The following is a 144,179-nucleotide window of genomic DNA, read 5'->3' as shown; positions in this document are numbered from 1 at the left end:
CTATAGGTGGTTTTTTTTTTTTTTTTTTTTTTTTTTTTAATAAATAACAGCACAGTACTATAAATGTATTTTCTCTTCCTTATGCTTTTCTTAATAATATTTTCTTTTCTCTAGCTTGTAATATTGTGAGAATACAGTTTATAGTACATATAAGACAAAATATGTATGTTAATCGACTGTTTATGTTATCAATAAGGCTTCTGGTCAACAGTAGACTATTAGTAGTTAAGTTGTTGGGGAGTCAAAAATCTTACAGGAATTTTTTTACTCTGGGGTTTCAGCACCTCTAATCCCCATGTTGCTCAAGGGTCAACTGTTCTCAGTTGTCCGATACCCAGTTTTAGCTAATATTGTGAGCCACGTTGTTTTATCACATCTTTTGAACAAAGTTACTGATAAATCAAAGTATTGACTCTTTGGAGTCTTCCCTTTTATCATTCCCCAGGCCCAAGTTTTGGTACCAGCCAATGGACAATGAAGTAACAAAAAGTTGATTAGGAAAAGAGGGATTGGGGGTAGGGTATCATCCAGCAGCAATGGATGATATTTTTACTATTTAATTAAAGTAAATGCTATTTGTAAATATTGGGTTTAGAAGGTGGAAGACTCAGATAGTATATCTTTAAGGAGAAATAGGACTAAGTAGCTTGCAACTTGCTTTCAGGTAGTTTGGGGTGGGCGTCGTTGATGACATCTAGTTGGTTCCATCAACTAGAGTGAAAGCAGAACACAAAGGTACAATGGTCACCTGTAAAGGGTATTTTCATTCTTTAAACACATTCTTGTGGCTAAGACTAAAATGGATCCATTTGAGGTTTTCTTAAAATAGAAATTCTTAGTGATGTCTGAGCAGATGCTGTAGTAGATGTCAATATATATCATAATTTCATACTATCTTTTATGGATCACTTTAAAGTAAGCCCCCCCCCTCGTTTTTAAATGAAAGAGAAAAGATATTGAATAGTCAATAGTGATTTTTGTATACTTAGCACCTACATTTACATTATTCATTCTTTGTGTAGGAGAATTCTAAGTTAAATATCAATCTGTTGTCTTATGCTTGAAATTAGTAGAAGTCAGGAAAGACTTTGTACGAGATGTTTTCAGCTCGACTCCTGGATTCTCCTTCGACGTGTTAGCATTTTCAAGATTCTTTTTTCTCGTACGCCGTTACAGCCTAGACACAACATTCCACTTGACCCAAATTCAAGACCCAGTCCTTTCAAAAGACTCAGGGAAGGTTGTCTTTTATCTACACAGGGATGTAAAAACTGCCTCACTTAGAGGGTAATTGCTACTGTTATGGCACCAAGTGTGAGTAATTCTAGTTACCTGGTCTTGGCTGGAGAACAAAGACACACAAAGACACAATCTGGGTGAGGTTACCTGGTTCAAGGACATTTCTTTATCGGGCCCAAAGGGGTATTGTTGTTTGGTTACTTGGGTAATTTATTTTTCCTCTAGACATTGTAAAGACCAGAAGAGGATGAGGGAGAAAAAGAGAAGGATGGTAGGAACGGCATTAAATTCATATGTTGTGTTAGGCATCATGTGAAATTCTTTACACACATTATTTTGATTTATATATAAAAAAATTATGAGTTAGATGTTACTTTTGGTCCCTAGGCCCCAATTGTAAAAATGAAGGAAATGAGGCTCAGAAAGTTTCAGTCATTTGTCTAAGGTCCCAGAGTGAATACATTTTAGAGCTGGGATCGAGCTTATTTTCCTACTGTTGCATATAACCCTTCACTGCAGGAAGACTTTGCCTCACACAGTGGAACATCCTGGGCATAGTCCACTAAGGGCTGACTTGAGGAAACCTAAGTAGACACATGGAGTGTGCATGGGGCTGGCTTGTAGCAGTTCACAAGAGCTGGGTGTTGGTAAAGTACAGCTGTTACACATGGGCAATAATAAAAATTAAATTCCAAAAAATAAATAAATAAAAATTAAATTCCATAAACTTAAAATCTAATAAATCATATCAAAAACACAGGTCATGACAACTCAACACTTACCACTTTTTAGTTATTTTTCTATAGTTTACCAGGATCACTGCTCTTGCAATTATTTGTGTCTGTTGTGTGTAGAAGGCGGAGGTACTATACGATGTGTACTACTGCACAGGTCTCAACTTCGCTGTCACTGGCCTCACGTTGGTAGCTTGAAACTTCCCCTGGTAGGAGTGTTCACCCCGTGGAAACAAGCCAACACCGTAAATCGGCACCCCTGTCCCCCACCCCAGGAAGGTCGTTTGTCAATATTGACCAGCATCGCACGGTGCACAGCACTTAGTGTTAACAGGAGCGCTTCAATTATTTCATGCTTTCTATTTGTTTAAATTCATGAACGTTCACTAAGCATTAATTTGGCACCCACTGTGTGCTAGGTATTACGACACACGCCCTGCCATCCTTATCTCATTTACATCTCTGAAAGTAGCTATAAGGTAGACATCATTATTCCCATTATGTAGACAAGAAAACCTAAGGTTTCGAGTGCCGAGTGCTGTGCTCTCCTAAGGTCTCGCAGCTGCTGAGCAGTGGAGGAGCACAAGCTTGGTGCCACGTTTTGTGGATCGACATCTCCCGACACTACAGCTGCAGTGGTGTATTGTGGGGAAGGCCCGGGACAGGGGTGATAGGAAAAAGACAAAACAAAGCAAAAACCATTTTATTTATTTAAGCTGTGCCTCTTTCTGCTTTCCTACCACTGTATACATTGCAATGACCTATCGGCAGGTCTGTGTAAGTGCAACACGAGAGTCTGTAGCGTTGAATAGAAAAGTCTGAGCAAGAAGAGAGGATCGGGGAAGCTGAGGGGACAAAGGACAAAACTAGGGGCAATCCAGGCTTCGGCGCCAAACGGGGAACATATTTGTGATGTCTTTAGGCTGCAACGTGGGCAACACAGTCACTGTTCTGAGCACCCAGTGTTTCCAACGATGGGTTTACTAAGGACAAAAAGAACTGACGGCACCTATTTTTGAGTTGATTGGGCGACGAGAGGCCCACCTCATACTCTGTCATACAGAGTTAAGACTTCTTCTTCTCTCTTTTTTTTTAAAGACTTTTTTAAAAAAGGACATTTTTGGGGGGTGCTTATGGGGACCCTTAGTTCTCAAAATCTCAACGAAGAATCGCATAGTTCAGTGACACAAACTACAGCATCTCAGAGGTTTCATACGACACCCCCGAATGAGCACAGTTTATTTCTGCTCACACTCAAACCTGGTGCAAGTCAGGTGTGAGCAACTCAGCGGCTCTCCTTGGGTGGCCCAGGGATCTGGATGCTTCCACCTGCATGGGCTCCCTTCCTCAGTTCTTTACTCGCAGCCAAGGAGCCAGCGGAGAAGTCCCCTCTGTCTCACGTGTCTGCAACTGGGCTTTTTCAGCCGTGGTCTCACCCCGGGGGCCCTCAGGCACAGGGCTGCAACTTAACCCCAAGGGGCACTGCCAAATGCACGTGGGTGCTTGGTGCTGGCGACGGTTCCCCCCACCCCAGGTTCCCTCCGGCCTACACCGGCCTCTGTTCTTGCACCCGCTCTTTGCTCTCTGGTCAAGGCAGATTTGCCTGCCAAACCCACCAGAAGACACGAAGCCTGACCTACTATGAGTGTGTCTGTTCTTCTTCCTCGTGGCATAGACTCAGGCACCACAATCTGAAGTCAGGCTGCGGAGCTGCTCTGCGTGCAGGGCCTTCCCTCACAGAAAGGCCGTCAGATTTCTCACTGTGTCTGCTCCTCGGCATTTAAATTCAGGAGTTCCAGAAGAACGCTGGAGAGAGGACCCTGGCACTTGGGTCTGGTGGCCACCACCGCTCAGCTGCTAAAGCTTGGTGTCCTTCCTTGGGGGCTTGATGTAAACTTTGTTGCTTTCCTTGGCCACGTTCATATTTTATTGACATAGCTCATTGTCGCTCGTTTTGCTGGGCGCTTGTACATTGTTTGGAACCCCCAAGGCTCAGTGTAAAATTTGCCCTTGTAGATTCACGGGCCTTGTCAACAGCTGCCCCTGCAGAGCTGCTACATCGTCGGTAAGTGTCGACGTGGAGTTTGTGTGACCCCCTCCTAATCTCTGCTTCAAATCTCACACCGAGCACAGCTACAAGAGAGAGAATGATTTGCTGTGAACTAAGAGGACTCCTGGGACACGGGGCCCTCGAAACTGAGACTGGGGAGGTTCCAGGCTAGCCACGTGAGTCGCCCTCTGAGTCTGGATCTTTCCCACTGACTTTGTGTTTCTATGTGAGTCCCCGCCCCTGGTCCTGCAGCGGAAAGGGGATACTGACGTCTGTCCTGGGCATCCGCAGGGAAAGAAAACACAGACACTTCATCCACACGGATTCATGGTTCATGTGTTTGGGGCCATGGGGTTTTCACAATTGGGAGCGAAGATTCACCGTAAATAGTCTCGGCGGAGGGAGTATCCCGTTTTCACAATCAAGTCGTTTCTTCCTTGATTTTAAATTAAGATAATGTAAGAAATCATTCTCCATCACTTACTCCCATTTTTCCTCCAAACTAGTGATTTTTTTTTTCCCACAACAAAGAAGATAAACAAATAACACACAGAGAGAACTTTTGACCTGGTAATCGAAGCTATGTCCCCCAAACTTCTCCCGTTTCCTTTGGAGGGTGGCTGGTGTGCCTCAGTTACCTTCCTCAGTGGCCCCAGGGAGTGAGGCGAGAGGTGAAAAGGCTGCTATGACCTTTAGAAGTCGTGACTTCAAGTTTTCCTTGGACAGGCTTTGATTCTAACCTGGCCTCCTCTCCCCACCTCCTTGTTATGGCACAAAAAATGTGCATCACCCTCAAATCTTCTGTCCCTGATACAGAACGTAAGGTTTGGTTGTTTTTACGGCCCTCCCTGGCACTGTTGTGTAGAAATTCACTGACATATTATGTCCCCTCCGTAAGCACGTGGCCCCGAGGAATCAAGATAAGGTAAAATGTCAAATGAAGTGATGAGAAAGTCTAGTTCACCTCTAAGCAGGGAATAGAGGGAAGAAAAGTGAGGTTTTTCTGGAGTGGTTTGCAGTCCCTCAGGTATAATTAAGTCAGAGTGAGAATTCAGTCAACCCAGGAGAAGGCAAACTTGACACAGATGGAAATAGAGGACGTGAGATAGTGAACAACACGTTGGGGAGCGAGGGAGCAGACCAGGACCCGGGCGTTTGTGACCCTCCATCTAGCTGAGTCTGACCTACCCCTTGAACCATTTTCCCCTTTTGTTTCTCCTGTCAATTTGCTTTCAAACAAAGGGTTTCTGACTGACAAGCTCTCTGAGGAAAGGTTGCATTTTAATTGTCTACATTTGTCTGGCTCCTGGACTGGGGGACCTTGAGTGACAGCTTCTCCATTTTGTCCCTTTGCAATGCAAATTTCTATGTATTGGTTTACTCAGACAACAAATACACATGTTTATTGAGTGCTGAGAAGAGGCCAAGGTAAGGGGTGGTGGGGATGAAGGGCACAGGCTCCGGAGGGCCAACTGCCTCCATCCATACAGCGCGTCCACCTCTTCGACTTCCCCACCGACCCACCCCTCAGGCACCTGACTCATAGGAAGACTGTTTTAAGCATTAAATGGAGTTACACTGGTATAAAATATTGAGACTAGCAGGTATTTTGCAACTTACAGCTATCACTAAAATTGGTCTCCGTGCTAGTGATCTTGTTATTTCTGATCTGTCAACAAGACTCTGCTCGGTGTTCCACGGTAAGAGTAGGAGTTCGGTGACTGTACAACAAGGAGCTGCCGGTGTGGGTTGTAAAATAAACACACATATACTTAGTGAGCCAATGAGCATTTTTTAAAAAAATTTAAATTGTAAACAATTCTGCAGTGAACACAGCGGTGCTTGTCTCTTTCTGGTTGGTGTTTTTGTTCCCTTTGGGTAAATAGTAGGGGAGCTACTGAGTGGTGTGGTATTTCTGTTTTCGATTTTCTGAGGAGCCCCCCCTACTGTCTTCCACAGTGGCTGCCCCATTTTACAGGACCACAGACAGCGCTCCAGGGCTCCCTTTTCTCCACATCTTTTCCAACACTTGCTATTTCTTGTCTTTCCGGCACTAGCCATTCTGAGGTGAGGCGATACACTTCATTCTGGTTTTAATTTGCACTTTCTTGATGATGAGTCACGTGTGGAGTGGTCGCCTTTCCCATGGCCACTCTACGCCCTATACACCAGCCTCTAGCCCTATTAGTTTCTGTGAGCAACTTTAGATCGACAGGTGTATTCTTTAATTTCATATCTCCAGGAATTATTATAGATCTATATTGTAAATATCAGGCATACCAATAATGTTTCCTGAATGAAAAAAAAAAAAAGTTAAATGTTCCGTTTGCCCAGTGAATTTTCTGAATCTGGTGAATAAATGAGGCATCTGCCATTTTCAAGTCTTTTTTTTTTCTTTTAAGATTTTATTTATTTATTCGTGAGATACAGAGAGAGAGAGAGAGAGAGAGAGAGGCAGAGACACAGGCAGAGGGAGAAGCAGGCTCCATGCAGGGAGCCCGACGTGGGACTCGATCCCAGGTCTCCAGGATCAGGCCCTGGGCTGAAGGTGGCACTAGATCGCTGAGCCACCCAGGCTGCCAGCCATTTTCATGTACTGTCTGTGTTCTCCTCCTTTCTTCTTTAGGCGTATTTGCTTTTTTGGAGATTTTTATTTATTTGTTTTTATCAGTCTCCATCGTAAGAAAGTCCCTGATTTATTTGCCCTTTAGAAGCTAGCCCTTTTCTCTGGATTTGTGTCATACAGCCACCTGTGTTATTACTTATTCAGTTTTTAAGTCTTTGATTACATTATGTATTTTGTTTTCTTTTTTTTTGATAGCAATTCCGAGTTATTCAGGTTGTTTTCTATAAGCATTTCCACCCACTTACAGGATCTCATACTGAATTGACTTCCTGACACCTGGGAATACATATTTACCATTTATCTTTTAATGTGCATCTAAGACTGGTTTCTCTACCATACTCAGGTGACAGTTAAGTAAAACTATTCCCTGTGAATCCTCCTAAATATTTGAAAGGGACACAAATAGACCGCCTCTCATTCTGCAGTTATATAATCATTGAAAACATGTCAAGTGGGCATTATGTGTGTAATTCTAAGCCAGGAGCTGTAAGGGATACAAAGAAGAAAACACAAGGCCCTGCCCTTTGGGAACTATGATTGTGGAGGGGAAGAAAGTAAATATGATACAAGGCAAAGAGGGAAAAAAAATGTTACAATCTATAAGAACCCATTGAAGTAGTGAGGGAGGAGCAGTACATTGGACCCTGGACTTGGGAATGATTCACCCCCCTGCCAGGAATAATGGGTAATAATTCTAAAGGTGGAAACATGATACCCAATGGAGGGGACAATGAGAATAGGAGTCTGGAAGTCTCTGTTCTTGATTCAGTGCTCTGATTTTGATACAATGAATGGGCAGTGTAGCCATTAGAATAAAACACATAGAGGGACATGGTGGGAAGTAGGACCGGGAGAAGGTATTAGTTTCCTTCGGCTGCTGTAACAATCACCAACTTAATGTCTTCACACAGAGTTGTTGTTCTGCAGGTCAGAAGTCTCACGTGGCTCTTATCGGATCAAGTTGAGGAGCCAGTTGGGCTGTTCTTTCTAGGGGAGAGGTTGTCTCCTTGCCTCTCCTAGCTCTTCGAGGCCCCCTGCCTCCACCCACAGATCCCATGGCCACTCTTCCAGCCTTGCATTTTCCTCTGGTCAAAGCTGGGAGAAGTCTCTGCTTTTAAAGACCCCTGTGATTGGATTGGGCCCACCTGGATAATACAATATTGTCTTCCCATCCTTAGGTCCTTAAGGTCATCACTCTGTAATGTCTTTTTTTTTTTTTTTTTCTTTTTTTTGCCAAGTAAGGTCACATTCACTGGCTTCAGGGATTAGGATGAGGACGTTTTAGGGGACCGTTACTCTGCCTACAACAGTTGGCTTAAATCAGATCATGAAGGGAATTAGCCAAACATGATCTAGCAACATATTTCAGGCTTGGTAATATGAAGTCTTGTCCTAATGACAGCAGATGCAGTGAAAATGGGGGAGAGGGGGATGTTGGAAATAACCAAAGCCAAATATCACTGTGACCTTATAGACAATCAAATCGTGTCCAAAAGATGTGCTCAGCCTTTACATTCACTTGTATACCTACTACTACTGTTTGCAGACAAATCAAGGAGTAAGATTAATAATGTATATATTAATTGAGTCTTTTTCTCCTCTCTCTCTAGTGTCATTGATACAAATGCTACTCTGAGTATCTTTGAACTGTGAAAAAGTTGTGTTTGTTTTTTTTTTCTCTCTCTCTTTTTAACATTTAGGTACTAAAACTTTAATAGACATTGTAACATTACTAAAATTCGGACTTAGCAAATAACTTTTTACAAATACATAGAAATTTTGGGGGGCACCTGGGTGGCTCACTCAGTTAAGCATCTACCCTCAGCTCAGGTCATGAACTCAGGATCCTGGAATTGAGCCCTTCATCAGGCTCCCTGCTCGATGAGGAGCCTGCCTCTCCATCTGTCCTTCCCTCTGTTTGTGCTCTCTCTCAAATAAATAAACAAATCTAAAAACAAACAAACAAACAAAAAACAAAACCCAAAGATACACGGAAATTTTTGTCGAATTTAATTTGATGCAGCAGAGTCACTTTTAAGGAAATATAAGTACTCATACTATACAGGGAACTTAATGTCTCTGTTCTTTAATTAATTAATTAAACGTATATTTGTTAAAGATCTACTGTGTGCCAAGCACTGTTGGGCACTGGAAAGAAAGTAGGAAACACAACAGAAGCAGTCCCTGCCATGCGGCCCTTCGGTTCTAACAGAGGCGATGGACTGTGTTCAAGATCACCGAGTGGACTAAGTAGTATGTTATTACCTATTATTTACTTATTGTTTAAAAATATTTGTTTATTTCAGAAATAGGGAGCCCGTAAGTCCACAGGTGTGCAGGGGGGAGGGGCAGAGGGAGATGGAGAGAGACCCTCAAACAGTCTCCCCACCTAGCCGGGAGCTCAAACCCTGAGATCATGACCTGAGCCAACACCAAGAGTCCAGAGCTTGACCCACTGAGCCACCCAGGTGCCCCCTCGGTAGTATTGTAGGTAGTGACACAGAATAAAATAAGGCAAAAAGGGCAACATGAAATGTTAGGGGTTTGAGATTTTTTTAATTTTATTTTTATTATTTTATTTTTATTATTTTATTATTTATATTATTCTTGAGACACCCAGAGAGAGAGGGAGAGAGAGAGAGGCAGAGACCCAGGCAGAGGGAGAAGCAGGCTCCCTGCGGCGAGTCCAGCACGGACTCGATCCTGGGTCTCCAGGATCACACCCTGGGCTGACCACAGAGCTAAACTGCTGAGCCACCCAGGGGTCCCCAACTTAATAGTTCTTAAAGGTCACTCTTACATGACAAAAGGGCATTGCAAAGCTGTGTGAAGTGATAGGTTATGCTCAAACTTACAATTCTGATTGTTTTATTGGTAAAAGCACAACTGCTCCCCGTACCGGCCACCGAGGGAGAATTTACGAGGCATTCACTCCCCAGAGATGGGGTTCTGGGCGCTGATTTACTCCAGGCTCCTAGACAACCATGAGGAAGGAGACCTTATCCTCATTATTTTTCTTTTTGTAGCCTAAGGCCGTCGCTGACTCTCCTTGGGCCTGCGTTGTTTCCAGCGAGACACCTGCCTCCTGCCTCAGGTTTTCCCTCCTTTGAACCCGATGGGTCTTTTTCTCTGGCTGCTCTGAAGATTTTCTCTTTATTAAGGTTATAAGCCGCTTAACGATGTTAGGCCGAGGTGTGATTTTTCTTCAGATTTATTGTGCTTGGGTTCCTCGAGCTTTCTGGATCTATGGTTTCATCAGATTTGGAACATTTTTCTCATTATTTCTTCAAATGCATTTCTGCCTCCCACTCCCTACTCAGGGACTCCAATCACACATATATGCTTAGAATTGGCTTGCGGATGCCCCTTTTTCCCCGGTTTTCTATTTCTTCTTTCTTCTTTGATAGTCTATATTGCTGGGTCTTTCTGTAAGTTCACTAAAAAGTTCTTTTTTCTACAGTGTGTATGGGTTTTTGTTTTTTGTTTTTTTAAGAGTTTATTTATTTACTTGAGAGAGAGAGAGATAGAGAGCAAGCAGGGGGGGGGGGAGAGAGGGAGAAACAGGCTCCCCGCTGAGCAGGGACTGGACCTGGCCTCACTCCCAGGCCCCTGGGAGCATGACCTGAGCCCAAGGCAGGTGCTGAACCGACTGGGCCACCGGGCGTCCCTACAAGGGTCAATCCATTGCTAATCCCATCCATCAGACGCTGTGCTTTTCATTGCAGGAAGTTCTTTCTTTACTCACCTCCCATGTCTCCAGGACATGTGTGTGTTTGCTTCTGTTCTTTTTTGAATTTATGGATATAGTTATAATAACTGCTTTTATGTCCTTGTCTACTAAATTTATCATCATAATTTCTGAGTCTGTTTCCATTAATACATATTTCTCCTCCGTATAGTCTTGCTTCTTTACATGCCTGAGAATTTTATATTAGAGGCAGATGAGTTTACCCTTTTGAGTAAGGACCACTTCTTGGCTATTCTGAGATGCAGCTAAGTTACTCGGAAGCACCTTGATCCATTCAAGGCTAGATTCCTGTTTTGTTACATAGAACAATAATGCCATTTGAGCTCAGGCTAATTTTTCTCTACGGCAGAGGCGATACCCCTCTGAGCTTAATGCCCTATGCATTACGGAAATCCTCCACTCTGGTTGATGGGAACATGAACTGTCCCTGGTGTTGTGTGACCTTCAGAAATTGTTCCAACTGCTTTGGGTGGTTCTTTCCCGAGTCTGGAGTAGTTTCCTCACAGGCATGTGCTGGTCAGTTCCTAGTTGGAGATTTGAAGAGAACCTTGGGTAGGTCTCCCGAGCTGTCTCTCCATTCCGGTACCATACGCGGGGAATTATAGCTACCCTGGCGCATCTGTATCCTCAGCTCTATCCTCTCAGTTTTGAACCCGCTTCTGAATTACCTGGGGTGCCTGTTGAAATGGAGATTCTGAAGCCACCCAGGCCAACTGGATTGTAATATTTGGAGTTGAGGCCCAGAATTCTTCAGGCTCATAAAATGTCAAGGTGTTTATTTAATAATGACTTCTGAGAACCACAGTCCTGGTGAAACCTTTCTCAAGATTTATCTGGAAGGTCAAATCCAACGGTCTTCTCTGAGTCTCCAGTCTCCTTGACTTTGCCCGAGAGACAGCCATGCTCATGCTCATGCTCTTCTCTTGGATATCCTCAACATTAGAATGTATTAAAACAGGCATTTCCGGGATCCCTGGGTGGCGCAGTGGTTTAGCGCCTGCCTTTGGCCCAGGGCACGGTCCTGGAGACCCAGGATCAAATCCCACATCGGGCTCCCGGTGCATGGAGCCTGCTTCTCCCTCTGCCTATGTCTCTGCCTCTCTCTCTCTCTCTGTGACTATCATAAATAATAAATAAAAAATAAAAAAAATAAAACAGGCATTTCCTGGGCACCTGGGTGGCTCACAATTGAGTGTCTGCCTTTGGCCCTGGGTGTGATCCTGGGGTCCTGGGATCAAGTCCCGCATCAGGCTCCCCGCATGGAGACTGCTTCTCCCTCTGCCTATGTCTCTGCCTCTCTCTCTGTGTCTCTCATGAATAAATAAATAAATAAAATCTTAAGAATAAGAAAAAAATAAATGAAAAAGCCAACCAGGCATTTCCCAGTTATTCCGGCTCAACAATCACCCACATATTGAGTCAAAGAGATGGAGAACTTGGTCTGTGATTGAGAGACCCGAGGCCTAGACTGGACAGTGCCACTGACTTGCTCCATTACACCCTGTCTAGATTTCTGTTTCCTTTCTGCAAAATGAAAAATCATAATTGAATCTACCATATCAGGTGACTGTAATGATCAAATTAAGATGGACATGATGCATATGCATAGTCTAAAGATCTTTCAACTTTTCTTACATGTGTTTCATCTCTTTGTCCTTTCCTTCCACATTCCAAGGCGATCCCTCAGGGACACATTCCAGCGGATGTATTTTTTCTTCTGCTGTGTCCGGCATCTACACACACATTTATTAACTTTTTATTTTTCTGTGATCTCAAATTATTATTATTTTTCATAGACTCCTGTTATTGCCGTATGGCTATGTTATCACCTAAAACACTCTGAGGATGTCAATCATGCCTCTACATTGTACAAAAACTGTCTTCTGATGTTTTAACTTGGTTGCCTCTGGTGATCTTTTATTTGATGAATATGGTGCTTCTTTTTTTATGGTGTTGGTTTTCCTCAAATCGCCAGTAAATCTTGATTGTTCCTATTTGCATGTGATAATACATGCTTCATTGTTTGTGAATGTATGTTCTGATTAAAGTAGCCTTCTCTAGACGTGTACGGGAAGATGGTTATATGGTTCTTTCAGAGGGTAGGGGCTCCCTATTCATTTTATAATCTTTAATTTGTTGGGGAACTGTTCTACTTATTTCGGCCTGATATGCTGGGGATCTTTTATACCAAAAATATATACTTTAGAAAGTCCTGTATTTCAGAAAGTCCTTGAGCATGGGAAACTGAAGTCTATTGCTCCCCTTGTTTATTTCTTTTCTGGTTTCCTTGTTGAGGACAATGTTTCTTACGACTTTACTCTGTTTTTCTTTATACTCCCATCACAGTGCTGACAATCCTATCCTGGGACATCACTTTTTTAGGACCCAGATTTTCTCTGGAGGTGATTAAAGAGAAGATATTTGGAGGAATCATTGCTACCGCCTGTTACTTAGTGTAAGTGGGCAGGAGAGGGGTCACACTGGGCTAGCTATTCAGAAAATGGGACTTTGATTATTCTGATTATTTCCTAAGTTTCTCCTGTTTGTTGACTCAGAGTTTTGTTTATATGTGCAATTGCTTTTAACAGTAATTTCTCATCTGTGTGTTTTTGGACTATTGTTTTCTCTGATTTTGTTTCCCTTACATTCTAACTCCATCTGCTTCCTATCTTTCAGGAATTCCTCAAAATTTCCCAGGAGCTGGTAGCAGTCTTTCTGTTTATCACTGTTGCTGTGGATGTGTTCTTTTACAAGCATTTAAAGATATATGTGCTCAGCACTCATCTTGAAAGAATCTTTACTGTATTCCCTCTACTTTTAATAATCTAAGAAAAACAAGTGATTGTGTATATTTACATATTTAATATATGGTTTTGAATATATTCTTGGAACGATTTAAATATATTCTCAGAGAAAGGTTTTTCTAGATGTGTCCCCAAATTTTGAATGTGCAGTTTATTTAAAACTTGTAACCATGTTTACACAGTTGCTTTATAGAAGACCCCTTATCTGAACTCATAATTGCTTGACAAATTGAAAAGTTTGTTGAAACAGAGAATTTTAAAAATGATACACAAATATATTTCATTTCAATGTAAATTCTTGCATCCATTGTTTTTTATTAAGGGCTATTTTCATTTTGAGTATAGATACTATGTTTATAATTCCAGTTCACCTGTCTTGCATAGGTCATGTCCAAAAGGTATCATCTATGTTTTTTTTTAAAGATTTATTTATTTATTCATGAGAGACATAGAGAGAGAGGCAGAGACACAGGCAGAGGGAGAAGTCCGATGGAGGACTCGATCCCTGGACCCTGGGATCACTCCCTGAGCTGAAGCAGCCACCCAACCACTGGACCACTCACGCGTCCCCATCATCTATGTTTTTTTTAGTTTTGGTTTCTCTACAATGGACAAGAACTTAAAGCCATTTGAGTGGAGGATTCCTCTGTGTCTTTAAAATTCCTATCCCCCCCCCAAAAAAAATTCCTATCCCATTTCCTTTTCCCAGTCATTCATAGTTGCCTAACCCACACCTATTTTGGAGTAATTACTTTACTTTAACCCTATCACAATCCTTTAAAGTTGTTTTTATGGAAATAATCCTCTTTATACTCCCATCTCATCTGTTTATGTAACATTTAAATTACATAGTTGCAGTAATAAGTACAGTAGGCAATAAGCAGCTTTGGATCTGAGTAGCTTATCATTATTCATTCCACAAAAAAATTCTAGGCATTCTGCTAGGATCCAAGGATGTAGAGATCAATATGATGAATAAGAACAGATTGAAATAAACAAAAAGAAACATACTAAAATGTCTCAGAAAGAGGCTAGTAGCTGACACATATGATAAAGGGGGCACCATAAATAATGAAGAAAGGACTAGTTGATTAGGAGATGATGTCGGGATAATTACCATATGGAGAAAAATAAAACTATATCCTTATCTATTGCCATATGCGGTGGCATACTCCGGATGGATTAAATACCTAAATGTGAAAGAGGAAATTAGAAAGTTAATAAAAGAAAATATAGGAGATATCTTTGTGATTAAGAGATGGGCTGGAGTAGACTTTCTTAAATAAAATGAATTACAATCTACAGGGCAAAACATTGATTATTTTTACAACAAAATTAAGCCCTTCTGTTCAGTGAGGTATTTAATGGACAATGTAATTAATGGACAGATAGCACAATGAGAAAATATATTCCAAATTATCAACCTAGGAATGGATTAATATGTGGAGTAGATAAAAACACCTGAAAATAACTACCAACAAAAAGACAGCAATTCCAATAGAAATAGGGACAGTCACGTTGAAAAGAGGAACCTCCAAAGGACTAAATAATATAGAGTGATTCTCAAACACTTTACTGATTGGAAAAATGCAAATTAAAAACAAATATGATTTTACATTGCTAGTGAGGCAAAATTTGGAAGGTAAGGAACACTAAGTGCTGGAGAGGCTGTGAGTGTATTGATATTCTCGTGTGCTGCTAGTAAGAAGTTGACAGATTAAGCCATTTTGGGAAGAGTATTTTTGTACTACTTAGTCAAGTAAACAGGTGAGGTTTCTGTGACCTAGCAATTCAGTCCTTGGGATATATTTATATTTGTGCACATGTACATATATGCATATATTTAATCTATACCTATACTTATGCATTAAACACACATAAGTGTATATGCATATAGTAGAAATATATACGTTTACTTTATATACACACACATTATATGGACCACACAATATTCACACACACACACACACACACACACACACATGCTAAAGAAATTCTCCCAATATCTAAAGGGAACTCATAAAAAATAAATACATAAAAAATAAAGGGGACTCGTAAATGCATGCTTGCTGCTGTATTATCATGGTAATGAAGATTTGGAAACAACCAGTAAATGTCTTGGGAGAACAAATAGGTAAACTATGGCAGCTGGGTACCAGAGAACATTATGCACCAGTTAGAAGAAATGGTTTAAATGTACATATGGCACCATGAACAGATTTTAAAATATATTGTTAGGTAAACAAACCAAAATACAGAATAAGTTTAACTGCCAAATTAAAATGTTCAATATAATCCAGTACACTTATAAAGATTTTAAAAACATAGGTACATAAAACCGGAAATAATTTACAAGAATTTACAGGAGTGTGCACTATCATGTTACACAGGTTGCCTATGTGATGGCAGAGAAGAATTGGAGTGTTATATAGAGATCAAATAATTAAATGAATTAGTAAATAAATGGTTAACATGAGGTAGTGGATTGTCTTGTAAAGACCAAGTGAGACAAGGTGCAATGAACTCAGAAGCAGGATTAACCCAGCCCTCCTCACTTGAGGTCTAAATCATTGAGAAATAAAGAAACTTCATAAAAAAACATAAATCCAGTTCTCTGAGGGCTCCTGGAATGACTAGGTACTCACAGTAGAATAACGCAAGGACCATTACCGAGAGAATAAAGTGTGATAAAGGATAATTTGGGAGACCCTCTAGAAGAGTCAACACTTAACTGAATTCTGATAGATGAATCTGAATTAGCCAGGTGAAGCGGATAAAAAATAAAGACAAGGGGAACAATGATTTCAATAAGAAAGAATATTGATACATTGTAGTACAGTAATATTTATGGCTTATCATCACGTACATTGATTTAGAAAATATTTTATGTCTTGATCTTAGTTCCCAATTAAGGACATGTTTGCAGTTTATCATGTGATAATAGTGTGTTTGAAATTCTAAAATATTTGTGGGAAATCCATATTCAAATGTGGTTATAGTTACTATATCCATTAGAAATTGCATTTAGTGATAAGAAACCTGAAAAACAATGGGGTTAAATACAGTAGAGATTTATTCTCTTTTTTACATAAAAGAAGTCTGGAGGCTTGCTGTCTGGGGAAGATATGTGATAACCAAATGTCACTGTGATGATTAATTTTATGTGTCAACTTTGGCCATGGAGTGCCCAGATACCCGATCAAATATTTTTCCGAGCACGTCTGTGAGGGTGTCTGGGTGAGATTAACATATGAATCCGTAGGCTGAGTAAAGCAGATTGTCCTCCCTAACGTGGGGAGGCCACATCCAATCAACTGAAGTTTGAATAGGACCAAAAGGCTGTGTAACAGGGAACTCCTCCTGTCTTCAAAGTGGGATATTTTGGGGTTTTTTTGTTGTTGTTGTTTTGGTTTTTTTGTTTTGTTTTGTTTCGTTTCTCCAGCCTTCAGACTCAAATTGAAACATGAGTTTCCTTGATTTTCAGTTGGCAGACTGCAGGCCTTGGGACTTTATAATCACGTGAACCAATTCCTTCTAATAAACTTTATATATAATATCTCTCTGGATAGGTATATCTACACAGCTTATGGCTTCTGTTTTCCTGGAGAACTCTAACTCGTATCATCACCACTCTTCCAGGGGCCTTCTCCTGTTCACCTCGGGCCTTTTGAATGGTGGCATTTATTCTGGAGTGCCAGCCCTCACATTTGTGTTCTAGGAAACAAGCCAATGAAATGTAGAAGGGCTAACACCCCGCCAGGTCAGCCCCACCTAAACCTTCTGCTACTTTCTATTGGCCGGTCAAGTGGCCGTCCATGCCCACACCCAACGGAGAGCAGGGTTCTGCTATTCAGGAAGAGGAGAAGGAGTAGTAGATTGGCGATTACCAGCCTCCGTCCAGCAACCAATCCCCTTTGTGCATGGTAAACATCCATAAATATTACTTGAATAAAAAGGTATTATTTTCATAAAATTATTCTATCACAGAATTGCGGAGAAACCAAATATTTGATCTTTGAGTCTTACTATTCTCCTCCATTTTTGACTAATCCTTGCATGATTTTGTGTAAAATATAACTTCTAAAAAAGTACAGTTGAATAACTTTTCTGTACCATGGATTTTTCCGTTAAGTTAATGAATTATTATAGAAGAATATTTAGCAAGCAACAGATAACACGTTACCAGGCAGATAAAAATGATATATACATAGAAATCATTTTGGTATAAATGCTTCTGAGTTGTTGTAGCATGTTTAAAAAAATATGCACTTTTAAGAACTTTAGACATCACCTCATTGGTCTTAGATATTATTTAGACATCACTTCACTGGTCTTAGATATTATTAATTCGCTAAGGAAAATTTCCTTATTGAAAGTAAAAGCCAAATTGCAGTCTAGACTGTGAGTAGTTGTACAATATAAACAGATGAATGCTATCTCATGGAAATTTTACATAACAGATGTATTTACTCCCAACCCTAAAACATAAAATACACATATTTCATGCATTTTAAATATGCGTTTTCAGTATTTATTGGTGATTCATTATGTTGAAATATTTTATGCTTTTTTTTTCTTTTTTTCATTATTTTTATTTTTTCCTTTATATAATATGTACATATATATGTATATATATATATTTTTTATTGAAGTTTGATTTGCCAACATACAGTATAACACCAAGTGCTCATCCCATCATGTGTGCCCCTCAGAGCCCATCACCCAGTTACCCTTTTATTTAGGTTTTTCAGTGCGGAACAGAGTGGCAGGATTATTGACTGAATCACATAAATCTTAACATTTTATGCTCAGAGAAGAGGTAAATCGATATCGTAATTCATTTGTCATATTGATGCATTCCAAGTCATACTTAAAACACAGACACACACACACACACACACACACACACACACACACACACACAGCATTTCATGGCATTGGGTTAAAAGCACAAATGACCAAACTAAATAGCTTACTCATGGAAAAGAGAAAACTCACTTAACCACCGCAGAAATGATACTTTCTGTTTTTGCAGAGAGGTCACGGGTGGGCTACCTCAGGTCTTATCCTGGGAGAGTTCCCAGTGCAAGTGACACTGTTGCTGGTGCTGCACCCTCTGGTAGAAGGATCTCCAGGGCAATGGAATCCCATGGCAACGGGCAGATAAAAATGACTCAGCCTTCTGCTGCCAAAGCCTTTTGCCAGGCTGTGAAGAGTAAGGATGCATGAACTATGATTAATCCCTGGTATTAATAGCTGGGAAATGTGCTCCTCATATGTAAATGCAATCTGTTTAACCTGAATATTCACTGGGCTGCGTTCTTTGCCCCTGTCAGCCAACCACCACCTCACTTTACCAATCATCCCGCAGGGAGTATGTGAATCTGTGATGTAAGATCTAGTCACCGTGATTAGATTATTGCTAAAATCAAATAATACGGCATGTCATGTTCAGAAAGAAGTGATGCCATTATCTGAAAACTTCCTACTTTCTCAGATTTGGGCGGGACAACTTTCTGATTTAAATATCGAACCACAGAAAATAGTTATTCAATTTTGGCGACACTGGGAAAGTTGTTTTTCTACTTTGGGATGTATTTCACAATGGGAATAATTTTTGACTCTAGTGTTTTTAACCTCAATTGTTTTTATTCAGTTCTTAGAGTTTGTTTATAAAACAACGTGGGATTAATAATGCTCCCTTTGTCTCTATCCTCCTTTCTGAGAATAATCGACATTGTAAAAGCTACACGTAAGTGACAATAATGGAAGAAAACTCAGTTCCTATTCTATAATTCAGATCACTATGATTACACTATTTTTGAGATTAGTTCTATACAAAATTTATGACAGAAACTATGATTTGAATGAAAAAAATATGTCTGTTAACTTCTATCAGGTATTTCTTTTCACCGTTTGGTCTATAATTCTGGAAGTAAATGAACTAATATCCAACTTCATGAGTGAATTTGGATAAAGTTTGGAGCAAAGATTAAAACCAAGGATTTTTCTATTATTTTTCCTGAGAAAGTGATACATTCTAAAACACAACCCTCACGGCATTACCCTAGCGAAAGGTCGTGTATAACGTTACCTTTCAGAGTCAAGTCCCACAGGAAGGTACCCACATGGATACTGAAGAGACCACATAGATGAGTCGAAACTTGTCTCTGCAGAATAATATCCCTGGCCTCTGGGCTTCTAAGCTGTGAGGTTTTTAATGCCTCTTTTGGGGTCTTCAGAAACCCGTATGTGACTTGGCCATCTGAGCATTCCAATCACTACTTCACCTGACTTGAAAAGTGGGTTATTCTATGTGTCATCCCATTGAGTCAGGTTTAATTAGCGTAGTAGCTCTGTCCAAGCTGGGGTGCCCAGGTCTCTAGCCCTGCCCTCTGGTGGCAAGCGTTGCTCACGCGGTCTCACAGGTGTGGTTGGTTGCTCCTTTACCAAGATCCCTGGAGCTCAACTGTGAAGGCGTCTTCTCCAAATTGGTTTCCTCATTCAACAGCTCTTCCTCTTGGGCAGTGCCTCTTAAAGTGTGGTCGCCAGACCAGCAGCACCAGCATCACTTGGAACTTGTGAAAAATGCTCATTTGGGGGGAGGTTCCTATCCTTGGAATCAAAGATTCTAGAGCTAGGGAGCAAACCGTGATCTGGATTCTATTTTAAGAAGCACTTCAGGTCCCTGGGATGCCCACTGAGGTTTGAGAATCACTGTTGTCCTGTTCTGGTTAGTGGTTAGAACTCTCTAGAAACACCCACACCTATAACGGTGCTTGGTGGGAGCCTCGACTTCCTTCTCTTAGTCACAGCCTCACTTATCCTCCACAAACACCAGAATCCTATGTGTGTTAGTAGCAGCATTGAGCAGCTGCAAGCAGTGCTTTATTGAACATTTGTGGTTTATACATCTCTGTTTATGTGTGTATTTCCATGGTATAAATTCCTAGATCGTAAATTGCTGAGACAAAAAGTATATATATATATATGTGTGTGTGTGTGTGTCTATTAATATATTTTCTTATTTCCTGTATTTGTGATGCTCTGGCATCTGGCGCCTTGCTGATCTTGGAGAGACTGTCATTATCCTTGATAAACTTGCCTATTCAGCCTCTAGAAGCTGAAACAATTTAGTTTTCATTAAGAACATTTGTGAAAGTCTGTTTACCTACATTCCTAACAGCACTGCATAGTTGGATAATATTAAGTTATTGAAATTAAATTCTATTGAAATTGAATAATTTTAACTACACCTCATCTAATATATTTTTTATTTTTATTATTATTTTTAAAGATTGATTTTATTTATTTATTTATTTATTTATTTATTTATTTATTTATTCATGAGAGACACAGAGAGAGGCAGAGACATCGGCAGAGGGAGAAGCAGGGTCCATGCAGGGAGCCCGACGTGGGACTCAATCCCGGGACTCCAGGATCACACTCTGGGCTGAAAGCAGACAGTCAACCGCTGAGCCACCCAGGTGTTCCTCTAATAGATATTTAAAAAAATGATCCCTATTAGCATCGCTCTACTACTGGAAAGATTGAACATTTTAGGATGTAGAGAACCTTTTATTTGCTTTTGCTGTGAATTAACTAATTGTTTTCTTCATATTATTTGTTTATTTGACTAATGAACATTATTAGTCCAATATTTAAAATTTAAAATGTTTTTGTGATTGTGTCTTAACATCTTTGTGTCATCATCCATCATAGAAATTTGAAATTTCATATGGGCAACTGGTCCTACTTTTCCTTCATTGGTTCCTGGGCTTTTTTTATTTAAAAGATCTCTTGTGTTTTCTTCTAGTATTTTTATAGCAATAATCCTTCATTTACAAGTCAATTCTTCTAAGCTGGGTTTTGAGCTTCTTAAGAGAGACGGTATCTTGCATCAGGGCAAGCCAATGTCAACACAGTTACAAAAATTCCCCGAAATTTTCCTGGTTTGCTTTTTTCCTGTCCCACTCCACCTGCTTTTAGCTCTCCCCCAAATGTGAAATATGGGACAGAAATTCTTACCGCAGCAATGTCTCAATAGAAATTTCCTAATGTGAGGACATATGAATCATAACCATCAACACAGTAAGTTTGTTTGAAATTTAAATTCTCTATGGTGACAAAGTCCACATCTGTGTGTGTCCAGGCCTTCCCCCAACCGACTAACTGGTACAGTGTTTCTCAGGTTCTTCTGAAGGGTCCTAACCACGCTAATCTCCCCAGACCATAAGCAACCCTGTCCCCAATGAGCCCTGGTTCCGTCTCATCCCTCCTTTTTTCTGTCACTAATGATAACACTGTCGTCTTACTGAAAAGCCATTTCTAGACTCACCGGGGACTCATTCTGATCGTTATCCAAATTCCCTGCTCTATTGCATATTTGTACTCATTTATTCATTAATTTAGAAAAGTATATTACTAATTAATTATAAAGGGCCTATCTGTGGCAGGCACTTGGGCTCCATCAATGATACAAATCCCAATGTCAGGGACTCCCGTCCTCATGAAGTTTTTATCTCAGAACTTTTTATAGTGTCTGGAACACAGTGTGTATGGAAGAGTGGGATGTGCATGTAGATAATGGGTTGCAAGTGTTCATTGATTTGGACACAGCTATTTTCTCTCAGAGATACACATACGTATATATAACATATAATGCATGTACATGTAATATAAAGATATATTTTTTCAATTAAATTATTAGGCTTAATATTTTTAGGACAGCTTTAGGTTTACAGATTAATTGAGTAGATAGTAGAGAGTTTCCATATACATCTTCAGCTCTTCTCCCCTTGCCCCCCCCCCAATTTCCCTTATTGTTAACATCTTGTATTAGTGTGCTACCTTTGTTACACCCGGTGAACCAACACTGATATATTATCATTAAAATAGTTTTAGAGTTCACCCTGTATGTTGTACATTCTGGGAGTTCTGACAAACGCATGCTGTGACGTATCTAAGATTGCAACATCATACAGAGCAGTTTCACTGCTCAAAGAATCCCTTGTGCTTCATCAGTTCCTCCCCACCCTTGAACCCAGAGCCCCTGTGGACCGCTGATCTTGTTACCGTTTCGGTAGTTTTGCCTTTTCCAGAATATTATGTAGTTGGAATTGGGCAGTTTTCAGGTCTTTCAGATTGAATTCTTTCATTTAACTATACATTTAGGTTTCTTCCTTGTCTCTTTGTGGCTCGATAGCTCATCTCTTTGTATCATTTTTTTTTAATTTTTATTTACCTATGATAGTCACAGAGAGAGAGAGAGAGAGGGGCAGAGACACAGGCAGAGGGAGAAGCAGGCTCCATGCACCGGGAGCCCGACGTGGGATTCGATCCCGGGTCTCCAGGATCTCGCCCTGGGCCAAAGGCAGGCCCCAAACCGCTGCGCCACCCAGGGATCCCATCTCTTTGTATCATTGAATTATATTCCATTTTATGGATGTGCCATGATTTGTTTATCCATTAACTTACTGAGGAACATCTTGACTGCTTCCAGTTCTGGCAATTACAGTTGACATTTGAACAATGCAGGGGTGAGCAGTGTCAGCCTCTTTCCCCCACACAGTCAAAAATCCACATATAACCTTTAATTTTCCCAAAAGTTAACTACTAATAGCTTACTGCTGACTGGAGGCCTTACTGATAACATAAATTGTTGACTAACATCCATTTTGTGTGTTACATGTACTGTTTGCTGTATTTTTACAATAGAGTAATCTAGAGAAAAGAAAATGTTATGAAGAAAAATCATCTGGAAGAAAAAAAATACACTTATGGTACTGCACTGTAAAAAATCCATGTCTAGGGGATCCCTGGCTGGATCCTGGAGTCCTGGGATCAAGTCCCACATTGGGCTCCTGGCATGGAGCCTGCTTCTCCCTCTTCCTGTGTCTCTGCCTCTCTCTCTCTCTCTATGTCTATCATAAATAAATAAATCTTAAAAAAAAAATCCATGTCTAAATGGACCCATGCAGTTCAAACTCATATTGTTCAAGGATCAACTGGATAAGTAAAGCTGCTATAAACATTCATAGGCAGTTTTTTGTGTATATATTGGTTTTTATCTCACTTGAAGAAAGGAGTGCAATTGCTGTGCCATAAGCTATATTTAACTTTATGAGAAACTGCCAGATTCTCTTCCAAAGTGGTTCCATTTTCTATTTCCACCAGCAATGAATGAGAGTTCCTGTAGCTTCACAGCCTCACCAGCATTTGGTATTGTCAGTTTTATAGATTTTAGCCATTCTAATAATTGTGCAGTGATATCTCTTTTCTCTTAAGTTTTCCAGTCCCCTGATGATAGAATATATTCTCTTAAAATGGGAAAAAAAATAAGAAGTATTAAGTTGGCATCAGTCATTAACATGGCATTATTAATGAAGGAAGCAAATATGCCATTTCCTCTTTTCTCCACTCAAATATCTTCAGTGGAGCCCATTACTTAAAAGATGATATTTATTATTTTGTGTGAATTAAAAGACCCTGAGTTGTCTAATTCTAATTCTTTAGCCCATGCTCCTACCCTTTCCTTTCTGTTTTTGCTAATAGACATACATTAAATCTTTTGAGTTTTTAACATATGGGCTATATCCTATCAAAACTCTGTCCCTTTGCACAGATGACACTTTCTGCTAGAAATGCCCTGCTTGTCCCCAGTTCCCTTAGCTTGGCAAAGTGTCAACCTGTTCTTCTACAGCCGTCCTCCCTTTCTTTGATCCCTCCTCGACTCATACAAATGGGCTAACATTCTGCAGAATTCTGGACGGCCTTCTAGATCAGTACCTACTCAACGGGTAATAAATATCCTCCCAACAAGAAAAGACATGAAAGGAAAAATTATTTCTTACCAAAAATTCCTGAAAATGGTTCTTTGCTGACTGAATGAGGTGATGGGAGTAAGAAAGCAAAACAGAGAAGGTAGTACTAAATTCTTTGTTTTAGAAAAGGCTTTAGGAAAGCAAAGATTAAATGGGTGGGTGGATGAGGCTGGAGCCAAAGGGGCCAAATTACTAGGGTATGTGTATATTTGAGGTTGAAAAGTGGCAGGAAAGTTGGGTGCCAAGAGGTAAATACCCAGCCCCTGGCAACTAAATAGAAACTTGGCAGAAAGAACAACCTGTTTAAAGGTGATTTTAGCACATGGGTAATTTATTAAGGTTTTAATTTGTGTATTTAGTTCCACTCAGGTAGACAGAACCTCTGATTGTTTTTAAAGGGCCAATTGGTAGTGGAGGAATCAGTGGCAAACTCCCACCCGGCTTGTTCATGCGGAAGTGTGGTGGCAGCTTGAGAGCGAGCAAGATCTCAGAGGAGCTGGTAATACATGGGGCCTGTGGAGCCTGGGCCCGGGGTTCCCAAGTTTGGCAAACATAGGAGGCAGAGTTTCCCACCATTTCAGCAGAATGGAGGGTCAGAATCATATTTAAGTCAGCTTGGGGAAAATAAGGGACTTTAAAACAAAATTTTCATTATTTTCTTATAATACGTTTGTCTACAAAGAAAATACTAGATAATGGGGAAGAAAATTATGAGACTTGAAAGTATTCATCCAGGTTTCTGATAAATATTTAGAAATCACTTGTGTTTTTATATACTAGCAAGTATTTCTTTCAAAATTACAAGAGCAAACAAAATAAGGTACCTAGGAATAATGTGACAAAAGTTATGTGAAACTTCATGGAGAAAGGGTAAAATTTTATAGAAATATGTTAAAGATGACATGAATGTAGGGAATCACGACGGAATGGGTAGAAAAACTAAATATTGCCAATGGGTTCACTTTGGATCATTTCATGTATATCTAACAACACTGTTTCAACTGAAGTCTCAAGTGTTTTTGTGAAAACTTACAAATTTAACTTTAAATTAAAAACATTTTGTGGAAGAACAAGAAGAGGATACACCGTCAGATATCAAGTTTTAAGAGATTAGGTCAAGCTTTAAAATAGAGACATGGGAATCAAGAGACATGCTGCTGGTATAGGAAGAGACATAAAGATTGTTGGATGATAGACAAGCAAGAAATGGAAGAGACCATGCACGTATGGAAACTTGGTCTATAGAAGAAAGATTGAAAAAACTTCGGGGGGTGGGTGGTGTTATACCGCTTATACAAAAATACTACGGGAAAAATGGATTCTATGGGGAAAATAATCTTTCCTCTCTCATGCCACACACAAAAATAAATTCAAGAGAGATAAAATATCTAAGTGTATAAAAGCAAAAATTTAAGGCTTTTAGGAGAAACTATTGCAGGCTATCTTTTGACAATGAGCTAGGGAAAAAATCTCAAGCAAGATACAGAAAGCATAAACCATAAAGAAAAAGAATGATAGAATTTACTACACTGAATCTTTAAAATTTTATAGCACATACTTTATAAACAAAGTAAAAAAGATCACTCACAGCAGCATGTATTTGACATACTTATAACCATTGAATAATTAATTCCAAAACATCAAGAACCTCTATCAATAATAAAGAGAGACACAATGGAAAAAGTGCAAAAGATATAAATAGGCAATTTACAGAAAAGAAAACCTCAACTCACACGGAAAGATACTCAGCTTCATGAATTACCAAGGACATGCAAATTAAAAATAAGAGAATATAATCTTACAACATTAGAGTTCCCCCAAACTAGAAAGGGTAGTGGTACCAAATGTCAGTGAAAATAGGAATGATGGAGACTCTTAGGTAAGGGTGCTGGAATTGTGAAATGTGTCTTCTTCAGAGACCAGCTCACAATTTTAGAACAAGTTCCTATGATCAGGAGTTTCACTGACACGTCAATCAGCAAATTGTTCTTCAGAAGCCCTGCATGCGATCGCAAGAATCTGGAAACCATGCCCGTCAATAGGGAAGTGTATGTGTTTGGAGGTCCCAGGACCACTCTCAGGTGTAACGATTTACAAGGACTCATTGAACTCAGCAGAACTATTCATGGATATGGCTTATTACAGTAATAATTAAAATCAGGGATAGAAAAAAGCTCAGAGAGCAGAGTCAAGGAGACTCCAGGCATGAACTTTCAGGTGCTGTTTCCCGTTAGAGTAGTACACACAGCATATTGTCCCTCAATGTGTGACCACACAACACAGTTCATGAGGTATTGTTACTGGGGACGCTCACCTGAGTCGTGCTGCCAGGATGTTTCCTGGAGCTGGTCACCTCAATTATGCTGATGGTCTCTATGGCTGATGACAGGCTGACCTTATTCTCTAAAGACCTTCCAGAGGTCCAGCTCCTCCACCATAAATCACACTGTTAGCATAGACTGTCAGGTACCACCTAATTCCCTGGGTAAACAAGGACACAATTATCAAGCAGGATGCTCCAAGGGCTTAAAGGTTGCATTCCAGGAGCTAGGCCCTTCTTTGGAACATAACAAGGTGTGGACAATCCAGATTTGCTGAGTTAGTCCTTTCGTGCACAATATATGAATTGTGTCACATTCATACGAAAGATGAACTACCTCTACAAGTAGGGATAAATCTTAAAAACCTGTCATTGGAGGAAAAAGCAAGCTGGAGGAGAATAAATATAGTGAAAACCCATTTATATAAAATTTAAAACCATGTTCAAATATTTCTTGATGTGTTGCATGGGTACACAAAATGTACAAAGATATTAAAACACCAAGTATAGGGGATCCCTGGGTGGCTCAGCAGTTTGGCGCCTGCCTTAGGCCTGGGGCATGATCCTGGAGTCCCTGGTCGAGTCCCGCTTCGGGCTCCCTGCATGGAGCCTACTTCTCCCTCTGCTTGTGTTTTTGCCTCTCTCTCTCTCATGAGTAAATAAATAAAATCTTAAAAAAATAAAATAAAAAACTAAAACACCAAGTATAGGCTAGTTTTGAATCCTGAGGTAGAAGCTAGGGATATCTAGTAGCAAGTATATGTTAGGGACATCAGTTAAACCTGAAATATTTTATTTTTTTCTCAGGCTTGTTGGTGGGCACGTAGGTGTTTGTTTAATTGTTATCTAAGGATCAGATGTGACTAGACTATTTCAAATTTTAAGAGATAGTAAATTTTTCATATAACTGAGTTGGTTTACTAAGTGTACACTTAACGTATTTAGCTACTACACATTCAATTTGTGATTGTATTCTGAGGAGTTGAATCTATTTTGAGGATTCATCGTAGGGCAGAATCCAGCTTCTAGAGAGACAGAGGTAAGGCAAGACAGAAGGTGCCAAGTTAACCCAATCACCTCCTTTCATGCATCTTCTCTGACCTTCTCAAGGACAGCAACTGGCCTCATGCCTTTTCTCCTGGCACATCTTAAGTACCCAATAGGTGGATATTGAATGGATAAACACGTTAATGCAAAATTTGTGAGTTTCTCCAAGGATAACCACTCAACAACGTAGGATCCTAAGGGAAGGGCTGTTATGAAAGAAATTGGGCTGATTTGGGGTGGTATTCTCTGAGACTCCATGTTGCATAAAGAGGAGACCTGAGGATCCTGAAACAGGGCTTGTTGCAGACTCTAGAAACACGTGCTACAATGGAGGTGAGGAGAGAGAATCTTAGACAAATTTCATCAATGATGATGGAGCTAGTCCAGGCTTATTCTGGAAATGAAAGGGCTAAGAAATAAGACACATTTTCATTGGTGCTGCCAAATCCAGAAATTAAAGGAGTATTATATGGTGATAATTGTCCTAGGATTAAATTTAAAATTCACTTAGAATCTTCTCGCCTGAAAACCCTCAGTGAATTGTAATTGGCTGAGAGCCTAACTGGCAGATGCACATGGAGAGAGAAACTTCCAGTTTGCAGTGTTGCCTTGGGGAATGCCTTTCGAGTGTGAAGTTCTGGAAAAAAAGGATCACTTCATTTCTACGAATACCTGAGCAGGAGGCAAGGAGGTACAATTTGGGGGGTTACTGAAAAAGCAGAGTCTATGGCACCCATCAATCACAGAAAAAAATCAGATGTTGCCCCAAAAGCCAAAGGCAGAGAGAACCCGTTCCTGTCAGTCACACAGGGTACAGTGTAAATCAATTGGGCAAGAGTGGCACACTTGCTCGTTTTAAGGGATAGCATGCTATAGTTTTAACTAATTTGGCTCCGATAAAAAATGATGGATTAAAATCACATACATGGTGGCATCTAGGGTGCCTAAATTCCATTTCTTAAGCTGCAATAGTGTGTGTGTGTGCGTGTGTGTGTGCGTATTACGTGATCTCAATTTTAACTTTCCTGTAAATAATGCTGATTCTATGGCTGCAGATAAAGGCTGATAAATTTTCTAAGTCCAGGGGTGTCTCAGCATCATGGTTGGGGAGAGTTTAAGATGCTGCATGGTAATAATGGTACACACGGTGACTAGTGAACACTCTCGGTGTGCCAGGCACCCTGTTAATCACTTTATCTGCATTTTGTGATTTGCTACTCACAAGAACCTTATGAGGACACACAGAGAAGTTAGATAACAGGTTGTGGAGTTTGAACCCATGTCTGTCTGACTATCAAGCTCCAAATGCTCTTGATCATGATGCCCTGATGACATTTTTCTCTTCTTAGTCAGCTTTGCCATTAGCATCCAGGGCAATTTAGTTTGCAAACTGCACCTATCGCAAAATAAGAACATTCACATTGGCCTGCCTACCTCACAAAAATTCAATGGGTATAAGATTGGGACATAGTGTTGGTTTTTCAGGTAATGCAAAAAATAATAATTATGGGAGAAATATGACTGTTATCACTAGTCTTCTTCTTGAGCCTCAACCTCTACGTCCCGTTGGTTGCTGAGCTAAGGTCATGAACACTTGAACAGTAACCATCTTTTGCAGCATTTTTTTTTTCAAAGTACATAATAGAAATAGCTAGTGGTATTCTAGTTTCTAGAATTTTGCATTAGACTGGGGAGAAAGAAGATTGATGATACTCTTGTAGGAGTTCACATTAATTTGTGGTTTACAAGGCCCAACCCCTTTGCCAAGTGTTTTCCATGGATTTTCACATTAAATCCTTGCTATTATGCTACAGGGTGGTGTTACTGTTTTAATTTCACCTCTGATTAAACTAAGGCTCAGTGTGGGAAAATGTCTTACCCAAGGACATATCCCAGCAGTGTGACTCAAGAAGGCAGGCTCCTATCCAGGTGCACCCCAGGGTCTGCCTAATGAGGATGAACCAAGAAACACTGTCTGATAGGAAGGGAACTTAGATTTTAGGGGTAAAGATGAGGGGTGGAGACTCCTAATGGAAAGATATACATGCCATCCTTCAAAAAGTTCTGTATTAAAAAGAAAAGAAGAAACCCTAATGTATGCATTGGTGATATGTTGAATTAATCTATTCATAGTCTAAATTAATAAGCACCACAATATTTTTTAGAAACTGGGGAGGCAGGCAAAGGACTGGCCCCATCACGAGAAAGTCCAGTGAAATAGTTTCTGGTAGAAAAACAAGCAGCAGAAACTGAGCTCTTGGGTTACTGGGTAAGTGACCCTGCAGGACCCTGGGCTTAATTAACTAAGCCAGAAAGAAAGCAAATACCTTGTAAAGGATCCTGCTTTCCCTCACTAATTGATTGGTTCAATAGACACTCAATGTTTTTATTTTCTTTCATTCCTAAGTCTGCCTTGCCATTATGGCCTGTTCATCATGGTAGGGGTTTGACAGAGAAGAGATAGTGTTAAAAAAAAAAAAAAAAAAGAAGAAAGAAAAGAAAGAAAGAAAGAAAGAAAGAAAGAAAGAAGAAAGAAAGAAAGAAAGAAAGAAAGAAAGAAAGAAAGAAAGAAAGAAAGAAAGGAAGGAAGGAAGAAAGAAAGAAAGAAAGAAGAAAGAAAGAAAGAAAGAAAGAAAGAAAGAAAGAAAGAAAACCCAAATGCCCCCCAAAATAAAACTCTCTCTCTCTCTTTTTTAAAGATTTTATTTATTTATTCATGAGAGACACAGAGAGAGAGGGAGAGACACAGGCAGAGGGAGAAGCAGGCTCCCTGCAGGGAGCCAGATGTGGGACTGGATCCCAGGACTCCAGGATCACGCCCTGGGCCAAAGGCAGGTGCTAAACTGCTGAGCCACCCAGGGATCCCCTAAACCTTCTTTTTGGCCATTATTACAGTTTCTACATTTATGATTCACTCAACAACTATTTATTAAGCCCCTACCAGGCTGTCCTCTGAGAATTCGGAGCATCGACATGAATCCAACAAGACGCCTGCCCGCCTGGAGCACAACGTCTAATGGGAAAGGAAAGACAAACCAACGAGCTCCACGAGCTCCACGAGGTGGCAAGTGTTGCGTGGGAAGTAAAACGTATCTCTGTGGAGAAGGAATCTGAGCAAACTGAATGTTGTGTGGAATCAGAAGGTGCAATAAACTTGGTAAAAATAATTCTAGGCAAAAAAGGTACAGTCTGGGTCTCAGGCAAGGCGGGAATGGCCTTGAGTTTGCTGTATGACAGGATCATGGCATTTATCATGTAATATCATGATTATTTACTCACATGGCTCCTGCCTTGCGTACTTGGCACCCAACATATATTAACAGTTGAATGAGCGCACTGGGACTCTTTCTAGAAGCTGTTAAGGTAAAATGAACAATAAAGGTAAAATGAAAAATCTTCTTACCCAGCAATCAGTGTTTTTACCGAGATACGCGACATTTTCAACGTTGTTTGGTCTCTTTTGTTCCACCTGTTAAAGTTGTGACGAATATATTCATGCTCACTAAGACAGCATTCTGATCATAGTTTTGTTACATATTTTCATGTTATATAAACATACGATATTAAATCCACTTCGTTTAGGTGTATTATTAAATAGCATATTAGGATCATTTAGACTTCCTCATAAAACATTTCCTGGAATTTAGATCCTAGGAGGAGTTTGAATAAAATGACCCGTGAAAATGAATCTTTATATCTCACCAAATTTTTATTGTGATATCTTAAAACTAAATTTTTTAAAAAATATTTTATTTATTTATTCACGAGAGACACACACACAGAGAAATAGAGGCAGAGACACAGGCAGAGGGAGAAGCAGGTTCCATGCAGGGAGCCTGATGTGGGACTCGATCCCAGGACTCCAGGATCAAACCCTGGGCCAAAGGTGGCGCTAAACTGCTGAGCCACCAGGGCTGCCCTTAAAACTAAATTTTAAAGTCTTTTTGGTATTAAGTATCACTAAAATGGATTGTAACGTTGAATACGGATATCCTGAAAGCGTGCATTTTTAAGTTTCAGTGCTCAGTTTTGAGAGCAATAGTGTATTTGGGCTACCGGTACAGTCTGCAATAATGACAAAATGAATTTAGAGGATCTGAAGGCTTATAGTGTTTTTCAGTGTACTGTTTGGGATTTTGAAAGAGCTTGGGTTTGGCCTGACTACCTCGTATGCCGATAGTTTCCCCACAGAAATGCAAATATTAAGTTTCAGAGCACCGTCAACAGCTCTGCGGTTATAGCAGCAAAACCCAAACATGAACATTCTAACAGAACTGGGGAGCTATCCATGAGATGTAAATTTATTGATTAGTGACAGGCTGAAGTGTTTGTTTCCTTCTGCCATTACCTTTGTGATGCTCGTGACCCTGCCAAGTACCCCACAATATATCTATATCGATATACCTGAGGGTTTTGTTTTTCACTCAATTTAATGATTTCCTTCTGTTTTCTAAGCTGACTTTGGTGATTGCATACTGAAGTCTCTCCTCCCATATTTCACCAAGCCTGACCACATGGGCATCTGCAACCATCCTTCCCCCGGGCAACCCTTTGTTCTAGAGCAACAAGCTGAAGGAGGAGTCTGCTTCAGGTTCCCTTCCTGACCTCTCTGCACTCTCTTCACAGAGACTGACCATAGGAGAGGGCCCATCACGGGGATAACATTTCTACTCTAAACAGATTCAAATCTTAAAGGAGAGAGCTTCATTCACACCATAATTCTATTTTTTCCCCTGTTTTTCTTTCTTAAGCTTTTCATTTCCCCTCTTAAAAAAAAAAAAACACATGAATAGATATCAGTATGACTGAATTTCAGTGAAAAGCTGTTACTGTAGAATGCTAGCCAGATGCCCAAGACTCAAATTGTTTTTAGAAACCCTCTCGATAGATCTCATGGTAACAAGCTCCTTGGGGAGCATCCTCAATGAGAGGGGAGTTCTGTTCCTGTACTTAAGTCCTGCATTGTTTCCACAGGCATCTACATGCAGGACTTTATGCTCCTAAATTCCTCTGGGCCTCAGGCTCTATTTTTACCTATTCTACAATATAGTACATGAAAAACTCATTATTTTTTACGGGCCTCCACCGCTGGTAATTATTTTTGTGGTTTATGGATAAAGACGCAGGAACGCAATTCTCTTTATAGATAAAAATTGCCTTTCATATTCTCAAGTATCTAAAGGGATTGATCTGTGTTATTTGGTTTTCAGGGTGTGACTATACTCTAGGTGCTCGGGCTTCATGAAAACAAACAGAACAAAACACCGTCTTCATTGACAGTAATTTGAGAGGAAATTTTCATTTTCATGTGTGTGTGACATTTCTGCAGAACCAGATAAGCTAGTCAGCAGAAAGTCATAAAATGAGCCCAATAAACCCTCATATTGATGCAAAGTTAACATTGGTCACTTGGCAATTGGATAAAAATTCAACTCACAAAACGGTATTTTGGCTGCAGTCAATGCTTATGAAAACCACGTGCAGTTCGAGCAAACCCTGCTGGATTTGGCAACGCTGGGAGTCAGCTGTGATTCCTGAGCATAATAAATGCCTTGGTTCGAATTCTCCTGTCTGTTGTATGTGAGGTTTGTCTGGAGCTCATTCAGATTCAAGATGCACTTTAGGATGGAATTAGGAGGGGGGCTGGAGAAAGAAGAGACTCTCCCGTTTCAGATCCTTTTATTGGACTATGGACCTACTAGGTGATCGCTGCACTGGCCACAGATGATTTACAGAAATGAAAACAACGTTGCTTGCCTCCGTTCAGATTTCATCCACAGAAACTACTACCGTCTTATCAGACTCGGCGTCAGCACTGGATGAAATCTTAGTCTTTCATGGAGAGGGAATCATCTGGTCTCCTGTTTCTAAAATAGACTAGAGATTACTCATTTTCTTCTCTGCAATTATAGCCATCTGAGCCTCTCGAATTGTGGAAGGGGAGGTGATGACATGTTTGTAACACAGATCCGTATTGAAGAGCCCACTATTTTAAAATTCCCCAGGCTCACACACCAAAGGGTTACTTATGAGCTCATGCACATCACTGATAACCATCAACTACGGCTATCAACTTGGTGTCTGGACACAAAGTGAAAATAGGAAATGCATTCTATTGTTAAATTCTAGGTTTTGAATATAGGGGACGCTATTAAAAAATAACAACAGTTCTTCTCTCTTCAACAGAACATTTGGAACTGCAATGGAGCATCTCTGAAGGAAGGAGGCCTTTCTAGTTAAATGAAAAGATCATTATTTTTTATAGAAGATATTTTGGACAATTCAAGACAAATTGGACAGATAGATTTTAGCCTGGAGCTCCGAAGACAAGGAATGGCGTTGCTCTTCCTTCATTCTCCCTCTCCTGGACCCCCTTCTACCTCTCCTGTCTTTTGGCTTGCAAAGCCCCAGCATGGTGAAATGGAGGTTGATGAAAATATGTCCAAAGGCCAGAATTGCCACTGTTAAATTTGGGTACTTCTCTTTTAAAGGGAGTCTAAAATATAATTCCAGACATATTTTTTTTCTCTTTAATTTGATGTATTGATGAGTAAAAAACCCTGGATTAGGAATAAGAGAACTAAAGTTCCAATTTTGTCTCTGCTGGATACTCATCCCTAAGCTTTTTAACTAGTCTGAGCTTTAGTTGCTTCTGACAATTGGAAATACCTGCTGGCCTCATGTCAAGAAGTTGTTAGGTGAATCAATAGGAGATTGTGTCTTGTGAATTGTAAAGTATTACACAAAATGCATTTTTATGATTGTCTGTATCTAATCAATAGACCAGCAAACATGTACCATATGATTCAGCAATATTAGACTCTCTTTGTGCTTTTATTCTCTACTTCCTGGAATACCCCTACCAATTTCCCCAGTTTCCATTTCAGTTTCATTCATTTATGTGATTTTTTTTTTCTCAAATGCTTTAACCCATGTTGATCGTGCAGCTTTTAAAAATCATTTTATTCCATAGTGACCACTCGTGTCCCTTTTGTAGTTTATTGTTTGGTATTTAATTAAACATTACCTTGCCTTATTCAAAACGTTCTTTGGTCATAAATATAGTTTCTCCAACAGTTTTGTAGACTTTCAGCCCCTTCATTTCTATTCTGCTGATATGCATGTGGACTTATAATTGTTCTGGGCAAATTTGGCTACTCTAACGGGATGGTTCATTACAAGTGTCGCTGCTATGATCTAGAACCCTGTGTATCTAACCCTTTCCATATTGTGCTTCTTATGCTACATATGGTTCATGGTGACCTTTCCTCCTTGGCCTACCATATCTTAGTAACCTTGCTTCTGCCTCTAGGACACTGATTCTTTTACCTTAGTTAACTAACATGGATTTGCATAAGAATAACTCATGGTGTGTCCCCCAAGGAAATTGGAATCACAAGAAAGGAACGAGGGGGGGAATCCATTATATAAAGAGAAAAACAAGAATGCCTGTCCCTGTTACTTTTACTTTTTATTCAGACTTGGGCTGTAAAATTGGTTTGGAGAGGGGGATTGTCTTAAATTACAAAAACATGATACATTGTCAAAGCAAAAAGAAATGGAGTCCTGTGTCCCATTAAGCGGCACAGTGCTGTACGTAGAGCAATATTATAGGAAAGAATGCACTGAGAGGATTTCGTTGCATTTGTCAGTGTTGCAATCGTGTCTCTTTCCAATGAATGTGGTTGTGGTTGCCCAGAGGTCTACATTCAAATGGTTCCCTGGAAATTAAAAAATATTGAACTGAAATTACCATTTTTCAGCAGGATCCCCAGGCACAAGTTCTGTTATTGCCATCTAGCAGCCGGTATTGCTGTTCAAGCTTCTGTGTAAATTTGCAAACATCATACAGTTGCCTTTTCTGGTAATTATAGATCCTCAAAGTGCTGGAAAGAGGTGGCACTTAATAACATACATTACCAAAGCATGGTAACTTGGGCAATAAAAACACTGCTTAACGGACACCATTGTAATGGGAGCTGCACGGTGGGATGCCCATAATAATCAGAATAGATTTAATGTACGTGTTTATGCCAATTGTAAAAAGGTTGCAAACAACAGCAGGAAAGGCAGTATGTTACACAGGGTGAAAAACTGAAATAATGAACAAAACATATTTTTAACATATTCAGCCACAATTTTGTCTCTTAAAGGATGATCTAATACCATGAGTCTGTCAACAGAATCCACTATTTGTTTTCCATTCTAGTATGTTTTGGTTATAAACCATGAAATAATTATGCTTATTCAAACTACAGTTTTAATTGAATTTCAAAACATCAATATGGTTGAACATGTAAAACTCCATTTTGTTTAACTTTCTTGACTGAATAGATTTAATTTATAGGTTTTCTTTAACAAGTCCTTTTTATTCCTCTTATCCCAAGAACTATTCAACACGAAATTTCTACCACTTAAAACCCATTAATCTTTGAACATTACTGCATAGGATGTACAAGGATGTGAATTTTGATGGTAGGGTATTTCCTGGTGTCCTATAGTACCGCTAATAATGCTGTTTTGCAATACTGAACAAGAGGCACGTTCAGCTGCCTTTCAAAAAGCCACAAGCTGGCTACTTATGAGTGCTGAGAAGTGGCTTACTAATTTCTTCATGTTATATGAAACAAAGGCTTGTAGCAATTTCAGAAATAGATGCCAAGAAAAGATTTTTGTTAGTAGAGACTTGATATTGATTTAATAAAATTAGATGTCTCTAAAATCTCTCTAAAATTAAATTATGAATAGTTTCTAAGTGTCTTTTTTTTCTAATGAGGCAACCATCTCATTATAGTTCTAAGAGCTGTAGCTTTTGCTATAATTAGCTCCTGACTCTTCATATATATTCATACATATATCTATAAATATCTATATATAGAGATATATATATTTTTTAAATCTTTGTAAAGTTCATGTCCCTGTGTACTCCAGTCATGAGCAGTAGGAATTCCATTTAATTCCTAAATCACAATAATCCATGACCTCTCCCTTCAAACCACAAAAAATCCAGTCAACTACAAGGTAATGTATGGTAATCCCCAGAAATGCTAACAATGCTTTACAAATCAATACTGGTGCCGTTATCACCCCACCAGCTATGTTGGCCATACTAATTCTGCTCCAAATTTTTGTTTTCCAAGAGGCTTTTTCAAGCAACTACTCGTCCATTGCATACTGCTTTGCTCTAAATGCAGACACAAATCCTTTCTCATTTTAATCAAGCATGGTTAATTATAGGATGCAATAGTCTTAAAAGATCTTTATTGGAATATAATTTGTATATTATAAAATTAATCTATTAATATTATATATTTCAATGAGTTTTAGTATGTTTCTTGCATTGTACAACTATCACAATAATTTAATCTTAGAATATTTTCATTGTAGGAGGAAACCTACGGCTCATTTACAAATGTTCCTCATTTACAACCCTCAACCTAGATAGCTACTAAATCTGTTTCTATATTTCTATATTTTTCTTTTCTGGGCATTTTATATAAATGGAATTATTCAATATATGTCCTTTTCTGTCTGACTTCTTTTACTTAGCATAATGTTTTCAAGGCTCTTCTGTGCTACAGCATCTATCAGTATGTCATTCCTTTCATTGCTGAATAGTATTCTATTATAGTGTATACCAAATTTTGTTAATTTTTTCATAGGATGTAATATTTTAAGTGTTCATTGGGGAGGACCTCTACTTGTACCATGTCAGAATCAGAGTACCCAATTTGTTTTCCCAATAGGAAAACAGGAAAAAAATATAGGAAACTATTGCTACTGTTTTCAGATATTGGACAACAGGCTCACAGAACTGATACTAAAAAAAAGGAAAACTAATGAAGTTAAGTTTTATGATGGCCTCAGTTTTCTATCTGGAAGCATTTTTCAGACTGTGGCCAAGTGAGATGAATTTACACTCAGGACAACAGTCTCTCTGAGTTGGATGGATAGAGATTACAGAAAAGGGAGCTGAAGCTGCTGGAATATGCAGGAGATAATCCTGCAAAAAAAGAAGGCTACGCAAAAAAAGAGCTATGTTAATCTCCTTCAAGACTCCCTTGAGTATGTTGTTAAAGCTTAAACATGGAAACTCTATGAAGCAAGGCAAAAAAGTACCTGGAACTATAAATGGAACATTTTTCAGCTTATACAGGGGTGGAAGATGTTTAAATTAATTAGGGATGATAACTATCCACTGAATAATTACCAGCCACATAAAGAAGGAAAAAATGTGATTCATAATCCCCACATCAGTCAATATAAACAGATATAGTAATGTAAAACATAAGGAAATTAGTTTAAGAACTTTAAAATAGTTGTTGGAAAGAATTAAGTTATGCTTGGTGATTGAAAGAAAACTTTAAAATAATGAGAAGTAGAAGTATAAATAAATAAATGGAATCTCCAAGGCTGAAAATATGGCATCAGAAAATAAGATTTGATGGTGGACTAAATAGTAGATTAGGTACTAGAGAAAAAATTATTGCTGAATTGGAGGCATAGTAATAAAAAGTTTACAACTGAAGAACAGAGATTGAAAATAGTAGTTTTAAAACAAAGCCACAGTGATCATTGCAACAACACTAAAGTATCTAATAAGTGTATAACTGCAATATTTCTAGGAGGAGAAAGTAGAAACGTATTTATTTAAAGAAATTTATCAAAAATTTCCTGAATGAAACTTGTAAGTCACAGGTCAAAGAAACTCAAATAGGATAAGCACAAAGAAAACAAACCAAGGTATACATAATCAAATTGTTAGAAACCAGTAATAAAACGTCTCAAGGGTAGCCATAGACAAAGGTACATGATATACAAGGGAGCAAAAAACATGTCTTTGCAAAAAACATTGAAAGAGATAGTCTGACATCTGGGAAGAAACACTGCAAGACAGCACACAAGAGAACAATACATTTTAAACTATAGAAAGGAAAATGTCAGCCTAGAATTCTATAGCTAGCAAAACCATCTTTCAAAGTGGAAAAAATAAAATAAAAACCATGAACATACTTTTAGACAAGCGAAAGTTGTGAGAATTTGTCACTGTGATATTTCTACTATAAGAAAGGGAATTCTTAGATGCAAGTGACATCAAATGGAAAGGTGGACCTACACAGCGAATGAAAAGTGTTCTCCAAATGGTAAATATATGAATGAATATAAAACCTTTTTTTTTCATTTTAAAATCTCTTTAAAAGATAATTGTTTAAAGCAAAATAGTAAGAGTGGATTTGAGGTTCCAAAGCATAGATAGAAATAAAATGTATGACAACACTATCAAAAAAGATGGGAGTATATAAGGTTTTGATATTTACAATAGTAAAATAGAACATGAAGATAAACTGTAAAGAGTTAAAGATATATGTTGTAAACCCTAAAGCAATCACACGACAATCAATCACTCAATAAGCCAATAATGGAGATAAAATATAATACTAAAAATTGCTCAGTTAATCAAAAGAAGGCAGGGAAAAGCAGGACAAAAAAAAAAAAGAAGGACAAAAAGCAGATAAATAACAAACATTTAGCAAGGTGATGGACTTAAATGCAACCATAATGATAATCACGTCAAATGTAAATGGTGTTATAATTTAAGTTAAAAGGCTTAGCTTATCAAATTGGTAAAAAAAAAAAAAGCAAGACCCAATTATATGCTGTCTACATAAAGCCACTTTAAATATAAAGACATAGATAAATTAAAAGTAAGAGGATGAAAAAATGTACATAATGCAAATGCTAATCAAAGAAAAACTGGAATGGAATGGCTATATTAATATCAAATGAAGTAGACTCCAGAACAAGGAATATTACCAATAAAAAGAAAATAATAATAAAAATGAATTCATCAGGAAGTATAAATACCCTAAAAATATATACATGAACTAATAGGGCTTCAAATTGATGTAGTAAAACTAACATAATTGAAAGGAGAAATGGAGAAATCTGTAATTATAGTTGGAGATTTCCACAGTGTTCTTTAAGTAGTTTATAAATTAGCAGACTGAAAATCAGTAAGAATATGGTAAACAATATTATCAACCAACTTAATCAAATTGACCTTTCTAGAATACTAAAGAGCAGAGTACATATTATTTTTCAGTACTCACGGACATTTTACTGAGATAGACCATATCCTGGAACATAAAACAAGTTTCACTAAATTCAGAATGTCTAAAAACATAGAAAGTATGTTCTCTAATAATAGTGGAATTAAACTGTATACAGAATATACATATCTATATAAAATGTAGACATTTATACAGAAAGACATCCAGATAATTGACAAATAAATAAATATTAAAGAGTACTCTTCTAAATAATTCGTAAGTGAAAGTGAAAATAATAAGAGAAGTTCAAAAGATATTTAAATTAAGGACAATGAAAATGTAAGATATTAAAATATGTGGGACAAAGCTAAAGCCTTACTTAAAAGGATATTTATAGATTTGCTTGTGATGGTTATGTTAGAAGATAGATCTAAAAATCAGTGACTTAAGTTTCCACATCCAGAAACTAGAAAAAGTGTAAATTAAATGCAAACTTGATTTAAATTAAAATTTTAAAAATGAAATAAAAGTAGAAATCAGTAGAAATCAATGAAATAGAACATGGAAAATAATAAATTATAGCAATAAAAACCAAGAGCTTGTTGTTTGAAAGACCAATAATAGTAATAAAAATCTAGAGTCAGGGGATAGAGGAGAGAGAGAAATTACCAATATTAGGCATGAAAGAGGGTATGTACCTGTTGATTCTGCATATGAGAATAACAAAGAAATAAGAAATATTATGAATAACTATGCCAATGCATTTGACAGCTTATGTGAAATTAGCAAATATTTTCAAAAATACAAGTTACAAAAACGAACTCAAGGAGAATTAGAAAATCCAAATAATGTTACCCAATTTAAAATTTTTAAATAATTTGTTTTAAATTTAAAATTTGTCTTAAAAATATTTTCATAAAAAGCACCTCAGCAGCAGATGATCTTACTGCTGAATTCTATCAAATATTAAAGGAAAAAAATACCAATTGTATACAAACTGCATAATTTCTAATTTAGAAATTAGAAGATGGATGACACTTCCTAACCCTTATCTGAGGCTAACATTTCTTTGATACCAAGATCAGACTTACACATTATAAGAAAGCAAACTATAAACTAATATTTCTCAGGAACACAGAGGAAAATATTTGATAGTAATAAATTAAATTCAGCAACATATAATAATAATAATAATTTATGACAAGTTATGATTTGTTTCTAGATTACAGGATTGATTTAACATTTGAAAATCACTGTTTAATGAATCTTTTAACAGGAATAAAGGTGAAAAACCATGTGATCATCTCACTAAATGCAAAAAAGAACATCTGGCAAAATCCAATCCTCATTCATACTAAAAATTTCTGATCAAGCTAGGGAATAGAATGAAACCTTAATGTGATAGAAGGCGCTTATAAACATGCCAGGTAATGAGATACTTAACGATGAATGCTTGAGTGCTTACTTTAGAACTGGGACCAAGGCCAGGATATCTCTTCTCACAACTTCTGTTTCAATATATTATAGTTGTATTCCGAGCCAGTATAATAAGATAAGAAAAATAAATGACGTACAGGATGGAAAGGAAAAAGTTATGCCGTCTTTATTCCCAGACAACATGATCATGTAATACAGAATCTCCTAAGAAATCTACAGAAAAGCTGCTAAAATTAACAAGGGAATTTAGCAAGGCCTCAGTACACATGGTCAATACACCAAACAAAAAAGCAATTGTATTTCTATAACGTTAGCAGAAAACAATTGAAAAATAAAATTTTAAAAATGTATAGTAGCATCAAACCCATGAAATAGTTAAAGATAAGTTTACTAAAACAGGTGATGAACCAGAGGGCTGGGTGGCTCAGTCAGTTAAGTGTCAGAATTTGGATTTTGGCACAGGTCATGATCTCAGGGTTGGGAGATCAAGCCCTTTGTCTGGCTCCACACTCAGCAGGAGTCCGCCTGAGATTCTCTCTCTCCCTCTCCTTCCGCCCCACCCCCTGCATGAGCTCTTTCTCTCTATCTAAAGAAATCCATGAGATCTTAAATAAAACAAAAAAATAGATGTTGAACCTATGCACTGAAAACTATACAGCATTGCTGAGAGAAATTAATGAGAACCTAAACGAATGGAGAGACACATCTACCATGTTCTTGGTTTAACAGACACATTACTGTTAAGATGTTAATTCTCCTTACTCATCTGTAGAGCTAACACAATTGCCATCAAAACTCCAGTAAGACAAAAACAAAAAACAAAAAACAAAAAACAAACAAACAAAAAAAACTCCAGTAAGACAGACTTTTTTTTTTTAATTGATAAACTGATCCTAAAATTTATTTGGAACTGCGTTGTAAAAATCACTGTGCTATATGGTCTCTCTGATGTTTCTTAAGCCTGCCCCATGCCAAAGAGTTTCTTCTGTCAAAGGATCTTGCTCTGCCCTCAGCACAGCCAACCCTCAATCAGGTATTAAATGGGCAGCCACCCTCACGAATAGTCAAAGACAGGGATCCGCAAGGTTGCCAGATATATTTACATTTCATAATGAGATGAATTGGTGGAATTTCAAGAATGTAACAGATCAACTTAAAAATTCTGGTCGTGGATGGATATAGCTTGTTTACCCAGGGAGGTGTCACCCTCTATTGAGGACAGTGCAAGTTGAGAACGTGCCCCCAGGGCAACCTCTCTCTACATTTCACAGCAATTTTGCTTTCTCCGGAGACCACAGATGTTCTGATAGCTTCAAAAAAATAAAAATAAAAATTTTTCTTTTTTCTTTTTTTTTTTTTCACAATGTCTCTCTTGGTACTAGTGCCTGTTTCTGAGGACTGTAAGAGGGATGTTTATAAGAAGAACTGCTTATGTTCCAAACATTTTTTTTACAATATTTCCTCATTAGTAACTGGCGTCCTTTGACGGCAACAACTGCTTACAAAAAGGCAGACTTCATTCACATTCCTCAGTCCTGCTGAGTCTCCCCTACAGCTCTCAGCAACCACGACATTTTCAGAAAGCTTGGAGGTCAAAACTCTGCCTCTGCATGTGTCAGAATCATTTCATGACTTTGACCTGCCTTCGGACCACATGGGTCCCCATTCTTGCTTCTGAAACAGAAACCCAGCTAGGACTCATTCTGCTTAGCCTAACCATGTTGGTAGAACAGTGATGAAATCTTCAGCCATTCAGTCAAATTAGAAGAATTTGTGTCATGAAGAAATAACCAGACAATGTACCAAGACGTGCCTATGGGCTTGACTTAATTATTTAAGTTGTAATTTATGATTTATAGTCACCCTAACTCCAAAGGGGATTCTAGGCAGTATGTGTTAGGAAACTTCTTAAAGACATGAAAAAAAAAAATGTAAAAATTAGAGGCCAAAGCTCAAAATGACCCTATTTTTTTTTTAACCTAAATTTTAAACTTTAGAATAGTTTAAGATTTACACAAAGATTGTCAGGATAGTACAGAGTTCCCCAGAACCCTGTATCGGTTTTCCTTATCATTAACATCTAACATCAGTGTGGTATGTTTGTTGCAATTAATGAACCTTATTATTAACTAAAGTCTATACTTTACTAGGATTTCCTTAATTTTTACCGAATGTGCTTTTCTTGTTCCAAGATTCCATCTAAACTATAAGGTCACATTTAGTTCTCAGGTCTCCTTAGGCTCTTCTAGGAGCCTGTGACAGTTTGTCAGACTCCTTGTTCTTGATGACCTTGACAGTTTTGAGGGGTACTAGATAGATGTTTTTTAGAATATTTTCCATTTAAAATTTTTCTGGCACTTTTTATTAACCTGATTAGACTCTGGTTATGGACTTAGACTTAAATGCCATTTTTACTGCATCAAATCAAGGGCATATGCTGTCAAGGTAAATGACCACTGTTGGTGTAAACCTCAATCACTTGGTTTAGGCTATGTTCACCGGATTTTTCCTCTGTAACTTTTTAGAGGAGTGCATTTTTCCAAACCGTACTTTTTGTAAAGTGACTGTGCATAGCCCATATTTAAGGGGTGGGGAGTTGAGGCTACACCTCTTTGAGGTCAGAGTATATAGATTTTATCTGGAATTCTTCTGTAGAGGAGGCTTTTCTTTTTCTCATTTATTTGTTCAGTTATTTATTTCATCATGGACACACACACACACAGAGACACATTATAGTTTGGGTTATAATCTAATACTACTTTATTTGTTTTAGTGCTCAAATTGTTCCAGTGCTGCCCATTGGAAGCCCTCTCAGCTGTCTTCTATTTCCCTCTGACACATTCTCATTGTTCTGATGTGATGCCTTCCTTACTCTCTGGCACTCCAAGATGCTGCAGACTCGTCTTGAATATTGCCTGCCCCTGTCCTAGAATCACTCATTTCTCCAAGGACCTCTAGTTCTTTTTATTGGAAAATGTTATTAGAAACCAAGATCTGGGTGCTGGGAAGACAACCTCAACTTCTGTGATACTAAATTTCTCCATGTGACTGAAAGGACCTTTTACCAGTGGATTTTCGGGTCCTTTAAATGTATTTTGAATCTGGCACTTAAAGGAGGGTGTCAGGTTATATAATAACACGTTGTCTCCACTTAATAATTAATATAAAAAAATGCAACGTAGAGGTTAGATGTACATGGATTGTAGGGAATTAGAATTGCTCAACATCTTAGAGCAGTGCTTCTAGAAGTTTACTATGAATACTAATCACCTGGGCATCTTTTAAAATGCAACTTCTCAGTGAGTCTGGAGTGCGACCTGAGATTCTGTGTTTCTAGCAAGCTTTTTGGTGATAACACACTTTTGATTGCAAGAGCTTAGAACCGCTGTTGGCCAAGTCTTTTCGTCAAGTGCCAGAAAATAAATATTTTCAGGTTTGTGGGCCATATACGGTCTCTTGTGACAACTACTCAACTTCACTATTGTTGTTCTGTACACCAAATAGAAAGAGTGAACTTGGCTGTGTTCCGGTAAGACTTTATTTATGGGCTCTGGCATTTGAATTTTATGTACTTTTTGGACGACAAGAATGTTAAGGTAAAAGCTAGTCAGAGCTCGACAGCCATACAAACCAGGTGGCAGGCCATAGCTTGCTAACCCTCCCTTAGGGCAATTGCCCCCAAATCTGGTCACATATCAGATCCCTCGTGAGGACGTTGAAAGCACGGTTGTCCAGGTTGCTCACCAGAGACACGCGGTGGCATGTGTACTTTACCAGGCTCTGTAGGTGATTTGGCCGCACAGCTAGGTTGGGAGCCTGGGCCGCAGAGCACCTGGCCTAGCTGCTTCCAGATCAGGATCATCTCCTCTGGGCGTTCATACTTCTAGGGAAAGGAGGCAAACTACCTGGCAAGGAGACCACGCCATTTCTGGACACCTGTAATCATTGTGAAGTTTTTTCTGCCACTGTGTCTCAACGTGTCCCCTCGTTCATTCTGCTCGAACTCCCTCTTCTTCCACAGCCGTGAGGAGCACATCTAATTCTGCTTCTATGTCATGCTGCTTCTAGAGTACTTGAAGAACGCTGTCATCACAACACCTCCAAGTCTTAAATCTTCTCTTGTGCAGACTGAACAGCTTCATATATTTTAAAAGATTTGTACACTATGCATTTCCAACACTTTGTGTTCCGCTTTCCCTTGTCATTTATCGCACCAGGAACAGGTGAACTGTGACCACTGCAAAATCCTGGGAGGACTAGTGGCTCCATTGGTTTGACATCTCTACTTTGAATCATGCTACTTGAGATTACGTTATCGGTTCTCTTTCTTTTAACAGTCATTCACATTTCTGATTTATACTGAGCTTGTTATCAGCCAAGGATCCTAAGACTTTTTCACGGGGAAATTTAATCAGGTTTCCTTTATTCTCTACCTGTATAGGGTTGTCTTGAATGTGAGTGCTGGATTATATATTTACCCCTATGAGATTTCTCCTTGTAGTTTTGGTCCACCACTCTTGCCATTTAAAATAATTATTATTTATCATTTGGGTTTGATTCTTGCAGTAATGGTTCCCAAGGTATTGTACTTCCCTTATTCTTGGCTTTTGCTAGTCCCTTCTCTATGGACTCTGGCTTTCTCCTTTTAGCCAATGGAATGATAGGACATGTGAAACTGCAGATACCTAAGAAATTATTATAATAGCTTGTCTTTTCTTTTGCTGCTCTTGGAATCATGAGACAACAAAGTGACAAGTGTAGCCTGGCCTGCTGGAGGATGAAGGTCATGTGGAGAACTGAGACAACAATTGCCAGTTCAAGCCAACCTGCAGTTGATTGTGGACACAGAAATGAGTCTCGTCTCGGCCAAGATGTGTAAAGCTCAGGCTAAGTCATCAGGCTGCCTACCTGAACCCAGCCCAGCCCATTGAATTGTAGAAATACGAGCTAATAAATGCCTGCTGTGTTAAACCACAATATATTGGCTGATTTTTGTACAGTAAAAGCCAATTTATAGAACATCTAATATAGTACTTACCTTTTCCACTTGTGTGTCACTCACAAATCTGGTAGGTTCCAATAGCCAACTTATCGATTAAATAAGGGCTCTGAGATGTGACTCTAATGTTAATATTGGTGATTTCCTTTTATTCAGCTAGCTATTAAACACTCTACATGCAGCTCACAATTTGCAAAATAAATTGCACTGGAATAAAAGATGGAATTAGATTGTAATTTGAACATATTTCTGCCTTCTGATTAGCCTAGAAGATTATGTTCTGTTTTCTAATGTTACAATATTATTTGTGCTCAGAATGTTTAAAATAGTTGATAATACATTACCTTCATAATAAAAGTTAAACAAAGCTTTTCTCGGATTGGCAGTCAAATTGTTTCGTATTATGGAAACAGCAAGGAGAAAACTACTGGACATTTGAAAAATTCCTTTAAAATCTTCTCATACTGATGAATTTTACAAGTTTTCTAAATGCAACGAGAATCTTTCTTTCTTTCAGTTTGTATTTTTATTTTTCTCTGTAGACCTCTAACTATTGCCTTCAGTCTGAAATAGATTTGCTGGAATCTTGAGTGTAAGGGTTGGGGAAAAAAATGAAAAAGATATTTCCTGTGTGATTAATAGCAGGAAATACCAGAAATCTCATCCAAAATATTCTTTTCCCTACAGATCCCATTTTATTTATTATTTTTATTTTTGATTTTAAAAAGCAACATATTATCTGCTTCAGTGCATTTATTTCCTTTATGCTCAGTAGAATTATTACATTTTAAAAAGAAGTAAAACTTTAGAACAACTTTGGAATGATCAGAGATAGCAAACCAACCATCTTATGATAAGACAATAACCAACCTAGTGGAAAGAACACTCAGCTGGGATTCAGATAGTCCTGATAAGATTGTCTCAAATGCCAATTACTAGCTCTGTGACTTTGGGCAATTTGTCTTTTAGAATTTTTGTCTCCTTATATATAACATGAGAATGATAATAGCACCTAACTCATTGGATTCTCGTAAGGGCTGTATGAGTAAAGTGTCCAGTATATTGTGATTAATCGATAAACAGTAGCTATTATAAAACTAATAAGAATAGAAAACATCTAATGAGGACTCATTTTTAAACATTTTAAAAATTTAAATTCAATTTAATTAACATATACTCTATTATTAGGTGCAGAAGTAGAATTCGGTGACTCATTAGTTGCATACAGCACTCAGTGCTCATTACTGAAAGTGCCCCCTTAATGCCCCATCACCCCAGTTACCCCGTTTCCAGCAACCCTCAGTTTATTCCCTATAGTTAACAGTCTCTTATGGTTTGTCTCCCTCTGTTCTCCTCTTATTTTATTTTTCCCTCCCTTCTGCCGTGTTCATCTGTTTTGTTTCTTAAATTCTACATATGAGTGAAATCGTATGGTATTTGTCTTTCTCTGGCTGATTTGTTTCACTTAACATAATACCCTCTAGCTCCATCCAGGTCATTGCAAATGACAAGATTTCATTCTTTCTGATGGCCGAGTCATATTCCGTTGTATTTATACACCACATCTTTAACCATTCATCTGTCGACGGACATCTAGGCTCTTTCCAGAGTTTGTAATGAGCACTTATTTTGCATCAGGCTCCTTGCTAACAGGTTGGCATGAAAGGCATGATAAGGCATGGCATCAGGAATCAAGGCTTATTAGTTCTATTCCTACCAGTGCTTTTCTCTCTCTCTCTCTCTCTCTCTCTCTCTCTCTCTCTCTCTCTGGAGTCTGTAGATTTTGTTGCCCACCATATGCAGCTTCTATCCCTGGTCTAAGATACCTGCTGGAAATTAAATTATAACATCTCTCTTCATATTGGCAACTAAAAAATTTCCTTTTAGAACACTTCCTTCTTCCTTATGTGGCTACAAGTAGCTATAAAGGAGGTTGGAGGGATCCCTGGGTGGCGCAGCGGTTTGGCGCCTGCCTTTGGCCCAGGGCGTGATCCTGGAGACCCGGGATCGAATCCCACATCAGGCTCCCGGTGCATGGAGACTGCTTCTCCCTCCACCTGTGTCTCTGCCTCTCTCTCTCTCTGTGACTATCATAAATAAATAAAAAATTAAAAAAAAATTTTTAAAAAAGGAGGTTGGAAAATGTCGACTTTATTCTAAGCAGCCATATGTCCAGTTAATAGTTGGGAATACCATTACTAAGAGGAAAAAGTCATTTGGGAGAGGGGATAAACTAGAATTCTCTGTTAACAGATATTTAATATATTAATTCTTTAATGCATTGGTGGGTGCAATTGAATATGTTTTTATAACACATTCCTTCATTTCAGTAAGTGAGCTGGAAGCAGAAGTAAGGAGGGGTATCAGTAAAATATTTCATCCATTTCTAAGTTTTGGCTATGACTAGCCCAGAGGAAATATCTGAATAGAAAATGATTTTCTTGGCAGGCTGAATGTTAGCCCTCTCTCTCCTCTATTTTCCTTTTTCTTTTCTCTTCTTTTCTTTGTCCTTTCTTTTTCTCCTTCCTTCCTTCCTTCCTTCCTTCCTTCCTTCCTTCCTTCCTTCCAAATTAGGACAGGAACTAATATCTAAAGATACTAACACTTACATGAAGTCTACATATAATTTACCTTCCATTTTGGAGACCACACAAAATTTGAGTTTTTGAATAAAAGCATGTCATCCATCCATAAGAAACAAAATTAAATCAAACTTCTTTTCATGATGGATCAGGTAAATGGATTTGAAAGGCAGCTTCAGGGAAGACTGGAGGAAATGACCTAGCAACTAATTTCTACTTTCATTAAGAAACATTCTTAAAATATCTTAATTTATTTTTACTATTTTTTTCTCCTTATATCTTCATATTTTGTTCTATGAAACTTCCTAATTTCCTGATCTCAGTATTTTATTCTCCCATCCTAGTTTTATTTCTTTTGTAATACGAGGCAGTAAATACTACAGACATAGTATTCTAGTGACAAAAGTTTATACATTTCATTTATAAGGAGAACGGCTGTCTTAAAAATTCATGATCTATGCTGTAAATATCTGTATTAGTTTTCTGGGGCTGCCGTAACAAATCACCACAAACTTGGCTTAAGACAACAGAAATTTCTTCTCTCATTGTTTTGGAGGCTACAAGTTCAAAATCAAGGTGTTGACAGGGCTGTTTCCTTCTGGAGATTCTGAGGGAGGATTCCAGGCCTGTCTCCTGGCTTGTAGTGGCCGCTGGCAGTCCTTGGTTTGTGACTACATCACTGCGATCTCTCCATTTCACAGAGACTTCTCTGTACGTGTCTAACCTTGCAGTGCCTCTCTCTTGAAAGGGCTTTGGTGACGGCATTTAGGTCCACGGATAATTCAAAGCAATCTCATCTCAAATTTTTAACTTAATTACATTCCTGGAGCCTCTTTTTCAAAAAAAGTTAACATTTACAATTTCCAAGGTTGAGGATATCTTTGAGTGGCCATTAGGCAACGTACTATAATAATTTATTAGAAATGCTATTGAACCCTTAATGTGTTTGGTGTTAAAATACTCAGTAGTGACAGAGTTCAACTCTTTACACTGAATGTACCAAGGTTTACATTTGGTAGACTTTGAATAAAATGTGGTTTTTTTTTATAGAATAAAGTAAATCTTTTCTGAGGAGGCCTCTTACATGTTTATCATCTGACAGCTAGTTCTGGAAGTAGGAAAGATTCCCAAATAACCGATAAGCAAAACCATAAGCTTTCTTTGACTAACTGCCTTTCACCTTCTCTTGCAAGTGCTGTCCGCAAAGCTTAGGATGTTGTAAATAATAGCAAGGGGCAAAGATTGTATTATCAAAGATTTCATAATCTTCATGAGGCATTCACCAGCCGTGGATAGGATGCTCAACCTCTCTGTCTTGCTAAAAGGGTGAACTCCCCATTGATTTCAAGGACACTGTGCTTGGCTGGGAGACGTTAGCATTTATTATCAACCTATGTGTCATCAACGTGCACTAACGCAGTCCTCACATAGTCTGCAAACAGGAACAAGTCCTGGAATGGAGGATGGTATGCCTGGTAGGTACCCTGGGTATCCACATATTTTAACACAAATATAAATTAAATCCAATTACAACTGTTATGAAAATAGGTCATTTGATTAAATTTGCTTTCACTTTAGTTTTTGTTTGTTTGTTTGTTTGTTTATATGCATAGACTCAGCTGATGCATGATTCCACACTGGGGGATATTGTGACTGGAACTGGGAGTGGTGGAGAAGATTTTCACGTGCATAACACATTCATTGCACTTTCATAATATATTCATTGCACTTTCAACTCAACTATTTATTAATTTTCCTAGAGCTCTTCTCTCAAAATATTTCTATTCCTATTCAAGGGTGATGATGAAAATATAGTTTTTGAACAGAGAATATCGCTTTTGTGGCAACAATTTTGATTGACTAGACGAAAAAAGGAAGAAGCAAAGAGTTCAACAAGAAAGATGTGTTAATTCAGACAAGAGATAGCCAGGATGAACCAGTCATTTCACTAGAGATTGAGGGGAAAGGGCACACTTTAGAGATAAAGCAGAAGGAGAAAAAAATGAAACATGCTGAACACTTGTGATAAGGGTAAAGAGAAATTACATGGTGGGAGGGATAAATTAATTCATATATATTTTTAGCTCATTTGTCTTTGTTACAGGCCAGACTTAGAATTTGGCTCTCTTCTTTAAATTCTTGAATCAGGTCAAGCTGCCAGGCTCAGAATACTCATAGTTAACGGCTGCTCATGGAAGTCTTTCCTTTCAAACAGTAGAGGAGAAATAACTCACCTCGATAAGAGATAAGAGGACCAGTTAACAGCAGTATCACTTAAGAAGCAATCCAGCAGTATTTACTATGTCAATGATGTTCTGATTTCCTTAAAGACCACAAAATGAGAACAGTGATGAGTAAGTAAGTAAATAAGATGTTGCTGATAGTTACCATTGAAGTATGATTTTCTGTGACTCAGATTTAAAGTGAAACCAGTGCTATTAGCCTAAAGAATTTGGGGTATCTGTTTGGCAATGCCTCAGTTCTCACGGAGACACGACAAGATTTGAAGACTGAGTTGGCACATAAGTAACTTCTTGCTTCAGTGTCCCCTCCTATTACCACTTATTTTCACACATTCCATATTTCTCATGATACAATAGGAGAACCTATTTTCTGGTTTGCTTTCATGTTGAAGGAAGGTCTGGTGAATTGATTTAGTCATTCTGCTAACGACCTCCTTTCAGAAACTCTATTTGAAAATGGCATTCCCATACAGAGCGATTCACCAGATTGGTCTGGTCATTGATAATATGTCTTTTCTTCCAAAGGGCGGGTGGGAGTGATCTATGAGGAAGAGATCTTGTTGCATATGTTATATATTGGCAATCAGCATGCCATTAGATTAAGAGAAATACTTTGGCCTCTTTGAGTAGCCAACTTCTAAAGTATAGCATTCAGAGAATTAAAATAAGAATCTGGGATTCCAGGTTTTAATTCTGTGTCTGTTACTAATTAACTGTGGTCTTAGGCAAATTATTTTCTTCTTTCACACTTACAAAATGGAGATAATAATGAATACCTTAAGTACTTCATAGAATTACTGGGAAGAACATACATGTTTGTGTGTGTGCATAAGCACTTTGAAAATTATAAGAATTATACCAATGTAATTCTTTCTAAATAACATTGAATCCTTGTTTGGAGAAAAGAATACTTATATTTGTATGTATATATATATATATATATATATATACATACACAGATATAAAACAAGACACACATATATGGGAACGCTGTTGTTTATTTTTCTTTCTCCTGGCCTCTGTTCCATGCACATTAGGCTATGACTTCATTTAAGTAGTTCCATCTGGAACAAAAAGTAAAGAAAAGTTAAGGAAGTAATATCATGCCTTCTCAATCTTCCAGACCGCATTTCCCTAGAGTTCAGGGTCTGGTATGCCTGGGAATAGTTTACAACATTCTATACCTAAAAAAAAAAAAAAAAAATTCATTCCTCCAAGAATATGAATTCCTCTGGAAGAGGCATCCAGAGCCAATATCCAGCATGTTTAGAAAAACACCTAATGCATGTCTCTATTACCGGAGTAGCCAGCCGAAACTCTGCTGCGCTGGTCTTTATGGGAAACATGTGCAAAGAAGATGCTAATTACAGAGCACTCACAGAGTAGTGAAAGGTTGAATTCGTTTCTCCCATATTAGACATTGAGAAGCAGTAGAACAAATTTAACTCATGGGCCCCCTAGGCAGAAATTTTGCCTGTATTGGGTACAAATTTCCATCAAAAAGCAACTTCCTCCTCTGGAGTCTCCTCTCACATGAGCATTGTTTGCTGCTCTCTGAGCAATGTTAGAGTCCATTCTGAAAGCTCTTCTCTGAGCATTAGTGTGTCTCCAGCATATAAAACATTTTTTTAAAGATTTTTATTTATTTATTCATGAGAGACACACAGAGAGAGGCAGAGACACAGGCAGGGGGAGAAGCAGGCTCCTGGCAGAGAGCCCCATGAGGGACTTGATCCTGGGACTCTGGGACCACGACCTGAGCGGCAGACGCTCAACCACTGAGTCACCCAGGGGTCCCTAGAACATTTTTTTAATGGAGAGTCAGACTTTGTTGAATCATTCAGATATCTGATGCACATGATGTGAGGCGGTATTTTTGATAGTTTGCAGATGGTGTAAAAAACATCACAAATATCACCAGTCGGGAAGACAACACATACATGTGCACGGAGTCCATGGGTGCACCCATTGTATGGTAGAGAGGAGAGGGAGGAAACAAAACAGAAAAAGGAAAAAGGGCATGAGAAAGAGAGAGAAAGAGAAAGTTCTGAGTCATCATCAAGGGCCGCAGATGGCTCTCTTTGGAGTCCATGCCATTGGCAGTGTGTGCCTGGTGTTGACAGGGCCCCACACGGATCCGTGGAAATGACCCTTGCTCTAGAATGGTGAGATCTTCCCACTCAGAAAGGATGAACTATGTTTACAAATTAGCAAGTGAAGGGAGAATAAAGTTAATTTTCTTATTAGACGCAGCATGTCTTTAGCTGCTAACTAAATGCCAGGACTGGCACTGTTTCATAACTCAAAATATGTACCTCAAGTAAAAATTACGGGATCCAGGAAATGGAACAAGGCATGAGGGAACTCCAAAGTGAATATCGTTAAGGACACTTCACATTTCAAAAGGAAAAAGGAGATGGCAAATATTCTTTAAAAGGTCAATAACAGGGATCCCTGGGTGGTGCAGCGGTTTGGCGCCTGCCTTTGGCCCAGGGCGCAATCCTGGAGACCCGGGATCGAATCCCACATCGGGCTCCTGGTGCATGGAGCCTGCTTCTCCCTCTGCCTATGTCTCTGCCTCTCTCTCTCTCTGTCTGTGTGACTATCATAAATTAAAAATAAATAAATAAATAAATAAATAAATAAATAAATAAATAAATAAAAAATAAAAGGTCAATAACATGTTCCCCCATATGTAATCATTATATCATCTGATGCAAAATCTGCCTCAAATCCTTTTCTCTGGCAACAGTGTTGACATGTATATGGTTTCAAAATTCCGTGCTGATTTAAATTTCATAACTTAATAATTATTAGTAATTTGCATTCTATACATTTTCTGATAAAAACATAAATTTTAGAGCATGCTTGAACTCTTTTAACCATTCCAATTTTTGTAAGAAACTGTAGAGTCTCAGCCCGAAGTTTCTAAAGTGTGATCATTTACAACTTTCCATGGAATAGCCTTTGATTAATTGTATTACTACAAATGCCCGGGTGGTTAAAATAACATAGATAGCAAGTCCAAATAATATTTTAATTTTTATCTTGAAAGCGGTACATTTCTTTATTTAATCAGCCACTAATAACCGCTAGAGCAAGTACTTATCTTAAGCTACAAACTCTTAGTTTTTCTATAATTGAACTTAATTTTTTTTAAGCCCTCATCCTGCCCGGTAAAGGGGCATTTTCCCTAAAGTCGCACCACTATTATAGGAGGCTTACAAGGTGCCAAGGCATTACAAATTGACCCGAACCAATTTCCTCTCTGTAGATAATGACAATCTCCCAGGAAATTTAATTCCAGGGTTTGAAAAGAAAGTAAGTCTCAGATCAAATTCCACTGTACACACTCACACACACAGAGCATGAGTGAGCACGTGTGAGCACTAGCTATTAAACCTCTATGAGTTAGCAGGTACACACAGTTTGTAAAGCTGCTTTTGCAAGCTTCACGGAGTCCTAGTTCTCTGTTTTCCATTTTTCAGTGTGTTCTTACCACTCATATGAAAGGTGCCCTAAAGCAGATGTGATAATCTTCCAGTGGCATGATTCCAGGACCTTTTCTATTGTCAGCAAGTGTCAACATTTGTGAAGGATCTGAGACCTGTCCAACTTGCCATCTCACGTGTTAGTCTACCACAGTTTTGTGAATCCTGACAGAAGACACGAGCTTCTCCGAGTAGAGACAAAGGACAGTTATGACGGACAACAATAGCAATGGTGAGAACCTTGACACTGATTCTCTGAGCCCCAGTTCTCACAGGCCTGTGCGGAGAGGGCCAGATTATATAATCAGGTACATTATAGGAGAGTAAACCTGAGTTTAGAGAAATCGGAATCTCTTAATTGAATAGGAAAGCCTGACTCCTTTATGTGCTGGAGAAAGAAAGATACGATTTTTTTCTTTCAAAGCTGTAGATAGAGGTTTGGCAAGTGTTTTTTATAAAGGGCCAGAGAGTGAGTATTATAGGCTTTGTTGGCCAAATAGCTTCTTTGGTTTTTGTTCGTTTGCTTGTTTTATGACTCTAACAATTTAAAGACTACTTTTAACTCACAGAACCTGCAAAAAATAAGCTGAATTAGGGTCACTGGCCATTGTTAGCTGACTCCTGCTTTAAAAACAAAACAAAACAACAACAACAACAACAAAAGAACCTACTGCCAACTGTCTAAGGGAGAAACCCCTCCTTATCATCCTAGGCTGTTCCTGATGCAATTAACCTTGAAAAGGTAGTGCAGAGCAAGGACAGTGAGTACCTCTCTTCAAAGACATGCAGAGACCTGAAAGGCCCTTGGAAAATTATCTCCAAATAATATTCACTCCTCTTTTCTACACTATCTTGGTTCCTGGTGAATTTTCCCATGAGTTCTCCACTTCATCAGTAACTTTGATTAATCTAGCCTACAGAGGCTGGGACAAAATTTGTTCAGGTGTCTTGCATGGCATTTAAATCAGACTCTTACCAAAATGACTCCAAGCAAGCAACGATGAGAGTACATCTAAAATATTTTATTCAATTTACATTCTGTAGTAGATTTACTGTCACCAAAAAAAAGTATATTTCCAACATTCCTCATGCTAATTTCACCAATGAAAACCCATTTTTGAGTCTACCATTAGCTCAACATCTAGCGTGATCATAGATAACAATGATTGGAGTGTTTATAATAATCACCTCAATAGATAGTGGCTTTTTTTTTTTTTTTTTTTTTGGTATAATGCTAGCTGACTACTCCTGGGATGAAGATTCTTAATTGGAATGCTGGCTGCACATAAAATATCAAAATGTCCATGCTTAACTATTGTAATGAAAATTACAGATATCCTGACACTGGATTCAGAGGTGGCACCTGGATTTTGTCATTATCTTTTGTCTGTACAGGCATTTGCTGAATTCTATGAGGCTGAGCAATCATCAGTAATTAGTCTTTACAGGTACATCCATTTCCCCAACCACAAAGCCTCTCAGGGTCCACCCTCTCTCAATTATTTTGATGTCCTCTTGGAGTGGCAGAGAACTCTTACTTATACCTGTTCTACTTTTGGGTCTAGAAGAAATAACTTTTGACTATTGTCTGGGCTGTATCAATATACATGGGAGCCCTATGACATCATTTCAGGCCCATCTGCCAAGACAACACCCTCAGTCATTGATATTCTAGTGCTCCTGTGCTATGCAGAAGCTGGAAGATTCTGGAATTTTGCTGTTTCTTAGACACTCTCTGTGAGAATTATAGGACACTTTAGTTTTCAGCTGTCTACTCCCATGGTAGGTGGGTTGACAGGACTCAAGCACTTTTCAGAGACACATACAAAAGCCTTACTCTGTTGTTAAATCTCTAATCCCCTTTCCTCTTTTTCAGCATCATCTCAGTCACCAGAGAAGGGCTTTCCAGTAGAATTTTCTATGATGATGGACATTTACATTTGTGCTATCCAACATAGTAGCCAATGCAACATTTGACTATTGAGCATTTGAAAGGCAGCTAGTGTGACAAAGTAACTGGATATTAATTTTATTGATTTTAATTAAGTTAAATTTAAATAGCCACAAGTGACTAATGGCTGCTTTATTGGGTAGTGCAGCTCTAGAATTTGTATATAATTTAACAGGAATTAATAAATAAGAATCAATCAATTAGGGAATCCCTGGGTGGCTCAGCAGTTTAGGGCCTGCCTTTGGCCCAGGGCATGATTCTGGGGTCCTGGGATTGAGTCCCACCTCAGGCTCCCTGCAGGGAGCCTGCTTCTCCCTCTGCTTGTGTCTCTGCCTTTTTCTCTCTGTGTCTCTCATGAATAAATAAAATCTTTAAAAAAAAATCAATCAATTAGCAGGAAGAGAAGCAAACTTTCTAATACACATTCTCTAGGCTTCAAATTTTTTTTTATGCCCTAAGTTATTTTTATTTATTTATTTATTTATTTATTTATTTATTTATTTATTTTTTGTTTTTTGTTTTTTTGGTTTTTGTTTTTTGTTGTATTTTTATTTTAAAGTTACGAATTCTCTCTTCCCACAAGCAGCCTGAGGTGACCTCCGAAAATGGTTTGCTACTCGTTGTACCCAGAAAACCCTACAAAATCATGCAAGTCAAGAGGTTCAAATATTCGCGTTCACTTTAAGAACACGCATGAAACTGCCCAGGCCATCAAGGTTATGCTTATCTGAAAAGCCACCAAGTATCTGGAGATGTCACTTTGCAGAAGACATGTGTGCCATTCCGCCGCTACAATGGTGGAGTTGGTAGGTGTGCGCAGGCCAAACAGTGGGACTGGACACAGGGTTGGTGGCCCAAGAAGAGTGCTGAATTTTTACTGCACATGCTTAAAAATGTGGAGAGTAATGCTGAACTTAAGGGTTTAGATGTAGATTCTCTGGTCATTGAGCACATCTAGATGAACAAAACCTCCAAGATGCGACAGAGAACTTACAGGGCTCATGGCCGGATTAATCCATACATGAGCTCTCCCTGCCACATCGAGATGATTCTTACTGAAAAAGAGCAGATTGTTCCTAAACCAGAAGAGGAGATTGTACAGAAGAAAAAGGTATCCCAGAAGAAACTGAAGAAACAAAAACCTATGGCCCTGGAGTAAAATCTGCATAGAATAAATGCAAATTAAAAAAATATAAATAAATAAATAAATAAATAAATAAATAAAGTTACAGAAAGTACCAGACTCAGATGGGTACACTGGTAAATTATACCAAGCATTTTAGGAAGAAATTATACTAATTCTTCAAATCTTCTGTAAAGGATAGAAGCAGAAGGAATACTTTCTAACTCATCCAATGAGGCCAGCATTACCTAATACTAAAATCAGACAAAGGAATTACAAGAATACTACTGACTAATATCTCTCATAAGCATAGATGCAAGTATTAACAAATAGAATTGAAAAAAAAAGTATGAAAAGAATTATACACTATAACAAGTGGAATTTATCCCAAGTATGCAAGTCTGGTTCAACAGTCATAAATCAGTTAATATAATCCATCACATCTACAGACTGAAAAAGAAAAATCACATGATCATATCAATGGATACAGAAAAAAATTTGATGAAAATCCAATACCCGTTCATGATAAAAGCTGTCAGTAAACTAGAAATAAAGTGGAGCTTTCTCAACGTGACAAAGACTATCCTCAAATATCTTAAGGCTAACATTATAGGTAATGGTGATAAATTCATAGCTTTCCCACCAGGATTGAGCACAAGGCAATGATGTGTCTCTTAGCACCTATTTCACCATCATACGGGAAGTCTTGCTAATGCAATTAAACAAGAAAAAGAAAAGGAAAATGTATACAGATTGGGAAGGAAGACCTAAAACTGTCTTTGTTTGCAAAGGCCATGATCGTCTGGGTAGAAAATCCAAAAGAATTGACAATAAAACTCCTGGAACTAATAAACAATTATAACAAATTGCAGATTACAAGATTAATATACAGAAGTCAATTGCTTTCCTACATACTAACAATAAATAAGAGGAATTTGAAATTAAAAACACAGTACCCTCTATAGTAGTGACCACCCAATTAAATACTTAAGTGTAAATCTAACAAAGTATATATAACATGTTTGAAGAAAACTATGAAATTCTAATGAATCAAATCAAAGACTTACTAAGTGAAGAAATATTCCATTTTATGAACAGAAAAATTCAACATTGTCAAGATGTGAATTCTTCCCAATTTTATGCATGTATATATTCAATATGATTCACATCAAAATCTCAACAGGAATTTTATGGGTAACAACAAGATGATTCCAAAATTTACATGGAGGAAGCAAAAGACCCCAAATCCCTTATGACAATATTGAAGAACAAGATTGGAGGACTGATGCCACCCAACTTCATACCTTACTATGCAGAAGCTATAGTACTCAAGACAGTGTGTATTGGTGAAAGAATGGACCTCCCAGTGGAACAGAATAGAAAGCCCAGGAATCGACTCCCATAAATATAGTCAACAAAAAAGCAAAGATAATACAATGGAGTCAAGATAGAGCCTTCAAAAAATGATGCTGAAACAATTAGATGTCCACTCCCAAAGAAATGAATCTAGACATAGACCTTATACTCTTCACCAAAATTCACTCAAAATGGATCATAGGCTTAGATGTAAAACAGAAAACTGTAAAACTCCTAGAAGACAACTTAGGAGAAAATCTAGATGGCTTGGGTATGGTGATATTTTTTTTTAGATATAACACCAAAGACATGATCCATGAAAGAAATATTTGGTAAGCTGGACTGCATTAAAATTAAGAACTTCTGCTCTATCACAAAATACCATATCAAGAGAATTAGAAGATAAGCCATAGACCAGGAGAAAATATTTGCAAAAGACACATCTGATAAAGGACTTATCCAAAATATACAAATAATTCTTAAAGCTCAATAATAATAAAAAAAAATCAACAACATGATTAAAAACTGGGTGGAAGACCTTAATGAAAACTTCACCAAAGAAGATATGCAGATGGCAAATGAGAATATGAAAAGATGCTCTACATCATATGTCACCCGGGAAATACAAATTAAAATGACAATGAGGTACTACTTCACACCTATTAGAGTGACCAAAATCTGGAACACGGACAATACTAAATGCTGGCGAGGGTGTGGAGCAATAAGAACTCTCATATATTGGTGGTGGGAACGCAAAACAGTACAACCACTTTGGAAGACAATTCAATGGTTTCTTATAAAACTAAAGATGCTCTTCCCATATGATTCAGCAACTGCATTCCTTGTTATTTGCCCAACAGAGTCAAAAACTTAAGTCCACACGAAAGCCTCAGGAGGAAATTCACAGTAGCTTTCTTCATTAATTGAGTAAATTTGGAAGCGAAGAAGATGTCCTTCAGGAGGGGAATGAATAATATACTCTGGTACATCCAGACAGTGGAGTATGATTTAGCGCTAACAAGAAATGAGCTATGAAGCCATGAAAAGACGTGGAGGAAACTTGAATGCAGATTAGTAAATGGAAGAAGCCAATCTGAAAAGGCTACTACTTGCTGTATGATTCCAACTTTATGACAACCTGGAAAAGGCAACACTATGGAGACAATAAAAAGATCAATGGTTGCTGGGATTGGCAGGGAGAGATGCAGAGGCAGAGCACAGAATTTTTAGAGCAATGAAAATATTGTGTACAATATTGTAATGATAGATTGATGTCATGTATTTATTTTTTTGGTTCCAAAAAATATACAACACCAATATAAGGTAAATTGTAGACTTTGGATAAATACAATGTGTTACTGTAGTTTCATCCTTGGTAAAAAAAAAAAAAAAATGTACCATTATTATTATTATTATTTTAGATTTTATTTATTTATTCATGAGAGACACAGAGAGAGAGGCAGAGATACAGGCAGAGGGAGAAGCAGGCTCCCTGCAGGGATCCCGATGCAGGACTCCATCCCCGGACCCTGGGGTCATGCCCTGGGCCAAAGGCAGATGCTCAACCACTGAGCCACCCGGGTGTCCCAAGTAAGGGGCAACCTTGATTACAAAATTGAAATGTCATGCTTTCCGACTGTTATAAAAACTGCACTTTCTTTAGGTCTCAGCTTATTAAAAAACAGTGTGACAGACTGGAAGATTTACTTCTAGGATAAATCATAGAAGAAATAGCATAGTTGCTTACATCTTAATCTACCTTTTACTACTTACTTGCAGTATTACCTTAGGAAAATTGCTTAATTTTTCAGAATCAGAATTTACCAATTTATAAAAAAGGGGCTAATATTTTTCTAAGATGGTTGTGGTATTTCAAATAGAATAAGATATCTGTAGAAAGTATTGTGAATGTCAAAAAAGCCCAGAAAGTTTAGATATCATTAGCCATTCTTCCTCTTTTTTTTTTTTTTTAAGATTTTGTTTACTTATTCATGAGAGACAGAGGGAGAGAGGCAGAGACAGAGGCAGAGGGAGAAGCAGGCTCCATGCAGGGAGCCTGACACGGGACTCAATCCCAGGACCCTGCGGTCATGCCCTGGGCCAAAGGCAGATGCTCAACTGCTGAGCCACCTGGGGCTCCTCTTCCTCTGTTTTTGAAACATGATGTGCTCAATAACTGCCTGGTTTGCATTGGACTATTCAAATTTAGCTTCTAGGAAATATATAATTATACATATTTATACTTAATATTTTATTAAACCATTGATAGTTTTATTCTCTAAATAGTGTATATCAGAATTATAGCATTGTCAATGTGCCACTTTGTGACTGCTCTTTATTTTTAACAGTTACATATGTTTATGGGTGATATCAACCCCGATCTAACCTGGAGATTATATAATAGATATTTATTAGAACCTAGGAGTATATGACATATATCTCCATACATAGACACATTGCTCAAAGCACTTTCCTTTTTCAGACACTTTAATTTATTTGGCCGTCCTAAAAATTTTTTAAAAAGTCAAATCTACATCTGAATTTTTTTTTATATCTGAATTTTTAAGTGTAGCAGTGAAACTGGTTGTTTTTAAAGGGTGATTCAGGCTGTAAGAAGCTTTGTTATAACCATATATAGGCTGATATAGTCCAATTTTTTTTTTTTTTTTTTTTTGCTCTTGAGAACAAGGATACTAAATGAAAGATATTCCTACACAAAAATGGTATGAGCTAACTCAACCTAGAATGACAGATAAAAGGCCACTTTACCTTTGCGTAACACTATTGAAAGAAGACACACCAACTCATGGGTGGGACTAGGAGTAGGAGATGGCTCGAGGGGTGAACTACCTGCCCCACGAGGCACTGCTGGGAGACTCTAGCAAAAGGCAAAATCACAGGGAGCAGGTGCCAGGGGTGTTCATTCATTCATTCATGTGCTGAGTTGACCCATATTTACTGTCTGTACTTTACTAGATGAATGTTTGTCAACCTTTTCTCATTATCGACATTTCGCTCCCAATCGTATTCCTCTCCTGTGAAGTATTAGCACCGTGGATACGGTACTAAACCCTTTGGAATGTGATAAGCTGTTATATCACCTAAGATTTTTTTCAGTCCCTGGGGAGGGGCACGTACCCCGTCTAGAACGCACGTACTCTCTGCCATAAACAGGGGAAGCTCCCGGTCTCAAGGTGTTGACAGTTGGGTAGGCAGACAGACACCCACATAGACACTCGTAGGTCATGATGAAGTCTCCAATGGGAGCAGCAAAGAACCAGCTCACTTACCCCAACTGGTGAAGCCATCTCCCTGCCCCCACGCAGAAGGGGGGCCTTCCTTCAAACTGAGTGTCCAGTGAGATGTCATGAGGCCTCAGTCTGAGCCAGCTCGGTTTTAAATAGTCTCAAAATGAAAATGGCAATATTATTATTAGCAATAAAACAACTCCATTCAGTTTACGATTTCCCACGAAGCGTGGGGGACCTGGCCGACGTATGTTTAATGACAGAGAGGGGCTAAAAGGCTGCCCAGAAGGGCCGGCAAACAGAGACAGGGCTGCTCCGAGGAACCCACTGTTCTCCCGCTGAGAGATGATCAAAGGCTCTTGGTTCTTTAAAACCAGATGTGGGACTTGCAGTAAAAATGTTGGCCTGGGGCTGTTTTAAGAGCCGCACTGCCCAGGAAGGCCTGGGCCAGAGCATGTGACATCTGCAGCGGCCGAGCTAGCCGTGGCCTGCCTGGTGCCTCGGCCGAGGAGGGGCTGCTGATGGCAGGAAGGGGCCTCTGGAGAGGCTGGGCTGAGTCAGGAGGACTGAGGGGCTCCCCAGAGGCTTCCAGAGGCTGCCTTGGGCAGAGCTCAGCTGCCCGGAACATCAGTGCCAGCCATGCAAACCTCCTGCCCCAGCCTCCCTTTCCCTCCTCCCGTCTTCCTCGTCTTCCTCGCAGGGCCCAGAGTAGCAAGAAGAAGGAGACCGCTGAGCTGGGACACAGGAGGTCAACAGCCACCCACCCCTTCCCTCTGCAGGAGCCAGCCCTCTGGGCCTAAATGCAACCTCAGATACATCCTAGAAGTGACACCCCAAGTTGGCCCCCGTTTTGGGCATCGTAGGTAGCGAAATGACACTTTTTGTACTGGGACTAACTGGAGGAATTTTTGTTATCTGAGAGCAAGTAAGAAGCTATGAAACTTCCAAGGTTCTCGCCCCAGCAGGGCCCTTGGCAGGTTCCCCATGAGGCCTGTGCGCAACCTCCCAGCGGAGAAGCAGCGAACCTGCCATGGGCCCTGCCGGGGGGAGAACAAGGTGATCCCTACTTCCAATGTTGGGGTGAGGCCAAAAGGGCCTGCTAGGGCATGCGGCTGGACACTCGGCAGGAGCTAAAGGGACACCGAACCCACAGAGTAAGGCCACTGAGCTGAGGCAAAGTAGATCCCAGGGGAAAGGAGGCAGCCGTCCTCCACAGAGGAGGAATGGCCACTGAGAGACGTGGGGAGGCCGGCCACACTTCAGTCCTGCAGACCCAACACTTCAGCCAGAACCATCAAGGCCTGGGTCTTGCTGCATGGGTCAGCAGACTCTCCCCTTCACCTACCAGGTCCGGCTCACCCCCTCCCCACATACTCTACATCCCCCCCCCGCCCCCCCCCCCGGCTTCATCAGAGAGAGCAGGGTGCAGAACGAAGGGAGCCTGAGCAATGGTCCCCCAAACGCATCATTACCTACAAGGACTGCTTATTTTATCAGGCTCATTTCTAAACCAGATTGGACATTTATTATTATTTTTTTTCTCTGCCACCTAGACAGTGGGATTGCCCGAGGGAATGCTCGGGGAACATCAGAGCAGTTTTAGACAAAATTAACATTTCCCTTGCCCTTGGGATTGCAATTAAGTACATTCTGTGATGCCTCCCGTCCACATGGGGCCTGGGCACTTAAATAACATAATTAAAACGTGAGACACACAGTGCAGTTCTCATTTATTTGCTTTCGGCCTCTGCCAGGGACCAGTACATTTTTCCACCATCGGTGACTAGAATGAGGGACAGTCCCGGCCCCAGCTGTCGTTCTTAATGTGACCCTTTTCCAGGAGGATCATGCTTTTCTTCACGAAGCTCTGTGAGCAGCAGTATTCAAGGAGGTGGACTGAGCAAACGAGGCAACGTTCGCTACAATAACGTGCTGAAAACCTGACGGCTGGAGGCCCCTGCAGATGCCCTTGCACTTCCCGAAGTCTAGTTTCCAGTGTATTGAGCTGAACATCTTAAGTACAGCATCTGCTTTCACTCTTTCGGGAACTCGTTCTTACTCCATCTGTCTTTGTCTCTGCATATTTGCACTCTTATGTCTTGCATTTGGCTTCCGAGTGCGAGATAGTTCTCTCCGTCCGGTCACAAAAATCTTTTGTGCGTTCACCTAGAGCTCTGCACTAATCTATGCTAGGCTTGGTTTCCTTAAGGACCACTCAGTTCTGGGCTTTCATCACGTCCCGTTCTCTGCGTCCCCCTGCTCTGGGAACCCTAGAGAAAGCCCCTATGACCACAGGTCTGTCATCTCAGAGATCTCACCCTCTTTTTGATTTTGCTGATGTCGACCACGTGAGCATTTGTTTTTCCCACCGCCGGGAGCTCTATGATGGTCACGACCTTGTGGTCTGTTGGTAGCTCGCACCTCAGTAGTTCCTACCATTTCCCTTTGGTCTCAGCTCTTTGGAGAGGAGGTAATCCTCTTGCCATAATTTTGGGCATGAGTAACTTCTGGGCAGAGGGTAACTGAAAACTATCTTTCTGGGAATTATGTTTGTTTTCCTTCTTCTTAGTATCCATGCCTTTGTTCACTCCTCTCCTTGTACTGAAAAGGGCTGAACTGTGTAACTAATAGGATGTTGGAGAAATGAAGACGTGTAACTTCCAAGCTAGGCTATAAGGGATATGTGGCTTCTACCTTGCTCAGTCTTATATCACCTGCTGTGGGTGAAGCCAGCCACCGTATCACGATATCGATCAAGTGACACAATGGAGAGGTTCATGTGGTGAGAAATTGAGCCTCCTGCCAATAGCCAGTATGCACCTGCCAACCATGTGAGTTCCAACCATCTTGTAGCATGACCTTTGAGTCCCCATCAAGCCTCTAGATGGCTCAGCCCCAGGGGGCATCTTGACTACAACGCCAGGAGAGACTGAGCCAGAGCCACTTAGGAAAGTCCGGCTCAGATTCCTGACCCACCAAATGATATGAGATAATAAATGTATATTATCTTACATTTCTATGTTTTAGAATAATTTACTAGGCAGCAATAGTAACTCTCACTTTAGAAAGATCCATACGGAGTATGATGGGAAAAGCATGATAGAACATAGTGTCGACTTGAGGAAAAACACCTTGGGAAGTAACAGCAAGGCTACTCCCTTAATAAAGTCTAACAAGGGCCAGTGACTTATGATGGTCTTGGAATACGCAGGACAATGGTAGGTACACCAAGGCCAGGCTATGAGTCAAAGGAAGCAGCCACAGATGAAGGCTGCCAGGTGGAGAAGGAAAGATGAATACCTGAAATAAAGGAGTTCCTTTGGTCTTCAAAGAGAAAGGGTAAACTCTCACTACTTTGCTGATGGAATGCAAAAGGTTTTGAAGGGGCTGCAGGGGAGGGGCTCATCATCAAAAAATAGTCTTTACCATTGCAGGGTTTATGAATAACTTTTGACTTTAATTCCCTTGCAATGACTCACACAGCATTCATGAACCACAGTAAATATGACATAAACAGACATTTTTTTTTTTTTGGTTTGTTTTTTTTTTTTTGTCCAGGAAAAATAAGCAACACACACGTCACATGGAAGATATTTATCAGGTGATAAAACATTTGATTACAAATAATGCATACATTTTGGTGGAGATTACCATGTGACAGTTTAGCTCGGTCAGAGATGATAAAGCCCTGTTTCAGTCACAGGCAGATTGTAAAACAAGTTCGGTTTTATCCAGTTGACTAAGCGGTGCTGGAGTACATCATACTTGAAAGCAGCTGTTGCAACATATTTCTAATCCCCTGGAAATCTCTTCCCACTCAGAAGGCCACATGCCATCTAGGAACTGTTCCATTCCACTGGAGGTATTCTCCTTTACACAACAAAGCGAATGCATTTCATCAACAGGGCTGAAGATCCGTTAATCACAACTAGAACTCTCTACCACCTAGCATAGGACTATTTTATATTTGAAACCAAAAGACACAGTAAGTGTCCTGGTAGGTCTTTGGGATAGTTAAGAGCAATGAGGCCTTTAGGGCCACTTAGTATCCACAGTTCTGGTCACATACGAGAGCCCTCACGGTAACAAAAATGGAAGGAATAGATTTTTGTTCCTCACCAGTGCGAATGCTGAAGTAGGCCCACCCGGAGTCAGTGGCACGATCCCAAGACGGTCTCAATACATGATATTTCAGCCAGTTTTGGCTCTGAGCTTGAGGGGGGTGTGGCCAATGTAATTCAATATTTGTGTTGGGTTTTCTGAGTTCTGTTTAGTATGTGGCTCTCCTCCGTGTTCTTGCAGCTGTTTGCTGCTGCGTGGCTGAAGCAGAGTTTACCTGGTGTGCAGCTTGTATCTAATAAACAGCTTTGTTCGGAGGCCTGTTCGTTTCCAATCAGTTTCTTACTGTCATTCCAAGAAAATATCCATTTATAGGGAAAACCAATTTGATGAAGGGACATGATGTAGTGTACCCACTGAAGGGGTCTGAGGAAGGAGGGCCTAGAGCGGTGGTTCAGCCTGGGTGTGTGTTATCTGTGGGATGTTGCCGTCATTATCCGTGAGCTCGTTAAAATACAGATTCTCAAGACATCCTCAGGCTTATTCAATCAGGCTTGTTCCTGGGATGTGTCCTGGTCCTTAAGTATTTTTTTTTTTTTTATGAGTCTCCATATAATTCTGAAATGTAGTAACGTTTTAGAGCCAGGAGCCAGGAGCCAGTGTAGAGAGAAGGGCAAATAGGGATCAGAGCCATTACTTTGTATCCCATATTTCTCACATTTCGTTTCCTGAGAAAGAGCTCTCTGCTTTCTGGTATTTGATGGCACGGGAGGCCTGTCGATTTTCCCAATTCAAGTTTGTCCTCTCCCAGAAAGGAGTAAGCATGAAGCCCACAGAGTAGGACCTTCACAGAAAGCCTGTTGACTTCTTTTTAGCATCAATTTCTGGTTGAAAGAGGTTTCCACTTTGCATCTTTTAAAAGGAGGAATAAACTGTTAAGGATGGTTCTTCAGGATTTCATAAATAAAAATAAAATATTTATTTTTCATAAATAAAAATCAAGATTTCATAAATAAAAAAATATTTATTTTTCATAAATAAAAATAAAAATAAAAATTCATAAAATAAGGCTATCTGCCAGTAAGACTCCTGACCTTCTAAAAGTATAATTATTCTTTGTGGTGGCAAATTTCTTTTAACAGATTCTATGGTAGTAGACATTCTACAACATGAAAGGAATAGATTTCTTCATCCAGTCCTGAGATTTCGCATCCTTAGAAATAATCATTTTTGTGATTTCAATGAGATGAGCTACCATCTTTCAGATTATGGTTTGAAGGCAGTTCGAGATATACTATTTTGTAAAAACACGAGCGACCAATTAATTCTCTCCTTCTCTCTGACTATAACTTCGCTTCCCAGTGGTTGATTAATAATGAAAAGAGAACAATTCCAGTCTCTCATGTCTGGAAACACACAGGATTTGGTTGAAGGAAACAACCGAGTCCCACCCACTGGTGCCGGCACCGTCTTCTGACAGTGTTGGCCGGGTAGCATCACTTACAAGCCACAGTCAGGAGAGTGACTGCAGACCTAAGATCTGACATTAATTTAGCCCTCTGCAAAAGGGGTGCCATAAATGGGTTCTGCTCTAGTGTTTCCTTCACCTCCTTCTATGAAAAGTACATCTCCAACCCAGCTGCTTCAGTAATATCCTGGATCACAGATGAAATAACAAAGCTCCGCTGGAAATGAGCACAGGAGCTTCTATCGGATTGAGCCTCTGAGCGTGCGCTTTCCTGTTTCTGAGCAAATATTGCCGCTAGAGATTTATGAGGTAGGAACACTGCATCAAGAAAGGCATCTCTAAAAAAAAAAAAAAAAAAAGAAAGGCCTCTCTAACGGGATGAGCACTTGGTGTTATTCTGTATGTTGGCAAATTGAACACCAATAAAAAATAAATTTATTATTAAAAAAAAGTACAGAAATAAGGGAACTTAAAAAAAAAAGAAAGGCATCTCTAGATATTTTTGCAAGTGCTTGGGCATGCAGATGAGGTTTACTTGTTTGTCTCAGGAGTTCTGCAGAGGTTGCCTGTTGCCTCAAATAAATGATGAGAATCGTATTTGCATTCTCCAAATTAAAACTCGGTCACTAGTTTTTGCCAGACCCTGGCACTGTAGGGTGAGTCGGACGTCAAATCCAGGGGTAAGCATGCCAGGTTAGTGATAGGAACATGAATGGGGTCAAGAGTTAGGTTATTTCCAAGACCTTGAGGACAAAGGGAGAGAAAAGCCTAAAGAATAACTGAGTTTGGTAAAAGCATGCCACAGAGAATAGCAAAAGTCGTCTCACAAGGCTATAGGAATACAAAGTCCAGACTGTCCTGCTGGGTCAGATGCCAGAGGGGGTGGCTGGGTATCAACGATAAGAGAGTAGGTCAGGTGGGGAAGATCAGGCAAATTCCCCCAAATGATTTTTTTGCTTGCCTCTCCCAGATCGCCTTTGGCCAGCTGTGAGTGACGGGGCCCTTGTTCTGGATGGCACCATAAAGGTGCCATTTAGTTCTCTGGCACAGCTTTAGTGCATCACCAAGAGGCATGGAGATGAGAACATAGAGTGTGGATCCAGTCGTACTTTTAACATTTTACTTTCTCAGCTGGCTATTTATTTGGTGTATGATGGGTGGATAATTTAAGTGACGTGAAACTCTAGGGAAGACCGACACTACATAAAATTCTACTTGGCCGTAGCCATTATTGAAACTAGTTTTATATAAAAATGCCATTGTTCAGATCAAAGGTTTTATTATTACTATTTTATCCACATGTACAAAGTCAGAGTGATAAGGGGGAAAGATCACTAGAGTGGGAGTTAGATGAGGCTTCCAATCCTGGCTGACCAGAGATGTAAACTTAGGTACACATTTAACACTTTAGGGGTTGTTTGCTCATTTACTAACAGGGGCTAACAGGTTATTCACCGCCTAGTAGACTTTCAGTGAGAAGCCAATGTGCTAATAATGCACAAAAATGAGTTTATACTTTTTGAAATCATAAGACATCCAAATTTTAAATTGTTATGACCTTAAAGAAATCATTGGCTGATCCTTATATTGCTACTTTATAAAGTTGCCACGAAGATAGATGATTGAGCAGCTATCCCTGCCTTCCCTTCCCTTCTAGTAAGGAAAACAAGCTGGTGGAGTGACACCTGCTGATTGCCTTCCCAGCACCATTTCTCCCTTCAGACATGCTTTTCAGTGTCTGAGCCGAGTGGGTCTGAGTGAGATTCATGCTTCCATTAGTTACTGTAATTGGCTTATGTCTATCGCTGGTCTCAGGATTGGTTTAGGGGGAAGGGATTTGGTGACCAAGTCAAGGCTGGTCTACTCAGAGCGAATGTCAGACATTTTGCTTAGCACGTTGGCATGTAGACTCTTCTCTGCTAGGCTTGCTGCTCTCGAGGGTGGGAGATGTGGTACAGCCAAACCCACAAAGAGGGAGCCACCTGAAAGGAGGGAGGATTGTAGACGTGGATCCTAGGTCCGTGATAAGGGGCTCTCCCCCATTCTCTCCTATCCCGCTGCAGATTCTGATACACTAAGTCTGTGATCTGGGACCCCACGATACTTTTAAAAGCTCCTCAGATGATCCTCCCTTGTCTCGTGTTTTGAATATCACTTCCCGTAGATTATTAGGGGATAGAAACAGGTGCATTAGAGTAGTGCTAACTACAGAGTGGAAGGTTTCTTCTGAGCATGCAGTTCTGCAAACCACATTTACTCCTCAGTCTTTGTTCTCTTAGCAGCAATCTGTGTTTTGATGAAGTATACTTGCTCCTTATTTACAACCCATAAGTTTGCTTCTTCCATTACTTACCTAGTGTTGACTGAGTGCCTTCCTAGTGCTGAGTGTGGCCGTGGGTAGTGGAGAATGTAGGAGGAGGTGAGGCCAAGGGCTGTGTCCCCCACTGAATTCTGATAGAGCTGGGGAACTTAGGGTACGGAGCTGTAGGACTTCTCTCAGGAACACGTGGGACTAGTCATAAACTGCACTGACTTGCAGAGGGTGATTGGTGTAAAGATAAAAGGTGAAATTCTTTTTATATCTTTATGAGGGAAAAAAGGCTTTGTAAGTGGTTAGAAAAAGTGGTCCCTTGCAGTAGGGAGATGGGTCTGGGAAGACTCCATGGAAGAAGAAGAAGAAGAAGGAGAAGGAGAAGGAGAAGGAGAAGGAGAAGGAGAAGAAGAAGAAGAAGAAGAAGAAGAAGAAGAAGAAGAAGAAGAAAGAAGAAGAAGAATTATTTGCATTGACTCAGAAACCAGGATTTGGGTAGGGAAGGAAAGTCATAAAAAGCCAAAGGGATGGAGAGAAGCATGTTTCGGGACAATCACAACGTGCCTGGGCTGTTTCAGGCAAAGGTATAAATTCAGGAAGAGAAATGTTTATCTTCCCAGCAGAGAAAGCCGAGACACAGTTCTACACTTGTTCTTTTATGAAAATGAAGGCTGTAAAAAAGATTTTTATACGCTGTTGACACTTCATCTGTTCACGTGGGCATCGGGCTTGTACCTGAACGTCGTGTGGTTACCACGTCGCAGTGTTGGTTCCCTATTAAGTTTGTGGAGAAGTGGGTTCTCGCTGTCAAGTGTAGTCAGCCTGCTTTGGCCAGCTCCTAAATCAACATTTAAGTAAGGAAACCAGGAAACCCAAGGGACGGAAAGTCCTCGCCGTGTTGTGTGTCTAAGGGTTTTCTTAAAAGGAGTGAAAAAATAAATAAATAAAAAAGTGTTGAAATCGTAGGAGGGCTTTAAGGAGTGCAAAGTGCTTGCTTTTTTGCACGCTGTTCTTGGACCCAGGCCATTTTCACCGTACCCAGTGGTGTTTTATGTTTTCCCTAATTTATTGGTGATTTGATTTCATGACCCTTAATCCAGGAAATGCCACACAGGAAACACACCGAAGAAACTTTCCTATCATAAATTTTAAATATACAAAAAAATGGTCATCTCCGGGCTCTTCGAGTGCCTTGAAAACCTTGTTCCAGAGCTAATCACAGAAAATCATTAAACCTTAAGAAGCCATAGGAGAGAACTTTTTTTCCTTCATTTCATATGATGACAACGATTATAATGAGCTTTAATTAAAATGCATCATAATGCGCTGATTATTAACCTAGTATGGCTTAGTAAATCCTTAGCTACAAGGAGAGCAAATGATGATGGGATGCCCCAGGTGTCTTTCTCAAATGGAATTTTTTTCATTAGCACATCTTTGATACCTGGTGCTCTTTGACCTGCTTTGTTCCTGTCCCTTAGGTCGGCCCTCCTCAGCCCCCCAAATGACCTTTGTTCTCATCTGGAGGTTCCTATTGAGCCTGACTCCTGGTCCAGTGCCTCTTGGCTCTTCATCTACTCCAGCCAAGTTACCAGGTCATCTGCTCTGAGCCTGCTGTGGCTCCTGCTGAGCGGGGCCCTGGGCTATCCTTTCACGTGGAATTCTCTGCTTTGGCCGCAGTTTCCAGGTGACGTTAATGGCCACCTTCTAACTGAACTTCAACTCTGATTTAACCCTTTCTGATAGTGGAAGATTTTATGCCTCCCACCCTTTCATCCAGAATTATTACCCTTAACATTCACAAATGACTTTTCTTTTAAGACAAAACAAAATTTCTTGGTATAGTCTTCCCAGAGAATGTCATCAGAGAGGGCCAAAAGCAAGGAACCTCATGCAATATTAGTATCTTAGTTTCTTTATTAGGATTTGGAGTTATGGTTGCCCCCTCATTGAAATGTATTCGGCAACAAAGTTAATTGATACTTCTACAGAAATTCATCTATGAATTCTAAAAGAATTTTTGAATTATTAGAGAATAGTTTCATTGATTAAGATGTTCAATATCATTGGTTTTCCACTCAGATTGCAGGCATCTATATTTTTAAAGACGTGGGCAATTCTTATGTGCAACCCAGGGCTTCTCTCAAATGTGTTCATGAACCACCCAGGGACCTTATTTAAATGTAGACTCTGATTCAGAAGCCTTGAGTCAGAACCTGGTTAAGGCCCGCGAGTCTACATTTTTTTAACAAGCTCCTAGGTGTTGCTAATGTTGCTGATATGCTGGATAGCAAGACTGTAGACGACAACTTCACATCTATTTTTGGAATCCTAAAGAAATGACACCTAACACGGTCGAGGAGATGAACGAGCTCTTCTATGATGCCAGGTCCTGGGCCCAAATCCTGGCTGACCAGCAGGATCAGTACATGAAGTGAGACCACCGAGTTTTCCTGCGACACACTTCAGGCATGCTTGACTGGGTGCAGGCCATGGGCAGGAGGTTCGTCCTGGACTTGGCCTTGTCCTCCTTCAGTCATGGCTGGCAGCACCAGTTCAGTGTAGAAAATGACTGTTTTTAAGTTATCGTAACTTCTCCTGCAGTTGCTTTGAAGGAACCCTGCCTTGCCTGGCATGTTTTCTAATAAATCCTTGTAGGTTTTTTTTTTGGGGGGGGTGGGTGGGGGGGGGGAAGGATGGAATGAAACAGTAAAAACAAATGTTGATAATTTACCCAGGTTCAGGTTCATGGTTTATTGTGTTACAAGACTCGGAACCCTAGAAAATTAATAGAGATATAGGTCACTGTTCAAAATATATTCAGCGTTATGAATTTTTACATATCCTGTGCCCTGATTCTGACATATTTAGCTACAGTTGGCACTTAGGTGTTGAAACCATCTAATACCAGAGACTATGCTGGGTAATACAGCAATGACAAATTGGTTGGACAGCCATGTCCACAAAAAACGTATTTAGTCACATAGTTTATAGAAACTAACATTTTTTTGGAAATTAATAATTCCTAGAAAGAACCTCATTGTCACCTCTGTTGCTACGGTTGATCCAGCTACAGTAGCTGCTCAGTCATATCCACTTATTTAACTTTGCATGCGTTCTATCCTGCAGCTGGCTGTTTATTTAAGAAGAAAAGGAGAGGCCCCTAAGTAGGATAAGACCATTGAAAGACATAAAAATAAGCCATATTTTGTTTTCAAAAATTATGACAATGATAATGAATCTAATATGGATAATAAAAAGCTAACATCTGTTGAGTACCTAGAAAATACCAAGTACTTTATAAAAATTATTTTCTTTAATCTTCCTAATGTTCCTATGAAGTAGATACTATAGTTTTTCCATTTTATGTATGAGAATCCAAGACTCAGAAAGATTAATTAACTTACCCAGTGTTGCATGGCTTAGTGTAATGAGGCAGGAAGTAGAGTCAGGACATGAATCCAAATGGTCTGGCCATTCTGGAGCTCATTGTCTTAACTCCTACGAGAGGGATGAACAAATATGATGCAGATTCCAAGGGAAAAGAGGCTGTATCTGACTGAAGGGGGATTAAGCCTGGAAAGATGGGATTTCAGCAGGTGCAGTAAGGTGGGACAACAGTCTAGGGATATGCAACAGACTGAACAAATGCTCTGAGACCAAAGAAATAACTTTGAAGTTTTAATCCTGGTAAACAAGAAAATGGTGGTGCAACAGCAACACTAATAGGAAATTGGGGAAAATGAGGAGGTTTCTTGAGTTTATTTATCAAGACATCACACCAATCATTAGAACGTTGAAAACCATGTTCTTGGATTCCAGGGGGGAAAAAAATCCAGGCTGAAATTACTGACTTGAGAATTAGCCATGCATTTAGTAAGAAATTTATTGAATGTAACTTTATCTTGAAAGTGAAAGTCGACTGGAGGCGACAGAATTGCAACAGCTTGCATGTGTCTTGTAAGACAAAATGCTTACTTTTGAGGTAATTTTGACCATTTAATATTCTTAGTTTTACCTCCAATAAGAGGGAGTTGTACATTGAGGAGATTATATATAATTATTAAGTTGAGCCAAAATTATTTTTTGGGACATTAAATTAATCAAACCTAATTGGAATCATTTGTTAATAGACATATAATTATTAGATAAAATGAAAAACTATTTTATTTTTTACTGTCTCAAACAACGAGATCCTTAAGTACATGATATATTGATAAACGTAACCAGAATGATAAATGAAAAGGATGATATGTCTTGTACATCATCAGTCTAAACCGGGAGCCAGGGACGTCTGGGTGGCTCAGGGGTTGAGCAGCTGCTTTCGGCTCAGGGAGTGATCCTGGAGTCCTAGGATTGAGTCCTGCATCGGGCTCCCTGCATGGGAGCTCTGCCTGTGTCTCTGCCTCTCTCTCTGCCTCTCTCTCTATGTCTCTTATGAATAAATAAATAACATCTTTATTTATTTATTTATTTATTTATTTATTTTTAATAAATAACATCTTTAAAACAAAACAAAACAAAACAAAACCTGGAGCCAGAATGGCAGAGTGGTTAAAAGCCCTGACCCAGGTTCAAATCCTGGTTTGTGGGATGGACATTAGTACTCTCATTTAATAATAAGAACAATAAATAATAATATTAATAATAATGCCTACCTTTTAGAAGTTGGGGGAGAATAGTTGAATTAATACATATATGTTTCTTGGAATAATATCTGATATATAATAATGGTAGCTAACATTTATTGAACACTTGTTATCTACCAAGAACTATCTTTAATAAGAAAATAAGAAATTTTAGATATTATTATTACTGTCAATAGCTTTTACAGGAGTATTATTTTATAATAAGAATATACTTTGTTAAAATAATCATCAATTATCTGAAAAAGAAGGCTATGTCTGTTGCTATGTCTGTTGTTTGTTTTCTTATCTCTCTTCAGATTTAATCTATTTAATCTTTGAAATACTGCCACACATTCAGAGTTGGTATTTAAAGGTGAATTTATTCACCTGTAAAGTCTCAGCAGAGCAGACATATTCCCCCAAAAAGGCACGGTTCATGTTCAGAGTTTGAAGTGATAAGACTTTTTTGATATTTTAGTGACACAAGATAAAATGAGAACTCGTGAATCACAAATTCAGTTCTGTTGTAAAAATTGTGACTCAAAAAAAATTCTGAACACATTGAATTCTGCTCAAAATCTATCATATTCCGACTGTAGGAGAAAAATCTAGAGAAGTTTCAACAATCTTTGCACATTCCCTATTTTTATTGTCAGTGATTGGCCTGTGTCTCCAACTCCTGAGGCATGACATGGAGAAAGCTTTAATCATCCAAAACTATTCTGTTGGTGACATTTTTGTTATTTATTTTCTTGTATTTTCCATAGAAATAACATTTGTTTTCTAGAATTCAAAGGCTTCTTTTTACCAGTATCTGTTTGTGTTTCTGTTCCTCCAGTTATTTCAGAACACCTTGAATTCCAAAATCAAAAGATTATTATTTCATGTAGGGAGAACAGAACAGAGGCCATTTCCCTCTGATGAATCCATGGGCTTAAGGAATTAGAGAGACACTTAAATAACATAAAAATAATTGTGTCCGTGATGTTCAGTACAATCAAAACTTAAAATTTTTCCTATAAATGTATAAATGTTTCCTATAAATATAACCCAAACAGTCATGCTTTTGTATATATGCAGGAAAAAAATGCCCTATACCTGTTATTTACACAAGTTCTCATGTTCTATTCTAGTAATGTGAGATTGCTTTGCTGTAGGAATGCAATTTATACTTATAAAAGTTTACATTAACTGAAACTTAAAGAAAGAAATTTGATAAAATACTTGAGGGAAAAAGCAGATTGATCTTGTTTATAGTTGCAAGACAAGTTATAGGAGAAGGGCCACAAGTTTAAATTTCCCAGGAGGCCAAGAAGTTAGCATAAATGTGTTACAAGACCTGGAGTAAATCAGCGGGGAGGGGGGTGGGGTACAGCTTGAAGATGTCAGCTTGCCTGCCACTCCTAAAATCATTATAGAAACATTAAGGGCCAAGCCAATCATCTGTGGTTTGGCCATATTTTTATTCACTGGCTTATAATTTTCTGCCACTTATTTTAGAGGATTCGATTTATGCTAGTTTTAAATACCATTTCTTAGCTTCATTGATACACATCTGTTTGCCTGTTTCTATTCCAGAACGAGAATGACTTATATCATTAAATTATATTCGATATTTAGGAGACAATGATAATTTGACTTAATTCCAGGAGCATATGTTGAGGATAAACTATATGCCGCAGAGGTCTGCTGAGCATGACACACAGGTAAACAATTTATGATAAATCAGTGTAATTTGTTCTATCAGCTACAGAAATAAACTTCAGCTAGGCCAGAGGAGGAGGGGTTAATCCACCCTTCCCCCTTCGCGCTCATCTGAGATGTTTAACCTGGTAACGCAAATACCTCTGTCATCCGTACGCTTTTCATTTTAACAGCTCATGAGTGCAAATTATGTTTTTAGCTTCAAGGGTCGTAAGGAGGGGTTGTAATGAGGAGAAGCAGCAGCAAAAAGAAATAAAACACCACTTGATTACTTATGAGGAATTCTGGGCATATGAAAGACACAATGTGATAAGGGCTGCGATAGAGGCATTGATGCCAAGGGGACAGAGTCAGCCTTTATGGAGGAGGTGGCTCTGGTTGTGGACTGAATTAGATTTCTCCACGGAGTGAAGTCAGGAAATTCTAGGTAGAGGCAACAGCAGGCATAAAGGTCTGAAGACAGACAAAAGCAGAATTAATTTATGAGTGATACCTACATCCTCCTTCCAACAATCATGGTCAACAACAAGATGCTTCTGCAAAAAAAATTGACATTGTTTTCAACGGTAGGAAAAACCTAGGTGTTGTATATTAACGTATAAAAAGAATTAAGTAAATCAGTCCCTGATCAGTGTATAATAAAGGAATGGGCTGATTGAAACTTTTTTTTTTTCCAATCATTTGTATTAAATGCTTACATGGCCTTCAGCCTTTTGCCCCAAGGCCCTGATTATCTTTTATTGCTAAGGAGCTTGCCCAGAGGCTCTGATGCCTGTGACCAAGAGATATTTTATAAATATTTTTGATGATGATGATGGATCCACTCTAAAGCAGCTTAGGTAAGAAAGAAATTATTAAATAAAGATGATATTTGAGATTCAGTGTTCCCTGAGACCCAGTAAATATCAAGTTGGCTGTGGATTGTATAGGACTGTGCTGAAATGCAGCATAGGGGACACATTAAGTCATCAAATAACCTTCGCTTCAGCCCATTGCTTTACTACCTGCAACATATTCATCACCTGCTCTCGTCCTTCCAAATGCCTCTTGTGCCTTTCCATACCCATCGCTCCACACTTACATAAAGTACTTTGCCCCACGAGCTCATAGGCATTGGTAGAATTAATAATGGGGGTTATAATGGTAGTGGTATGGACTCCATCACCTAAGCTTGGACTCTATCAATGGTTTCTTGGCTGATCTTCCTATGCTGCCATCACCTGCTGCCTCTTGTTTTTTTAAATGTCTGGATCAAAATGTCTTTCAGAACCTCTGTTTGATGCATGATTTTTTTTTCCCACAACAGGAACAATAAATACAAGACCCTTTGAACTAATAATGGGGAACTTGCCCCTTTAAAGTCACTCCATGCTGTGTTCACGTAAATTGTTATGTATCTCAAAGAAAAAAAAAATTGTTATGTATCTCTACTTTGGAGCAAAATTCCTCCTCCAATTTCTACTCATTGGTCCTAGATCTATCTTCTAGCCACAAAGAAAAAATCAAATTTCTTCTTCATGTTTGTATTAAATGTATTTAAGGCTACTCTCTTAAAAAAAAAAAAATTCATTTCTGATCAAAATCTTTAGATGTTTTCCATTTGCCCCAAAGTAAATTTCAAAAATCCCTGCCAACCATTGAGAGACTGTTATGAGTTAACCTCAACTGACCTACTTTGACTTGTCTCCTATTTTAACATTTGTGATATAGACCCGAGGTTAGTTAACCCAGTCTTCTGGCAATTCGTCTGTTGCACTTCATTAGTCACAGATTCCACATTGCTTCTGCTCTTTCTTCAGTTGACCAAACTCATCTCATCTTCTCTACATCCTTAGGGTCTGTGGACTCCTTAGCTGTCATTTCTCCATGAAAAACTTCATTGGTTTCAATCGACCTTTCCCTCTCTAATACCATGTAGTAAACTTTCCACACTGGCAAACTTTATTTATCTAATTCCAGTCTTGTGATGCCCTCTGCTAGCTTGAAGACTCCTGTTTTTCTTCCCTTCCTATTATATTTATATGTCCAAATACATCCAAAAACATACATGTTTTTCTGATTTAATTTTGTGATTATTAGACAATAACTTCTATAGACTTTTTTTTGGTATTATACTTTGATTTGTTGTCATTTAAAAATTTCATATTTGTGAGCCTGATTCCCCAAATAAGATAATCAGTTCTGTAAAGATAACACTTCTGTCTTATAATCACTTAGGGGTTCAACAACATCTAATACATTCTTAAATGTTACAAACTCAACAGTGATTTGATTAAGATCATCAGGTTCTCAGTAATTGCCTACTACCTGGTGCTATGCTGGTTATTGTAAAGAACACACAGATAAGTTTCCCTCAAGGAACTTGGTGTTGAATAGATTGTTCTTCCAAAGATGTTATCTTCTTATCAGAAAACCTCATCAAATTATACTCCAATGTGTTTAAAGAGAGAAGAATTTGTTTAGTTCATTTTTATCACTTGTGTGTCTCTATCTAGTTATGAAGTCAAATCAAAGGTAGTCCTGAAAGAAAATTTTATTTGCAATTTCTAGAAGGTCATATGTCAATGTCCTTGTGGATCTTGGCAGTGCCTCATAGAATTTATTTTGTTAGAAATATTTTTTTCTTGATTCTAACCCTCTGTACAATTTAAAGAACTTACTTATCTTGCAAAAGCCCGTGTGTAAGTCAGCAATCTTATCTGGAATATTTGGGCCAGTATAATATTTATTTCAAACTAGCAGCTAACAGTAATTTCTGCAAACCATCTGGAAGGATAACTTATCAGATTACATCCTCTCTCCTCCCAACTTGTCCCAGATAACAGTCTGCTGAATGGAAGATTATCCTTGTACTTCCCCAAGGAGCCATTTTGAATGTAAAATCCTAAATTAGTTGATAAAGCTTGGCAGTTTCACCAAAGATAAATAATATTTACATATGTAACTACTGAAACAGGAGAATATTTTGGCTGCTTTTTCTATTTGTTTGTTAGTCTTTTGCTGATTTTGCAGAAAGTCAGAAGCACTAAGTCAGAGATTTTACAGTCTGTTTTCCATAGGTCAGTGTTTTGGGGCTTCCTTACAGGGAGCAACAATGTTTGCAATGTGGGATGTCTCTGAGAGTGCAGTATTCAGACCACACCCCTAAGTCATGATGTCTGTCTACAGAGTTTATTTTTCTCAACATGGTCGTAAAGGAACATGATGCAAATGTTTTTCTCAACTGCAATGACATCCACATTAAAAAAAAACAAAAAACTAGGAAATGCAATAATAGAAGAAGATTTTCTTTTGTGGAAGATTTCCTTCCATTAATACAGGATCAGCTGTTTCTGGTACAGAACTTTTAAAAGAATTATACCAGAAATTAAAAAAGGGTTACAGGGGAAAAAAAATTCCCTTTTCAGTGGGGTGGATTAGATTATGTTGGCATTAAAGAAAATTAAGTCTCAAGGACTGCATTTTGGAAACACATTTTAAAAAGTGACTAGAGATGGTTTCAATGACTCTTCAAGCCGAACCCGTCTCCTGCTGGATAATCATCTGATCCCTGCTTAACAATTTCCACTAAAGCCTCTGATGGTTTGGATCTGCTTTGCATCTTATGGACTGTAACAACTGTGATAGATTACCATCCTGGCCCATGATTAGATTCGTGTCTGTTCCAAAATACTTTCTGTGCCACTGTAGATTACTCAAGAATAGAGGAGCTGGAAGGAATAAATACAGTAAGAACATATTTTATTAATTTCCTTAGAAGGTAAAGTAAAACTGACGTGTGTGTGTGTGTGTGTGTGTGTGTGTGTGTGTGTTTCCCATGAAGGCTTCTATTTGCTATTTTGTTTAGAGTTGCAGAACTGTGGTCATATTTTGTAATTCAGATCATAGAAATTTAATTTACTTGAAATTTCAAGAAATCATTTTTCTTAAAATCAGCAAGTTTGTTTTGTGCATCAGGGATAAGTTTAATTTAGATATAGAGTCTAAATCCTACTTTGATTCTCGTTACTTTCATGACTTTTGGATGACTCTAGATGTAAATCCGTAAGAGGTTAGGTATAGAACGCTACTCAGCTATCTATGGACATCTTAATTATTTATCATTTATTCATGAACTCAACAATATGTTTGGATACTTACCATGGAACAGATACTTTAATAAATAGCAGTTAAAAAAAATAAAAATGTGGCCTCTGCACTTGAGGAGCGCTCAACCTAGCATACAAGATCTATGCCTTTCACAGCAGGCTGAGCTGTAAAATGCGAAATAAACACTATGTTATTGGAGCACAGAGGAGGAAATGTACCTTCTCCAGGTTGGGTATATGTGGGAAGAAGTACATTTCAATTCAGCAAACATTTTTCCTGGAAGATGTCAATGGCTCAGAAGACAGGATGGATTGAAATGCATTTAATCTCATCATATGGCCGCTGTGGACTCTAATGAAAATAACAAAAGTCCTTTGTATTTCATAACTCTTTACAGCTCAAAAGTATTTCATAAATATCTCTTGTCATATAATGATTTATGAGGAATATACATTTGGTCATTTGAATGATCAAATATATATTTCTCAGATACATTGGATTTTTACCCACAGTTACTAAAAATGCTTCAGAGCCATAAAGGTGAAATGGATATCTTGTGATGAATTAGGTGCCTTTTAGATCCCACCCAAGGGCAGGGGCTGGTTGCCAGGAGGACCAACTGTATGATTAGAGGGTTGGAACTTTCATCCCACTCTGACCTCTGGGGTGGGAAGAAGGGCTGGAGATGGAACCAGCCAATGGCCAAGGATTTAGTCCATCATGACTGTGTAATCAAGCCTCCATAAAAACCCAAGAATTTTCTGGTCCTTTTTGGGGGGAAAGCTTCCATGCTTCGGGAATCAGAACACTCCCACATATCATTAAGTCAGTTCCCAAGCTTCAGAAGGACAAAGGTATCTTTATTCAGGACTTCACCTTGTCTATCTCTTTACCTGGCTTTTGATTCATATCTTTTATCATATATTTCAATAAAGTGGTAAATGTAGGTACATGTTTCCCTGAGTTCTGCAAGCCACTCTAGCAAATTATTATTATTATTATTTAAAAAAAGATTTTATGTATTTATTCATGAGAGACAAAGAGAGAGGGCCAGAGACACAGGCAGAGGGAGAAGCAGGCTCTCCATGGGGAGCCCGATGCAGGACCCCATCCAGTTCCAGGGACTCTGGGCTCACAACCTGAGCCGAAGGCAGATGCTCAGCTGATGAGCCACCCAGGCGTCCTCCACTCTAGCAAATTCATTGAGCCTAAGGAGGAGATCACTGAAAACTCCATTGCTGGCTGGTCCAAAATGGGAGAAATCTCATAGGAGTGAGCCCTTACCCTATGCAATCTGGTGCTATCTCTATCAGAATTAAGTTGAACTCTCATTACCCTTCTTTGTGTCTGAGAATTGCTTAGTGTTCTGTGGAGGGGAACCCCCCTCAACGTTGGAATTGGGTCCAAGAATCTAAAATACCTCCTTATTTGATTCTCAACAAATGGAGGAGATGGACATTATCATTAAATAAATGTAAACTGGTAAATTTTTGTGCAAAAGAAAATGGAGCATCTTTCCTGGGCCTCTGTTTGGAACACCAGGATGGAAGAGTGATGCAGTTACGGCCTTCACTGGGGCCGTTTTGTGCTCATGCTCCTCTGGGAAGGAAGGAGTCAGGAGTTGAATGACTCCATACAGGAACTAAGGTAGGTTATTAACAGCAAATGATTCTCTCTCTTTATCACACTCAATAACATGATTTGTTTAGTGTTTAATTTTAGGAGTCTCAGTTATGTGTTGAATCCTGGAATCAAAAGAGAAAAGTGGGTACAATTCTACTGAAACTATGGTGCTGCTTTCTGACAAGTAGTGTTCTTCCCAATTTCTACTTTCTGCTGCATTCTTGTGAGCAAGAAAGCTGAGAATTAGATTGATCTCTTCTATCTTCTTGGGGACTATGGGCTCTTCCTGACCTTGCAAGAAAAAAAATCAGTGTGGAACACACGTTGTTCGCTTTCCTTTAAAAATACGTAACTGGGAAGAAGAGAGTACTATAATTTTGCTAATCACAGGTTCTACTAAGTAAACAAAGAATACTTTCGTACAGATTTTATTTAAAGTCTTCACCTTTCATAATTATTTCATTTGAGTCATAATTTCCTAATTAGGCAATGTAATTACAGGTTGAAAATCCTATAATCGAATGTATTTAGGTTAATTATGTTAACCATTAATTACTGTTGAACTACTGAAATGGTAACCTGTGCAAATGAAATACTTGTAAAGAAGCAACTCAGGTTTAAACACTCTACACCTTATAATAAAAACAAAGAAACATCTCACATTGCACAGATTAAGATCCTGTAAGAAACTCATTAAATCAGAGAAAGTGACAGTTAACTTTTTAATATTTAAACAAATTCAATTCGTATTTCTTTAATGTTGATTTCAGTATGCTGATAGAATTTTGTGTAGATGAATTTATGATTTATAATTTGTCTATCTGCAAAATAGCAATAAATACCGTGGGAATGAATTAACCAGCATATGTGTTATAGCTAAATAGTGAATGTTTCCTAATGGAAGATGCAGTGAAGAAAGACTAACATCCATAAATTATATTTTCTTTGCATGAAGAAACCTGGAATCGTTTGCTCAGTTAAAAATGTCTTTGCCATTGGTAAGTTAAAAGATGTTTGCATTTACACAGGAACGTAGGAGTTTCATGTATGTCTGTCCTTTTTTCAGAGCCAACAGAGAGAATGGTATCCTTCTCTATTCTGAGAGCACGACCTTATCATTTATACTCTAGGACTGTCATTGAAAGAAATTTGAACTGTTAGTCAGTTGGTATGGGTGAGACGGGAGGGACTAAATACTAATTAGAACAGAAATAAATTAACTCGGGCCCGATTTCTTCCAGCAACCAGATAAGTAGCACTAAACCCATTTTACAATTTAACTTATTTCATTTTGGGAGGAGGCTACATGTTTTTTTTTTCTAACACACTATAGCGGAAACAAAATGGAAGATATAGAAAGATTGTTATAACACAGTGAATATCTTATCACAGAGAGCTTGATAAGAACAGCTCTCAAAACTACAGGTCTGAATAAAATTTAAAAAATTACACAGGTTTGGATACCACTTTGAGCTCTGGGCTACAGAATTTCAGGGAATCAGCTGTCTCCTTGTTTCAAGTACTTAACTCCAAATCTGATTTCGTGAAATTTGTCACATCATTTGAGACCTTTACTACCCAAAGTGTGCTCCACAGACCATCAGTACTGGTATCACTCAGCACTTGTTAGAAACTCCCTCCCCTGCCCCCATCACCACCCCGAAAAAACTGGATCAGAATTTGAATATTAACAAGACTCCTAGGTGATGAAGTGTATGTTAAAGTTTATAGAGGGCTGTTCTGGATCACATTTGTCCTTCAGTTAATGAAAAAGAATACTGAACACATCACCTACCGAGTGATCTTACTTTTGTGAGCCCCAGAACCATAAATTCAAGCCCAGCTAAAGCAGCTGGTGTTTGTTGCATAGGATAGTTTATGGGGTAAGTGAATCACTTCATTGTATATATCCTAGAATATTTTAATTCAAGGATAGTAGGGGCCAGTTGTTCATGAGGTAATTGAAATATACAGATGAAATCGGGATTTATTTAAAAAAACAATACCCGCATAATTATAAAATGTAACTTAAAACACATATTTTAAACTAAAATGTAACCACTCATTTGCCAAACTTTAGGTGTAGGGTCAGGTGATATCTTTGAACATAAGCCCTTTGAATGGAATTTGAGGTAATCTTTCCTGTTAACACCGAGCCTATGGTACATTATCTGAGATCCAATTTCAGTTTTATAAAAAGGAAAACGAAACAAACAAACAAAACTGGGGAAAACTGCAAAATAACCTGAATGTAACATCCCAGACTTTGCTGACTTCAAAAAATGTTTTAATGTAGCAAGTTGAGTAAATCATGCTATTCATCTGTGATTCACTGCTATCATTGTTTTCCTTCAGGTCACTTTATTGTTTGCCTGGTTGGCATGAAGGCCCATCTGCTAATCTTGTGTTTCTCTCCATTTTAATGTGCTTGGTATAATGGCAGTCGTTCTAAGGTGTTTAATTGTCATATGTGTTCTTGTGAAATGTGTGTTATTTTACATGCTGTATTATAAATTGCAGCATATCTCCTTTTGATTCTTCTTTCTTTCAGCACTGTATTTTTAACATCCATCCATGTTGCTTCGTATGCTCTTTGTTGGCCACTTCTTTTTTTTTATATAAATTTATTTTTTTATTGGTGTTCAATTTGGCAACATATAGGATAACACCCAGTGCTCATCCCATCAAGTGCCCCCCTCAGTGCCCGTCACCCAGTCACCCCATCACCCCAACCCCTGCCCACCTCCCCTTCCACCACCCCTAGTTCGTTTCCCAGAGTTAGGAGTCTCTCATGTTCTGTCTCCCTTTCCCACCCATTTTTTTTTCTCCTTTCCCCTTTATTCCCTTTCACTATTTTTTATATTCCCCAAATGAATGAGACCATATAATGTTTGTCCCTCTCCGATTGACTTATTTCACTCAGCATAATACCCTCTAGTTCCATCCACATCGAAGCAAATGGTGGGTATTTGTCATTTCTAATGTCTGAGTTGGCCACTTCTAATGCTACGTGGACTCCTTGGTGCGAATCCATTGCAATTTGTATATTCGATACTCCAGTAATGGGCACTCACCACTACAAACAACATTGATTTAGTAACATGTCCATAAATATTACATGTCTTCTTTTGTTGGTGTGAGAATTTTTTTCTTATAGGAGAGAAATTATTGGCCTCGGGGACACGCCATATTTCTCTTCAGGGTACCTTTACCAGTCTCTAGTTCCAAGAGTGGTAGACAAGAGTTCATCACCTCCAACACTTTGCACATTCTAGGGTTTTAACTTTTGACAGTCAGATAGATATCAAGGGATAGTGCGTTTTTCTTTTTAAAGATCCTTTAAATTTTGGAATAATTTTAGATTTACATGAAAGTTGCAAAGATACACTGATGTTTCCTATGGACTCTTCATCCAGTTTCTCCTAATGTTACCATAACAATAATAATACATTTGTCAAAAGTAACGAGCCGACGCTGGCACACACACCTATTAACTAGGCAAGAGACTTTATTTAGATCTCCCATTTTTCCCCTGAGGACCTTATTTTGTTCCAGGATTCTAGAATACCGCATTGCATTTAATAATGATGGTCCCCAAGTCTCCTCCTGTACCTGTCAGTTTCCCAGTGTTTTCTTGTTTTTCATGACCTGGAGAATTTTGAAGAGCACTGGCCATGTATTTTGTAGAATGTGCTAGCACGTGGGCTCATCTGACATGTTCACCTTATTAGACTTGAGTTTGGTGTTTGGGAAGCAAACCACAGAGATGTTCCTTTCTCATTATGTCATATGAGGAGAACACATGAAATCAACATGCTTATCCCTGGTCATTAAATCAAGTGGATCCCATTGTCTTAAATCGCATTTCTTCTTTTACCTGTAAGTTTGGGTGTAGCTTCATAAAGGCGGCAGTTGTTCATGTTTCCTCTTCTGTAAATTGCCTTTTCACATCTTTTGCTTGTTTGCCCTTGAAGATCTGGTAATTTTCTGGTTGATTCATAGACATTTTTGTTTTATTAGAGAGATCACCCTTTGTCAGTTTTAGAGCTTTCCGATACCTCTGCGTGTTTATTCATGGAGGTTTTCTTTGGCCAGACACCTTATTACTTTATGTAGTCATATTCTTTTATTTTTCTTTTGGTACAGGGTTTTGAAGTTTTAAGAAGTCTTTCTTTGTCCTTAAATCACAGAGGTATTCTCTAATTTTTTTTTAATATTAAATATCAAGTTTTATCTTTCACTTCAAAACATTTAATTCCTCTCCAGGCCACATTACTTCTTGTGTTAGGTAGAAACAGGTCTTTTTGTTTTGTTTTGTTTGGGGGGTTGTTGTCAAATAGTGAATCAGTTTTCCAAACGTGATTGTCTAAATAATATGTCCTCTCCAATTAATTTCTTGTGTCAACTTTATTATAAATTAAGACTCTTTCCTGAGTTTTCTATTCTGTACCATTGATCCATCACTCTTCTGTTGGTAATGCTGCAGTAATAGTTTTGCTTCGTTCTATTTTTACTCTGATCTATGCCTTTGCAGTATGGCTTCCTATGTGGGAGGGCGAGTCCTGATTTGTACCGGGGTTGCATTGACTTTACAGATTAATTTGGAGAGAGAATTGATGTAAATATCTATTTAGATGATCTTTTTGTCCTTTGTTTTTCAGTTTAAAGTCTTATTCGTAGAAGTCTTTCAGACTCTTGGCTAAACAGATTCCTCATAATTTCATGTCTATCATAAAAACAGTTTTAAAAATTATCTTTCTGATTTGTTACTGCTGGTAGAGAGAAACACGATGGGTTTTCATAAGTTGATTTAGTATTCATCAGTTCATTTACTCTGCATTTCACAGCTGCCTCTTCTACATTTAATTCATTAATTTAGCTAATATTTACCGAGAATCTGTTTTATGTCAGCTACTCTTCTAGGCACTTGGGATCGCTCAGATAACAGAATGCCCCAGTGGCAAACTGAATTCTGCCTTATGGCAACAGAAAGGCAAGCAATAAACATAATAAGTACATTCCGTACTATAGTAGAAGTGGAACACGCTGTAGTAAAAAGAAAATCAGGGCGAAGGGGATCAGGAACACGGGGAATTGTTTGCACTCTTACCAGGAAAATCCTGGCAGCCTGCTTGACAAGATGGCATTGGACAAACATTAAATAAAGCAGTGAATCAGTTATGTGACTGTGTGGGGAAGAGCCTTCCAGCAGGAGGATCGGCCAGTGCAAAGGCCCTGCAGCTATGCTGGGAACGGGTTCAGAGGCAAAGGAGAAGGAACAAGATTGCCAGTGAGGAGGCTTTTTCCATAATCCAGACAAAGAATACTGGCTCTGACCAGGCTGGTTACCAGTGGAGGTAGGAAAAAGGAACTGGACTTTAGGTATATTTTGAAAATTTGATAGCTTTTTTTTTTTTAAAGCTGCATGTTCAAGTCTTTCTGAAACCTTAAACTTATTTATTGTAGTTATAATCTCTTTTCACATTCTCACTTCAAAGCATAAATACTATTTAATTACCTAGGTCATTAAAATAATACGGGCACAGGATGAAACAGGCTTTAGCACAAACCCAACTGATGTAAGTTCAGATGTGACTTGGGACAAATGGACACTAGCCTAAGGCAAAGTCACCATTCAGTAGGAATGACCGTGTGCCACGGGCAACTGCTAGATGCTGCACAGAAGTGGAGAACACTGGTGGATCCAACAAGGAAGCTATGTAGGGATTAGTTCAGGGTATTTACCATTCTCTGCTGGTTTGTGTCTGCATATATGTACTGACATATGCATGCACATTCCACTGGTTCCAGGAAGAATTTAAGACCACGTCATACACATAGGAAGTGTAAGAAGGTAAAATATCCTTTGAAGTGAGTAGAGGAAGAAAGCAGGCAGAAAGGAGAAATGAAGTCAAAGGTAACCTAAGAACAGGGAAGAAGGCCATGTTCCTGATCCCCTTTGCCCTGATTTTCTTTTCTTAGGATTTTCTTAAGAACATTTTCTTTTCTCTAGATTACTTTGTCGTAACTTATAGTATATAATACATATAACATACAAAATATGTGTTAACCCACGTTTATGTTATTGGCAAGGTTTCCTGTCAACAGTAGGCTATTAGTATTGAGATTTGGGGGCGAGTCAAAAGTTACACATCAATTTTCAACTGCACAGGGGTCAGTGACCCTGATCCCCTCATTATTCAAGTGTCAACTATACATATATACACACATATACATATATATATACGCATATAAATGCACACATAGGAATTTGTGTTGTTTTAAGAAAATTACATAAAATAAAAATTGAAGGAAGAAATATTTATTAAGCACTTACTGTGCTTCAGACTGTTCTAAGCTTCTAAATTCTGGGGATATGGCAGCGAACGACAATGCTGTTTATAACTGTTGAGGAGTAAATTAAGTTCCTATCTTTCTGTTAATTTAGAAATATAGAAAGATAGCTTCATATCTCCTTACAGGATGGGTTTAAGGCGGCACATGTGTTTGCGTATATTATGCTTTTATACATTAAATACATACAACCACATTCCCGTTTGCTTTGATGTCCTCTATGAAAGCAGGTCAAGCAAAAATGTTGATGAACTAATGGGACCTCGTCTTACTTTTCAAAATCCCGAGGCTTAGAGAATGTACACAATTGCAAGATTATTCCTCAGTTTGCACTGTTACAAAGATATATGCATTGATATACATTAATTAACACGACGGAAAAGATGTGAGAGCCGGATTTATGTTCGTTAGTGGAAAAGTGACGTTGTCACAGTCCTTAGGCCTGCTGGGCCCCTGAGACAGCCCAGATGCTCAGTCATCCTTCAAAGGCTGCGATTTCTTTGAGGTCAAGGCTTTGGCCTCCTCAGGCGCCAGAGGCACTGCAGAGACAATCCAGATGCAGTCTGATTTGGGAAGCAAGAGCCTAGAATTCTTCCATAGGAGGAACCAGCAGGGATTTCCTAAAAAAGGAGAGGCAAGTAAGTACATAAACTTAAAAAGGATCTGCTTAGGGACAAATCAAGGAATGACACCAACATGTTTTTTTTTTTTTTTTTTTAAGATTTTATTTATGTATTCATGAGACACACAGAGAGAGAGAGGCAGAGACACAGGCAGAGGGAGAAGCAGGCTCCCTGCAGGGAACCCGATGTGGGGCTCGATCCCAGGACCCCGGGATCATTCCCTGGGCCAAAGGAAGACGTTCAACCACTGAGCCACCCAGGCATTCCTGACACCAACATCTTTAATTCAGGTGCTGGTTTTAACTGAATAAGAAAGATGGTCAATTTGCTCAGTAATGCTTTAATATATTTTTCTAGGAGGCAATATGGTACTGCATTAATAAAATAAATAATTGTATTTATATACACATATTTAATTTCTCATTTTATGACAGAAATATTATTATAATGCTGACTATACATTTGATTTTTAGAAATAACATTAAAATTTTAGCAAATTAAATTTATGTATGTATTTATTTATTTATTTTTTTAGCAAATTAAATTTAAGTATTTAATATCTATTATAAATGAAGGGAAGGTTTCATGGGGAACTATAGACCTAAGTGGTTGTTCCCCCCAAAGACTGGACACAATAGCTTAATTTCAAAATGATGTATTTATTGGGACACAATCTCAAGTTCCTCTTTAAAAGTGATTTTTTAGCCTTTTCTATAAAAATTGTGGTGTTCTACAAATCTCATTTTTTTTCTTTTGAAATTTGTTCTCAAGCATTCCTGTGGGGTGGGGGGGAAACACTGAGGGACTCTCTCTTCATGAAGGAAGGGAGATAGATATATGTGAATTTGATTCAATTGGTGATGAATTTGGTCACCAAACCAAGTTCACTAGACTTATTATTTACTTTCAGTTTGATGTCTCATATGGGTTAGTTGAATACAAGTCCCACTTAGGTGGGTTAATAGTGCTAGTTTAGGCAGTCACTTTATTTAGACTCCTTTATTCACACTCCCTTGCTTGTGACATGTGAGGTCTTGACACGTGGCTAGGCCTCTAGTCCCATCCTTCACAATACCCTTTGTCACTAGAAAACTCTCTCTTCCATCTGTTGTTGACTTGCCCCTGATCACTGGTCAACATGAATTTTTGGAAGTTAATGGAGCACTTTTGAAAAGAAGAAAAACATAACAGAACCTCCCTGGATTTGCCTGGAAAGTAATCTATCTTCTGACAGTAAAAATTCTGTATCAGATAGGGCCTGTTATTTGGTGGTAATAGAATGTAATTCAGATCATTTGCCTCCCAATGTAGTAGTGAACATGAAACAGAGCAATGGAGATTTTTCCTAACAGGATGTGGTGTGGTACCTTGGATAATTGGCACGCTGACAAAGTTAATGAAGTAAGGACTTCCAGGCAAGGAATGTTTAGAAGGTAAGGGGCCTTCTGAAAGCAAAGCTGAAGCTGTAACTCAACACTACCAGCTCTAATGGGTGAACCCAATATCTAAGTCAATCAGATCTTGTCCCCAGAGAGGAATTGAGAGGAACAGGTAGGAATGCAGGGCTTTCTCTAAGCCAAAAATGGCATTTGCTGTCAAAGTCAATTTAATTCAAACAAGGAAATAATCCGTCTGGAATTATGATATATTTTGAAATTACAGGAAGTATCTTTTCTCCTGTTATTCCCCATATAGCAAGTCAGTCCTTAATGATCTTTTTAAAAAATCCTAGTGAATACACATTCAGAGATGAAGAGATTTATAGTTTCAATGTCTGTTTTTTTTCCCTGGTAAATATAGCAATATTATTTCTGTAAATTGGGGGAAAATTGTAATGAACTTTATCAGTGATGGTTTTTTGAAAGAAACCTCCAACAGAAGAGCTTTTATAATCTCTAACACAATGATGAGCTATGGTTTGATTCTCCCAACTACATATTCCATTGTTGTCTACTGATGAGTAGCCTTGAACTCCCTCCTTCAGAAGGAAACCACACTGGGTAGACACTTTATTGAGCTTCTAGTGCAGGTAAAGTCTCCAGGCCAGGTTAAAATATGCATGCACCACCCCAAAACTCTTGTCGTGTCCATAGTTTGTTGTTGCATTTCTTTGCAATTAACGTTGAATGAGGTATGGGGACATTTTGATGTGATCTAATTCCAACGAGAAGATGAACTGAAGCAAATTCACTATGTTTTCTATGATATAGTGAATAATGAAAGATACAGGTCAAAAGAAACTGCCTGTGTATCATTTCAAATGAAGAAAAAAGGTAGGAGGATGGATGGTAGATTTGTAAGAACTGCTAGAGTCTCTACGAGCCATAGTGAAATGCATTCAGTCTCTTCAGAAAAGTCTTCAATACATCAGGGGTACTAATTCTCAGGCTTCCTCATTAGTTTCTCTTTGCCCCATTCTCCACTCTTCCCACGTATACATGGGGCTGCATCCTACTTGAGTTCTTTTTCTATATTTAATAACGGAGAAAGTGAAAAAATATACTTAAAAGGAAGGATTGTTTCGAGCTTTCTATAGGAATTCAATAAAGTTGTTTTTTTGGAGCTTCTTTCTCCTGTCAGTCCCTTGCTTTGCTTTCACCTGAAACCGAAGAAGGGATTCTTCAGAACTGCCCATTTTCAGTGTTGAGCACCTACACTGTCCCAGAGAGTGTTTCAGATTCAAAACCATTTTAGTTCTACCCTTGCTTTGGAATCAGAAATGAATAATCTAAGGACTGAGAGATTTATAAAAGAGGCTCTTTGTTGCAGCATTTTTTACAATAGCCAAGATATGCAAACAACCCAAGGGGCCACTGATAAATGGATGGATAAAGAGGATATGGTATATATACAATGGAATATTACTCAGCCATAAGAAAGGATGGGACCTTGCCATTTGTACGTGGATGGAGCTAGAGGGTATTAGGCTAAGTGAAATAAGTCAGACAGAGAAAGATAAATACCATATGACTTCCCTTATAGGTGTAGTCAAAAACAAACAAACAAATGAGAATAAACAAATGAAAAGTAGAATCAGACCTCTAACTACAGAGAACAGACTAGTGGTTACCAGAGAAGAAGGAAGTGGGGGGTGGGAAAATGGGTGAAGAGAAGTGGGAGACACAGGCTTCCAGTTATGTAATGAATAAGTCACAGGAGTAAAAGGCACAGCATAGGGAATATGGTCCTGTAATAGCGATATGCGGAGACAGATGGTAATTACACTTGTGAGCATAGTATGATGTATAGGGTTTTTGAATCCCTGTGTTGTATGTCTGAAACTGATGTAACATTGTATGTCAACTATACTCAAATAAAAAATCAATGATAGCAGTTATCATTGTAATCTTAAAATTATCATAAAATTGACAATAAAATGATAATAAAAAAGAAATTCTGTCCCCCCTGCTTCTAAGTTTGGGAGTGGCCAAGAATCTGGGCTAGAGGAGGTCAAGGCATATTTAAGATTGCCCAAGAAGAGCAAATCTAAGTGGGAAAAGATAACTAGTCAGAGAAAGCAAGTGAATATTCTGAATCCAAAAGAGAGAGTAGGGAAAGAACTAAAGCCAGTGATGGATCTATTTGTCTACGTGTCATCATATTGATGAAGAAATCTGTTTCTCAATGATGTGACACACACAATAAGACATGCAAGGAGATGATAACTCACTAATGTTTTCTTAGAAAAACACCATGACATCAGTCAAATATATATCATCTCTGCCCACTTATATGAAGCCCTTTTGATATCTGCTAGTGAACTCCTCTGTCCTCATCAGGGCCCTGGCCTCCTCTTCCCTTCCTGAGCATCCTGACACCTGTTACCTGCTTGCTACCCATAAGGCAGTGTGTGTTGAAGGTTTTCGTGGAACACCGTGATATGATATAAAAAAAAGAAAGAGATCCACTAATTTTTATGTTTTAAAGAACTCAGGTGTGGTGGTTACCACCTTCTAGTGGGGGAGCAATCACTTTCTTCCTTCATTGTGGAAATTCAAATAGGAGTCTTAGTTCCAATTTTGATTCTGGGGTCTCTTGCTTTCCTCAATATTACCTCTATTCATGCCCACTGTACTATAAAAAAATTTTTGAGGAAAATCAGTGATCAAAATATCCTAGACCTACCATTTTTCCAGAAAAATAAAAGAAGAAAAATAAAAAAGGGTGGGAGGAAGAGAGAAAGAAAGGAAGAGGGAGTGAGGGAGGGAAGGATGTAGAACAATCATGGAAGAGCAGATCTATTGTCCTGACTGAGTTAACTATCTTTAAGTACTTTATCCTCTTGGAATCTTGGAAGATTTCTAAGCTAGATGTGATTATATCTCCTTTATAGAAAGGGAAATAAAGATTTAGAGAAATTAAATTTTCTCAAGATTACAGGCATTGGGACCAAAGGGAAGGGGAAGGGAAAGAGGATTGGGAAGTAGTTGTACCTCTGAGCACATTGTCCAAAATTGGTCTTTCTCAACAACTGTCAAAGTTTATATGATTATTAAAAGATTTATGGAGAGATATGAGGGGATGCTGAATGAACCCAAGGGTCCCCCCAGGAATCACAAGTCGTAGAGCAATGGTGTATGGTGGAAGAGGCTCTAGCATGGTCAAGATGCAAGGGTAAGACAAGTGACTTGTGCTCTGGCAGTCTGCACAACCTGCCCCTATCTCCCCTCCCCTCTAGCCGACCAGAGCGTCAGCATGCATGTCCCCTTTGAGGTGTGTGAAAACGCAGCATTTATACATCTAATGAAAGGGAGGGGAACAGTGACTGCAGCTAGGCCCAGCTACATGATTTGCAAGGTTCCTTGTACAAAAATGAATTTTGAGAAAGTGACAGTAGAGCTTTAACCCAAGTGTAGGCTTTCTGAACATGCATGCCTGTGACGCTGGCCTGGATGCACATGGTTTTGATGGTTAGCAACTGCTCAAGAACTGAGAATGCCTGTCCACGTTTTTCCACATTCAGATAGCAAAGCACTTGACAATTTGTGATTCAGTCCATTTGTCAATGATCATCTGATTCCTCTTTTCTAGTCTGTGAGAAAGGAGTTGGGATGAGCGTCTGGCCCTTGGGCCTTGGCCTGCTCTTTCATCTGCCCTCTTTTGCTCAATTTATCCTTGGTCCCTTACATCAAATTCTATTTTCTATATAAATTTTCCTGGTAGTACCAGGCAATTTGATCATTTTGCCTCCCATCTCATCCATCTCATGCTATTTTCTATATTAGGTATGTTGGTCCAGGATGGTGTTCCCTTTAACAGTTTCTTTGTTTAACCTAATTTATATCTAATTATTTAGTGTATGACACTTGTGTATCCCCCAAATGTCTATATATGTCCTCGAGGCTGGGTTTCCATCAAGTACTTACTAACAGGGGAATGAGCCTAAGGGGGAAAGAGTAATGGGGTAGCTGGGCTTCCTAGTATCTTCAACAGGCTTTGGGGGAGTTGGACAATGCCACCATGTGGTGCTCTCTATGGCAGGGCCTGGTCCTGTATAGTAGCACTAACATAGTCTGAGTAGCCTCCTACAGGAGTGGGCTGACTTCCCGAGCTGTCCTTCTCGGTATGGCCCACTGTGAAAACACAGAAGAGGCTAATTGTCTTCTGACAGATTTGTAGTTCCACTTAATCAAATGTCACTGTTAAGACCAGATGGAAGGCTGTGGATCAGCCCAGCAAAGAGGAATACGGGCCTCAGCTCTCCTTCTCTCATCTTGAAGGGTGAGCAGGCCATGGAGGGAGCCACAGGGAGGTTAACTAGGGTGAACTGCAGCTGCCATTTCCTCATAGGTGGGATGATGGGGGAATGGTGATATCATGCGGAGTGCGTGAGTACATGTTTAATATATTAAGCAACAATACGTGTTGCATATCGCTCTGTATTCTCTTGCAGACACCACACACTGTGGGTATAACACTAACGGCTCAGCCGTAGAGCTACTTGTAATTATACACAGTTGAAACCTCTCTGAGCCACTCTTCTCGCTGCTGCAGTCCACGGGAGGCAAACATATAATGCATTTGGCTCTTCCCATGCCCTTTGACAATTTTTAAAAGGCATCGGGATAATGTTTGCATGCATCATGTAGCTGAAAGAATGAGAACTCCATTACAAGGCCTGAAATGACGAGGCCTCTTAAATGGACATAAATCGGGCCCCTTTGACGTTACCACTTCAAGCACTCCTGTGGCAGTCACCGGGCGGAGTAGGCACAGGCAGGTTGTTGCTTCCCAGTGACTCAGGGAGTGAATCCTCAAACAAAAAAGGTTTAGAACGAAGCCACATCTGATGCCCAACGATATGAAAATATACTTCCTCTCTCTGTGGACACAAGTGAGTGTTTGGGGCTATTTTAACTGCCAATGATGGTAATGGCTTCATGGTGCCTTATTGATCGGAGGGTTTAATCTCCTCATCTAATGGAGTGCAGACCATATGCGGTGTTCATTCCCCTGGCGCCTCCTCCCAACAGATAGTAATGTACACTTGGCTGTAGGTAATAGGGCTATAATTCCCTCATGGGCTCCCGGCACGACCTAACTTAAAGGGCAGCTCCCATGATTTAGTGACACCATCAACACTCTGGAGTGGAATTATCTTCATATATGCAATTGTACATGTGATTGTTTATAATCTGCTTTGTTAAAATTTTAATGATAAGGCAGTACCATGTTCCTGCTTCACTGGTACTCTTTTATTTGCTTTAAAAGGTGGAAGTATCTCCTTAGTTCTTGAAAACATTTGCTACTGGGAGTTTTACTGCCTTAAAAGTTCAAGTCATAAAATCAACTGTTCTAGAAGCTTATGATTTCTTAATAGAACATAAAATCCCAAAGCCAAATATTTTGGGTACACATATTACTATAAAGCCTCTAGTGTGATCTTTTCAAGATGATCTTGGTCCTGATTTTCTTAATATTTCTGCTCTTTACCAAAGATATACAAGTGAACATAATTCTAACGGACTATGTGTGTGTGTGTGTGTGTGTGTGTGTCTGTGTGTGTGTGTGTGTGAGAGAGAGAGAGAGACAGAGAGAAACAAAAAGAAAGAGAGAGAGAGAGAGGGATGTCTCAGGACCAAATACAAAGATCGTTATTTTGAAATACATTTTTACAATAAAAATTAGAAAAATAAAGTAACAAAAATACTCCCTTAGCTCTTGGGTTTCTTATTAAATTAAACAGACCCCTTACTTTCATTGTTTTAAAACTCAAAATCAGAAAGGCTAAGTTAATTTCTACAAACACATTTAAAAGTCATCCTTCCCTCAGTATTTTATTTGTTCGGCCATAATCAAAGCAAAAAACTCAATTAAGCTCTGTGCATGCACGTTTGCATATATGCACGAGCACATTTGTGAGTATGCCTGTGTGCATATGTGTATCTGTGCTTTTGCATGTGCAAAAACTATTGTGTTTGCATGTATGCCTGTGTGCTTCTGTGTGCATGATTGTCTAGTTGTGTGCGTGTGTAGGCATGTGTGTTCACGTGACCCTTTGTGTTTGTGCATACGCATTTGTAAACACGCATAAGTGTGAATGTGTATATATAAATAGAAGCAGCTTGCACAGATCCCATATTAAGTTAATTTCCATGTCAACATAAATTCACTGAGCACATACTTATATCTTTAGCATTTTGTAAAAACATGTGAGATACGAAAATGAGTATGACCCTGTTCTGGACCTTGAAAATGTCAGAACAGAACCAGAGAGATAACTTTGCATATAAATGGCAATAAAGCAATGCAATGCATGTTGTACTCATTTAATGAACAGAGTGCTAATTAGCCAATAGGATGGAATTATTCATTTGGAAGAAGGAGAGACAGTAGAGGAAGATGGTGATGAGTGAGATAGCCTTGAAGCTTGAATAGAATTTGCCCATTGGAGGAAGGAGAGGGAAAGTAAATAAAGGGAGTCAGCAGAGTGAACAGGAAAATGGAGTTGTGAAGGTTCACCTGTGTTGTAGGAAGGGCCGTTTAAATAACAGAAGCGTAAGGTGCATGGAAACAAAAAGAAAATTAAGATTGCCTGAGTGCCTACTGCCAGGCAGGGACACACCATGGTGAAAAGGTGGGCTGAGGCATCAAGCTGGCTTGTAGTGAATCTCATCCTTTTCATTTGTTAGCTGTGTGGTTTTGTGCAAGTGACTTCACTTCTCTGAGCCTCGATTCTTTTTTTTTTTTTTTTTTTGATGGTGATGACAGTGAGGGTTTGTTGAAATAATACAGTTAATACACTCACTGGTATATAGTAAACTTGTAATGAGGGTGGTTATTATTATCGTGTGCTTGGCCTGGAGATAATATTAATGGCTAGAAGTTACTGAGCACACTACATGACAAACATGGTGCTACATTATACATCCTTCCACCTGATCTTTGCAATGGCCCTTTGGCACCGTCGCTGGTACTGTCTCCTCTAACAGAGAGAAGACTTCCTAGGCAAGTCACGGAAAAAAGCAGGGCCACACTTCAGTTTGCCTAACTCCAGGAGCTTGTGACCATGTCTCCTCAGGAGGCGGACACTGATAGGAGGGAAACCAGAATAGGAGCCTGGGGCTCAAGTGATGAAACACTGTGATAAGAAGGCAGAGAATTAGGATTTTTCTTCCCTTGATAGTAGAAAACGGTGAGATATTTTTTTGGAGAAGTGACACTATCATTCATTCATTAGTTCATTCATTTAACAACTACATATTGAGCACAACTCAGTATGTTGAGTTGTTTTATTGCTTTCAAATCCAAAGTTCTCCCGTTTACTGTAGTCTGACATTCTTGGGTCCTGAGTTGTATTTCGTTAATCTTTGCAACTCAAGTTACCATATGCCAGACACTGCTAAACACTGGGGAGAAAATGGTGAGCAAAAGCAGATGCCGCCTCTGCTCTCACAGAACTGATAGTTTGGTTGAGGGTAGATATCTATAAGTACACGATAGTGGAATTGCCTGTGACCAGTGGGGTTCATAGTGGTGTGAAAGCAGATAATAGGAGAATTCAACCAAGACAAGTGAATCATAAATGTTTTCTTTTTTTTTTTTTAAATTTTTATTTATGATAGTCACACAGAGAGAGAGAGAGAGGCAGAGACATAGGCAGAGGGAGAAGGAGGCTCCATGCACCGGGAGCCCGACGTGGGATTCGATCCCGGGTCTCCAGGATCGCGCCCTGGGCCAAAGGCAGGCGCCAAACCGCTGCGCCACCCAGGGATCCCCATAAATGTTTTCTTTGAGCAAATGGAGGCTGGAAGAGAAAGCTTAAAGATGAGTAGGAGTTAAGTGGAAAAATATTAGAAAGGGATAGGAACATCACATGCAAAGGCCCTGTGGGAGAGGAAGCGCCATGGATACAAGAGCAAAGAGGGAGCTAGAGTGTCTAGAGGAAGCAGATCTAAAGCAATACTGTCCAATAAAAATATAATGAGAGCCAGATATGTAAAGTAACTTTTCTAGTAGCCACATTAAAGGAGAGTAAAAAGAAGCAGATGAAATTAATCTTATTAAAAATATTTTATTTAACTTAATATATCCAAAGAATTATCATTACAACATATACCCAACATAAAAAAAATATTAATTTGATATTTTTACCTTCTTTTTCTAGTACTGTCTGAAATCCAGTGTGCATTTTATTATTATCTTTTTAAAGATTTTATTTATTTATTTATTTATTTATTTATTTATTTATTTGAGAGAGATAGATAGAGACAGAGATAGGAGAGAAAGCACAAGCAGGGAGGAGGTGTTGATGCAGGCTCCCCACTGAGCAGGGAGCCAGATGCGACACTCGATTCCGGTACCCTGGGATCATGACCTGAGCTGAAGGCAGACGCTTAAGTGGCTGAGTCACCCAGGTACCTCCCAGTGTGCTTTTTAAATTTAATAGTACATTTCAGTTCAGATGCTAAATCTTCACGGGGAGTACTTGATTAGTATTTATAGTTGAAAAAAATAACTGCACATACCAAGTTGTTCCAAACATACTTAAATTTTTGCAATAACTGGATCAAGTATCCAGTTTTAAATTTAAATTAATTGAAACTGAATAACAGCATGCATTTCATCAAAATGACAACATTAATTGGATCATAAAGAGGTACAAGTAGATGGGTAAAATACACATTTCCCCCTAGCCTTGTATCTTAAATTAAATACATTTTTATCCATAATACTTAGAGTAAATAAGATTCTATACTGAGTTTCTTTCATGCAATATTACAAACTTGAGACCTATAAATACTGCTACAAATCTGACTAAATTTTGTCATCAGGTTTGGAAAAAAAAATATCTAGATACCACGGATTTGATTCTGTATGTGACCAATATAACACTGCTAAAATAGAGCAGAATTTTTAGATATGACTGAAATAATACTTCCCATGTCTAGATTCTGTTCATCTGAAAATTTTGTGTGTAGTAAAAGTTTCCTACATTTTAAAAGGGGACTCAGAGCTTAGTTACTTAAAATATACATGCTCAACAGTTACACACACACGTCTAATATTGTGAAATAAGGATATTTTACCTCAACATAAATGAAGATACACTTTTAATGTACATTTTGATTTGATGCATTACTTATTTAATGAATACACACATATTAATTATTCAATGAATTTTAAATATCTGTCATTAATCCTCAGAAACCTAGATTAATATAATCTCCTATTGGAATAACAAGAATTGAAAAAAGATTCTAGAAATATGACTACTTCTAGACTCTTTTAAAAACTTGTTATACCAATATGAAATAATGTTAATGCACTGAAACTGAAGTGTTTTCTGTTTTATTATCGAGATAAATACTTCAAATCCCTTTTGCCTTTGTGACTACTTAGCTAGGTGGAGCTGTATCTGATCCAATTTCATAATTTATTTTCATGATCTATACTGAGAACTGTTGCTGAATCAATACCAGTCCCAAAGAATGATCATAGTGGCCACAACAACTGTGTCATGTATCTTATGATATGTTTGCTTTAAATTCACATTCTTGTCAAAACCTGGAAAGGAAGTCATAGAAGTGGAAAACGACAGTTTAATTTTCTGGATAGACTGGCTTCTGTCACAACAGAAAGCATAGCTCAGTGAAAAACATATTAATTGTTAGTTGTCAAATATGTTAGTTTGTGTTATAAAAATCAATCAACTATTTGATTGATCTTCAGCCTCTTTTCCTTGATACACAGACTGTTTTCCTTTATTTTTTTCAGTCTCTGTGAAAAGAGAACACCTTTGTCTGAGGAGATGTCCCAAAATGGAGAACCAGAAAAGAACAGGTCAAAGAAGCTATTTTGGGCACTACTTCTATCTCCATTCTCTCTCTTTTCCTTTATGAAATCATTTTTCTTCTGCTGTTTTCTTTTATAATTTGGCTTTGACACTTTCACCCATTTTCTTTCTACCATCCTGTTTCTTTTTCCTCTCCACTCTGCTTCCATATCCATCAAATTCAGCCCTTCATTGGAGCTCCCTATGGATGATAGATTTGTCTGTAGCTGATGACTTACCTCCCAGAGGTGCTGACTCTGGAATAGTGCATGAGACAGCAGAGCGTTGCCTTTAAGCGTTACTGGTCAAAGCAAGGGAAGGACACGTGGAATCTGGTATTGATTTTCCTTTAGATAATTATTTGACATTCTTCAGTGTTGCCTTGATATTTGGGGATTTAATGATCCCTGTATTCTTTCTGAAACTTGAGTAATAGATTGATTTGTCTCAGAAAGAAATGATCTTCCAGACCTGTAATGTTGTCTTTAGTTATTTTATTACATTACCTTTATTTTTATTATAATGTGATCTACATATATACCATGTGGAATTTGACATAAATTCACCATGCTCATGGTTCCTACCCAGCCAAATATTAATCTATACATTAAATACAAAATAAAAAATAAACACAACAAACCAGATTTTAATGTGGAAATATATATATATATATATATATAATTTTAGATCCATTTTCATCTTTATTACTATCCATCGACTTTAGTCAAACAAAATGACTAAATAAATGACTAAATGACTTCAGAATATCTCTGCTGGCAGTACAGTAATATACAAAAGAGTAGTAACAAATTCAAGTGTAGGATAATTGGGCATTCTTCAGTAAGCAATATTTTAATGTTGTTTTAAAAAGGGCTGCCTGTAGATGCTATAATACAGTCTTCTCTTTTGAAGAAAAAATTAGATTATGTTATTGAAATCTATATTGAATGAATATTGTAATCCAATTATTTTTGGAGTCAGGAACTAGAAAATGGTATCTGAAGTTGGTTTCAGTTGTTTAGATGATAAGAAAAAATTATACATTTGATGATAAGAAAAAATTATACATTTGACAAAGGTGAAAGCACAAAGGACTGTTGAAGAAAATCATCAGCTATCAGGAATAGATCCTCTATTGTTTTGAATTAGGAATATTCAAACCCTCATGAAGTTATTATTTGTTGTTTGGCCTTTACTTGACTTGAATATTTTATTTTTTTATTTATTTTATTTATTTTTTATTGGAGTTCAATTTGCCAATATATAGCATAACACCCACTGCTCATCCTGAATATTTTATTTTAAGATTAAGCCACTATTCTCTTTAGTCTAAGAGTTAAAGGTCATATACTGCACTACCCCACAGTGTCATTTTGCCATGTATAACCAAAGTTTGGTTTATTAAAAAAATTCAGAAAGTAAATTCTTTTACTGTGATAGATTCACATCTATCAAATGTGAATTACTCATGGAGAAGAGACATTTTATATTTTATATTTATCTCTAGTAAAATCATTCAATATGAGAACAATAACTTAGATCAGATCTGCTATTGGTTCCCAGATAGTCACCAAAAATTAAATATCCCCATGATTCTGGTCACAAACATGATAGTAAGCAAATACAGGATTGTGTACACCAAAATCTTGTGGCAGAACTCTGTAATAAGATGATGATCCAGATAAGTCAAAAATATTATTTTATATTTATATAAAATTTATGTTTTATATTGTTATGGTATATTTGTCCAATTAATGAACCAATACTGACATGACTATTAACCTACATCCTCAGTTTATTCAGATTTTCTTGGTCTTGCCTAGTGTTTTATTGTTGTTGTTCTTTCAGCATCCCATCCAGAACACTGTACTACATTCTGTGGTCATGTCTCCTTTGGCTGCTTGTGGCTCTGGCAGTTTTAAACACATTACTTGTTTTTTATGACCTTACCAGTTTTGAAGGCACTGGTCATGTATAGGACGTCACTATATTGGAATTTGTCTGATATTTTTCTCGTGAACGGACTGAGGTTAAGAATTTTTGTGAGGAAGACCACAAAGGTAGAGTCCCATTCCTGTCATATCATATCAAGAGTACGTACTCTCAAGACAACTTACCAACATTGATGTTAACCTTGGTCATCTCGCGGAGGTAATGTTAACCAGAATTGTCTACTTTAAAGTTACTTCGTTTTTATATATTACTCTTTGGAAGGAAGTCAGTATGTGCCACTCACCCTTGAGGAGTGGAGAGTTATGCTACACCTCCTTGCACACCAACTATTTAGAATTCTTCACAGGAGATCGGTTTCTTCTTTTCCACTTACTCATCTAATTATTTATTTTAGTGTAGAATCATGAATATTTATTTTATAATCCAATAGTATGTTAATCCAAGAGTATTTTATTTAGTCTGTTGCTCAAATTATTTCAGCTTTGGCCACTAGGAGCTTTCAGTCTTTTCTTGTGTCTCTTTATTATGTTACCACCATTGTGGTTTTTTGTTTGTTTTAGCATTTCCTTACTTCCTGTAACTATAAGTTCCTACAGACAAGTCTTGTGTGTTTCCTTCCTCAATCCTAGAAACAGCTATTTGTCCAAGGAATCTGCAGTTCCTTTTATTAGATAATAGTAAAAATCACTATCTGAGTCCAGTAGTACTCAGCGGGTGTCATTGTATCATTGCTTCTGGGCCTTCTCAGCTGACAGAACAAGGAAATATATGAGTGTATGCTAATATGTGCATGGAGGGCATGGAACGGATTCTTCCCTAGAGCCTGCAGGAGGAAAGTAGGTCTGATAACACCTTGATTTTCACCCCATAAGATCCATTTCAGACTTCTGACCTCCAGAAATATAAAAGAATAAATTTGTGTTGGTTAAGTCACTAAGTTTGTGACAATTTTGATTACAACAATAATACAAAACAAATATAGCTAAAGACAATGTTGAACATCTTTTCCTATATTTATTCATCTTTGTATCTTCTTTGTTGAGCGGTCTATTCAGATTATTTGCCCATTTATTAAATTGGGTTGTTCTCTTGTTGGTGAGTTTTAAGGGTTCTTTGTATTTATTTTCAAATTCTGCTATACAATTCTTTTTACAAACCCTTTTTATCTTTTTATAGTAATCATTTATCAGATATATATTTTGCAATTATTTCCCCCAGTCTGTGGTTTGTCTTTTCATGCCACTAATATTATCTTTTGTAGAGCAATTTTCATTTTATTAAAGTCTAATTTTTCTTTCATGGATTATGTTTTCAATATATCTAAAATCCATAAACAAATTTAAGATCATATAAATTTTCTTCTATATTTTCTTCTAGACATTTTATACTTTTTCATTTTATGTCTAGTTCTATGATTCATTTTAGTAAATTTTTTGTGAAATATTTCTGCCTACATTCATTTTCTTGCATATTGGCTGACTCTATTCTTGACCAAACTTTAGTCAGACACCTCTAAACCTCCTTCTTGACTAGGATCTGACTTTTCCCACATCATACTTTTTAATACCATCCTCCAATGAAGACAGTTTTATTTTTTCTTTCCAATGTGCATGATTTTTATTTCTTTTTGTTTTCCTTTTGCACTAACTAAGACTTCCAATATGATTTGAATAGGAGTAGTTCTATCTTCCTGACCATAGGGGGAAAAAGAAATCTCTCCTCTATCATCATTAATGAATTGGTATCAGCTTTTGCCATTTGCTTTTTTGCATCAATTTATATGAGTATAGGATTTTTCTTCTTGGGTGGTTGATATGCAGATCATATTGATTGAATTTGGAGTGTTGAAATCAGCTTTGCACACCTGCAATAATTCCCACTTGGTGATGGTATATAATTCTTTTTATACATTGTTGAATTAAATTTGTAACATTTTTAAAAAAGACTTTATTTACTTATTCATGAGAGACACACACACACACACACACAGAGAGAGAGAGAGAGAGAGAGAGGCAGAGACACAGGCAGAGGGAGGAGCAGGCTCCATGCAAGGAGCCCGATGTGGGACTTGATCCCGGGTCCCCAGGATCACACCCTGGGCTGCAGGCGATGCCAAACTGCTGCACCACTGGGGCTGGCCATAAATTTGTAACATTTTCTGGAAATGACACTGTCCATTCTGAGTGTTTATCCTATTGACCCTCATATTGAAAATTTCAATCAGAGCAGACTAGGGCAATATGGGGAAGCTGAGGTCATGGAGAAAGTGTTAGCCCCCCACTTCCATCTTGACCACAAACTCAATCCTGGCTCCAGGAAATAAGTGGCTGTGGGTTGGAGGAAATTCCATGGAAAGAACACACTGTCTAGCCTAGTAGGAAATAGAGTAATACATACCTTGAGGAGGCTTAGTTCCTGATATTTTGACAAATAACAGAAACTATATTCACTAAAACTGACCAAAAAGGCAAAGGTGTGGTATGATGAGATGGCAAAGATATTCACTGTTCTTTAGATATGCTTAGTTACAAGCTCCTCTGTAAAAATGGACCAGGAAAGAAAGGAAAATATTATATTGGAAAATCTAAACATAATTTCACAGTATCACAGCTGAAGACTGTACAAGTCCATGGAACTAAAATAATACTACAGCAAATAGCCTGTGTACCTCTTTGATACGATTTTCTTAGACCTCAGGCAGAAGGAAGTAATTCTGGCATTTAACTGAGCATTAGAAGGTATAATGCTTCCAATTTAGAAAAAACTCTTGTGTCTGTTTGCCACATGTTTTTGTTTTTTAATAGTCATTTAATTTTGGTGAATAGCTTTGTGGAGCTATATCTCTTGTTTCTTTGCTTGCCTCTTTGAGACCATTAATTTTCACAAACAAAATAAGACCCTGGCATGTCATAGAACATGTTTAAAACATACAGCATCTGAATTGTTTCTACAGTGAAAAAGACACAAAGCCATGAAGGAGCCATGGCAAAAAAATTCCCCAAATTTAAGAAGATTGTGGCTATTTAATCTCTTTGGGTAAATTCACTCCTTTTCTACAAAACATGCAGTTTCCTTCTGTGATAATAAGGAGGATGTGAGGTATTTGATGGTGAGGTCTATAAAGGAGGGTGTGCTCTTACTTAGGGGACTGTGTGAGCCTGTGAGAGATACCCTTAGCTGTTATATGGATTATGCTTCTTTCCTTTTTCTCTTCCAAGAATTCTGTGCAGAGTGAAAAGAATTGTATGTCTATAAACATATGCACTTCAATGATCTGAAACTAGAAATACACTGGATTATAGAAACAAATATCTAAATTAATGAAAGGCATTGGAAATAGCAGTTTGATTACCCTCACTGCAAGGGGGCCAGCTGTCATAATTCTGGCTCAGTTGGGTCTTTAACTTGGGGGGTCCTATTCATTATCTCTGGAATGCCACATAATAAGTGATTCTCTGAGGATACCATCTAATAAAAATACCAACCAGACATGTTCTGTTATTTTTGCCTCTTCCTTCCTTACCAGTTCAAGTCTCTAATTACTAACAGCAACTAACTTCAAGAGCGTTTTTACCCTTTCAGCAGCTGGTAGCATCTAATGTTTCCTGTTTGCAATCACAGCCTAAACAATAGAAGAATAGCTTATATTTTTAAGTAAGATTATATTATACAGTTGTTCAGAACATTTAATGCTTGCCTCAACTGAAAGTTTCAGAGAAGCACACTGTGCTCTGACATGTCTAGGCATTATCTTAGAGTGATACTTTGCTTGGAGAATATTTTACAGTCTCCAGCTCCTTTTCATTGGCAAATCCCTTGTCACTATTATTATTTCACACCAAGAGCCCATATCCTGCTACAAAACACAGTAAATAGTAACGTATGTAAAAACAATTCGTGTTGTGGAATTTACATCCTAAAATTCCTTTCCTTTGAGATATGTGAAATCTGAGCTCCAGAGCTTGATGCTGTGACAGGTATTTGTGTGTGTGTGTGTGTGTGTGTGTGTTGGAGGCAGGGTGGCAGAAAGGCAGTGGAACAGTTTGGAATGAAAAGATTCTCATGACACATGAGCTGATGGAAGTGAAGCATTAAATTCCTGGGCATTCTGAGGCACCTTCCCTCTGCATTCCAACTCCTGGAGATTACCATAATTTTTCCGAGGAGAGATGATATTTATTTGCAATGTCCAAGATGGTGAGAATGATGCAAAAGCCCAGTGGCACGTCAGCAGGTACAAGAGGAAGAGGGCATCAAAGCAGAAGCCCTTCACCCTATCTTGAGTTTTAGTGTATGCTGCGTGGCATGAACATAATACTTATTTCATTAAATTCTAAGCATGTTTCCCATACAGAGAAATGTGCAGTCAGGCAGATATTTTAAATAGCTGTAGCATAAAAATATGAAAAGATTCAGTGTATCTATCTATTCCAGAAACGTGGAGCTACGGCTTGTAATATGTGCTTCAAGATGAACAAGGAGCCAGCTCCCAGAGCTGCACCACAAAATAAAATGCTTCCAGGAGGTTTACATTTCATCAGCACTGTAAGCAAACACCTCCTACCCTTCTGCCTAAATCATAACTTCATATTCCAAGCACCTGGAAAATTCCCAGGAGTTTAGTTGGAACAGTTGTGGCCCAGAACTCTCCAACAATCCCAGGGAGCAAACTCTCTGGCCTGAGAAGCCCCAGTCCTGGAGGAATCCAGCTCTACACCTCCACATCTGTGCCCACATGGTCAAGCACAGACAGAAAAAAAAAACGACGATAAAACCGGGGCAGATCTGTCCCATTTGAAATCCGTGGTCACCCATCTTAATGGGGGCTTTTAACACTTCATAGAAATTCTAATGAGATTTTTTGTTAGCTTGCTTCTCCACTCTCTGGAATGGCAATTTAAAACATTTTCCACTCAACTCACATCTGCAATTTGCTTTCTTCTTGTTCTTAGCAGATGTCTTACTTCACAGAAAATTTAAATAGAAACCATGAAAGCAAACCACCTCAACTTCCTGCCATCATATCTGGGAATCTACCTCAATTGCCCCCTTTCCTCTTCTCCTCCTCTCCTGTCACAAGGTAAGAAGTGTCCCTTCTCCAGGTTGCCTCTCCCGGGTATACTCACCGTAGCCACAGTCCTCGGAAAAGAAATCTGGGCCCTGCCCCGTAAACCCCTCTGTTGGACTTCAGCAGAGGGCTCCTCCAGGGCACCCGGTCTTTTCTTGCCCCTCTACTCCATCCAAATTGCAGCCGTGATGAACACATAAAGCCTAGCTGGTGCCGTGTCACTACCCCGTGTTAAACCTTCTGATGTGGGCTGAAATGTGTCCCCCTCACAAAAGTCATGTATTGAAGCCCTCAACCATCATATTTCAGACTGTGACTGTATTTGGAGACAGTTTTAAAAGTGATATTAAGTTAAAATAAAGTCCTGAGGGTGGTGTCCCTTACGAAGAGGAGAATAATAAAAACATAAGCAGGAGAAGACAGATTCATATGAAGGAAAGCCCACTTGAGGAATGCCAAAGATGGAGGTCTCAGCAAAGACACCTTGCTGACACCTGGATCTCGGACTTCCAGCCTGCTAAAGTGTGAGAAGTCAACATCTTGGATAAGCCACCCAAGACTCGGTCAAATCTGTGGCCCTATGTTATGGCAGCCCTAGCAAACTCATACGGCTTCCGGTGACTATCATCTCTAGGGTCAAGTCCATAAACTCAAGGGTTTCTAGGGCCCAGGGTGATCCGATTCATGCTGGCCTCTCCCACCTCATCCTTGGCCACTCTCTGCTCTTCCCTCCACATCTGCCATGGACTTTTGTGTAATTTATTGAAGATGCAATTATATTCCTTATTCTTGAAACTTTGGGATGTACTATTCCTTCCCCTTGAAATGTTCCTACTTGCTCATGCTACCTACTAACCTAGTCAGGCATGTTCATCTTTCAAGTCTCAACTAAAAGATAACACTCCTGAGAGAAACAATGCCATGTCTTCACGACTAGGTTGGGTCCCCGTGTGATGATTGTCCATAGCATTCTCTGGTGCCACTTTCTAGCCCATATCATTCCCCAGTCATTTGGTCAAAGTCGATCTTCTCACAAAATTATAACCTCCATGGACTCAGGGACTATTTCCATCTTGAGCACTGCCTATCGCAGTGGGGCTACTTATATCTATCATATATTGGACAGTCTATATGTGTTTGAAGGAAGCATCAGAATGAATAGGCAAACAAGTGCCAGGATCATGACTTCTAGAAGAAAAAATCGGCAACTATAGAACTGCTTTGGACATGGCATTAGTAAGATTTCCAATAATTAGCAAAATCCAATTAGGTGGATATTTGTTGCTGAAGTTGAAGCAATGAAGTCATTACCTGTTAAAAAAAAAGAAGGAGCATTACCAATTCAATTCAGCTTATCAGAGACAAAGATTATTTTTCATTTTCTCAGTTAAATTTATCAAATATCCAGAATTTGTTGCTCTAAACATATATACAATATCTAATTAATTTTGGGATATAGATGAAACAATTCTGTGAAGGACTGATTTTATTTTTTCACCTTGAATTTCATATCTTTACAGAAACAGCCACATGTGTACGAAATTTGGGCACCATCATTAGAGCATAGAGTGACGCTCTTCCTGTCACTAGAGACTGGGTTTGCTGCTGCTCTTCATCTCTAGTTTATACCAGAGAGTGGAAACCCTTTAAAAGAATCACTTCAAGGTTCAGAATCTTTTCTCAAGGTGGACTGTGGGGGATGCTAATCACATTGGAAGCACTAGGAGGCAAGTGTGGAGGGACTGCTGCTGGGGACCATTTATTTAGGGTGGCCCACGGTTGCTAGAAGGGGGAACTTGTGGTGTATGTGTCTCATTCTTATGGTCAAGAGGAGGGAGGATGCGACAGCAATACCATGCTGAGAGGAGCCTTTTATGGCACTTGTGTATAATAATGGTGCCATCTATTTGTGACTGATATTTTTGATGGGGTTGACTGTTCCTGAGTGGGCTGGGGACAAAAAGAGTAATGTAGCCCGCCATCATTCGCACATTTATTTACATGTCAGGGCCTTTGTTCAGATTGTGACTGAAGCCTATTTGTAGAGTCAGGCATAATGAAGTAAACCTCATTGAGATTCACTTCAGGACATATCCAAACAAACAAGATCTTCATTCTGAGCTCATCCAAATGTCCGTAATTTGGTAAATTACTCATTCTATTTGAATGCATTAGTCATCATTTATGAATGTCAATGAAATTGAATGGACTTCCCTCAAAGCACTATAGAACATTTCCATCATATTACACTTGCCTGTTTTTTATTGTTGTTGTTGTTGGTGGTGGTTTTTTTTGTTGTTGTTGTTGGTTTTTTGTTGTTGTTGTTGTTTTGTTTTCCTCAAGACATATTTTTCTCCTTCATTTAAAATTTCTGGCCTATAAGCCAAATAGGCATTCTGAAAAATAAAGAGTCATGTCCAAGTAGCTAATGGGTCTTTATAAAATATTTTTTTAGATTTGAGAAGATTGAAGTCACACCGTATATTAATTAAATTTAAAAATTAAAAAAAAAGCCTTGGAAAGAAAACTTTTCTGATGCCTCGACATTTAATGTTCTCTTTAAAGTCAAAGAGTTTTAGTAAAACAGCAGAGAAACAAATCTGACATTTTGCCAGTCATCAGGTATTTACAGTATTTTAAAGTTATAGAATTAAAATGTACTATGCCAACAGATTTTACGTGCTGTATGTCAGCTCTAAGTCTTTATAATATATTGCAGATGTATGATGAAGACAGATGATTGCCAAGCTTACCATTGCATTTCTGAGTATATTTATGTGATTCCCTAAATTCTGAATTATATAGGCCAAAAACATATCCTGAGTTCTCTTTTACATTTATTTAGGAAGTGATAGTCAGTGGTGTCTATAAATTATTATTGCTCAAATGACTAGAATTCTTATTAATTTAGCAAGGAAACATCCTTCTCAATAAATGATCTTTTTAACTGTTCTCTTGGAAAATTTCATAAATCAAGAGCTAAATTTTTAAATGAAGTGTGGGGCAACCCCAGGTGGCTCAGGGGTTTGGCGCCACCTTCGGCCCAGGCCGTGACCCTGGAGACCCAGGATCTAGTCCCACATCGGGCTCCCTACGTGGAGCCTGCCTCTCCCTCTGCCTGTGTCTCTGCCTTTCTTTCTCTCTGTCTCTCATGAATAAATAAATACAATCTTTAAAAAAAATAAATGAAGTGTGAACCAGTGGTCACAGGTATACTAATCTAAAGATGGACTTTTGCTATTATTCTGTATTGCAGAACTTTCCCTACACTCTACACAGGTACCAGTTTTTCTAAGAGGAATGAATGCTGGTTATTCCTTTAGAATCTTTTTGCAAGATATTTTCTTTAATTCACTTATGTTCCAGCTGCATGTATGCTGTCCACTCTCCCTATGCATTCCATGTATTTTAAATCTTAGAGGGCTTTCAATATAGGAAACATGTCTCTCTTAAATAATTCAAACTAGAGGATGATTTGAATCATGATTATATGTAGAGTTTGCATTTGAATTTAAGCATGCGTGTGTGTGCAGCAAGTATTTATTAATGTACCATATTTCATCTTGAAATTGAAAGGCTAGATAATTCTTGGAAGGGATATTAAACTTCCTCATGCAAGCATTCTTAGACTCAAATGCTTCAAGTTTCCAGAGAGGAAAGGAAATGAATCAAACGATTGTGGGCGCAGTGTCGGAAGAGCTATTGCCTTGTCTTAACGTACCAGCATCTACTCAGCTGCAGTCAATTGCTGCCATGCAAAGGTGGTCCCAGTGTTGTAAAATCATCCAGGTTTACACGGGTCGTCAGAAATCTGGATTTTCATTTGAAATCTCCAAATATGTAAATTTTGATAACTCATTCTAATTAATACACTGTGTGAGCCAAACAAGTTTGTGGGTGCCCACGTGCAATTACTTCTGTAAAACAGAGTCTATCATAACTAGAAAGAAAATATTATACCATAAGACTTACCGAGCTCATTTAAGAGCCATATAAACTGTCTATAAAGAAATACTGATGTAAAATGCATACCTAGATAATGTGTTTTGGAGAAATATCTTGAGTAAGAGAAGAACTTCCCCATCTCTCTACCCTTGCCCTTACGAAGTTCTGTTTCAGGGAACTGGCTCCATTGAGCACCACCTACTTCTTCATCCCACCTCCCATCCTACAGGTGCACGGCCTTTACACTTCCTCAATGCCCACCTCCTTGCTTGCTAAGCAGGGAAACATGTTTTTTGGTTTATGAATGTCCTGGAATGGGAGTAAAAGAGGTTACTCAAGGACATTTCCAGGTTATGGACAATATCATGCATGCTGGGCACACATTAAGGGGAGTGATCGTAGAGAAGAGAACTCTGCCAGACAAAGCAGGGAACTGGAAAGAACAGCCCTTAGCCTTGTTGACCTTAATCCATAGGGGCCAAGCAATGGCTGGACATATGACCACTCAGCCCTGTGGTAGCCCCAGAGCACTGATTCTCATAGACACTGATGCATATTCAGTTCCCACATGGATGAAAAGCTGAGAATAAGGCCCTCTGCAGCAATATTCCTCACCTCTGGGTTCCCATCTCCCTCCAGGTTTTTCTCTCCGCGCTACCTCTTCATAGCTCTGCTCTCATCATACTCTTTTATGGTGGGAAGAAACTTCATTCTCTCGCACCAGATGTTTCTAACCCAAATTTGTCTGTGTCCTGTGTTTCTTACATATCCCTAAGGCCTTAGGCTTTTGGAAGTAAGCTCCAGAAGGTTCTCTTTTTCTCACCTTTTCACCCTGTCATGGTCATCTGAGACAAGGGACACACTGAATAGGCTGTTTGAAAGGAGAGGAGAAAAAACTCTAAGTGCCAAGATTTAAAAAATACAAAAACAGAAACAAAATCTGTTTAACATCTCAGAAAATGTTTCTTGCCACGCAAAAATACTTACACCTATTTTAATTTTTATTTGTATTAATTTACAAATCTGGAATAGTGATCTTTTTGGCCTGTAAAAGAAAGTCACATGTTCAGTATAAAATTCTACTTGACTGGATGAACTTTCTCTGCACTTCTTCTGCTTAGCCCAAAGAGTATGGAGGTTGTGGAAAGTCTTCCCTTGCTCTTCCTTCTGCTCCCAAAGTGGAAGCACAGGAGAAATACATTTAAAAATAATGAACTTTAAGCATCATGTCCTATTAAGAGTATTACAAACCACCAAGTGCTCTAAAACCAATGATTAATGAAGTCTGGGTGATTTTAGTGTCATACATACCATGACTGATTTGGGAAGAAGCTACCTTTTTTTTTTTTTTTTCTCAAAGGAGGACACATTTGGACCTATTACTTTTCTGGCAAGTAACTAGAAATCTCCCTTCATGATGAAAAAGAAAAAGAAACATAGGTTGATTTGACTCCAATGTTTGTAAATTTGTGTCAGTTTGAAAAGAAGAATTCAATAAAATTCTCATCTTGGTTACTATATCTTCAGTCATCATTCACATTTCTTTAACCTGCCAGAGAAAAACCTCTTAGTAGTTGTTGCCTTAATGCACAGGGAATTTTTAAAAATGAATACGTGGCACTTGAGGAAAGTGTTTTCTGATGCTTTTAGGAACACTATGGCATGACATTGAGGAAAATAAAAGAATTTTGTTTTAAATGTTCATTTCTTTGGTTATCCTCACTTCTTTCAGAGTCCTTGTTAACATCCAGTGCCATTATGATCTCTTTAACTTCCACATCTTTCACCTTAAAATATTACCTACTTCACATGGCAATAAATTCTTTGTAAAGCTTATAGATATCACAAATTTTCACATTATGTTGTATTACATTATTATAATTACCTATTGATTTATTCAAGTTTGTGAGCAACCATTATGCCAGATATTGTAATACCAGGTTATTGACATAAGAAACAGATGACTAACAATAATAGACTTGAGGAAGCAGGATATGTAAATATGGTTATAATATGCTGTTATGTGTACTGTAGTAGAGGTAAGCTGGTTGCTTGCAACTACTGATTGTCCTGATAGATCATAAGAAGGAGTTAAATAAGCTCCCCAGGAGAGGTGACCCTTTTGTTTAGTCTTCAAGATAGGTGGTCATCAGCCAGAGTTGTGGGACCAGCACATGCTAAATTATAAGAGCTATGTCCCTACAAGGATATCAAGAAAGTAGAACATGGAGGGTAATGTGAAGAACACCACAAGGAAAGGTTCACAGGGTGATCAACTATGAAAGGCCTCGTATTCATGGTAAGGCTTTTAGGTGGTACTGCCTTGTGGAGTTAGAAGAGGAGTCTAATCAGTTGAATACTTATTCACATCATCACAGTAGAAAACATTCTCTGGCTGCACTATAGAGATTGTGTTGGAAATAAGCAAGAGTGCTAAACGGGAGGCTAGCTGGAGGGTTTGTTGTAATCTAGAATGAGACCTGAGTGAGGCAATGGTGACAAGGATGGAGAAGAAGGGGGAGAGTCAAGGACTGTTTAAGAGGTAGAATGGTACACATGCCTCATTGATTTGAGGATGTGAAGAGTGAGGGATGAAAGTCTAGGTTTCTGGCTTTGACAAGAGGGTGTATAGTGATGCCAAGAAGCAGCACATGGAATTCAGAAGAGGATGAGATTTTACATGAAAAACTGAGGTTATTTTGACATATCTACTATAAGTACCTGTGGTTAATCCAAAGTCAGACCTATCTTGTATTGTTGAGGGCTTAGGTCAGATGTGGGTGAAAGATGAAGATCTGAGATTTATCAGGTCTTAGCTAAAGCTGTGAGAATGGATGAGATAAATCAGAACATGTATAAAAGATGGACTAAAAAATACTGAACTGGGAAAAAATAACATTTAAGGAGGGGACAGAGGAAAGGGAGAGTGCAGATAAACTTAGATATAAATTCAGAAGTATAAAGTCCTAAAAACCAAGAAGTAAGAGGATTTCAGATATAAGCGAGAAAAAGTAGTCACTGGGATCCAATTCTGCTGAGAGAATGAATAAGAATGAAGAAGAATGAAAAAGAGTTACCGAGGTTTAACACCACGGTGGTCACTGGTGATCCTTGGGTGATGCTCTCACTATATAGTAGAGACAATAGCCAGGCTTCAGGAATGAGGACTGATTGGGTTGTGAAGGATCATTGAGTATTGTTACCAGGGCATGTCTTTCATGAGAACTCCCAGGGAAGGAAGGACATATGCACTACACATACTGCTTGGTCCACTTGTAGTTTTATGCCCTGGCACAAGGTAGTATACATTCTAAGGAATGGGCAACTTTTCCTAATTTTTACAAAGACATTGGTAGGTTAGCTGAGGGATGAGGGAAGATGCTATTTTCTAGTATTATTAACTATGAAGAGGAAAAGGAGGATAAAAGTTACAGGGATGTAAGATTTGTTTGATTTTTAAAGATTGGCTAGACTTGAAGATAGTTAAAGGCCAGAGGCTGAAAAACATAGTAAAAACAATTTAGAAACAAGTAAAAAAAGAAAAAAAAAGAAGAATAATACACAGAAGGCCCTAAGGAGGCAGAAGAGAATGAGATCTAGAGACAATTAAAAAAGAAATTAGACTTGACCAGAAGGAGATATTTCTTTTACTGACATGGAGAAAGGATAAGAATGGGAGAAGATGTAGACTGAAGGGAAATAGCAAATCAAACAAACAAGGAAAACCCCACTAAAAACAGGCAGAAATAAAACAACCAACAGCGGTCGAAAGAGACCAATTAGAAGTACTCAAAATGATATCTCTGCTAATTGACAAAAAGTCAGTAAACTACTCAAAACTGGACACAAAGTGAGACTAAATTGATAGCCCAGCCATTTGTCCAGATGTAGTTAAGGGGACAAAGAAATAAGGTCAAAAAGGAAAAGAGAAGACACATGGCAGATACAGTGAAAAGGTCCGCAGATACTTAAGAGAAATTCTAAAAGTTAATAAAAAGGACAGCCTGTATACAAGACAGAAAGAGTTAATGCATAGAATTTTCTAGAATTGAAGAAAGATAGGCATTCTACATTAAAACATTCACACCAGCGACCAAACAGTTTTTTTTTTCCCCCAAACAGTTTGAATAAAGAACGGATAGTGATTGTGATAGATCGGGAAAAAAGAAGAAATATTCAAGGCTCCAAGAGGGAAGATAGGTTACCTGTTGTGGCAGGTTGAATTACTTGCTTATGAAATCTTTCCTCCCTATCCTTGTCACAGTAGGTGCTGTATACTCCCCTGCCCCTTGGTTTTGGACTTGTCCAAAGGAATATGGGTAGAACTAACAATATATAAACTCTGAATATGAACCTCTCTTTAGTTTGAACTATCGCCTAAAGGGCATGTCCCAGGTAAGCTATTGCTTCAGCCTGGGTCCTAGGATAAAGACAGGAGAAGCAGGCCTGAACATAACTGAAATTCTGAAGGTCCAGTTAGGCCCATCAAGCCTGGCCACCATCACCTGAATTGCAGTCCGTGTATACACCTGTCAGCATGAAATAAATGAATGCTGTTTTAAGTCACTGAGATTTTACAGTTCTTTTGTTATATAATATTACTGAAGCAGAAACCTGACTGAGAAACCTACAAAGAAACAGTAATTAAACTAAGAATATATTTTTCATTGAGATTAAAAAATAACAGAAGTTGAAGAAGTAATATCCTAAAAGGTGTACAAGAATAAAATGTCAACCTAATGTTTCTACCCAGTTAACTGTCTTATAATAATTGTGTGTGAAATAGACATTTTCAGACATGTATAGTCTATGAGATTATATAACTTATAGATTTTTTTTTACTGAAAAATGTACTTCAGAATGTACCTAGAGAGAAGCAATAGAGTACATTCTGAAGTTATTCACAAGGCAGAAGATTTAGAAACTATTGATAAATGTAATTGACTCTAAGAATAAGAACATTTGTCTTTAAAGATGTGTAATTCTACATAATCATAAAGGAAATGCATGTGTCTCTGCGTGTATGTATATGTAATATATTATTTATTTATTTATATGCAATTTGTAGATTCTTAACTGTCAGAAGATTTAAAAAAAAAAGAATAAGGGGTGCCTATATGGTTCATTTGGTTAGGTGTCTAACTCTAGGTTTTGACTCAGGTCATGATCTCAGGGTTGTAAGATTCAGCCCCATGTTGGACTCTGCACTGGGCGTGGAGCCTGCTTGGGATTCTCTCTCTGTCTCTCTTTCCCTCTCTCTCTTACTCTCTCTCTCCCTCTTCCACTGCCCCTCCCTTTCTCTCTCTATAAAAACAAAACAAAAAAAATTAAAAAGGCTTAAAAAAGCAGGAGAGGAATGGCAGAAACAAGACCAAATGTATCAATAATTTCAATAAATCTAAATGGATTGTATCTGCTACTAAAGTCTATTGAAATTCCAAAACAAAGAGACTTCTACATATGACTGATGAGATATATTTAAGCCAAATGACTCAGAATTGCTGAAAATAAAGAGATGTAAAAAGATATAGCATAAAATTCTAACCCAAGTTAAGTAGATAGAGCACTATTAACATCAGACAAAATACATTTTAGGGAAATAAATAAAATTTAGGGAAAAAGGACTAGCAGTCATAGCTAAGGATAGCAGATACTCAGAAATAAACTTTTAGCAAGATATGGTAATTATTTACTTTTTGCGTATAGCAATAAGACTTCAAATTATCTAATGCAAAACAGATTTAATTTCAGGAAGAAACTGCCAAGCAATAATTATAGTAGCAGATTTTAACACATTTTAGAACCAATATATTTAATTGACAGATATCTAGTAAGTCCACATAAGATTTGAATTTGAATATACATATTATTTTCTATATATAGAAAATATTTTTCAATATATTGAAAAAAATCATATTTTATATATTATATATTATATAATATTATATATTATATATTTTTATTATATATTTTTTCAATTATATTATTTTTCATTTCCATTTTCAAATGGACTTAAAAAACAGAGCTTTTATAAGGTCAGAAAAATTCCAGAGAGTATACAGCATACAGATTATTTTCTCTGTTTTTTAATTTAATTGCATCAGAAATTAACATATAAAACGGCTAATTCTCTTATTCAACATTCTAAAAAAAGAAGAAAATAAAATTAAATAATTGATGGTTTCAAATATATCACTGGAAATTAAAAAGTACATACGTGACCATGTGAGTTTGTGAGAATTGTACATTTAGTTTTGTCCGACTGGCCAATTTCTTTTTTTTAAAGGTGTCTCTAGACATTTATATTTCTGTGTATAATTTCCTGATTTTTAAATATCAACAGCGCGTTCAATTTTTGTTTCTCAACTTTTTGTGGGCACATGCCTGTGGGCTGGATTTGGTTGGAGGGCCAGAAACAGCTCTGGTTGACTTTTCCAACTTTGCCATGGCGATCTGAAGGGTGGCTTGGAGAAAGAGTAGATCCATCCATTCTCCTTGACCTCTTCTTGCTCGGGTAACGACCAGAGCCTCCTGCCAGCTGGAGTCCAGTTTCCAACTGGGAGCCCGGGATGCTACTCTTAGCCTAGTCACTGCCCTCCTGAAAGCTGTTTGGTTATCTTATCTGACCCCATCACCTTTTTTTTTTCTCCTCACAATTTAACATTTCTGCTCAAATGCGTCTATCAGTGTTTAAGACCAGTCCTAAATATTCTTGCCAGTGTCTTGTAGAGCTTCTTTTTCAGCCTTATTTTTAAAAAGTCCAAATGAGAATGATGTTCTTTTCTCGTGGGTTAGGTGTAGTCTATCACTGACTTTTAAAGTTATTTTATGAGATTTAAGGTAAAAACTAATATTTGCAAACCTCTTCCTTCAAATAAGGATTATCTTTTTAAGAGAACACTTAGCCAAAACACTCCCTGTAAATTGTTCTTTATCGGAAAAATCTGGCATTATTCAACGCTGTGACATCAACTCTGAAGTGAGAAGAACATGTGAAACCAATATTCTGTTTTGTATTCAGTGATTGTCGTCCCATTATTGGTCCACTGCTCTATGACCCAATGTTGTAGTTTTATTTAAAAGATTTTGGGGAATTATTTTTCTTCTTGTTTTTGTTATTCCTAGTAAATTGCAATATTGACATATAAGGTTTCTCTCTACATTTGGAGCTGTGCCAGAAACACAATGCCAAGATCACAATCAGAAACAAATATATTCTGGAATAATGTAGGGGGACCATCAGAACTGGCCTATAGCTTGCCAAGAAATGTCAGCCTTTTATACAACAGGAAATCAGTTCACTTACAAGGCAATCCTCTTGTTGAGAACTTTCTTAATCAGAAGATGTGGATACACAGAAAAGAAAGGAAGACTCATGCACTTAGTTTAATCTTTTTAGCTTTAAACTAGTGTTGGCTGATGCATCAGGATAAATAATTGACACCAGGGTGATAGTAAAAGGCCTCAATTATCTGGTTTGTTTTCTTATTTCTGCATTTTACTTTGTCCATTGTGTTACACTCTGTCAGGAAATAGGGTGGAAAGTACGGTTCTTATTCTAGGTATATTGCAGGGAATCTAGGGGATTCTCGTACATGCACTTTTTATTATTATTATTGTAAAAAGGAAAGATTTTTTAAAAATTAGTTTATCTGGCCAGTGCCTCTCAGGTTTGATACTGTCTACACTGTGAAGCTTACCATTATTCCGCCTGCAGAGTAAGGCCTGTACGAACTATGAACATTAATGTCTAGAAATTAAGTTGAGTAAGTATATTTTCTATTTTATTTAGCATTCACAACCAAAAAGGGGCTATTTTTGATGACTACAATCAACTGCCTTCATGCCCAAGTCTAAGCTTCCTAAATCAGAAAGTGCCAGAAATTACACTTTGAACCTCCAAATAGTGTGAGTTGAACAGAAGTGTATTTTTGGATACCAAATGTGCTCTCATATCCTTCCAACTCTGCAAAATCAAACAAGCAGGAATTTCATTATCTGGGCGTTGAGCCTTTATCCCTCACAACTGGCCCTGTCTTCCTGTGACCCTGTTCCACTGCACCAGACAGAGCCATAACTGTTTCCCAGTGTTCATTTCCATCACAGCACCACCCCCTTCATCCTCCTCCCTCTCCCTCTCCCCTTCCAGCAGCGAAATGCTTCAACAGAAGGGAGAGAAAACTCAAAGAATCCCCCTTTACTAACTAGAACTAAGATGAATTGTGTCAAGAGTTCAGAGCCCCGTTGTTGCTTTGGCATGAAATCACTGCCCTTGGTTTCTGCCAAGGCGGGTGTCAGCTGGTGAATTATAACACTGGCAGACAGGACTGAGATAAGCAAAAAATACAATGACAGCTGCTACACAGAACTATTCTTTCTGGCCTAGTGAATACAGAAATACATTGTGTAAATAAAGACAGACAGCTTCATTATGCAATTGTCTGCTACTGTGTCACTGCTAAAGAACAAGTATTGATTCTGAAAAATAGATCCAGACTCTCCAAGCTAATATGGTCTTGCTCTTGGCATGCATGGGACATTAAGGAAAGTAATTCATCTAATCTAACTTCCTAACATTAGAGCTGCACCAATATGTAAATTTAGGATAACATCTCATTGCTTTAGATAGTTGAAATTCAGCATTTTTTCAAAAGCTTATTTTGCATTCAAGTCCTCAACTATATATATATATATATTTATATTTATATATAACATAAATATAAATATTTAGAAAGTAAGATCTTAGGGCTTTGACTGTGTGTGTCTTCATGAATTACAAAATCAAGTGGGCGTGTTAGTCTGTTCAGGTTGCCGTAAGGAAATACCGTAAAGCAAATACCAAATAATACAGAAAAAAATATCATGAAATACTGGATGGCTTAAACAACGGAAATTTATTTTCTCATAGTGTTGGATATTGGAGTCCCAGGTTCAGTAGGGTCACTCATTTTCTGGTGAGGGCTCTTCCTGGCTTGCAGATGGTCTTCTCATAGTGTCCTCATATGGCAAAGAAAACAAAACAGAAAAAAGCTTTCTGGCATCTCTTCTTATAAAACACTAATCGTATCAGATCAGCGCCTCACCCCTATGAGCCCATTTAGCTTTAATTGTTTTTTAGAAGCCTCATTTCCAGACATAACCACAATGGGGATTAAGGCTTCAACACAGGGATTTTGGGGGACACAGGTCCATAACAGTGTGTTTGGGCCAACTTGATTGTTGTTACAAATGAACTGCTTACTGAACCTAATCATTTATCTTCTGGTTGGTGATTTCTAATATACTAAATGGTATTTTCAGTAAGATAGTATGCGGTGACTATCTTTTCTCATTTATTACACAAGAAATGAAGCAGGAGAGGCAAGACGTGTGTATAGTGCAGTGGTCTTCACAGCATGGTTCATGGACATCACTGGGGCCCCAAGACCAATGTGGCAAGGCCAAACATATTTTCAGAACAATACTCAGTTGCTATTTGCCTTTTTCATGTATTGACATTCAAGCTGAAAGTACAAAAGTAATAGGGGCAAAATTGCTGGCACCTTAACATGAATCAAGGTAGGGACAGCAAACCATACTAGTAGTCATGACTTAACTACCCATGCGATTTGGTCTCTGTCTCAAGTCAGGCCATTTACTTATATACACATATATATGTGCCAATTTCAGTGAAGATTGCCCTTGATTAAAAGGTGAAATTCATAACTTTTATTAGAATTTTACCCTTAAGTACCCATCTCTTTAATATTTTGTGGGCCCAAATGAAATGCATAAAGCCCTTGCTGCTTACTGAAGTATGATGGTTGATGGTAACACTGAGGAAAAGCATTCGTGTGATTGATTGTTTGAGTTGTAAGCGGAACTGGTCACTTTTTTCATAAAACACTGTTTTTACTTGAAAGAACAATTGACAAACAAATTATAGTTATTCAGACTTGGGTATTTGGCAGACATTTTCTTGAAAACTAATGAAGTCACTAATGAAGCGTGTCATTTCAAGGAAAACAACTGACAGAATTTGTTTCCAATGATAAAATTCAAGCTTTCAAGGGAAAATTCAAATATTGGAAAAGTTGTTATTTACCACTGTAGCTTGAAAGTACTTAAAAGACTTCAGTGATGTTAACAGATGCATTTCTTTCTTTCTTTCCTTCTTTCTTTCTTCTTTTTTTTATCTTAGGCAAAAAAGTGTGTCCACACCCAGAAACTGCATAACTCAGTGAACCAGTATTTTCTATATGGTCAATGATTCATGTTCCACAATCATTTATGGATAAAGGAGTCATTCAGCACACAATACAGACCAGTGGATTCTAAGCTGAAGAAATTCCCTGATATGGTTTCAAATTCCACTGGAGTTAACCTTCAAGGAACCACCTTTGATTGAACTTTCTGTATAATATCAAAAATGAAAAACACAACACTTAACAATAACAGGAGTTATTGACGTACTCCTCACTTATCTCTCCACGTGTTGGTATGAAGCTGGACCTTCTTTGTATATTTTAACCAAAACAATCTTTTTACAGATTGAGCAGAAGCTGATATGAGAATCCAGGTGTCCTCTATTAAAGGAGTTACTTGGGAGCTTTGGCAAAAATGGAAAAATGTCACTCTTCCTAGTCATTTTTTTTGTTTTGTTTCGAAAAGAAAGTTACTTTTTTGGTTAAAAATCTGCTATCTCTGTTAGCATGTAATGTGATTCTTAAGATTAATTTAAATGAATTAATAAACAATATTTTATAAAATTTTCAGTTTTATAGTAGACTTTGAGAGAGAGAGAGAGCCTACATAAACAAAACTTCTTTGGGGTTCTTGATAGTTTTTGATAGTGTGAAGGGTCCTGGGAACAAAACAGTGTGAAACTGTTTTGACAACTGAAAACTGTTTTGTTTTGTTTTCATGTAACTTCTGCTTGTTTGTGTGCGTGTGTGTGCGCACGCGCACGCATTGGGGCAAGCTACATAATTCTGAGCTGTAGTTACACCTTTTATAAAGTAGAGATAATAAGGTGTATTTCAGATAGTCTTTGTAAGGATTTACCTAATGAGATCGTGCATATGAAAAAAAACTTTATAAACTTAAGCAATTTCAGTTGCTGTGTTGTTGTTGCCTCTAGCATAGATTTGCAGAACTGGAAAGATATTAAAAGCACACAGATTTTTTTCCATTACCTTTTTATTCCTGACTTGCCCCTCTTAATCCTGCTTATCAACAAGAAAGCAAAGATGATACAGGTTACTCGTTTATTCGAAGATCTCTTCAACACAGCCCCAATCGACCTGTCCCTAGTTACCTTCTGCAAGGGCTGTAAGACCAGGACCCGGAGGCTCTGCAAAGGAGTTCTGCTCCCAGGGCCCACATCGTGCTTTTTGCTGATGCTGTGTCCTCTGCCTGGGATGGCACATAGGACTCCTCCATCTTCAACACCTGCCTCAAAATCCTTACGCAGCTATACCTGCCGCTCCTCTCCTTTCCTGAATTTGGAAATGACTTTCTCTCTCTTGATTCTGCATATTAATTTAGTCTCTTGGCAGGTGTTTCTCCTGGTTTACTTGCCTTTGCAGTTATTTAAGCTCAGGCCACTTCTCTTGGATCGTGATTCTCATCAAAAGGAATTTATTAAGTTCACCCCTGTTATTCTCTGCAGAGAGTACTACTCAGGGGAGGTAATTAATAAATTTGCATTGAGTAGAACTGAACTTGCCAAAGGCTTTTTTATGTGGTGGAGAATAATTTGTTTATAAGGAACAAGGTGGCATATGAGGCTCAAATTCTTTTGAAGTCTGAAAACAATTCTCTTAGCATGCATTGTAGAGGAAACATCAAAAGATTATTTGTGATTTTGTTACCGAAGCGAGTAAACATTGCTTCCCTCATATCTCATAACTTTCTGTCACTGGTGATATATATGTCAGGCAGAGCTTTGCAGCACACCCACAAGTTTCCATGGGCCAGTTTCATGAGTTAATTCAGTAAATTGAACAGATAAAACAGAAAAATCATTCAAACTGTTTGCACTCTATTTTGGAGACTTGATTTTGCTTTTGTGTGTTTTTTTTTCTTCTTTGCAGAAATCGGTTTGCTTCTGTAGAGATTGTTAATTTTATTTTTTTCAGGTCTTAGAGGATCTCAAGCCTTTTATTCAGATTTAAAGATGGCCGTAGAGATTCCTTGTTCTTTGTCCTAAACTCCAAGATTAGTAAGGAATAGCACTGACCAACAGGGCTTTTTAGAACAATGAAAATGTTCTCTATCTGTGCTACCCAACACAAGAGCTACTAGCTACAAGTGGCTTTTCAGCACATGAAATGTAGCTAGTGCCACTAAGAAACTCAGTTTTAATTTCTCTTCAGTTTAATAAATTTAAGCGGCCAGTGTCACTGGATTTGACAGTGCAGATGTCAACTGTGAGTCAAAAACTTTTGCCTACCTGGGACAACTGGCCATGAAAGGGTAAACTGAGAAAAATAATCTAAAAGAAAGTAAATTTACTTTTTTCTTCAAGAAGCACAAAACAGGAAATGCTTTTTATTTTTAAGCTGTAGGAACAGGGAAGAAGAATTTATGGTGAGAGAAAAACAATAGAGAAAAGAGAAACACAAAAGCAGATATGCAAAATACCCTGTCTCCACTTTAACTACAAACTGAGGGGAAAGGAAAGGTAGACAGGACACTCCAGGGATTCTGAGAAGTTAATTCCATAAACTTTCATTTTACTCTGCATTTCATTTGGGTTGTGTCTTTAGGTTATTATCACGCTAATTGCACCCTTTTATATTCTTATCATTCTGTGTTCATTGTTCTCTATTATAATTGTTTTCTTTCATCAAACTTGAAAAGATTGATGTGCCCTAAGATAACTCTAGAATTTCACTAAGATAAAATGAATTCACTGTGTTGACACAGTAAAGTCCAGAAAAATATTTCCCAAGGGATGCATAAAAGTAAGAGCAGGTGTGGGTATGCATTTATTTAGAAGAATGAATAAAGGAAATATCAGGGAAAAAAAAATAGTGTCCTTATTAACTAAGAAAGAGAAAAAATACTGTTTTAAGTCAAGGGAAATCTGGACATAATATTAGAGAATCTATTACTTCTTTGATTCCCTCATTTCTTTAATAAATGATCTATGAAGCTATAAAATTTAGGGGGTCGACAATTGGTAAACATCTTAGTAAAGGTCATTAGGTTCCACAAAGAAAAGTTAATAGTATTCACTCCTTAGTAATCTCTAGACTGTGAAGAATATTGATTCAGCGACATCTGCGAAGGCAGGTGGTAGGCCTAATGACTACTTCAGCGGCAAATCAAATCCACAGCATTACCGTCACAGCTGATAATGTCTTAAAGACCACCGGTAAAGGCAAGAAAGCAGGGAATTGAATTTTAAATATATATTTTTAAAAGATTGAATTTATTTGACAGAGAGAAAGAGAGAAAATGCACAAGCAAGGGGAGTGGCAGGCAGGGGAAGAGGCAGGCTCTGAGCTGAGTAGGAAGCCTGACATGGGACTCAATTCTAGGACGCTGGGATCATGCCCCCATCCCAAGGCAGATGCTTAACTTACTGCGACACGCAGGTGCTGTGAATTTTAAGTCTTGAGCACTATCTCAGCGAAGCAAACTGTATTTTTGAAAATAGAATAAACTTATTTTACGCTCCTTTTTTCTGAGAATACTCCTTCTCAAACATTTCAACACTCTCTGAAACCCTTTAAGCAGTAGCTATCTATAATATGGCCATAATTTCACTAGCATTAAAAAAAAAAAACCTCAATAACAACTTTGAAGTTTCATTACATATTAAATCGAACAAAAGGCAGTGTTTCTTAAACTTATGGCCCTGGAACATTTCGAAATTATTTTAGAGGATATCAATAGCAGTGTTTATCTGTTTAAAATAGGATGGGATAGACTGGAGTGTGTTGCATGTAGCAAAAGTATATATATTAAATTGTGAGATTTTGTTTCATTTAGATAAATATATATTTATTTGTATATTGGTTATATTGTATAATATTTTCTGTTTTAATTTACCTTGCCAAAGCCTGTTCTAAATAAATACTCCATTGATTTAGTTCTAGTGCAAAATAGAACTAAACTTTCTACACATAGAAGCACACATTTTTTTCCCTTGGCAATGGACAACATTTTTTAACATACTTATGACAATTTCCTTGTTGGTATTTTTAAATTAAAAAGATAGTGAGTTGAAATGCCTGGATGGCTCCACGGTTGAGCATCTGCCTTTGGCTCAGGGCATGATCCCAGGGTCCTGGGATCGAGTCCCACATCAGGCTCCCTGTAAGGAGCCTGCTTCTCCCTCTGCCTGTGTCTCTGCCTCTCTGTGTATCTGTCCTGAGAAAAATAAATAAAATCTTAAAGATAGTAAAGTTATGAGAATTTATTGAATTAAAAATATAGCTGTATGATAAATCCGTGTGTTTATCATGAGTTTTGTAGTTAAGAAGTGCAGGGAACGCTGTGGGCTCTTTCAGTCTTGAAATACATGCCATTCATTTCTGTGAAGTTTTCTTGAATTACTTCTTTGGTAATTTCCTTTCCTCTGTTTCTTTTGTTTTCCCTTTGTGGAACTTTTATTTTGATGTACTCCTAATGGACTAATTAGCTAATTTTTCATCTTATATATGTTTCATTGTGTTTTGCTCTATCTTCTGGAAGATTTCCTCATCTTTATCACCTAAACTGTCAGTGGGGTATTTTATTTATTCTTCTACCCTTTTAATATCCAAAATTACTTCCCTCCTATTGTTTTATGATTTTTTTAATGTTTCTATGCCTCTGACCACTTACAATGGCTACAGCTGACTGACGTTGACTATTTCCCCTTCCCCAACCAGTTAGATTCTGATTATACTCCAGTGGGTTAGGATCTGGTTACTTATTTTCTCCTGAGGGCAGGCCTTAGGAAGAACAGAATGTTCTGGCATGTTTTATCCTCTCCCCTGGAAGCTGGAGGGGATTTTTTTCACTGTCAGTTCCTCCTTGAGGTCCAGTAGATAAAACTCACAAAACTATGGAAGGAAGGTCTTCCATAACTAGATATCCCCAGAGCTTTTAACTCTCATTTAAAATATCACTTTTTAGAGCATCCTTAGGGATCATGATATGAAAGAAGCTTCCTCATGAATATTTGGAATGAATGAACGCTTTCTCCAAAGCAGTAGAAGTGTTGGGTGATCATAATGTATTTTGCACCGTATTCATAAAGATCTTTAAGGAAAAAACAATGATCATATGGGTTTGTAATCTAGGACAGTGTTTATATTAGAGGTCAGATATATAGTATGTGCTGCATAATATGCCAGCCTTCATACATACAAAGTCCTTCTTAATGTTCAGAAGTAGCCACATAAAGGAGGGATTATTTGACTCCTTCCATAGTGAGACGACTAAGGATTACTGAAGTTAAGCATTCGACCAAAGTCAGTTGAGGGGTACTGAGATCGAAATCCAAGAAATCTGATTAGAGTACTCATTCAATGCATTAAACAAAATGCAGAATGAAAATATCATAGTCTCTATTATTTAAACAAATGGCATCATGAAACTGAATGTTATCTTTTAAGTGAAAAACATTTATAGCTCTTTGATTACCATTTAGAGCTTTCTGATATTTGAGATGATTTTATATTTGGAATAGATTTTTCTGAAGACATTTGATAGTCAGAGATACTGCTGAGAACAAATAGTAAGAAGCTTTTCTTAGAGTGCAAATGTTTAGAAAGTGTGCTAACATTGAACAGTGTCGTAAATTTTTTCTTGACCCCTACACACAAAAAAAGCAATGATCTTATAACATCAACAATAATGACTTCTAGTCTTTAAAATATATAGTATGCCTCAACACCTGAATTTTTGCTGTTGGGACACATTTTAAATAAATTTGTAGGACAAATGTACAGGTGATACAAATAATTAAAATGACTTCTTAAATCTAAGGATGTTCTTCGTAAAAACAAAGCTTTATATCTAAATAAAACAAAAAGTTTAAAATTTAGTCTTTTCTCAATGGTCATTTCATATTGAAATGTTTACTATTTCCTCAATTTCCAAACAAATAGTTTCACTCATTGTAAGTCTGTTTTGCTGTGTTTAGGGAAAGAATCGACTCTGGTTAGGTAACACTAATGGAATAAAATGTATTCCACCCAAGAGGCTCTTCCTTTAATACTTTCAGAATTGCATTTTAGAATTAAAAGTAAATTGCCAAAATGGTGGTGAAAAGTTTAACCACTTTGAGAATATAGACAAAAAGGAATGCAAAATTTAGTAGAGAATTAATTTTTTTTAATACCAGGGTTATATAATTTCAAACTAGTTTTTCCATAAGGATAAGGAATTCCCTTCTGAAACATAAAACGAAATGTCTATTAACAGCACCCCATAGGATTGCTTTTTGCAATCTCTGTGTTTTTATGGCAGTGAGAGATAAAAATTAATGTTCTTGGATTCTTTTTCTTGTTGTTCATCGCAACATCGGGTGCTGCGTATGCATGGTGTTTTTACTATGCCAGTATCTCAGACTATCCATAAAGTGAGTTTATTATAAAGCATATATATCTTCTTCTAACTAAATTGGAGAGACAAAATGTAATCATCTCGTGCAGTTTACTGCTATTGTAGTCTCACGTGATCACTCAATGTGGAATGTAGTTCACATGAGGACTTCATATAATTTCTTCCAAATTTATTCAATTCGTTTTGCTCTGGAATTCATAATGCCATGGATATTATTCTGAAATATCTTTACCTCATTTTATTCCCAATCCATCTCCAATTTTATATCCTTCTCAATCTCCTCATAAAATAAAACCAAACAAAGCAAATAGCTAAAGAAGAACATTACTTGCAAATGTCTTTTATTGTTGTAATAAATTAGTTTGTTTCTCTGTCAATATTAAGGATATCCAAACAAGAGTAACAATAACCTAAGTGATCAACATGCTGCAATTGCATCCGTTCTTTGCTATACTTCATTGAGAAGCAAGCTGGGTCAGAGTCTACAAGCCTGTGCTTCTAATATTTACCAGAATCTTAAAACCAGTTTATGTTCAGTTATGTTCTGTCCAAATATACACAGGTTTTGCTAAGTCTGTATTTTAGAATGGAATTGCTAGAAGGGCTGTGTATTTCAGGGTTAGGCTAGTAAAGTTTAAAGACCTGTATTGTGTCTCACTCAAGGGCTCTCAACAGGATTCCAAACTCCCAGTACTCTTGCTAACCTCACGCTGCCTTCACTAGAATCTAGGAAATATGTATTAATCTGTAAACATTCATGCCCCACAATATATACAAATACACTCTGTGCGTCTCTGTCTGCAAAGTAGATATATTGGAAGAAGATCAAGCAAGTGGTTAAGTCAGAGAATGGGAAGGCATGGAATTTAACCAGTATTTTTAAGGTAAAAAAAAAAGCAAGGACATACACGGTAAGTGAAATGTATTTTGAGCCATGAAGGTCGTTATGAGCCCATATTCTGTCAATGACAATTTTGAACATACTGCAAGGAAAGGAAATTATATCCCCAGGAAATGCTGGCAAGTTGAAAAGCTTTCATTAGACATGAGCAAAATGGAGTGCTTATATGAAAAAGTTGGTCCAATGTCATTTTTGATTTTAAAAAAATTGAATTGTGTGTTTTTCTTCTAACTAATAATTGAAATAATTCATAATGCGGTGTTGAACAATGAATATAAAAGAATAATTAATTATTTATGTAAACTATAAGAATCACTGCTTAGAAAACACAAAGATGTTTATATTTTATTGTTTTTCTTTTCTCAAGAGATATCTGTTTAAATAATTCATTCGACCTAGTACTCCTTTTTATCCTTACCTGGGAATATGTCATATTGTCTGAAACACCATAATATTGTTTTTTTCTAATTTACATGTGTCTATTAAATGTACATTTAAGCTATACCTTGTATTCCCCCCCCCCCCATATTTATTATCATAGCAACAACTTCTTCCCAAGGCACTTTTCATTTGAAAATGTTAAATAGCAAAAGTACTAGGAGTGGTAAGGTATAGACAATATTAATGAGGATGTCTCAAGGATCTTCAAATTGATCATTTTTCTCTAAGTGGTGTAAAAAAATATTTTAAGCTATGAATTAGAAGACCAAGCATACAGTATGATAATAAATGAATTCTACAAATTTCAACACACTTGCAATCACCAAGTACCCCAAGTATAACCAAATTTTTACCATTCAAGGTTTTGTTTTTTAAGATACTCAAAGCTATTAAGCCATCCCCAATCACAAAGAAGGATGATTTCGTAGATTAGGCATTGTTTGTGTTGCTATTATTTGAAGAGGTGGTGGGAAGTTCCTTGCCCAATTCCTGCTTCCTCAGGGTCCCAAATAGTTATTGTTTCCTCTGGACACAAATATTCTGAAGGTCTGCTCTGTTGCCTTGTGTATGCCTCAGAGGAAGGGAGGGGACCCTCTTTTCACTCCCTGATTGTACAAACCATTGACTGGTGGGACGTGTGGAGGAAAGCTCTGTGTCAGAGAGCCTGCTTACCTACATGAGGAAGCTCTTTGCTGGACTTTGCTCTCTCTCTCTTTACACTGTAAATGCACCTCAAATTCTTCCAAAACATTACCCTAATTGTTTAAAAACCTGCAACCAATTATTTTTTTTTTTCCAAAATCTAAGCTTGTCCTTTAGAGTATGGGTTTTGTTTTTTATCAGAAAATAAACTGATCATGTAAAACTCTTGCTAGGAAGTAACAAATGGCTCAGAACATCTGTTTTTCCTTAAAAATTGTATTATATTTGGCATTTATCATTTTTAAAGCATCTAAAAATAAATCAAAAGGTATTGTTTTCTGATGCAATCCCACCACATTTATTCTTTTCAAAGCATTTGCAACTTGGTAGAGGTAAAATGTTTCTCTTTATAACATTTTTCTGAACGACTGGAAGCAGTACTTGACTTTTTCTTTCAATTTAATAGCTTTTTTTAAAAAAAGATTTATTTATTTATTTATTTATTTATTTATTTATTTATTTATTATCTTTTTATTTACATATTTAGACAGAGAGAGAAAGCCCAAGTGGGTGAGGCAGAGGGATAGGGAGAGTCTCAAGCAAACTCCATGCTGAGCATGGAGCCTGACACAGGGCTTGATCTCACAACTCTGAGATCACAACCTGAGTCAAAACCAAGCGTTGGAGCTTAACTAACTGTGTCGCCGAGGCACCCTCAATTTAATGAGCTCAATTTAATGAGCTTTAATTGAACTCTTACTATGTGCTAAGCACTATTCTGAGTGCTAAGAATGAATATGAAGAAAATCCTGGCCTCACAGAGCTTTTAATACAAAAGACAAACACTTACACACTGATAATATAGGTATAAAATAAGAAATTATCAATCAGCGAAGTAAATGCAAGGACACACAAGCCACAAAGACAGGTCAGCAGAGAGAGGTGGATAGTGGTAGTCAAGGAAGGTTTCCTAAGGATGGCATGTCTGAATATCTGAATAACTCTTCCATAGTTCAATAACAACTTACCCAACAGCGTAAAGCTGATGAGGTGGAGTAACGAAGCAGAAAGATGATGTTATGTGTTGAATACTGTCCTCGATATCTCTGAAGATGGCCTTATTTGGATCTTTACCAAGTTAAAAGGAGGTTATTAAGATATGGCCTAATATAATGTAATTGGTGTCCTTACAAAAATGAAAAATTCGGAGACAGAGTGGCACACAAGGGAAAACACCATGTGAACATTGAGGAGAGATCAGAGTGATACAATTAAATTTTCCCTCATGGCCCTCAAGAAGGCACTAACCCTTGTGACACCTTGATCCTGGACTTTCTAATCCCCAGAACTGTGTTTCTATTGTTTAAACCACCCAGTTTGTGGTACTTTGTTATGGCACCCCAGGCCAATTCATACAGATTGGTGAAGCCTTAGGGGTAGGGAATGAATAAAAAAAAATGAGTTGAGGAACCACCAGTGGGTCAGGACGCTAGGCTTATAAAAGTACGTTCTGGCCGAATACCTAGAAGTAGGTTCTCTCAGTTAACAGCAAGGGTTTCCAGAGGGCTACGTCCAGGAGTTGGACTTTATCAAACAGGTAATGGGGATTCATCCAAGAATCTTAATAGAGTGATGTCACCATATTTTTGTTAAAAAAAAAAAAAAAAACACACACACACACAATCTGGCAGCAGTGTGAATGCTGTTTGTGGAAAAGAGTAGTAGGAGATGTTGTAAACGGGGGTCTCCCCGGCCACACTGACCAGATTCTAGCGATGCTTGGGTAATTTAAAGGTGTGTTCAGGACAAATTGCTGATAGTACCAAAGAGTCTGTCTTGCAGAGACCAAAACATCAAACCAAACCAGTGGGAAGTTCATTCACATTTGTATTCTCCACATTAACTAAAATCAAAGAACAGGGAAGATGCTGCTTGAGTCTTAGAGAAGATCAGAATGTCTTTCCCCCAAATTACAGTGATTATACTTCATGGAAAACACTTACTGGATAGGGATGTTTCTTGACTTGTGAGGAATAGGCTCCGTATAATAAGGTGCATTTTGCTAATCACAGGCTCTCACATACTAATGGACAAGCTCCCCAAAGGCTAACTATTGTCTTTTATTGGCTCTTTATTAAGTGGCCTGCAGTGTAGATAATCATTTTCACTGAATCTGACATGCAGCTTAGTTGAACCAGCGTGGAAAAAAAAATCGTAGGTTGAAAAGCCAAAGTCTTAGAAGTGAAAATTACAAAGCTGAGAGTACTTTGAGCCAGTTGGTCTATTCAGCACCATCTTAGTGTTTGACAATATTATAAAGGGGCATGACTGAAAATAAAAACAACTCTAAAAATACATTTCTGTGTGCTTGGCAAATTATTACTTTTAGTGTGGCTGCTTAAATACCTCTTTGTGCTTCATTTTTTTTTTCTTTTGGCGTAAGCTTAGTACATACGACGGTATATTGACATTTTCATCTATGGGGTCACTGAACATCTGTGCAGAGCCTTACACATGGATGATCATAAATTTCCTTGACCTAGAATCATTTCTTATCTAGATAAGTACATTTATATATTTATCATTTCTTATATATTTATTTAATCATGTCCTATATATTTCCCAGAGGACAACTCCCCTCTCAGCCTGCTCACAGCTTCTCTGACTGGCAATAGAAACAAGACCAGCCCATCCTGTAAACTATGGAGCTAGGGAAGATTTCCTGAAGAGTTTATTGTAAAACAACAACAACAAAAAAGTATAATATAAAAGTAAAATCCATATCATAATAAACAGGGTAAATTGTCCCTTGTGTTTGGGATATTATTTCTCCAAACCTTTTCAGAAGTGAAATAGAGCTGTCAGAAAGGCAACCGTGCTGGTAAGCTTATAATAATAAGTTCCAGCATTTGCAGAGTCCTTATCATGTGCCAGCTATTTTACCACGCATTTTGTCTGTCTTGGTTTAGTTTTCATTACACTATATGAGATTGTTATTGTCCTTCTTTCACGGGGGGAAATAGTCTAGAAAGAGTTAGCAAAGTATTTAACAAGTGTAGTGTAGGGTGAAGCTGATTTTTCATGAAAGGAAATAATCATGAGGCCAAAAACCACGTCACATGCTCACAGGAGACGGCCTGTGGGTATTTGTACTGTGTCTATGCGGTGTGTACCCACATGTTTATATTTGTGGTACGTGAGGGTGAGCGTGTGTTGTGTTTGTGCGTGTATGTCTGTGCTATGGGAGTGTGTCGGGTGTGTTTATTGCGTGTTGGGGTCAGGGGCTGAGGGAGGACAGAGGAGGAGACCCCCATCCCTACGGAGCCTGTGTTGACGTGACCCATCCCTGTAATGGGGGGAATAGGCTTTACTCTGTATGTGAGGAAATGTGTCAGCATTGACCGAACTATCTGAAATGAATTGTTTGAAAGGCAAGTTTATTTATAATCATAAATGTATGTTGCACAGACCTTCCCTCTCTTTTTTTTTCCTTTGTTCGTATTCACCATTCCCACAGGGACACACACATGTCATCTGTGACTTGAGATAAGGCCACACACCAAATGACTCAACTCTTAAAAGGCCTGGTGAGGAATGTCCTCAGAAACGGAACAAGGATGCCCACAGTACAATGAGGCATACTTGGGGTGCCTGCCTGGCTCAGTTGGTAGAGCATTTGACTTGATCTCGGGGTCGTGAGTTCGAGCCCCAGGTTGGGGGTAGAAATTGCTTAATAAATAGAAGTTTAAAGTTAAATAACATGAAGCATACTTAGGAACCCTTTATGGAACTATAGAATGCACCTAATTATGTACCTAGAGGCACATCTTGTACCTGTGGATTGTGTGATGTCTAAGTTTAGTTGTCAACTTCTGCTTGTTGGGGTTAATTTATTCACATGGGACACAAGACCAGAGCTTTAAGGAACACATTGTTTCCAACAGGTCTCCAGGTTTTGAAAACGGACAGGCTCCGGATTGCAAAATTGCTCCCCCCACACAAGCCTGTTTTGCTAGTTTTAACATCTCTACACTTCTGATGGAGGATTATTTTCCCCTCGACTTTAGTCATACTAAAACCTGCACTTCTATTGTTTTTTGTTGTTGTTGTTGTTGTTCTCCTTTTACCCAGATGGCAACTGTGACAGGATTCAACTTACTGAATGCAAATATTCGACAAATATTCCAAATAGTCAGTGTCAACCACGAAGCACAAGTATTAAACGTTAGCGTAAAAGACTAGAAATCTAGTTCACTCTTCCGACTCTCCACGACCTTGAAAGGTGTCTGCCAGTTGGCAGTAGCAGCTTCATATGATCAAGCTGTTGACCTCCGCTGTGCCTTTCCAAGAACTCAAATGGTAACAGAGCTCTTACTTGGGAGTGGGGCTGCTCAGTTTAAATATTTTGTTTTTAATTCCCTCACACCTGCTACTGGGCCCAGGGAGGAGGTTTGCAAACACAGAGAGATACAGTGAGAGAGCTCTTAGGTCAGGGCTACAAAAACAAGCACCGTTTGTTTGTTTTGCCATAACAAAAAATGGCCACTTCCTCTCTGAAGAGCAGTGATAAGCACTCCTGGAGGCGTGTGTTTGGCTCTTAATGAAATTAATCTTTCTATCTTAAGTCACAAAAAGAGCTTACGGCCTTCATAAGAGTTCACTAGAGTTCACACCCCAGTTCCTCAATACCACCCCTTCTTCCTCACAAATCTTCCTCTTCCAGCCCCAACAAACCTAAGGAGGAGAAAGAAGCAAAGCAACAAATGCACCCGCCCTCCTCCACCACCCCCCCACCCCCGCCACCACCTCACAGTGATACCAGTATTCTCCAGAGGTTAACATTTCAGCTTGCAAATGGATTATCTAAAATGAGGCAGATAAATATAAAATACCTGCATGTCTTTCTCTTCCATATGCCATTAGTGAAATACACTTGAGTCTACTGATAGGAGGAAACGTAATTTCAACCCTATAGAAATTCTCAGTGCAAATACTTGCTTATTGCAACAAACATTAAGTGCAGCAAATTTGCCTGCTTTGTATTAGGAGAGTGGTAATTTGGCTTTATAACATGTATAAATAAATAGATTAGCACAAATGTGCTAATTCTCAGAAGAAAGATAGCTCTTTTAAGATGTAGATTCGAATATGAGGCTTAATTATTTCTGAGACAAATCATTTGCTTATTACATCCACCTTAATAAAAGATCATTTACGAGGTAAGTAAGGCCTTCGGGGCAATGTTAAACCTTCCTGGGAAGGGAGAGACAAAGTCTCAGAGCCGCCATGGTGCAGTTGAGAAGAGAGACTGGCTTCTTACCAGAACTTTTGTGACTTAAACTGTTTTGTGGGCGTATTTTTGACTTGTGATTTCCTAATGCTACGGGGTGGGAGAGTCTGTACTGTGTGAATGGAGGTCTCCGTTCTGGGATTCCCCATGAAAGATCTGTGTGAGGAACCACAGGCTCCAATAAAGCTGGGCCCAGGTGCCTGGGTGGCTCAGTTGGTTACGCAGCTGCCTTCAGCTCAGGTCCGGATCCCAGGGTCCTGGGGTGGAGACCTGTATCCCGTTCCTTCCTTGCTCAGTGGGGAGCCTTCTTCTCCTTCTCTCTCCCCATCTACTGCTCCCCCTGCTTGTGCTCTTTCTCTCTGTCATATAAATAAATAGAAAACCTTAAAAAAAAAAAAAGATAGCCCGAAGGAAAGTAGGAGGCACAAAGCAGTTTACCAAGGACAGTGCACTCTCAAGTAGAGGAGTGGGTAGGCCCAGAGGCATGGATTGCCCTGAGGCCACAGGGGTCTTTTCTTCTTGTTGGGGGGGCGTGTGTCTTGGGTCATGGAGTAGGTGACCTGTCATGGAGGCTGCTCCAACCTTTTGGGGGACTCCTCCCCTGCAAACCTACAAAGTGTATAGGAACCATGGTGGCATTCTTCCCCCAGTGCGGTGGGGCCAGGAGTGGCTCAAACTGTGATGCCAATAAATTGTAGTGAGTCTGGGGTTAGGCTGGGGCAGCGGTGGAAGAGGAGAGCGCATTCTCTGCACCTGCTGCTCTAGGTCTGTTAGCTCCGGGGTCTCAGAAGCCCCAAGGCCAAGATGTTGAGGGGTCTTGGAGACCACAGAGTCTGAATGTTGTGCCCCCAGGCTTGTACTGTGTAACCTGTTTATCACTGTCCTTGGCTTCTAACTAACTGCTCCATCACTAAGAGGTCACAAATACCAAAAGTCGCAATTCTTTCATGGACTCTAATGTCATTTCAGAGAAGAAAAAGTCTAGTGCAAAACTATTTTTTTTAAAGATTTTATTTGTTTATTCATGAGAGACACAGAGACACAGGCAGAGGGAGAAGCAGGTTCCCTGCAGGGAACCCTACATGGGACTCGATCTCAGGACCCTGGGGTCACGGCCTGGGCTGCAGGCAGACCCTCAGCCACTGAGCCACCCAGGGATCCCAGCTGTAAAACTAATTTAAGCCATTCTTGTGACCATATCCCCAGAAACGAGCCATTTTTTCTTAAGACAATTATCATTCATGGAGGTAATATTGACAGTATCAGATTTTGTCTAACATGTATAGAGGAAGTACAGTTTTCTACTTTAAAAGTGTACAATATTTTGTACATAAATTTTTAATACAAATTACATGTTGAATGATAGCATTTTTGGATATAGTGGGTTAAATAAGATTTATTAAAATTAATTTTATATGTTTAATGCTACTTTTTAAAGATTTGGCTGCTTAATATTTTGTTACATATGTAACTCACGTTCTATTTCCATTAGAACAGTGCTGTCCTGGGCAATTCATCTTATTTTCCATATCACGTGATCAGCTATAAGAATATATTTTATAAAACAGGATTTTAAAATTTTCTTTTACCAAAAAACACGACTTTAAATTCATGGTTAGATGTTTGATGCCACTTTTACTTCTCTATAGAGTACCCAGCAGTTATTCAAGGTAAAAATGGTAAATAGAGTTTCTTTTTATTTATTTGATATTTCGTTATTATATTTATTCATGTGTTTTCAGTAGAACTAGTGGTTACTGTCTGTATTGTCAGATTAAGGTTTTACCCAAAAATGCTATCTCGTCTTATGGCTGACAGCCTAGTTCCTTCCACTTGGCACCACTTTATAAAGATTTTTAGAAATTCTTTCAATCCTAAGAATTTGTATTTTAAATTTTTTTTTTTTTTTTTTTTTTTTGGATATTAACTCTATAGAGAGTAGGCTACTTTGTCATGGAAAGGACATAAACAGTCAGCCATGTCTGTTAATCAACAACATGCAGTACGTGCTTTCTTTAGGGGTGGCTCTCAGCTAATGTTTTTAAGTAGAATGAAAGTCTTGGCTTCTACTCTCAAGAAACTAACAGTTTTGTAGTTGAAGACACAAAACAACTTGTACTAAACTTGAGTGAACTAATATTTGACAAGATGATTTCATATTATAAATCAGCATTTCTGTCTTCACTTGAAAAATAGCAATGGCAACCACTATCTGAGGTTGTATAATTGCTGTCCACATTAGATGGTAGCATGGAAAGTGCAATGTGCTGCTTTAATTATCTGTCTGGGGGATCCCTGGGTGGTGCAGCGGTTCAGCGCCTGCCTTTGGCCCAGGGCGCGATCCTGGAGACCCGGGATCGAGTCCCACATCGGGCTCCCGGTGCATGGAGCCTGCTTCTCCCTCTGCCTGTGTCTCTGCCTCTCTCTCTCTCTGTGACTATCATAAATAAATAATAATAAAAAAAATTTAAAAAAAATTATCTGTCTGGTTCATATAGGTACTTGACTTTTCAATTTCTGGTCTAGGTAATTATTTATGTCCCTTTCAACTCCCCGTTTTAATTATGAGATTCTTGACCAACTCAGTTTAGAAATCTTCCTCAAAGGACTATATTGTCAAAGTAGTGTCAGGTCCATTATCCTACATAATCTCTATTGAACCGGTATAGGCCTGGGGCTCGTGGGTGGCTCAGTCAGTTGAGTGTCTGACTCCTGATTTCAGCTCAGGTCAGATCTCAGGGTTGTGAGATTGAGCCCTGCTTCGGACTCCACGATGGGCTGCTTGGGATTCTTTCTTTCTCTCTCTTTCTTTCTCTCCTCCCCCACTCCACCCCTGCTCATGTGCTCTCTCTCTCTCTCTATCAATAAAAAAAAAAAGAAGAAGAAAGAAAAAGAAAGAAAGAAAGAAAGAAAAAAAGAAAGAAGAAAGACAGAAAGAAAGAAAGACAAAAGAAAGAAAGAAAGAAAGAAAGAAAGAAAGAAAAGAAAGAAAGAAAGAAAGAAAGAAAGAAAGAAAGAAAGAAAGAAAGAAAAAGAGAAAGTATAAGCCTATAAACATTCCCCTCGATCCCTAGAGGTAAGAAATATATCAGGTGGCAGTTCGAAAAGGAAGCATTACAGAAAATTGTTTCTTACCTTGATACACTTTTTATGATAGGAAAATTAACTCCATATTTGAAAGATTTTGTTTTTACTGTGAAGTGTGAAATGTTTTTGGGCAAATAAGTACTGATATGGAATTATTAAAAGTTATGCATGTTATTTATATCTAATAAGCAGAGATAAGGTGAATCTTTGTAGTAAAACATTGTGATGCTGTTCTTTACTAGTCCATTCAGAACTAAAAGTTCTAAGATGCCATGATGGAAAACTGAATTGCCAATTTTTTCTTTTCTTTCTAGATATCAAAAAATGTGTTTGTCACAGAGTTTCTTATTAAGAGCTAAAATAAGCCAATATTGTTTTTATTGGGCATCCCAAGGAAAGCAATATGTAAATGGTTTGTCATATTCTTTTAGATAATGGTGGATGATGAAATTCTATCCTTAAAATTAAAAAAAATAATAGTTGGGAAAAGGATTATGGTAATATGTGCAAATGAGTATTATTACAAGAAAACTTAAAAATCTCATGATGAGATTTGAACTAAATATGTAGTGAACTAAATAAAAATATGAACTAAATAAAAATTATTGAATCAACATTATGTTCCTTTAAAAATGGTAAATTAGGGATCCCTGGGTGGCGCAGCGGTTTGGCGCCTGCCTTTGGCCCAGGGCGCGATCCTGGAGACCCGGGATCGAATCCCACATCGGGCTCCCGGTGCATGGAGCCCGCTTCTCCCTCTGCCTGTGTCTCTGCCTCTCTCTCTCTCTGTGACTATCATAAATAAATAAAAATTTAAAAAAAAATGGTAAATTATATTTTCACAATGTAGATCAGAGTATTTTAAATAATTCAATGTACAATTAAAAAGGAACTTTTTAGAATTTTCTATCACTAAACAACAATTAGGCATTGTACTGACATTTCAAAACCAGGTCAATGAAAGCTAATGACATTGTAGGCAGAAGAGAATTGTCTGAGGGAGAGAGTGTGACCAGGCCAGATAGGAAGAAACTGAACTCTAGTTTTTTTGTTTGTTTTTTAAAGACTATTTATTTATTTATTTATTTGCGAGAGAGGGAGAGAAAGAAATGGAGAAGCAGACTCTCTGTTCAGGGAGCCCAACTTGGGGCTATACCCAGGACCCCGGGATCATGATCTGAGCTGGAGGCAGATGCTTAACCGACTGGGTCCTAGTTTGTATTTTCTATGTATTAATTTGCTAGTTCCTCATTAGTGAAGGACTGACAAATTAACAACTGATTTTTTTATGAATTCTCCCTATACGTTGAATAGCTTTCTAGATTAAGTGAGGGATACAGCAAAATTACAAATCATAGTCCCCACTTTCAAGAAGTATAACTAGGTCTTGGGATTCATATTGTAAACACACAATAGATACTCCTTGATAATATGTTATTTGGGCCTGTAGGACATTAGAAAAGTTCAAGGAGAATTCTGACACTGGAATAGCCTGGAAAAATGTCATGGATGAGGTAGGACTTGATGAGGATAAAGCTGAATCATAATGCTTACATATATTAGAAGTGGTGCAAATATCAGGAGATTTTGGGCAAAAATTTCTTGTTACCATTTTAACATTTTATGTTCCTTTTTAAGTGGATGGCAAATTATGCATTCAAATTCTGAATCTACTTTTACATTTCTGTGAATGAGATAGAACTACAATTTATTTTCCCTACAATTCCTTCTAATATAGAATATTAGGAAATCAATCTAGTTCCAACTCAGTTCTTTCCTAGGTGAAAAACCAACGCCCAAGGAGATGAAGTATTTCGACTTCATCATCAACTGATTTACTCAGTTGTTTCTACATGTCCATAAAGAAAAAAAAAATTGATAGTTGCTATCCTGGCTGGATCATACAATTGACAGATTAAGTATGTTTACAGGACACAATCAGATATGACCTCAAATATTTTCGACAAAGATTTTTATGTTAACATTGAAAATACTAGGAAAAGAAAAATGGAAATTTTGTTGAATGTTTTTATTTTATGGTTCAGTATTGTTTTTATTTTAAATTTATATAGATGAATGGTAATGACTGGGCATCATGATTTTTCAGTGCATAGGGCTTCTTAAAATCTTCAGATAATTTTTGAATTTTATACTACTTTTGTCTTTACTTTAAAAGCCATCTGTGCATTTTTACCATACAGTCTCACATGAACTTTACATAATTTATAATTCATGTAAAAGTCTGTGTGCTGCTATCTGTCCTAGCTTCTCGGGGCCTCTCCCAAGGGTATGTACTCTCTCTGATGAACACCTGGACCTTTAGAGCAGCACTTCATTTCTTTGCACACAGCATGGGGGGTAGGGTACAGAACCAGGCATGCAGATGGAAGGAGTCAGGCCACAGCCATAGGTGAGAGCTCTGTAGCCTGACTTCTGGATTTTGCCCTCCCTGTATCATCCCATAAGGAGCAGAGCCTTTTGGGGACCCAGGGAAAAAGATCACACACAGATAAGGAAGGAGGCAGCTTTCCCCATCAGTAGCATTCACACTTGCCATGTTAGAATGTACTTTTATTGATCATACTCCCGAAGATCAAAGACATCATGGATCTAATCTTTGCAAAATACCATAATACTAAAAGTTGTTTTAATGGGAACACTGTTATATAAGAATTGCCACACTAGTGAAAGAGATGGATTTCATATCCATTCCTTTGAATGCTACTTTGCTGTCCGCTAAAGAGATGGCTTTTTTTCCCCTTCAGATTTAATTGAATAGATTATTTGAGCCCTATATTGAAAGTCTTTCATTTTCTGCCTTTAGTTTTATAGCACTTTTCCCCCCAATATGTATATATTTGTAGTTTCAAGTTTTAATTTAAATTCTAGTTAGTTAATATATAGTGTAGTATTAGTTTCAGAAGTAGAATTTAGTGATTCATCACTTACATACAACACCCAGTACTCATCACATCAAATGCCCTCCTCAATACCCACTATTCATTTAACCTCCCCTCCAGCAGCCATTGGTTTGTTCTCTACATTTAAGAGTCTGTTTTATGCTTTGCCTCTCTGTCTCTTATTTTTTTCCCCATGTTCATTTATTTTGTTTTCTAAATTTCACATTTGAATGAAATCATATTTGTCTTTCTCTGACTTCTTTTGCTTAGCATAATTAGTTCTACCCACGTTCTTGCAAATGGCAAGATTTCATTCTTTTTTGGTGGCTGAGTAATATTCCTGTGTGTGTGTGTGTGTGTGTGTGTGTGTGTGTGTGTGAGTATTACATCTTCTTTAACCATTCATCAGTTGATAGACATTTGGGCTCTTTCTATAACTTGGGTATTGTTGATAATGCTGCTGTAAACATCATGGTACATGTATTTTTTTGAATCTATATTTTTGTATCCTTTGGGTAAATGCCTAGTAGTGCAATTGCTGGGTCACAGAATGGTTCTATTTTTAACTTTTTGAGGAACCTCCATACCCTTTTCCAGAGTGGCTGCATCAGTTTCCATTTCCGCCAACAGTGTAAGAGGGTTTCCTAAAGGGATGACTTTTATCTGTATCTTTGATTCATCCAAAAGATGAGTAACATGTTTGGCTACGAGGATGAGAAATAGCACTGACATTTGAAATCTGAGCCCTTGGCATTATTTGGAAAGGTTCTTATGATATCAAAAACAAAGTAAATTAAAGCTTGAGTTTTAATGATCAGTATTTTTTTTTTTTTAGGCAATTATACTGATATGTTTATTTAACTGAAGCAAATCCATTATGCAATGAAAGTTTGCAGTTTAAAAATTTGTGGAGGGTTGCCTGGGTGGCTCAGTTGATTGAGCCTCCAAGTCTTGGTTTCAGTTGAAGTCACAATCTTGAGGTCATGATATCAAGCCCATCATATTGAGCCCCACATCCAGCTCAGTGTTCAGCGTGGAGTCGGCTTGAGATTCTATCTTGCAATCCCTCTGCCCTTTCCCTGAGCTCTCTCTCAAATAAATAAAATAAATCTTAAAACAACCACAGTTTGTGAGGGGCACCTGGGTCAGTTCAGCAACTGACTCTTGATTTGGCTCAGGCTGTGATCTCAGGGTCCTGGGATTGAGCCCTATGTCAGGACCCCCAAACGGTGGGGAGTCTGCTTAAGATTCTCTCTTTCTCCATCTCCCGCTGTCCCTCACCACTGTGTATTCTCTTTTTCTCTCAAATAAATGAATAAATCTTAAAAAAAAAAAAGTAGTGAGGTAAGTTTTCTCTCCAGCTGGTTGAGTTGGTTCTATCTGATATTGAGTTAGGTAATCCCTTTGGTAATGGTTTCTGCTAATCATAGTGCTAAACTTCTAGTACCTGCTAAGTGGAGGTGAACTAATCAGGATGGTATAATTGTGTCAGTGCTATGAGGAAATTGAGGAGCCAGAACTTTACAAAACATAAAAGCATACTTTTACCAGACTCAGCTAAGTTTTAGCTTAGATTTGACATTTTCCTTGGGTAATCCTAGCAAAAGATAATGAATACAACTTACTTGCATCTTGGCTTTCTATCACACACAAATATCTTCTACAAAAATCTGGGGGAAGAGTGTCCCCATGACAGAGGTGGACATCTGGCAATGTTATTGGAGTTTATAATTGCATTCTCTGTTCTACCTGTGGTATCGCTTAATTGAATTATGGAATTATGGGGACAGCAGCAGAATTCCCCAGGGGCCTGTTACAATTAAGCTTTTCACAATTTGTTTATGTTGTATGTTTTATCAGAAACACACTGAGGAAATAGATTTTCTGCCTGCATTATGAACTTGATTTCTCTGTTGATAGTTCATGAATATTAGTCATTGAGTGACAGATTTTGTGTATATGTTTGTATTCATTGCTCTCCAGAGTGGTTGTTATATCTTGAATATGCCAGCTGTCTCTTGGGACCACTTCACAAAATGAGAGGCTTTTCTCAAGCAATAGCGTTTTTCTCCATAAAGCAGAAGTCAATTCTATTTTTTTCCCTTCATTATTTGATAAAATTAAATATTGTGTAGGAAAAACATGTCCTTTTCAAATTATTTCTTTCACATAAATGACACTTAGTTCAAAGATTTTTCCCCAAACAGAGATGAGTAGCACAAAGAAATCTGACTTCGACTTAGCGGATTTACATGGCAAATACCGCATAACACACAAAATTGTCTTCCACACATAATAAGACCTTTATATAGATAAAGGACGTAGAAGACAATCTCTAATTCCTAGAAATTCTTTATTTAAAAAATTTACGTCTGCAAATAGGAAATGGATATCTTGCTGAGGAATGGTGAAACATATTGAATCTGGACAAAGATAATTGTGCTAAACAAGGATATCCTCATGTTTTTTCCCCTGCAGTGAGAAGAAGCCATGAACCCTAAATCAGGAGTCACTTATATTGAAATCTACCCACATTTCAAGATAAGTGAAAATCACACTTTAAGGAAAGGATCATACTTTCTGGTCATGTACAGTGGATAAAGAACTGAGACAGCAAGTTTCTCATGACACCACTGAGACTAATGTGTTTCTCCAGGAAGAAGACCATGGGCCTGCTTAAGGAGAGATTAATGAGAATGGATAACTTCCCAAATTGTCAGGTTTAATGTGGAAACTTTATACTTCTCTGCATAAATTCATGACTGACTGATAAAAGATGCTGTAATTAGAAGGTGAATATACGGTCTTTAGAGGCCAACTCCTAGTACACTTGGGAATGATTTTAGTGTATACTGCAAGCCTATCCCATAAGAATCCAGCCAATGGAAGACAAAAGGAAGTGAGCTATTTAGGAATATGATTTAGTGCAAATCATATTTGGAACTGCCTTCATGGGAAATATCTCGACAGGATTTTCATATTAAAAAAATATTCTGACTTGCAAATCCTTTCCCTCAAAGACCAGTTAAACAGTGAAGTAGGGATGCTTGTGGTTCAGAAAGCCATCTTGCTTGGTCATCCAGAGAGAGGGGGAAAAAAGTCTTGTGCACGGCAATTTTTACATCCAGAAAGTTTGTATCCATCAATTGATAGGAGCCTATACATACACACTCAGTGCTCCAACATCCAAGCAATTGTTTGGAGCTCTTCCAGTTAGAAGATCAGAATGAGTCATGGAAATCTTATTCTCTGAATCAGGGCCACTGATGGTTGGACCATATGATCTAACTAGGAAATGACTACTTCTATGTGCTTCCTCAGGGCCACACTGTGTGAACGTGTCTCCTCTTTCACCAATATTTTGTTCTGTTTCTCACCAGGAGGTGGGATCTATTCTGTCCA

The sequence above is a fragment of the Vulpes vulpes genome, chromosome 1, assembly GCF_048418805.1.
Source record: "Vulpes vulpes isolate BD-2025 chromosome 1, VulVul3, whole genome shotgun sequence".
NCBI classification, from domain to species: domain Eukaryota; kingdom Metazoa; phylum Chordata; class Mammalia; order Carnivora; family Canidae; genus Vulpes; species Vulpes vulpes.
The sequence above is the reverse complement of the archived record's forward strand: the minus strand, read 5'-3'. Positions refer to the sequence as shown.